The sequence below is a fragment of the Danio rerio genome, chromosome 6 (assembly GCF_049306965.1).
Source record: "Danio rerio strain Tuebingen ecotype United States chromosome 6, GRCz12tu, whole genome shotgun sequence".
NCBI lineage: Eukaryota > Metazoa > Chordata > Actinopteri > Cypriniformes > Danionidae > Danio > Danio rerio.
In genome coordinates, this window is record NC_133181.1 from 51,464,887 (window position 1) to 51,586,782 (window position 121,896).

Genomic DNA, 121,896 nt, shown 5'->3' on the forward strand with positions numbered 1-121,896 from the left:
ATGAACTCTTGTGCGATTTAACCAAACTAAAAAGGCAGGTGTGAAAGCACCCTATAATGCATAATAGGGGCTCTGTTGCATTACATGGCTTAAAAGTGGACAAAGCAAGGTGCTAAATAAAAATGAGAACATAATGTATAGCAGAAGTGGAGTGCAAAATAAAGAAATGACAATGCATGACAATGTTCTATAGTTAGTTGGACTTATTTCTATTACTACAGGTATCGGAGCTAATAAACTCAGCTTCTAACTCAGTCTTGAGACATTTCTTACTGTTTATAGCTACAAAAGAATATCATAAGATGGGATGAAAAAAAAAATCCAATTACAGTTACTGCATCAAAAACTGATTACTTGTCAGTGTAATTATGTTTTGTTTGCTATGCAAATCAGCTCCAAGTTGAGATCTTTGCATGAGGTCTTTAAGTCCAAGGACTGAACCCAAACATCTGGGACCAGGAGTCAATTAAGTCTAGGTTTGTAAATCAAAAAACGCTGCAGGATAATTAATCCATGTTATTAGCTGTAAAGCTAATCAGGCTGTTTTCATTCTCAAACATTTCCAAAGCGAAACAAAATGCTCTTACAAAACAACAAAGCTGCAAATCTTATTTACCAGAGCCTGTAATAGGGACTCAACGGTTCTGTCCGTGCACCACAGGACCTACAAATCATTTTAACCGCAACAAGGCACAGAGGAGAACAATCTATGTATGTGTGTGGTGCTGTATGTTGATATGTAGCAAGACTGCTTTGATCTACTGTGTGCTTGGCTGAACCCCAGGCCTACACAGGCCTCTAGGTGTTTCATGCACTGAAGCAGGACCACAGACTGAGTCTGGATGCACAGCCATGGCACCTTCACCTAACAGCATCTGCCAGCCCTTATGTGTTTATATTCCTGGGGCAAGCGTCGTGCCATTTCTGGTTTTATTTTCAGGTTGGTAAGGGGTTAAGCTTTGACTTGAAGATCTAGTTATTCATTCATTCATTTTCCTTCATCTTGGTCTCTATTTCAGAGGTCGCCACAGCACATTAGAATGAACCGCCAACTATGCCAGCATATGTTTTATGCAGCGGATGCCCTTCCAGCCACGTACCAAGTACTGCGAAACACCCAAACACACTCATTTACACACACACACACTCATACACTAAGGCCAATTTAGCTAATTTAGTTCACTTATGTCTTTAGACTGTGGGGGAAACCAGAGCGCTCAGAAAAAACCCACACCAACATGAAAAGAACATGCACATACCGAAATGCCAACTGGCCCAGCCAGGACTCAAAGTAGTGACCTTTTTGCTGTAAGTCGACAGCGCTACCCACTAAGCCACCATGCCCCCACTTAAAGTCTAATCAAAAATGATAACTACAGATAACTCTTAAAAACTAATGATAACTCTTCAAATAAATAGAAATGAATAAAGTCAGTTTATTGTCGTTTTCTTTAGAATATAACTGAGCCTTAAATTGTTATTTTTAAGGGATTTACAGTATAAAGTATAAATAGTCCTAGGTCACAAAACTGGATAAAGTTCAGTTAATAAAGCATTTATTAACATACAAATTAACTCTCTTAGTCAAGAATAGAGCATTTGTATCTGCAGTTAGAAACTGCTTATGTCTGTTAATGTAGAGTTAATGCTTTACAGATAATGAATTGAGTATTTGTTAATGCTTAATAAATGATTCGTACAACTTTATCAAATAAAATGAGTGTAGTTAACTCAAAATTTATTGAAAGTTAATTTTACTCATTTAAAAAAAAGTGTTGAAGTTAATGAGTTAAAGGGCACCTATGGTAAAAAAAAAAATCTACTTTTCAAGCTGTTTAGACAGACATGTGTGTACGTATAGTGTAAAGACTGTCATAATGGGGTGATATAAACATACACAATCCTTTTTTTTTCAATTTAACAACATAAAAACGGTGGACCAATTGGAGCGGTTTTCAGAGCGACCACAACTTGACGTAGAAGTGTGGTCCCCCTGCCCACCAATATTGAATGACAGGCGCGTCATCCTATCCTCAGTTTGTTAATTCATGTCCGCCATTTTCAGCGAGAGTCGAAGCAAAATCGATAAAGGAACACCCTTGCTCTATTTTTAGATGTAAGGCTTATTGGGCTCAACACAAGATCAATATACTCCTCATTATCGCTCTAATCTGAATTATTGTTTGTAACTTTAGGTGGGTTTGCAAACGTGTACTTCTCATTGTGTCTACCTTAAACTTCATCCATTTGCACTTCTCGAGGTCACAGAAGCTCCCTGTGGTCTTAACTAGGTGCAGCTGGAAAAGTGCGAGTGAGTTACTTCATGTGCGCATCTCTCCGTTGGAAATAATATAACGAACTTGCCTGCTGGTCGCACACCAGAAGCGCCGCTCTGCGTGGCGCGACGCTGACACAGCACCGTGCATTTTTGAGTTCTGGGCGTGGGTTTCTGTCAGGGTACACACAATGTCACTTCAAGCTGGCAGCTGGGCGCCGCGGACAGCCGCTGTTGTGTTTACCCTGATGGAGGCCTGTTTTTGGAGTTCTAGAATGCGTGGCGCCATGATTCGGGACACTTCATGTTTCTGCCGCGCCACAGAGAGTGTCTGGTGTGCCGTGTCGCGGCGCATCCGGTGCCTCAGTCAAAGTTAATTCAGTGTGCGTGGTTATTAGTCTCAGTGTACAAGATCGGCACTTTAAACTAGAACACAGTTGTCTGTAAAACTATAGAAAGACACAAATGATTTTGTACTCTCTGCTTGGTCTGTGTCCGAGTCGTACATGTACAGCTGAATACTAATCCTCTCACTCTTGCTCCTCCTCACAGTCTGCCTGTCTGTTGCAAACACAGAGCGAGTGAGCTCTTGGCTCCGCCCCTTGTTACATTGGGCGGGATGCCGAAACTAATTTTCATGTGAAGCAACACGTCCCAAAAAAAGCTAACTGTGTACAACCCCCAACATGACACTTTTTAACACATTATAATGAAAACATCTGAACTGTGTGTTGAACTGAAGCTAAACTGGCACACTCAGAAGAACCATAATACTAATATTAAATCATAAAAAGGGGTAAACTATGTGCCCTTTAAATAAATACCTTATTTCTTCAACTTAAATGGAGTAAGTTCACGGTACTCATATTGATTAGGTTTTTTTAACTCAAATGGTTTGCAGCAATCGGTTTCCTCAAACGGTTTGAGTTGCCTTGACTTGTTGTGTTTTACAGTACTCAGTTGGTTTGAGTTCTCTTCAATTATTAGGTTTTACTCTGCTCAAATTGCTTCATTTACTCAACTGGATTGAGTTCACAGTACTCATTAGAATTAGTTTTTGAACTTAAATGGTTTGTTGCAATCGGTTTCCTCAAATGGTTTGAGTTACTTTAACTTTTTGGGTTTTACAGTAGAGTGTTTAGTTATTATTAAGTGTTATGCACAAATCCTCTGGGAAAGTTTTTATTTATTTAAAAATACTGCACCAAAAAACATCACATACATTAAATTCCCTGCTAAATGTGCTTTTCTGCATTTGGACGGTAGAACTTATACAATGTTAAGGAGGCCGGAATAAAAATGTCCTAATTACTTTATATCTCATTTTATACTGAATAACTAATCATCTTAAATTAACATGTTCATTTTACTCTCTTATTCTTAATGCTCATTGGTTTCATTCAAATGAATAGAAATTAATAGTCGTTTATTGTCTTTTTTTCCTGTTAGTATATATCTGAGCACTAAATTGTCATTTATAAGGGATTTATAAAGCATGAATATTCCTCACTTTTGGTCACAAAACAAGATGAAGTTAAGTTATTAAAGCATTTATTGAGAATAGATCATTAGTATCTGCAGTTTTAAACTGCTTCTGTTAATGTAAAGTTAATGCTTAACAGATAATGAATTCAGTATTTGCTAATGCTTAATAAATGATTCATACACTGTAAAACCAAACAGTCAACTTTATCAAATAAAATGAGTGTAGTTAACTCAAAATTTACTGAAAGTTAATTTTACTCATGTAAAAAAAAGTGTTGAAGGTAATGAGTTAATTAAATACCTCATTACTTCCACTTAAATGGAGTAAGTTCACAGTACTCATATAGATTAGTTGTTTTTAACTCAAATGGTTTGTAGCAATCTGTTTCCTCAAACGGTTTGAGTTACCTTAACTTTTTGGGTTTTACAGTATAGTGTTTAGTTATTATCAAGTGTCACCCAAAAATCCTAGATTTAAGAATGTTTTTATTAACACAGTAAAAAAATCTGAATCTCGGGTGCATTCAAATAATTTTTTGTCAAAGCAAGATGGAGAATGTGCAATTCATCTTCTGCCACTCCCCACCACCCACCACCCACCCTTCTCTACCCTGTAAAACCCAAAAAGTTAGGGTAACTCAAACCATTTGAAAAAAACAAATTGCAACAAATAATTTAAGTTCAAAAACATAAAATAATGAGTAATGTGGACTTAATCCATCTATAAAACCCAATAAATGAAGATAACTTAAACCAACTGAGTTCTGTAAAACCCAATAAGTTAAGGCAATTCAAACCATTTGAGGAAACTGATTGCAACAAACCGTTTGAGTTAAAAAAAAAAAAAAACTAATCTGAGTTCAGTGAGCTTACTCTATTTAAGTTGAAGTAATGGGATATTTAATTAGGTAATTACCCTAAACACTCTTTTCAAATGAGTACATTTAACTTTCAGTAAATTTTGAGTTAACTACACTCATTTTATTTGATAAAGTTGACTGTTTAGTCTGTAAAAATACTGCACCAAAAACATCCCAGGCTCATTCTGAAAACGTAGTCCAACGGACGTTTCTGGAGACCGCGTAATACATCCCGGGAGGTACGTATTTGTGCAGTTTTGTTTTCGCGAATCCGCGAGAGGCTGCTGTGTGCACTTTTTCGTATCTCGAACGTCTCTCACAAGTGCTGTTTGTGCCCGCGTTGTTCTCGCGTCAACCCACCAGAGGCCGCTGTCTGACTGACCGAATGATTGACTGCGCGACCGGCTGACCCACCCTCCTCCTTCCCTGATCCCAACTAGTTTTACCGATTGACCCGCCCGCCCACTCACTTCCCTGAACCCGAGCAACAATTTAGAAAAGCTGTCTCTTCCCTGGACTCGAACCTGGACACCTTTGTCAACTCCTCCTCTCTGCATCTGAAGTCCGCCGACGCACACGATGAACTGACCGGACAAACTGACTGCAGTGGGAAAGCCCTCCACACGGATGTAAGCGGTCAGCCGGCAAGTGCGAAAGGGAACGTAGCGTTCGCTTTAAAATATGAAATGCAGACATACGTACCTCCCGGGACGTATTTCGCGGTCTCTAGAAACTTCCATGGGACTCCATTTTCAGGATGAGCTTGGGTTGAAAACATCATATACATTTAAGTTCCTGCTAAATGTGCTTTTCTGCATTTGGACGGTAGAACTTATACAATGTTTAGGAGGCAGGAATTAAAAATGTGTTAATTATTTTATATCTCATATTATTTTAAATAACTAATCATCTCAAATTAACATGTTCAATTGGCAGCCCTAATTCTTAACGCTCCTAGTTAGAGCTAATTTTCTAATTCCACTTCTCCGCTTGTGTGCTGCCTCTCAATCACCCGTCGTTTCGAGACTCTCATTCAACACTTCTCAATCACGCATGCATATTTCAGCACTTGAGTGCGCCTCTATCAGCGATTTTGCCCCGTGTCTTTGAATGCATTTCAACATCTAACATCTTCCCAGTGATTTTGATGTGTTCCACCAAAAGAGCAGTTTCGCTCAGTAATGGCGTGCAGTATTTTTAAACTCTGACACGAAACGAACACGAATTAAAGCACATTTAGAAAAGCAGAAAGTGCAAAATAATTCCCCTGATCTCCGAGCATCATCAGAGCTGTTCATTTGAATTCTACAACGGTACCTGCCTTGTACTTAACATGTCTCCAAGGTTAACATTTTTAATTCAAGACTGAGGGATTCCGCAGAGCTGCTCCTTTGAAGTTTCCTGTTTCTTGTGGCTGCAAGGCTGCCGAAAATCCCGTCTATGATATTGACATTAAAACTCAACACACAGAATGATGCCAATTGAAATTTCATATGCCTTCCTTTGGGAAAGAATATGAGCTGGCCAATCCAGTGTGAGATGAATAATGGAACTAACACTCCCTCACCATCTCGCTTTTCTCTTCTCTTCTCTACTCTTGCCCTTTATTCTACTCTTTTGCTGCTCCCCGGTGTGCCATGAGACTGAGGTGAGTGTATTAAAGATGGAAAGGCTAAGGGGAAACATATTTTTTGTGTGTAATGCAGGGACCTCCACATGATGGGTCAAAGTTTGCCAGTTAAATATAAGTCCCAATTCTTTCTATATTTGACATGATGTTGCTTTACTAGGGCAGTCAGTCTAGGGCCTCTATTTTAATGATCTAAGCACATAGTCTAAAGTGTTCCATACAGGTTAAAACATGTCCACTTTTGCTATTTTAAGGTCACCACCAAGATTATGGTGTAAAAGAGTTGTTCTTATTCTCTTAATGAGCTATGGATGTGTTTAAGGCATAACGTGCATTAAACTAATCAGAGTCTCATCTCCCATTCCCTTTATGAGTGAGTTGCAGTCAGGACAAGCGGATTCACTATTTCCATGTCAAACTTTGTAAGTGGAAAAACTGAACACTTCAAGAATACGGATCTGCTCGTTTGCAAAGTTAAAGCATACAGATTATCTACAGAATGAGTGAAGGCTCGTACACATCTGAACGCTTTTCGTTAGCATTTATCGTCAGCGTATTTCAAGACGTTTTTCCGGATTTAAACCCAAGCGGTTTTCACTGGCGTCGAGCAGATGAGTATGCAAAATCACTCCTTGACGTTAGATGGCGCTACACAACTTTAAGCTTCTGACACTCGCTTGTAACACAGAAAAAGAAGACAAAGTTGACAAGCTTGTTTTTATGGATGGTTCAAGTAGCAGCTTCAGCTCTAGTGATGAAGAAATGGTTATTGTTCACCAGAGCAATAAGCAGCTCCACTTTTATATCGCCTCTGGGCATCTTCTTCAATATGCGCTCGCATTGACAGTTTTGGACTTGAGCGCCTCTAAGTGCTGTTTACTGGAACTTCAGGAGCTCAGTGCATGTGAACAAAAGTGCCAACCTGATTGGTGGAGAAGGTTTTGACGCGGCACGTCAAAACATAAAACAAGCATGATTTTATTATTTTTTTTAAAACAATGATTTTACGCCTGCCGTTTTGTACATTGGTGTGCACGATCACGTTGACGTATTTTATTTAGTCACGAGGCTTTAAACGTTGACTGAAAACTTAAAATTCTTAAGTTGAAAAAAGTCGACTCTGATCGGAAAAAGCATGTTACGTCAGTTGCGTCTTTTTCATTCTCCAATTAAATGAAAGCAGAGGCGGGGTTTCCGTTAAGGTGACAGGTATATTATTAATATTATTAAATATTCAAATTATCCCAATATCAACAGCAACACTCGTGCACAATTCACAATGATTCAGTCATTGCCCAGCAACATAAAATGCACACAGCGCTTCTTTTTTTCTTGTCAACAAAAAGGCATTGAGGTGCGCCTCATGTTTTTTAAAACGAAAAAGCTTGTTTATTGTGATCGGTCTCTAACATACTCTTTAACCCTTTCACGCGTGAGTTTTTTATCCTCCAGCTGTGTTCTAAAGTTCCCATGGCATACCTGCCAACACTCCCATTTTTTCCCGGGAGTCTCCGGTATTTCAGACCAATCTCCCGCCCATCTCCTTTATTGTTCTATCTCCCGGAAAACTCCCGGAATTCCTGGAACATCCTTTTTGTTTAAAAATGTAATGCATACATATTCCCTACCCTTAAACCCAACCATAACTGTAAATTATTCCCAAAATGAAGGGGAATAGTAGTTAGATAACAATCACAAAGAAGTGCATAAACCTAACCGTACTTAATCTAATATAAACGGTAAATGCATGCCATAAGTCTGATTGGCTGATTGGAATGTTGTTCTAGGATCAACATAGACGTTTATTCAAGAATATGTCCTACTTGTTCAAATGGACACAAATGCATTTGCTATTTATACAGTGTGGCACAGAACTTGAAAATGATACCTGCCCCAGGTTGAAACTAGAAAAAATACTTGTGTCACAACAGGTGTATGATAGAGCCCATTCAATACAAAATTTGTTTTGTGCAAAATCCTTTAAATAAACATTATAAAACGTATTTAGAAAAGCCCAAATTTCACATGGATTCTCCAATGCTCCTTTGTTATTAACATCAGTCTCATTTCATTCATTGTTGTCATCGGTTGTACCTACAAAAACACACATCCTAGAACTGAATGATCTGTCAGTTCCACCGCATCACCTGTATCCTTTCTCTTTGTATCAGTGTCTCGTGTTCACATCCCAAAAGGTTAATAACCTGCCGAAATGTCAAGGGCATGTCCGGGAAGTGTCAGAGGGCCTGCGTGTTCGGGAAACCAATGCATGTGCCACACTGACAGGGAAGAGTATTGGGATTTGATTTAGATAAATGCAAGTGACCCAAGATGGCCACACTTCAAGGAAGGAGGTTTACTTAAGCTTCAAAAAGGTATACTTGAGGTTTTGATTCAGGTAGTTTACCGGATTTGTCAAGATAATGATTAAAAATCCATCAATTATTTTCGTTTTATTTATTATCTGCATCTAAACAATTTTTTTTATTTTGAAAGTCTTTTATTTTGAAAAATTACCATATTCTCTAGCTTACATCTCAGCCACTTGAGCGCCCAAATTTAACCCACAAGCAGCAAAATGAGTAAGAAATAAACGTCTTTGTAAAGTTACTTTGCTAGGGGGAAAAGGCCTATTGAAGGACCTGTGCACTGCCGAGGAATGGATTCGCAACACATTTGTCAACAAATCAGGTGAATTCACCATGGCAGTGCAAGAAGATCAACTGATAGAGACCCCAAATGATGTCGGCCTTTTAGAGGGTGTTCACATATGGCATCTTTTCTAGAGTTTGCAAAAGTTTGTTATTTCCAGTGAAGTTGCACGACTTGCGTCCAAAAGCGGCATGACGCGCTTACGCCTTCCAGACCAGATGCACCCAGCTAACTCAATTCTGCAAGGGCACCACGAGTCACGTGGAATCAGCTTCATACTTTGTATATGGAATATACACATTTCGGTTGACTAATTATTTCAGAAAAACACAGAACACCCAAACACTAATATGTTTTTCCGGGGCCAATGACAAAACTTTCACGGACGAAAGTGAAGAACGGGAGGGGCAGCGGACTATCTTGCGGACAGAAGTGAAGAGCCCGGGGGGTGAGGGTGGCTTGGTGTTAGTTGCAGATGAAAGTGAAGACCACGGGTGGGGGGTGGTCATTTGGGCCCCTAATAGTATCTCTGGGGGCCCCAAAATGGCATGAGCCCTTAGAATCATCCTAACTAAAAATCCAAATAAATAAGCAAATCATTCGGAGTGGTTTATTTATAAACTAATTTCAAGAGGATCATGTGCTTATGATCAACACGGCTGGCACCTCATTAGCTTGTAAGATGTCCTATTAGATGATTATGGAAGCATTATAAATAACCAGAGTTTTTCACTCCAGTTATCTTCGTCTTGAAGACCCCCCCACCCCCCTCCACCCCTACTTCCCATCCTTTTTTCCGATAGGGTGACAAGGTTGCCCAATAGCTAGCACTGTTGCCTCACAGCTAGAACACCACTGGTCCAGCCCCTATCGACCTGTTTGTGTTTCTGTGCTGAGTTTCCATGTTGTCCCAGTGTTTTTTTTCCAGGGTTCCCGAGAGCTGGTGGTGGATTTCAGGAGAGAGAAGAGAGAACCCACCCCCATCACCATCAATGGGACAATGCAAAGGCCCACATAGGATTGTATGAACTGCTGGATGTGTAATAGGAGGTGAGCTTCCACCCCTCCAAGACATCTACACCAGGAGGTGCATGAGGAAAGCCAAGAGAATTATCAGCGACTCCAACCACCCAAGCCATAGACTTTTCTCTCTGATACCCTCAGGCAGACGGTTCCGCAGCATCTGGTCAAGCACTGGTCGGCTGAAGAAAGTTTCTTCCATCAGACTATCAGACTGATGAACACTTAACTCACCCCACATAGACTCTTCCATACCCCTCACTGCACACCATCAATATGTAGCATGCACTGCACTTTAACCAATCCATACTTGAAACAATACTGCCTAAAACTATATGGACACCTATTCATTGTACATTTCACTGTCAATTTTACATCGTCCTGTATATGTATATATATATATATATATTTTTTTTTTTTTTAAAGTTGCATATTTTTAATATTGCAATACAGACAGTGCAGACCTGTATTTCACTATTTGAATTTTGTACTGTCTTGAGCCAGCACCTAAGCTTTTCACTCATCATAGAACACATGCTGATGATGTGACAATAAAAGTGATTTGATTTGATTTGATTTGGGTTCCCCGGTTTCCTCCCACCGTCCAAAAACATACACGATAGCCAATCGACTAAACCAAATTACCACTCGAGACAACCTTAGTTCACACTTCTCACACAGCGACAAGCAGGGGAGTTCTCGAGACCTACCTGAGCTCGAACTCCCCTCTTGCCCTTCTAATGGGAGGGAGCCCTGGGCTCGAGGATATTACGAGCTCAGGGCTCTCTCCCGGGAAAGCATGCCAATTACGCTTTATTGATTATCATATGTTTAAACTCTCGAATTGCTCTTTAATCAGAATGTGTAGATTTGATAGCTTAATTGTATTTCATTATAATAATTGTATTTCATTATAATAGAATTTTTTTCTTTTGTAAATAATAATAATAAAAACATATTACTGACCACTTAACAGTTTATTTACAATAAAACAGCTTTAATTGAACATATTTCGTAATTTGGGGATTTTTTTTTAAGGGGGTGGGGGGTCACTTATGGTGGGCTTATGCCTTATTTTCACATCCCAATGTTGACAGGTATGCACTTCCTCTAGTGGGAAAGTCTGGAAAGCACTAAGGTGTGTTCTCTCATTAATTTCTACAAAAGTTTTGGAAATTCTAAATGTAGGTTAAGTATGTCAACACTGTTCCTGTGATACTCCAGCGAATCTCTCATTTATTCTTTATAAACAATAATATGAGGAAAATGCATTCAAATTGAGTTTTTATACATGCCATGTGGTATCAGATTAGAATCTTGAGCTAAAGCACAACATGGTGGAAAATGTCAACTGTTATTGTCAATTCAGTTATGGTTTAACTAACAGTTAACAACATAATCTACTGTTCTCTATGTAAGCACTTTGCATTGTGTTAAATTATTAATGCATTCAGTTTATTGTAAATTTCACATTAGTTGTATATGATTTCAGTTTAAGGAAAAATCATTTAAAATGCATTACACGTATTCTCAATTCTAGAATGAGTCATATGTATTAATAATAAATGTGCATGTACTGTATGTGTGTGAATGTATATAATGTGTGTGTGTGAGTGTGTGTCTGTCATACTAATATCTTCTAAATGTAATATCTTCTTCACATGCATTATAGGTCTCTTTTTTTGGCGTGTCAGTTGGGTTGGAGTGTGCTTCACCTTCTCTCTCCCTCACTGGCTCATCAGCTTTTTCTGAGTGGGTTAATGATGTCATTCATCATTCACAGGTCTGCTCTGCTCAGGTACTTACTGGCATGAATTTAGGCTCCAGGCAGATTTTAACACTGAATTCTCCCTGTATTGTGCAGAACATATATATGAGTTTCTCTCCATATTGTGCAGAAAATGTTTGTGTATGTGTTACTGTATAAGAAGAACACAAAGAACAGAGAGACAGACAAACGGACAGATGGACGGATGGACTGATGGATGGATGGATACTATAGATAGATAGATAGATAGATAGATGGATGGATGGATGGATGGATGGATGGATGGATGGATGGATGGATGGATGGATGGATGGGTGGGTGGATGGATGGATGGATGGATGGAAGAATGGATGCTGTGGATGGATGGATACTATGGATGGATGAATGGATGGATACTGTAGATAGATAGATAGATAGATAGATAGATAGATAGATAGATAGATAGATAGATAGATAGATAGATAGATAGATAGATAGATAGATAGATAGATAGATAGATAGATAGATGGATGGATGGATGGATGGATGGATGGATGGATGGATATTATGGATGGGTGGATGGATGGATGGATGGATGGATGGAAGAATGGATGCTGTGAATGGATGGATACTGTGGATGGATGGATACTATGGATGGATGGATGGATGAATGGATGGATACTATAGATAGATAGATAGATAGATAGATAGATAGATAGATAGATAGATAGATAGATAGATAGATAGATAGATAGATAAGATGGATGAATAAATAAATATGATGGATGGATGTTAGCTAGCTTCTGTGGATGAATGGATGGATGGATGGATGGATGGATGGAGGGATGGATACTGTGAATGGATAGACAGACAGACAGATCTATCTATCTATCTATCTATCTATCTATCTATCTATCTATCTATCTATCTATCTATCTATCTATCTATCTATCTATCTATCTATCTACCTATCTATCTATCTATCTATCTATCTATCCATCCATCCATCCATCCATCCATTCATCTCATTCTTGTCATTATTCTTTTGTTCTGTTGGATCTACACTGGGTTCTGATTGTATCTCTCTGCACTGAAACACAAATGTTGTGCCTTTTCTGCATTTGGGGACTCAATTTGTCTGTGTGTGAGGGCACTCATTACAATGTGTGACTCACTTCACTGTTCCTGCTCTTAATTCCCAGCGGTTGTCCAGCTCAGAATTGTTCTCTCGCAACATGCGCAATCTCACAATTAACTGCCTAAAACCAAACAAAGCCTCTGAAGTGCAGAACGTGGGTCACACACACACACAGGCAAACACACACCCAGACCTGTAATATGTCTTCCACTGGCAATCCTTAATTACAAAGAGCAATTAAAAATACATTTCACGACTGGCAGACAGCACCTAATTCATCACTGGCATGAAATCCACTATCAGGAGATTTGTTGATTAGTTAGCCTGCCTTTTCCTCTTACCATGCTAATAAAGTACCGCGAACAGCTCACGTTCTGTCAGGAGAACCACAAGGAAAGAAATTGTGTTTGTACTTCATGCGAGACCTCACTCGGTCTCCTAAGAATCCATATCAGAAGTCAGACAGGAATAAACCTCTCCTCAGCATGAGTGTCGGGTATTAGATGATAAAATCGAAACATCCGCATGTTTATTAATGAATGTGAGCTAGTCCACCGGGTCACAGATATGATTTATGGGCTCTAATATTCACTAACAATGAAATTTGTAATATCAAATCTGATGCTGAAGCCAATGCAATCAGCCAACAACCCGGTCTAATATGAACAAACATGAAGCCTATCTCCAGTAAATTATTGCAGCGTAAATGTGCAGATTGAGCATATTTAAGCACAAAACCTCACTATTACCATAGGCGATTCAGTTTAATCTGTGTGATATAGCACTACGCTGTGTGTATTCAAATGAAGGCATTGTCATTCTTCACGTTTGTGCATACTTTTTGTGCAAATAAGTTTTATTAAAGATTACACCTTATGCATACACTCACAAGAGGTGTACCTGGGAACACTTTCTGCATTTTTAAGGGGGCATATTATGTCTATTGTCAAATTTCTTAAAATATAATAAATATGTGGTGTCTCCAAGAATATCTCTTTTCCAAACAAGGCTCATTATTGATAAGTACTCTTATATATATATTTCTGAAAAGCTTAAAATTCTTTTTTTTTTTTGCAGTTTTTCTTTTAGCTGTTCTTGCTTAAATCCACCAAAGACCACTGACTAACTGACTGACAGACTAACTGACTGACTGACCAACCAATCAACCTACCCACCTCCTTTCCTAAACCCAACGGAAAGTGTTTTCAAACACAGATTGACCTGCCCACCATTTTCCCTAAACCCAACTGACAGTGTTTTCAAGCACCGATTAACCTGCCCATCATCTTCTCTAAACCCTATTGACAGTGTTTTCAAAAGCACAAATTGACCCACCCAACATTTTCCCTAAACCCAACCGACAGTGTTTTCAAAAGCACTGACCAACCAGCCGACCATCTTCCCTAAACCCAACCGACAGTGTTTTCAAAAGCACTGACCAACCAGCCGACCATCTTCCCTAAACCCAATCGACTGTGTTTTCAAAAGCACCGATTGACCCACCCACCATTTTCCCTAAACCCAACTGACAGTGTTTTCAAAAGCACCAATTGACCCACCCACCATCTTACCTGAACCCAACCGACAGTGTTTTCAAAAGCACCGACTAACCAGCCCACCATCTTAACTAAACTCAATCGACAGGGTTTTCAAAAACACAAATTGACCAGCCCCCCATCTTACCTAAACCTAACCGACACTGATGGCCAAAAGTTACCATAGGACATTAATGCCGGTGTGTGTACCCTGATAGAAGCCTATGTTTAGAATTCTAAAATGAATGGTGCTGTGTGACGCATGGCTGAGCGGCATTTCTGGTGTGCGACCTGCTTGACAAAATTGTTGAATAGATTGTGTCTGAGATTGCATGTCTGAGACTGCCCTTTTCGCCACCTGATTTTTATCATATTTTCAGATCTTACCACATTTTCACCCTGTTATTTAATTGTTTATTTAATTTTTTACCTTTTTTATGTTTTACCTGCTTGCAGGAACTGTTCTTTACCATAATCAAACCCCGTCGTGATTTTCAACTCATCTCTCCATCTCAAGTCTGCCAACGTATGTGGCAAGCAACTGAGCAAACTGGTAACAGCAGAAATGCTGTCCACATGGAGGTAAGTGGTCAGACAGTAGCACGAAAAGAAAAAGTAACCTTCAGCAGCGTCATACTCCCCCGTAGTGTTCGCTTTAAAGATGAAATGCAGCCATATGTAACTCTGGCTACAGAAATCGCACTCTCCAGAAATGTATGCGGGGTACATTTTTACAATGAGCCTGTGTTTAAAAAAATACTGTAGTAATTCACAGTGCTGTAAATATGTTTTTGAACTATAATATATTAGTATTTTACCATATGTAGTAGTATTTTAAGTGTATTTTATTGTATATATTATAGTAGTTTCAACGTTGTTAATATACTACAGCATACTGTATAGCTATGATGAACTGGTCAACTTTAATAAATACAATGATTTTTACCACACTAAACTGTGGTGCATTGTACAAAAAAATACCCTGTTATTGAAAACTTAGTACAATATTAGCTAATTTGTTTATATTACTATTGTTGTTGGATTAGCAGGGTGTAAATTACAGGGGGTTTTGGGGGGATTGACCCTCTTAATTAAGGCTTAATCCCTCCTTAAGGACGTGAAAACAAGAAGTATGAGGGGGTCAGCCCTTTGAAACTGAGAAAAAAGTTATCTCTGATCAGTATTTTAAATAATAATGTTAATAATTAAAATAATAGACATCCATTTGACCACCCCTATAACGGTTCATACAACTGTGAATGCATAATAGCTTCAGTCAGTTTGAAACCAGCAGATTTAGAGCACTGATAGGCACCGTAAGAGTTCACAAGACGTGAAGAAAACCACATTTTCTCACAAAATTGGTGTTTGTTTCTACATATTGCCTAAAAGTAACGTCAAATTAAATGCATTGTTTTCAAAGTTTGTCCTAAAGTAAGCCGAAACTGCTAAACAGGTCAGAATACACTAAATAGTCTTTCCCACAAAACACTGAAAATTTAAATACGTTTATGAATAAATTAGATGTAATTTAAATAAACACATACATGTGATTCACTGAAGCATCTATTACACAAACTAACATTAACAAAAACGTTGACCTGCCCTGATAGTCAATGTACAGGGTGGGCCATTTATATGTATACACCTTAATAAAATGGGAATGGTTGGTGATATGAACGTCCTGTTTGTGGCACATTAGTATATGTGAGGGGGCAAACTTTTCAAGGTGGGTGGTGACCATAGTGGCCATTTTGAACTCGGCCATCTTGGATCCAACTTTTGTTTTTTCAATAGAAAGAGGGTCATTTGACACATCAAAATTATTAGGAATTCATCATTTATAATTTAGATACAAGATGTGCAGCACCTTTAACTACGGATAATGGAAGCCTGTGCTGGCATTTTTCCTGCGATGTTGCTATCAGTGTGTGAAGAGGGGGAGAAGAGGGTTAATAATAATAATAATTATAATTCCTTACATTTATATAGCGCTTATCTGGGCACTCAAAGCGCTTTACACAATGGGGGGGAATCTCCTCATCCACCACCAGTGTGCAGCATCCACCTGGATGACGCGACGGCAGCCATTTTGCGCCAGACCGCACACCACACACCAGCTGATTGGTGGAGAGGAGACAGAGATGAAGCTAATTGGAATATGGGGATGGTTAGTGGGCCATGATGGACAGAGGCCAGTGGGCAGATTTGGCCAGGATGCCGGGGTTAAACCCTTACTCTTTTTCGAAGGACATCCTGGGATGTTTAATGACCACAGAGAGTCGGGACCTCGGTTTAACTTCTCATCTGAAAGACGGCGCTCACTGAGCAGTACAGCGTCCCTGTCACTATACTGGGGCATTAGGACCCACACAGACAACAGCTTGGGCGCCCTCTGCTGGCTTCACTAACACCACTTCCGGCAGCAACCTAGCTTTCCCATGTGGTCTCCCATCCAGGTACTGACCGGGCGCAGCCCTGCTTAGCTTCAGTGGGCGACCATGTGAGAGTTGCAGAGAGCTAGCTGCCGGTCAACGTGTGTTGACATTCCAACACAATGGGCAGCACATTGAACACATTTTATAAGTGGTCAGAAACTTGTAAATAACTCATGAATGAATAAAGTTACGTTAAAATTAAGCACACCATTGTTTTTCTTGTGAAATTCTCAATAAGTTTGATGCGTCAAATGACCATCTTCCTACTGAAAAAAACTAAAGTTGGATCCAAGATTGGATCTAGTACTGCACTATAGTATAAGTCAAAAGTATTTATTATAAAATACAATTATTTTTTTTTCATTATAACACACGTAAAAAAATTGTTTGCCATTAAAAAAGTTGTTTTTAAATACCTTTTTCAGCATTACAATATTTAAACATTAATAAATCATTTTCAACTACAGCACATAATCAAGAAGCACAATGTATTTTAGTATATTCTCCTCCTAAAGATGTTCCTGTGTAAAATCCATATAACCTTCACATGAAGCATTGATTGACTGAACATTTGAGTCTATCAGAGTTAGTGGAATTGATGTCTTAACCAAGATAAACGCCGATGATAGCAGGTGATCAATAGTTTTTTCCACTCTCAATCCCAGTAGACTGAAGGACGAGAAATTAATCAGTGAGCCGATTACAGACGCTTCTCTTAACTATTACGCATTAATCATATTAATGTCAGAGTATTCTGAGACAAAGAAATAAAATCAATTGTGACAAATCAATGGACTGAATTAGAGTTCTGACCACTGGTCGAATTACTAGACTGCTTTACACCTCTATTAGGCCTGGGTTGATTGTTTGCTATTTTGACCTTTGATTAGCTTCAGTTCCTTTCATTTTCACGGACTGGTTTATGTATTGATCAGTTTATGGGTTTATTTTTTAGCATTGGAGCTTAACTATGGATGCTTCTGGCTCTTTTAGAAAGTAAAGCAGTTTTCACATTTTCACTTGTTTGTAAACTATGTTTACCAGTGGGCATTACATGCAGGAAATTTATAATATGATATAATATGATATAATATAATATAATATAATATAATATAATATAATATAATAGCCACAGTAATGATTGAATATCTGAAATTATTATTGAATAATAGAAATAAAAATTTAAACAAAATGAATAAAACTTCTTTTTTTATCAAAAGTAATACTGAAATGTTAGGTAAGGACTTTCCTTTCAAATCCAGGTTGGAGGAAAGTTCTTAGCCCAGGTGGAAGAGTTCAAGTATCTTGGAGTTTTGAAAACAAGTGAGGGAAGGATGGAACGTTAGATTGACAGGCGGAATGGTGCAGCAGCAGCAGTAATGCGGTTGATGTACCGGTCAGTTGTGGTAAGGAAGGAGCTGAGCTGAAAGGCTCTTGATTTACCGGTCAATCTACGTTCCTACTCTCACCTATGGTTATGAGCTTTGGATACAAGTGGCTGAAATGAGTTTCCTTCGCAGGCTGACAGGGCGCACCCTTATGCTGCGTTTACACCAAACACGGAAGAAGCATTAAGCGTGAGTGATTTACATGTTAAGTCAATGCAAAGACGTGAATAGACATCCTGCAGTGTGATATGCAGCGTGAATGATGCTATTTGTGCGAATGAAGCAGCGCGAGATAAGCATTTTAAACGATTGACACTTAACGTGCGTATCGCATGTTTCTTGCGAATCGCTCGAGTTCGAAAATATGAACTTTAGCAGACATTCACGCCGTGTTAACCAATCAGGAGCTTGCTCTTGTGGGAGTGTGATCATGATTTAGCGCCTGTTGTTGGTGTCCCGGGGGAAAATCCTCCTGCAGACACCAACAACAGTTCAAAAAACTGGACTCAGCTCAGTCAGAAGCACTGCTGAAAGCCTCCATCATCCAGGTTAAGTTTCGGAAGGAGTTCATGAACTCATAGAGCTGGTTGCACCTCTGAAAGCATCTATTGGACTCAGACCCGGCTCCAAACAAATCAACACTTTTTATCAGCCTTCTTAAAGCACATGAACACAGCTATTCTCTCAATAAAATCCATGTTAGCCATTTAGCAACAAAGCTAGATTCACCAGGCAAACAAAAGCCTTGCCCATCATGCAAATCGCATCTGTTGTGAAGTGAAGTTGATGTGTAATAAAGCGAGTTTACTCAAAATGTTTATGCATCTATTTACACTCGAATAGCGTGATTCATCCGCGCTTGCTGCATCTGGTGTAAACACAGCATTTTATATAGATAGATAGATAGATACATTTTATTACATATATTTTATATAGATAGAATGAGGAGCTCTGTCACTCGAGAGAGACTCGGAGTAGAGCCGCTTCTCCACATCGAGAGAAGTCAGCTGAGGTGGCTCGAGCATCTGTTTCGGATGCCTCCTGGATGCCAACTTAGGGAGGTGTTCTAGGCATATGTCCTACCAGAAGGAGGCCTCAAGGAAGTCCCAGGACACGCTGGAGGTACTATGTATCTCAGCTTGCCTGTGAATGCCTCTGGTTCCCCCGGAGGAACTGGAGGAAGTGTCTGGGGAGAGGGAAGTTTAAGGTTCTCTCCTGAGACTGCTGCTCCCACGACCTGACCCCGCAAAAGCAGATGAAAATAAATGAATGAATGAGTGAATTATTCTAAAATATTCACTAACCATAAACACACAATATAAATAAAATTAACAATATAAATAATATAAATATAAATAAAAAATAACAATATAAATAATACTTAAAATAGAAAAAAAAAACATTTCTTAAACTTTAATTACAATCAAAATGAAAACAAAACAAACAATTATTAAATAAAAAGTTACATACACTATCTGACAAAAGTATTGTCATTGATCAAAGTTGTAAGAGCAACAAATAATAACTTGACTTCTAGTTGATCATTTGGAAAAGTCTCAGAAGGTAAATTTCTCAGATGAATTATCTGTTGAACTGCTACTCAATCATCACAGATACTGCAGAAGACCTATTGGACTCACATGGATCCATGCTTCTCACAGAAATCAGTCAAGTTTGGTGAAGGAAAAATCAGGGATGGCAGATTGGATGGCAACATCAACAGCCTGAGCTATCAAGACATTTGTGCTGCCCATTACATTACAAACCAAAGGAGAGGGCGAATTCTTCAGCAGGATAGCGCTCCTGCTCATACTTCAGCCTCCACATCAAAGTTCCTGAAAGCAAAGAAGGTCAAGGTGTTCCAGTATTGGCCAGCCCAGTCACCAGACATGAACATTAACGAGTATGTCAGCGGTAAGATGAAGGAGGCATTAAAAATGAATCCAAAGAAATTTGATGAACTCTGGAAGTCCTGCAAGAATGCTTTCTTTGCCATTCAGGATGACATTATTATTAGGTTATTTGTCAAGTTGCTTTGGAGTGATATTTATTGTGAAAATCATTATACAAATAAATTTGAATTAAATTGAATTGAATTAAATAATGCAGCCAATTAAAAATGTACTTTCCATGTCACAAAAAAGAAATATGAACCCATTAAACAAAAAAAAATGCATGCATCTCGAAAGAACAGCCTCAGTATTCTAAATATAGTCTTGTTTGGACACACACACACAAAAGAAATGAAGCACCGCTCTTTCATTCAATTCCGACATCCAGGGTCACCAAGCGGAGCTCATGTACAGGCCCAGTCGTCTTCATTCATTACATGCTGCTCAATACACACGCCGATCAATAACCAATTCAACCCACATCGTCTCCTCCCGCTAACCAGCGACGACACACACATTCACTTACCCGAACGCGGTCACCCCTCGTGCGCATTTGTTCAGGGAGTTTCATCGCTGATCCTCTGAGCACCATGTGCACGTCTCATATTGCATTGGCGCTTGAATAATGAGCTTATCATTGCTTCCTCCAACGACTGTACATAATAATAGGATTACAGGTCATAAACGCTAGTAATTAAAGGAAAATCTCTCTCTCTCCTCCATTCTTTCAATCAGACTTCCCTCCCAAACTAATAAGAAAGACAATTATCAGCATCCTCTTTCTGTTCATTATTCTCCACACAATAAATAGTCAATAAACCATCAGGTGCAGGTAGCTAATTATTACAGCATGTTTAATAAGCTTTGGGGGATTTATTAATTGATGTATAATTACTTGTGAGTTATTGGTGTCTAGAAGCAGGCTCGCTTTAATTACGGCCAGATGGAGCTCGCGCGGTGTTGGATGTTCATGGAGGGAGACTCTCAGCCGAGGATTCGTGAGGAATGATCCTTCGCTGGGAAAACCAAATAGGAATTACTTAGCACGTCGGCTACTATGAAGGAGGCGAGGTAGGGTGATTACATATGGCAACTGTGAAGTCTGGTCAATGTGGGTGAGAATATGCATGAAATTACTCATCCGGCAAACTTTACAAATAGGACAGAGAGCAAGTCCAAACTGAAGATGGAGACTTTATTTGTATTTTAAAAGGAGTCCTATGGCATTTTGTACACTTTTTTTCCATACAGGTGGACATTAGTACCCTGAATGGTGTTTCTCAACCACGCTCCTGGAGAAGCACCAGCTCTGCACATTTCCCATGTCTCCTTAACCTGATTCAGATAATAAGCTCATTAGCAGAGACTGAAAGACTTAAAGTAAAGGTGTATTAGAGAAAGAGGACATCCAGAACATGCAGTGTCAGTAACCCTCCAAGAACGTGGTTGAGAAACACTGCTTTTTTTAGGGTTGTGCCTTTAAAGGTTAATTTTTATATCTTTAGAGTATTACGAGGTACACATTTAAGCTTTTTGGTCAGGTATGACCAAACTTTTTCTTATAAAGGGCCAAAAACCAAACTTGACTGAGGGTTGTGGGACAAAGCTAAATGGTCCAAACCGTATGACATTAAGTTTGTCATAGGTAATTTCCTCATTTATTTGCTAATATTTAAAAATAACTATAAAAGATTGTTTTAAAACATATTAATTAATGATGCATTATCATTTTTAGCATTTTATAATAAACAAATTACAGTAAAAACATAAACAATCCCATTTATAACACAATGGAGTTCAATGTTGATTACACTTGTTGAGCTGCTCCGGCCTTTGCTTTGCTTTGCTCGCTGATGTATTGTGCGTTGTCTTCTATCTGAAAATATTTACGTTATAAAAGTCTGATTTATTTACAACATTTAATTGAAACATTTGATTTTAGTTAGCTTTTTTGTAGCTCCCCAATAAAGCAAAGAAACTAAAGTTTAATTTAAATTCGAAATGATAATTTCTGTCAAAGGCATTTGCCCTGACCAACTCCCCATCCTTCTGCCTCTCTTTCCAGATGGGAAGGCGGTCCAAACCAAAGGTTACCATAGGCCAACTTTGGTCCATGGAAACTACTTTGGGCATCTTTATTTTAGGTATTAATGTTTACCTGTTAGGGACAAAAATCTACCTTTAGAAAAGGTACCGTTCTGCGTCGGCAGGTGTCTTTCTTTCTCGCTATCTCTCTCTACATCTGCAGGCCCCGCCCAATTTACACAGACGAAGTGACCCAGGGCATCCTTTTAAATGAGAAAACGGGCGTGGGGCGCGAGAGCGATTTTGTTTGGCGTATTGTTTTGAGTTTGGTGTGCTATAAAATTATTACTAAGTTGCTAAGTGTTATTTTTTTATTGTGTTTCCCATATTTTTGTGTAAATTTTGATTCTTTGTTGTATATCCATCCGTGTTTTCCCCCATCCTATTATTTTGTTTATGGTTTGTTTGTTTGTTTGTTTGTTGATTGTAAATATTGAATTCTGTTCACAGAAAGAGGCAGTTAGAGGTTGGACACCACACTTTTCTTTTCTGTAAATATTTTCTCCTGTTTTTATAACTAGCTAGAGAGGTAGGGGGTATGTTTTGTATTTTTTATTTCTTTTATTTTATTAGGTGTAGTTAGTTTCATTTGGGTGTTTAGTTAGAGTGTACTTTTTGTTTATTATTCTCTGTGGATCCTCTCCAAGTGTACAGTATAGTACAGTTCAATATGGGTCACCCTGATCAAGCATGCATTTTTACCGCCAACAGTACCCTTGAGGTCAATTTATACTGCTGCGTCAAGTGCATTTGGATGGTCCGACAAGATCTGTGAATGGGTAACTTGGAAACCGTTACATGGGTGGGTGTGTTTATCTTATGATTAAAGTTGTTGAATGTTTGCTGGTTCCTATCATGTTCTTCCTTGAATAAGTGTTTAAGCTAAAGTAATTTTACAAAAAGTAATTTTAAAGCTAACAGTAACTTTTCTGGCAAAAAAAAACTTGACGCTCTGTAGCAAGGAAGCCTCGCTGCATGATAGTGTTTCAAAAGTGAGATTGCCAGAGCCGCACAGACAGATTGCAGAAGTTGAAATACTCATAACGGCATTGGCAACGTACAGGGTATGCACTATGGTTTTAGCTGGACAGGCTGGGAGATGACCAGTTAAAACCAGCTTGACCAGCCTATCCAGACTGGGAGCCCAGCCAAAGCCAGCTATGTCCAGCTTAAACCAGGATGGTAAAGCTGGTTTTAGCTAGAAATGGCAGGAAACCAGGCTGGTCGACCAGCTAAAACCAACGCTAAAACCAGGCTGGTCGACCAGCTAAAACCAGCCAACCATCCTAGGCTGGTTTAAGCTGGATTTTTGTAGCAGGGAGGCTATTTGTGCATAAACATATCTAGTAATAACCAATGTTTGAAAACAATATTTTTGCTATCATTACTGCAAACTTTTATGAGCGATAATATCATTAAATGTGGAGGGGCGGCTAACAATAATTTCCCGGGGGAAAGGGGGTCTCAGGCAAAAAAAGGTTGGGAATTACTGCTGTAAAGTATCAAACTTAACCACTCAGTGGAAACAAAACTTGTTGGACTAAAGCAAAAACACTCTGTTTCCATATGTTGCTTTTAAACGCAAATAAACTGCTGCTCCCCGCCCTCTTTCTAGATTATGGCAGTGCCTTTACAGCTTTCATTCATTTACTTTCCGTCAGCTTAGTCCCTTATTTATCAGGTGTTTCCACAGCAGAATGAACCACCACCTTTACAGCTTGTTCTTTCTAAATTTCCTTCCAAATTGTAATTATTTGTTTTAGGATAATGTGATACATATGTACATTCCTGGATAACTCAGGACTAGACCTGGGTTGTTTTAATAAGTTTGGAGGCAATACTTTTGTTTTAAAAAACATAGTAGGACACCTTTAAATTGTGCTTGTATGCTGAAATAATGCTTAACTTACACTCTAATACATGCCAATGGCTGCTGGCCAGTAAGAACATTTATTGTAGATGTATAGCGAAATTTTTAAACCAATGACACTTCAGTGTAGGCAGAGTCCATGATGTGGCATGACTGAATGTTAGGCAAAAAGTATGATGTTCAGTTGGCCATGAAAAAGACCACTTGAGTTCTATTGTGTATATAATGCACACCCAGTGGACACTTTACTATCCCATAAGACCATGAGAAGAATTGTAAATGACAGAAAAGTGACAGAAATGGCACTTTAAATCACATGAAAGTGTCTCTATGGTGGTAGAGTGGTTGTATGTCCAGATTACATTAATTTAATATAGCGTTTCCCTTTAAAGTGTCAGGAAGTGTATGTTTGCTCTTTTCAAACGGCTATTTTTGCTGGGATCTTTAGTCAAGTCAAGTCATCTGTATTTCTACAGCACTATCACGATGGAGATTGTGTCAAAGCAGCTTAACACAGATGAAGAAAAGAGAATACAAAATCATGTTTTACACCGTGGAACATCCCAGTTAGTTGTGGTAGAATGCTGCTAGTTCTAGTTAAATCCACACAAATCAATGAAAGAGTATTTTCCCAACTAAGCTTTCAGTTAACTGTTCTTTAAAGAACATTGTGAATAATCTTTTGCATAATGAAAATATTCAGTAACACTTTAGTATAATGATCCATTAATGTATTTACTAGCATAAACTAAATATGAATAATCTTGTAAAGCAGTGGATCTCAAACTTTTTTCACCAAGTACCACCTAACAAAAAAATTGTCTCACCAAGTACCACCTCAGAAAAAAATTGTCTCACCAAGTACCACCTTAAGGACCGGCATTGAAAAACAGTAGCGTAGTAGGCCTAATTAAGCAGCTACAGCTCTGCACAAATCAAAAAAGAGGCAGATTAATTCCTTTTTTTAAGTATATTTATTATTGTCAGTCACTTTAAACATTATAAATAGTTTAAACATTAACACTGCACTGTGCTTACAAGTCAAAAAATAAAGAAAACGTCAACGTTTAAAATAAAATGTGCCTTTAAAAGATAATAAAAATGACACTGTTCTTAAAAAGTAAAAACAAAACTGCTGGACTTAAATGTAAAGCATTAACATGTAGTAGTAGCTCTATTCATCAAAATCTGGAAATGTTCCTTGGACCTCATTAATATAGGCTATAAGTCATCATATTCACATAAACTCGTTTTGATACGTTTTAAAATATATGTGGCATGTAGCTATGACTTATTTGTATATCTTTGAAATAAACATTAACTTGTATTATATATTATATAAACTATACCTGTCAAGATTAGGATATGAAAATACGGGATACATCCCCAACAACCGTTACAAATATGGGGAGGATATTAGCTTCAAATGATAGAATACATAACAAACATTAGAAAATTGAAAATAAAATAAAAGGTTAAGCCTACTTAAATTAATTTACTGATTACATTGGTGTTATCGTACGCACCATAGAGTTAAAAGCGTGTTCATTTTTTCAACCCGGGCTCATTGTGGAAACGTAGTCCTGCGGACGTTTCTGGAGACCGCAGAATACGTCCCGGCGGGTACCTACGGCTGCAGTTTTTGTTTTTGCGAATCCGCGAGAGGCCGCTGTTGTGCGCTTTTTCGTGTCTCAGACGCCTCTCGCAAGTGCGGTTCGCGCCCGCGCTGTTCTCCCGTGAACCCACCAGAGGCCGCTGTCCGACTGACCGGATGATTGACTGCGCAACCGGCCAATCGGCCGACCCGCCCTCCTCCTTCCCTGAACCCAACCAATCTTACTGATCGACCCGCCCGCCCGCTCGCTTCCCTAAACCCAAGCAACAGTTTACAAAAGCCGTCCAAAAAAATAAAAGCCCTGATTTTTTTTTTCTACTGCGTTTTGGGATTTCACCACGTTTGGGATTCTGTTTTTGTCTTACCTGATTGCTGGAACCGATCTTCCCCGGACTCGAAACTGGTCGCCGTGGTCAACTCCTCTCTGCATCTCGAGCCTGCCGACGTACACGATGAGCTGAGTGAACAAACGGGTTGCAGCGGGAAAGCCCTCCACAAGGAGGTAAGCGGTCAGCCGGCAAGCGCGAAAGGGAACAGCGTCACACCGCCCCGCAGCGTTCGCTTGAAAAAAATAAACGCGGCCGTACGTACCTCCCGGGACGTATTCCGCTGTCTCCAGAAATATCCTCGGTACTACGTTTTCAGAATGAGCTTGGGTTGTATTTTTTACTTATTACTTTTTACTAATTATTCAGCGAATTCTCCACGTACCACTGGAAGGAAGCCTGCCCAACACTAGTGGTACACGTATCACAGTTTGAGAACCACTGTTGTAAAGCATTTATTAGTGCACGAGCTCTACACTTTCAGAAATAAAGGTATGCGGGATGTCAGTGGGGTGGCACCTTTTCAAAAGGTACAAACTTGTACCTAAAGCTCCATATTAATACCTCAAGGGTACATATTAGTACCTAAAAAGTACAAAAGTGTTTCTCTTAAATTTTTATGTACTAATATATACTTTTTAGTTACCAAAATAGACCCTTCAAGTAAAAACATGTACTTTTTAATTATGTACCACCCCAATGACAACTCTCGAACCTTTATTTCTGACTGTGTTGAGCTCGTTTTAAAGACGAAATGCAGCTATACGTACTTCTGGCTACATAACTCGCGATCTCCAGAAATGTACATAGGGCTACCTTTTAAGAATGAATCTATGTTGGCATTTAACCTTGTCTATTTGTGATTTACAAAAAAAATCTTGATTCCAGGTGTAAATAAGACCATGACCAGGTATGACCAGGGGCGGACTGGCCAAAGGTGGGACATTTCCCAGTGGCCTGACGGTCAATCTGGCGGCCAAATCTTTTTCCTGTGTAGAGACAAAGTGGCAGAATTGAGTGGTAGAAAGTAGTTGACCACGATGACGGAGTTCGAGTCTGATGAAGAATGCTTCCAGAAATCAGGTTAGATAAAAACAAAAGCCAAAAAATGAAACAAACAGATAAATAACAGGGTGAGAATGTGGCAAAACCAGAAAACGTGGTAAAAAAAACAGGGGGCTTTTCCTTTTCTGTATTTCTTTTGAAAACACTTTCGGTTGTGTTTAATGAAGGAAGAGGGTGGGTCAGTTGACAGCGGCCTCTGGTGGATTTACGCAAGAACAGCAGTCAGGAATGGCACTCGCGAGAGACATTTGAGATCTTAAAATGCAGACACAGCAGCCTCTGGTGGATTCATGAAAACAAAAACTGCAAAAGATGGACCTCCTGGCATGTACTTGGTGCTCTCCATAAACGTATATAGGGGTACGTTTTCAGAATGAGCGAGTTGCTAAATGTAGATGTAAAATGTCCACTTTTAACCACTTCCAGTTGTATCTGAAAGCGCATTCAGTCAGATTGCTGTTGTTGTGTAACCCTCAGGCTACGTTCTTGTTCAATGCACTGCTCCTGCATGTTGTAAATCTTGACAAAACAGGAAGGGTCTTAATAAAATCTGGACACAAGTGATCCCGAGAGAGACATATTTGAGTGCATGTTAACACCAGGTGAAAATGTTAATAGGTCTCTGTTGACCACTTGTGAGTGGATCACACAAAACACATGCTAATACTTGATAGAAACAAGCCTAAATGACACACATACAACCATTTGTTTTGACAAAATATCACACATTCAGCCGTTACTGACACTAACAATCTTGTCCTACAAACCAGCCATTAAGTGCATCCCAATCCACTGCGAGACGATGTCATCAGTTTCCTCTTTATCGACGTGCGCTTTTAAACAGTAATTCAAAACATGATTGGTCGAGCTATCTGGAAGCCCTCTCCGATCGTTCCCCATAGTTCATGTTCTGTCAGACCCAACAGTGTAACGAATTGTGAAGGCCTGCATGTTTGTATTGTTTAATTGCCCCAGCTGATACTTGTCTCGAAGACGAACAGTCAGCCATCCATTTCTCCTCAAAACGTCTGGAGTGAAGCTCAGCCACGGGGCAGTTATTACACAAGCTCAGGGAGGAGGGCCTGAAGACGAGCTAAGGCTATTAATCAAAGGCCTGAGAGACCCGCTAACCCGCTGCTTCACACGTCTTGCTTTCTAAAGCAGATAAACCTGCGCTTCCCCGAGCTGCACACATTCATCTTCATCCAAGCATTTCTGTTATGAGCATATTAAAGGCTTCATTGTCCTGAAATTAATTTCGATACAAAGGCTCGCTCCAGCAAGGAAAGGATTGTTTAGCGGCAACATAACGGAGCAGAGACACCCAGGGATTACGCTATCTTAATGGATCTGCTGTGTGCTGCACAAATTCATATTAAGATTATTCTTTTAGTGTGTGACTTCAAAGAGCTATTGCTTTGTAATGTGTTCAACTGAAATGCATTTGAAGCGTGTTTTGCAGAGCGTAGACTTTGAAGTTGTTGTGGGTTTTTTTAACCAAAAACGAAAACCAAGTTTTGTATGTTTTTTAAACTATTTTCTTCCTTCTCTGATTCTTTAAAAATTAAACAGGCTTACAGTATGTGTGTGCATATATAAACACTTTTTTTTCATCCAAAACAAGATTTCGTGAAGGCAGGGGTGCCCAAACTCGGTCCTGGAGGGCCGGTGTCCTGCATAGTTTAGCTCCAACTTCCTTTAGCACACGAGCCTGAAAGTTTCTAATTTAACTAAAAAAAAAACTTAATTAGCTGGCTCAGGTATATTTGATTTGGGTTGGAACAAACATATGCAGGACACTAGGGTTGGGCCTATAGACGATGAAAATGAATGAATGAATGAATGAATGTTTTATTAGAAATCATAGACACCAATAAGTTGTTTTGTGGTATTTATTTGTTGTTGTGCAAAGAACTGTATGAAAATAATCCTTTATTCTTCAATAAAACATCCCTGTAAATATCATTTGTGTGAAAAGAAATAAAAGTTGTTGCAGTCATACTCCCCTATAGCGTTCATTTTACCAAGAACCTGCAGTCAAATGTATAGACCTTTTTCTTGGAACGCAAAATTACCCATTATGCTTTGCGTGTATGCGCAATGCGAAGAACTTCTGGTCGGCAGCTGATGTGTGTAAACAGTCACATTTGGACAGCTTTGAAATGATAGTTTTAATATATTTTACCTGCTTTTATCCTCTTTGAACTAATACTGTTGTCCATCAGCACCATCTCCTGGACTGATCATTTAAAGAAATGCGATCTAATAGGATGGAAAACAGCTGCTGTGAGGCATTTTCCCCTCGTTGTCAGACGGCATCTTCTGCAGTTTAAATGAAGCCTTGTCATCGCTAAAGTCAACATTTTTCTCTTTATTTTAAATATATAACCAGCCCAAACACATGTAGTTCACCAAAATGTTTGACACACACATGTAGCCTGTACTGTGCCACTGACACACTGATCTAATAACTGTGACAAAGTGAAAATATAGGTTAGTGTCATTTCGAAATGACCGAAAAATACTGTACAAACCGTGGTGAAAACAACACACAAAATAAAACACAAACGGCTCGCGATTAAAATGAACAGCAAATCAGCCAGCAGAGTATCAATAACAGACTTTTATTGGTCATTTTGTAAATTGCACGACTTTCATACCTGTTAAGTTTCATGCCAGTACTCTGGTTTGCTCTCTCTCTCTCTCTCTCTCTGTGTGTGTGTGTGTGTCTGTGTGTGTGTGTGTGTTAAAGAGCCGCTGAGCTAACAGCTGACAGGCCGGGAACGCAAAAAGACACTGTATTTCTAACGGCAGACACGTGAACTAGGGGACGTTTTTTCCGTATTTCTGACGCGGTTGAACCACATGTGACAGATTATAACGGCTTTAACAGACACATTTCTAAGTGGTGTGTCACAAAAACACTCTGTTATCCATTAAAAACGTTATTGAAAACCATTTTCGGAGCGCAAATTACCAGTTGGACACGCTGTAAACGGAAGTTTTTAGCATTCTACCGGAAGACGCTGGTCGCTATGGCGCCCTCCATGCAGCAGCCATGAAAAAGGTCTATAATTAAGTGCGTTTTGCAGTTTCATGTGTAGACTGCAGCATACAGTACAGCATATCTCCAATGAGCCTGTGTTGAAGAAGGTACAGCATTTGTATAACGGTACAATGAAGTCTTAATCTGAAAAATCCTGAAAAAAATTGTGTTCCACATTCTATGACGGCTTAATAGAAATCTTTACTCTTTTTAATAGCTCAAGGACAAATTTAATATCACCTTAAATGTAAGATTGCGCGTGGGATTTTTGGTGCATTACATGTATGCCTTTTGTGTCACTGATGCTAATGCGATGCGTTCACAATCACATCGTTTAACAAGACATTTTTCATTACAGCACCTGCTTAACAACTTCCACATAATTACATAGCTGCTGGGATCTGTAGGGGGCATAATCAATTTAATTAGTCATAAATGAAAACCTTAATTAAACTACAGAATAAGATGGCACATCAGTAACTGTTCAATTTAAAAGAAGGACTGACATGTGCTTGCAGAAAAAGTGCACAAATTTATTTCAGTGACCCAAGACCTAAACTCCTAACTCAAATCCTAAAGAGACACAAACATGCATGTTTACATTAGCCACAGTCCCGTTGCACTTAACGTGTATTTGTGACAGTTACAATCAAGTACTCAAAGAGGAAATAAAGTTGCCTCTCATTAAAGTACAGTAGATGTACAGTACAGTAGAAACTTTTGCTTCATGCATGATGAGAGAAGTTCACCTGAAATAACTTTTTTCAGTTGCATAAAAGCTTTTCTCTCTCTCTCTCTCTCTCTCTCTCTCTCTCTCTCTCTCTCTCTTTACTTTAGAACTTGCCAGTGAAAAACTGCTTTTTCAGTGTGCAGGAATGTACCATTACAGAACTGTTCTAAATTACTAAATTAAATTAAAATCAAACATTTTCTGTACATAAAAATAAAACTATAAATGCAAGTTTCTCTTTTAGTTGATATAATAATTAAGTAAAATTGTAAATATACACACAGTTGAAGTCTTTTGAAGAAACTACTATCTTAATTTATTTCAAGATACTAGTATTCAGTGTATTTAAGTGTAATTTAAAGGTTTATTAAGTTACCTAGGCAAGTTAGGGTAATTATATGGAGTCAATCTAGGGGCATATACAGTTGAATTCAGAATTATTAGCCCCCCTGTTTATTTTTTTCCCCAATTTCTGTTTAATAGAGAGAAGATTTTTTTAACACATTTTTCAACACTAAAGCTGCTTTTTAGGCTAAATAAAACAAATAAGACTTTCTCCAGAAGACTGAATATTATCGGATGTACTGTGAAAATTTCCTTTCTCTGTTAAACATAACTTGGGAAATATAAAAAAAATAAATAATCAAAAGAGGGGCTAATAATTCTGACTTTAATGTTATATACTGGACAATTTGCCCTGCAGTTGTTAACATGTTTTTAATGTGGTGTGCATTTTTACACTCAAAGTGTAAAATAGTGAGGTGTATATATTCAACACTTCAAGTGTAACCTGGGCACTTGGCTGGTGGGACTCATTTATACACCACAAATGTGTTAAATTCAAAACGTAGTGTAAAATGTACACTGGCTAATTTGCTGTGCAGGAGAGCTAATCATTTTAGCCTATGTAACAATGTAAGAATTTACTTTTTTGTTTGTTTGAAGCTGAAGTCAGTTGAAGTCAGAATTTTTAGCCCCCCTTTAATTTAATAAAAGAATAAAAGAAGTTTAAATTTTTTTATAAACCAATTTAAAGTCAAAATTATTAGCCCCTTTAAGCTAATTTTTTTCCCGACTGTCTTTAGAACAAACCATCGTTATACAATAACTTGCCTAACTACACTAACCTGCCTAGTTAACCTAATTAACCTAGTTAAGCCTTTAAATGTCACTTTAAGCTGTATAGAATTGTGTTAAAATATCCAGTAAAATATGATGTACTGTTATCATGGCAAAGATAAAATAAATCAGTTTTAGAAATTAGTCATTAAAACTATTATATTTACAAATTTGTTGAAAAAAATCTTCACTTCGTTAAACATAAATTGGGGGGAAAAATAAACATTGGGGCTGATAATTCAGGGGGGGCTGATAATTCTGACTTCAGCTGTAACAAAAATACTTTTGAGCATAATGGTTCAACGAGTCCCGTGTTTCAGCCACAGCTCTGACAGGCCAAATCTGAAAATATGTTGGACTTTCTTTGACATGTTTCTGATTGACAGGATTTAGAAGCAGTTAATAAAGTGTTAATTTGAATGACAGGTCTCTGGTTTTGACTGACTGGCTTCAGAATCATTGATTTAAATACAGAAGGGCCTCTGGTAAACCCTCCTCCTCCTCTGTGTTACTATCTAATTAGGCAAGTCTGTGGGAGAGAGCAGGGGAAATGCGATATCTCCTGCTTTGTACCTGTGGTATAATTAAGGATCACGCTGGCAGCAGGAGCGCTGTCTTGAGAGAGATAGCCTTTCTACGTTTCTCTCTCTCGGTTTATCTTTTGGTCTGTCTCTCAGGGGCGCTGGTGCAAGTAATGCTACCCCTCTTTCGCTCTCTGGTAATGTAAAACCATCGAGGGTGAGAGGTCAGCTCTTTTCATTAGCGCAGGGAGGAAATGTTGGTGCAGCTCGATCGTCCTGTAGGAAAATTCGGTCATGCTTCGCCTCTTCTCATTCTGAAGTCCAGTCCGCTGTGGTTAAAAACTCACTGCTCGGCAGAGACAAGCTAATTGATAGTTAATGAAACTCATGTAAAGCCAGCGTCTGAATTGACTCGTGAAATGAATTGATGAACAGCATTGTGTCATATTATGGGGATTCTCTTTGTGTCTTCATCTTTATTATGAGAATGCGATAATAACAGTAATGTGTATATCTGTGGCAATTACTATCCAAGTACTCAAGGGGGCGATAGAGTTGTCTCTCATTAAAGTAGACGATATTCAAGAAACCAGCTTTTCCAATTTTGAAATTCAGCAAAGTTCATATTAAAATTCATAATAAACTTATCTTTTGCTCAGCCATGACAGATTTTGACTAGAAAGGGGGAAAAAATCATAAGTATAACAGAAGCTCAACTTTGTTTCTCTTTTTTTTTCTTTTTTTTTTTTACTTTAGGAACACTTTAAAAAAAATAGGCTTATTTTTTTGACTCCCTTAATGTAAAAAAGTTTTTTCAGTTATTAGAGGGCCATGAAACCCCCCTGTTTCAGCAGGGTTTTTTCACATCTCTACTTTGGAAAAAGTCAGGAAAGAGGGCGTGTCCAGCTCCATTTAGGGGGGAGTGTCGGAGGAGGGAAAGAGGGAAGGTCCGTAAATATTTGCATAAAAATGGGAGTGTCTGTTTGGGCACGCGCTGATTTTCACAAAGGCAAAACAAACACACAGACGCAGGGGAGAAAGACAGTGACTGTGTTTACATGGACATCAGTAATCAAATTATTAGAAAAAAATATTAAATGGTGGACTTTAACTGCTTGGCTCTTTCATTCAGGAATTTCATTCATGCCCCTCATGACAAACGAGATATTTGATTCGAGGAATAGCTGTAAGCGTGTAATTTTAATGCAATGTTTGATACCGCACAGCGAATGAGAGAAAAAAAACCTCCCCATTTCTCTGTAACTTGAATGCACTTGGAAGGTAGCATCAGAAAGCCGTGTGTGTTATTTCTGTCACAAAATGGGGCAAAAATCCTACACGATGGTCAGTTTTTTTTGTAGTGCTTACATGTTTATACTCGGAGAGCAGCATTTACAGCAGATATTTCAGTCCATTATATTGTAGTGATATTAATGTACTGTAAACATTAATAACTCATTGAATTCATTGAACTAAGGTCCATCTTTAAACACTAAAAGAGTACTGCTGACGATACTAACTAACTTTGCCTCTGAATAAACAAAGACCACTAGTCTTTAATCAACACCAACTGGTCATGCGTCTTTATTAAAAGGAGACAAGCAGAAATACGGATTTCACCATTTCCAGATGAAAAAAGCTCTCGGGTAAACACGTGTTCTTTAGACAGGTATTTCTGCCGTCGTGTGCACTGTAATCCACACGTGAGTCCAGCTGCGCTCTCATAGAGGGAAGATGAAAACAAAACCTTCACTGCAGCAAATTATAAAGGCAACACTGACGACCCGCATCTCCAAACAATTCTTGTTCTCCTGCTTGTTTTGGCAATAAAACTTGGCGTCTCTCTGCAGTCTGAACACTATAACAGGTAAAAACAGTCTTCGAAGCTATCATGCATATTAATGAAGTTGCACCGCATACACAATAGAGCGTGCTGATTCCAGATTCCAGAGACTGATCCATCCATAGAGTTTGTAATATAGTCAAATGTTTACAAATACAAGCCCAGCCGTTTAGAGGTCATTTCTGGTTAATGATGTCAGAATTTACCAGTATTTTGTAATGGATGTGTAAACGGTCTTTTCCGGAATAATTCCGTAACGTCCTCGCCTGTGTGAACAGCGATTTATTTATTTTTTATTTTTTTTTACCGGTAAAGTCTTTCTGGAAATTTTCCAGATATTTACCGGTATTACTGTGTGAAACGGGCTATTCACGTGAATCACGTCATTCGTGCCGTCTTATTTGTTCAAATACCGCCGCAAGATGTTTATTCGGGTCTTTGCATTGACTTAACATAAATCAGTCACGCTTGACGCTTCATCCCTGTCTAATCTGGACACACCAATACTGTGCATTCACACCAAAGGCGTTGCGAGCGTCAGAGTTTGCTCTGGCTGCCCTGGCAACAGCATTATCTGCCCTTAGCTCCAGCAGCGAGGGCGTCAAAATTCGCAACATTGATTTCATATTTAAAGGGGCCGTGGCAGCATATCATATCAGTTATACATTCCCATATAAATAATGCTTTCTAGCGTGAAAATGTTGCACACTTTTTATTAAATTCATCTAACAATGGAAGATCAAGTTGCATGTGCTGTGGCTTTGCTCCACTTAATTATCCAATATGTTTCCATATGTCTGAAATAATCTGAAGCAGCAATACTGTTTTGTATTGTTGCATGAGATTCCCGCTTTTTTAAAGAAAAAAAATATATATATAACATTAATGCACATCAGTAACTCGCCAGTAACTTTTTAAATGTATCTTCCTGTAAGAAAACATTACAAATAAAAGGAAATCCAGCGACCGCAATAATCAAGCCCTTGAGAACAACTGTGGTTGGAACCAAAGTTCACAGGGCTTTGTTCTCTGGACTCCTCTTAAGCGGTGGACTTCTGCTTTCCGATTGCTTGCTGCCGAACCGCCGCATAGCTCATTATCATAAATTTAACTTGATTTCAACTCTCCTCAGCGCCCACACTGGCGAAGACACGCTGCGCTGCTTCTCACCGCTTATCGCCACCAGCTCCTATTGAAAATGAATGTCATCCGGCTACTTTGAAGCTCTCTCCGCTTTCTGAGTGAACGTACTGTTATAATGCAAATGTTGGTTCAGCTCGATGTAAAATTTCGGCTTGTGTAAAAAAAGAATTTGGAAAATTTGGTAATTCTTCAGCTATTCTTTTTCTGAATCCAGTTCACTGTGGTTGAAAACTCTCCCTACTGCAAACAACTGCTAATATAATTAATGAAATCAACTGGCTTGTGAGTCTCATGATTTACTGAGGAACAGAATGACATGATATTATGAGGACGCTGTTTGTGTCTTCATCTTTATAATGGGATGGCGAGTATTATAAAGGCCTTCCAGCGTGACAAATCACAAGCTCTGCTAATAAGTTGGAACAACATGTCCTTTATCTCTAAATAATTATGGGCTGGAGTTAAATATGTAAACATGAATCACTTAAAGCATTACTGTGTCATTAACGCTTAAAGGAGACATTAAACACTAAAGACTGAATTGTTTTATTTGTGAATTAAATGTATGATGCATGGATGAATGGCGAATTGCTTGGAAACATTTGGAAAAAATAATAATGAAATATATTTTGGTTTTAAAAACAAGGCGCATTTTGTGACCATTAAGATATTTTGCATTCTGACATCATTATTAAGATGATGAAGCATATGCTTGCCCATGATGCTGTCATTACCATAATTACTTTTCCATGTTTTCTTAGTCTTTAATTAATTCTTTCCTCAATTGGTATTACTAAACAGCAGTTTTGCATGTTTTCAGTTAAAAAGAGATTTATTAAATTGTATTATTCATACAAACTTCAGTATTTATGTATGTTATTGTTATGATTAATAAATGTTATAAATTGTATGTTATTACACGCTAGATATTATTTTATTAACATTATATATTATGTAATATATGTCGTGTTTATTAAATTCCTGTTTAGACGTTAATTAATTAAAAGTTTTAGAATTTAAACTATTATTATTATTATTATTATTATTATTGTTATTATTACTATTATTATCATCAGCCTCATCAGCATCATCATCATCATCATTATTATTATTATTAAAGTTGTTCTTCCTTTTTCAGATATTTGTGTATTTTATTATTATTATTATTATTATTATTATTATTATTATTATCATTATCATCATCATCATCATCATCATTATTATTATTATTATTATTATTATTATTAAAGTTGTACTTCCTTTTTCAGATATTTGTGTATTTTATTTATTATTATTATTATTAAAGTTGTTTAAAGTTTTTTTAAGTTAAAATTTAAAAATAATTTATTTATTATTATTATCATTATCATCATCATCATCATTATTATTATTATTGTTGTTATTATTTTTATTAAAGTTATTCTTCCTTTTTCAGATATTTGTGTAATTTATTTATTATTATTATCATCATCATCATCATCATTATTATTATTATTATTATTTAATGATAAAATAGTGTGTATTATTACCGTTGCAAATTCCTTCAATGTTTTATTATTATTATTATTGTTATTATTATTATTATTATTATTATTGGTTTTATTGTTGTTGTTGTTGTTGTTGTTGTTGTCAAATTCCTTTTTCCAGACATTGAGATATTTGTTAATATGTATTTTTTTTAAGAAAATAGTGTATATTATTAGTGTTACATGAGCAAATGTCTTTCAAAGTGTATAACTTATTATTATTATTTAATGATAAAATAGTGTGTATTAATAACGTTGCAAATTCCTTCAATGTTTTATTATTATTATTATTATTACTATTATTATTATTATTATTATTGGTTTTGTTGTTGTTGTTGTTGTTGTTGTTGTTGTCAAATTCCTTTTTCCAGACATGGAGATATTTGTTAATATGTATTTAATCCCTTTTTTTTTTAAGAAAATAGAGTATATTATTAGTGTTACATGAGCAAATGTCTTTCAAAGTGTATAACTTATTATTATTATTATTATTATTGATTAATTTATTATTATTAATAACAATATTATTATTATTATTATTATTGTGTTATTATTATTATTATTATTATTATTATTATTGTGTTATTATTATTATTATTATTATAGTGTATGCATAATTATTTATAATTATTATTGTTTTTGTTGTTGTTGTTGTTGTAAAATGCAATTCACTTTAACAGACATGCAAGCCTTTATGACGCTCAGCATGTTAACACATGCTCTTTAGATCATTAGACAGACTACATATTACATTACCATCCAATTTACATCCAAACGCAGAAAGATAATGTTAGTCAATATGTAAATCAGGATCCTGATTCACACTGACACATTTTAGACTATGAGTGTTAATGTCATTTAAAGATCAATAATTGCTAAATTACCGAACAAATTAGCATATGCTGCCTGCCAAAACTGTTCGTTTTATGGCACTTGTGACAATTAATACCTGAACTGCTCAATAAACTCGTTTGGCTTCTGTAGCTAAAATTGTGCACTTAGAGTTGATTTTTTTTTCAGTTCCACCTTCTACTTCTTCGGCCACTTTCTCCTTTCTTCCCGAGTGTTAATTGGCCAGAGGAGTGTGACAGTGATAGATTTTTGCTAGTGCAATTACTCAGACAAATTGCCCTTTAGAGAAGATGTAGATCGGCGAACACTCGCACACTCACACGGCTTCTTAGGTTGGAGCTCCAACACCCCGGTCATTAGTAAAAGAGATGGTGGAGGCAATTTCATGTGCCATTTAGACCTGCTATGATTAGAGCATGACGGGAGAGAGAGCGTGAGGCGAGCAGCATTGACACACACTCATCCTTTATGTTTAGAGCACCTGCTGGAGAAAACATGGCCAGATTTTATGTCCCTTATAACTTATAGTTTATGTCCACGTATACAGCTGATGTCAGAATTATTAGCCTACGTATATTTTTTCCCAATTTCTGTTTAAAGGAAAGATAGAGAGATTCTAATAACTGATTTCTTTTATCTTTTGTCATGACAGAACTTAATATTTACTAGATATTTTTCAAGATACTATTATTCGGCTTAAAGTGCAATTAAAAGGGTTAACTAAGTTTGGGTAATTAGGCAAATCAATGATGGATTGTACTGTAGACAATCAAGCAAAATATTGCTTATGAGGGATAATAATATTGACCTTAAAATGCATTTTAATAAAATAAAAACTTCTTTTATTCTAGCCGAAATAAATCAATTAAGACTTTCTCCAGAAGAAAAAAAGTATATTATAGGAAATACTGTGAAAATGTCCTTGCTCTGTTAAATATCAGAAGTAAAATCACAGAAGACCTATTATGCTACCTTGAAGTAAAACAAATAAGCCTATTTTTGGAACATTAGGATATGACTTTATATTTGTTATAATAATTAATTTAAAACAAAACCTCAAAAAATATTAATTACCCCAATTGATTTTGATTAATTCAATGCGTCCACTTTTGGGATTTTTATATTTATCTTTGCTCATTATATTTTCATTAGTGTTATACAGTTTCATAAGTGCAATATGTATATAAGCGGAGAGAGAGAAATATGGACAAGCTCAACCCTAATGCTAAATGTTTATACAAATTTAGCTTGAAATGTATATTAGTTACAGTTGAAGTCAGAATTATTAGCCCCGTTTATTTTTTTCTCCAACTTCTATTTAACGAAGAGAAGATTTTTTTAAACACATTTCTAAGCATAATAGTTTAATAACTCATTAACTGATTTATTTTATCTTTGTCATGATGGCAGAAAATCATATTTTACTAGATATTTTCTATACAGCTGAACGTGACACTTAAAGGCCTAACTACATTAAATAGGTTAATTAATCAGGTTAATGTAATTAGGCAAGTTATTGTATAACGATGGTTTGTTCTGTAGACTATTGGAAAAAAATTAGCTCAAATGGGCTTATAATTTTGACTCTAAAATGTTTTTTTGAAAATTAAAAACGGCTTTTTATTCTAGCCAAAATAAAACAAATAAGACTTTCTCTAGAAGAAAAAATATTTTCAGACATACTGTGAAAATTTCCTTGCTCTGTTGAACATGATTTGGGAAATATTTAAAAAAGAAAAAAAACAAATGGGGGCTAATAATTCTGACTTCAACTGTATATGCTGATCAGAGAAAATCTATATGCTCAAAAACTCCTTTTACTGCTGTAAATTATACTGTTAACATCAAGTTAAATTAAGCAGTGACCTCAAAATTTGGGATGTTGTTGGTTGATCTCTAATTTTGACCTCCTCTGTACTATATATAGCCTTAATCAACTAATAGGCTTCCCAATCCCAATAATACCCTTTAGCCCTACCCCTCGTTTTTCCCGTTCCCAAGAAGGGTGTCCCAATTCTCTTTAGCTTGAAGGCATAGGGCTAAGGGGAAGGGGTAGATAACCCTTCGAGTTTTTTAGGACCACACTCGAAACCAAGGAGTAAGAAAATTTCCCAGAATACTCAAGCCACAATGGCAGGATGGAAGTCAGGAGATCCTCAAATGAGTATGCTTTGTTATTACGAATTTTAAAACAAAAAGGCATGTTTTAATATATTCATAACCGTGTTCATGTTTTACCATCATGCTTTAAAAAAAAAGCTATGGCCACGGTGTTAAATGCACAGTACAGTTATGATTTGCTATGATAACATGATATACGACTTCAGTGATTTCCTTAAGATCAATAGCAAAAAGTAACACAGCTGGAATAACTACAGCAGTCACCATCGTTGATCTCATATGAAGCAAGAGCTCGCGATGACATAGGATGATGTGTGCAGGTGTTGTAGTCTCATTTCTTAGAGGGAAATTTTGAAGCCCTTCCCCTTCACACTCAGTTTTAAGGGCCATGGGGAAGGAGTAAGGGTACAAGAATAGAATAAGGATTGGACATTAATCCCAGCATAACAGTGATACGCTAAATAGTGGTGCAGCATTCGAAGCAAGCTGTAAAGTAAAATTGTGAAGAATAAAAAGCAGTCACTGCATACCCACTAAAACACTCAAGGGATGCTTTCCCATACGCTGTCAGAGCCTTGAAAGGAGGCTTTTCTAAATGAGACTGTGCACCTCTCAGCATTACACACACCTCTGGTCTCCAGCAATGCTTCTCAGTCCATTGCTCAATTGCCCTTGGCTCGCTGCGCCACTGGAAGCTGTTCAATGTAAAAATGGCCAGAGCTGGAGAGACAGTAGAGAAGTGCGTCAAGAGTGACAAGGAGCAAATATCTCCTTGAATATGTCCTCGTCGCGCAAAAGAGGATGAAAAGGCCTGTTTTTTTATTGTGTCCGTTAATCCCCTCTCCTAAATGTATTATCTCCAGGATTGAATGCACTGATGACTTATTGACTCTTTTTGGCATCCTAAAAGCACCAGGCCCCATCTGCCAAGACTGTTTGGCATGGAATCAGCCTTAATCCCCTTTCGCTTGCAGAAATCTTAAACCCCTCCTCCTCCATGCCTTTCTTTCAATCTATCAGTTTGTTTTTTTTCTTCTGAAAGCTTTTTTTGTATATCACTAAACCAAAGCACAAATAATAACTTTGAGAAAAGGACTGTTAATATTCTTGGAAGTTTTTAAAACGGATTTAGAGAGATGATAAAACTCTCCCTCCCACAAAACAACCTTTCTATCTCATATGCAAAAACAGTCAAGGCTGCTTCTATAACAATCACAAGGTATAATCCGTCTGTTGTCGTCCTCTCCCCGGCTCCCCATGCGATCATCTCAGCTTGAGTTTTTTTTTTCTCTTTGCTTTTCTTTTTAAAGCCTCGACAAAGTAAGGAACAACCCCGAATTATCCCTCGTAGCACATCACATCTGCAGATTAGTAACCACACACTCAGCAATCAGCCGCATGCTGTGTTTACCCACAGCTCTGTGCAGACGCCAAGCAAAGAGGCAAAGCTGTCATTACCGAGAAAAAAAAAGAGAAAAGAGAAAGTATAGCAGCGCACACAGGTGTCACTGACCTCTTGTGCTGAGGATCGAAGACCTGTCATACATCTAAGTGATAAGGATCAAACCTCCTACAAATCCTCCACTTCTTAGATGCCTTCTGAGACCGTTTCTATCAAAGATCACACGGCATTTAATATTTTTTTTTTCTTGGGTGTTATAGACACTGGATAGAGAATTACTGACTACTCCAACTCCAATATCTGTCAAATAGTATTTCATAGTTGTACTTTTGCTAAAACTACCATTACTGTCTACTTCTTTTCTTTCTAGAGTTATAAGACGTGCATAGTTATTTTCTCCCGCCTTTGTAAATTAAGGGAGCTAATTTGACTCAATGCTGAAGTATATATTATATTATATTATATTATATTATATTATATTATATTATATTATATTATATTATATTATATTATATTATATTATATTATATTAACAAAGGAAAGTACTCAGTGCTCTAAAATGGTTTATATTTGTGATTTTTTTTAGAAACTCTGTTCACAATTGAGGGAAGGATGGAACGTGAGATTGACAGGCTGGTGCAGCGGCAGCAGTAATGCGGTCGATGTACCGGTCCGTTGTGGTGAAGAAAGAGCTGAGCCGAAAGGCAAAGCTCTTGATTTACCGGTCAATCTACGTTCCTACTCTCACCTATGGTCATGAGCTTTGGGTCATGACTGAAAAGACAAGATCTCAGATACAAGCGGCCAAAATGAGTTTCCTTCAAAGGGTGTCAGGGTGCACTCTTATGGATAGGGTGAGGAGCTCTGACACCCGGGAGGAGCTCGGAGTAGAGCCGCTGCTCCTCCACATCAAGAGAAGTCAGCTGAGGTGGCTTGGGCATCTGTTTCGGATGCCTCCTGGACTCCTAGGTGTTCTAGGCATGTTCCACCGGGAGGAGGCCTCGCGGGAAGACCCATGACAATCTAATTTATTAATAAAATGTATACATTTTTAGTGTTTTGAGGGATATTTAGTGACTATTTTAGAGGGGGGAGGGGGGAGTTCAAATGTATATTTATATTACACATTTTTAATATTTAAGATATACATCAGAGATCAGAGAAAGCGATTTCTTACTATTAAAGGGCTGACTCCCATGCATCTTGTTTTGATGTCCTTCAAGGGGATCAAGCGTTAATAAGGGGGGTCAATCTCCCCCAAACCCCCTTTAATTAGCACCCTGGATGTACTGAAAATGACACCAAAATTGCATTTTTGGTGTCATTTTCAGTCTGTCTGATCTAATTTTCAACTTAAATTTTTCTTTATCTCAAGTATTATTTATTCACCCTCACGTTGCTTAAATCTCCAGAGACCCAGAAAAATACAAAAAAAAAATCTTAAAACAGACCTAGAAAACTAAACTAATATCTCAACTTTATTCAACTTTTTTCTTCTTCTCAGTGTCAGTATATGGCACACATATAAAAGAAAGTGCTATATTATAGAAAATGTATTAACCGCTAAATTGCTTTTCATATCAAAAAATTATTTCATATGGTAAATAAGCCTAGATGCATTCATTTGTTTAGTTGCCTAATTCTTAGTCTTTGGAATCAATTGCATAAACCGCTTACTAGTATTACTAGTCATCTCATTGACCATTTGTCTGACAAATTCGTTTTTAAATAGCAATAAAAACATGAAATATTTCTGTGAATCTATACTTAAACTGCTATGAAATGACAATGCTGTATCACAGCATGCAATTCATAACTTTTTGATTTGTTGGCTAATTCATATGATCTCAACTGTACAATTTAGTACGATTTGCTTATCCCCAATGAGTGTTGGGTTTAGGGATGGGGTTTGGTGCCTTGCCTCCTTTTTAAAATCGTACATTTTTGTTTGACTGAACTCGCTGAATTAGCCACAAAACTGAAAAAACGTAAAATACTAACTTTCCACATGAGATCAGGCTGGAAATTAAGGTATTTGTGTATTTATTTATTTACTTATTCATTCATTCCTTTTTAACTCAAAGTTTCAATCGTTGTTGACTATTGTGAATTTTACGAATGATTAAGCATCACAGTTTTAGTTCAAAACCTTTTTCATTGAAGAAAAATGTTGACCACCTAAATTAACAGCAAAATGTCATTGCGTGTAAAATACTGTCATTGTGTGATAGTTTTGTGTTGACTTTCCCTTTAAAAATAATTTTATAGACGATATTCATAAAAATCCAATACATAATAACTGCATTTTAAAGTTTAAAGTTAGACTCAACATCTTCTCATACCAGGAATTAGACATATACTCTTGACCAGAAGTTTCTAGACAAGCGCCATAAACCACCACATTTACCACCACCAAAATGGATACTCATGCTTCACTTTAACTGCGCCCTATTACTGGAAAAGATTACATAATTGTAGCATGGCGTATAGTTGAGGCGATCAATTGTTTTTCGAAAAAAGGTCTTTCAGCTCTTACATTAGATGAAATAGTCCTCTTTCAAAACCACTCACTGTGGATGTAATTCAGTAATAGGTCTGCAGTTATTGTTCTTACTTTGCTGCAGTTTGGCTGTTATCTCTTGTGGCTCACACACACAATAACCCGGCTATTGTCTGTAATTCTTGAGTCAAAAACATGCTGTCTGGAAAATTGTACAGATGATCCCTTACCAGGTTTTTTTCCTCAGCAAATCCTTTGATAATTCTGACCGAAGCTGCCCGAAAATAATGATGCAGGCTTTATATTCACAAAACAATTTGGCCTTTGAATCGGAAAACGTATAATTTATCTATCACCCCAATTTAAGAGGAGAACAGAGCGTCCTGTCGTGTCTAAAACGTTCGTATCTGTCTAAACTTCTTTGTCATTGAATATTTTTTTGGCCCGCAACGCAGTCTATCACACCGCAATCAGTCTCCATGTAACTCGACCTTGCTTGTACTTTATCTACATTATGCCGGTAGCAGACAGAGGCTTTCTCTTGGTTCTCTTGGTGTGACAGGCGCAATATCCACTGCAGTAAAACCCTATTTTCCCAGCTTTATTCTCAAATGCATAGGAATGGGTTAGCCGGGCCCTGGAGGCAAACTGAAGTGCTCTGATTGCGATCTAATGAAGCCATCAATTAATGTGACAAAGTTTCTGGACACCCTTCACCCAAAGGCAAGAGCAAGCCTTTATTCCACCTTTGCTTGAGTTACGCCCAAATCACAGGAAGGAATTACAGCAGTGATAACCGTATAGCGACTCAGGTGTCTAGTGGCTTATTGCTGACTCCAATGAGTAAATCAGTGTTCTCTGAGGACCGATCAGAAGCTGTGTTTATTATTAGTATAGGTGCTTAGAAAGTGCTTGAAGTGTAAGCACGGTACTGTCATTTGTTTTTTGAATTAAGTGATTTTCAAGGGGTTGATCAACCAGAAATTAAAACTTACTATTTATTTACTTACCCTCAGGCTGTTTCTTTCTTTAGTAGAACATTAAAGGTCCCGTGAAACGCTTTGAAATATGCATTTTTCTTCGATGTTTGGCGAATAATCTCTACCGAAACATGAAAAAAGGGTGGGACATAGTGTAGCTCCTCCCCCTTTTTAAAAGCTGATTTGTTTTATCACCACTCTGCCAGTGTAACAGGTGTTATATTGTAAGTGACCACTAAAGCACTATATCCCTTTAAATAATTTTAGAGCATCAGAGCATGTCACGTGTTTCGGTAGCCTAGGTGACTAATAGGTTAATCAGGCTAGCAGGAGCGAAGAGAACACACGTTGCTGTGCGATTTACGGAAAAAGGAGGCTTAATCCTGCACAATTTATTTAATAGAACCCTTTGGGAAAGCGGAGCGAGGTATGTGAAGTTAATATTTAAGCCACATGAGTTCATTTGTATGTATATGTTAATCGTGAGCTCTGCCTTCTTATTAGTTGTTTCAAACTGTCGTTATATACTTCATTGTTTCACTTTCATATGTCGCTCTGTACATTATATCTTTATTTGTCATATTATTCTGTATACAAGTTGTTTTTATTGATTTTTGTTGTTTCTTTGTGTAGTTTCACGGTGCTACGCAACGAAAGTTTAATGGCTCTCGTCTTGAGCATAATAAAGAATCAAGCACCCGTCAGAAACTCTCTGTCTCGTTCATGGAAACCAAAGGGCATCTACATATATTATATATATATTAAATTCACTCAAAAATTTTCTTCTTGTAATCATCAAATAATTTTATTTAATTTTATATTTTTAAAGTTGTTTTCTTTAAATATCTTATATTTCAGAGTTAATGATTTCATAGTGTTTGTTTTCAATCATAGGTATTTACATTAGATGTCACCTACCCTGTTGTCTATTTGAAGGATTGCTTCAATAGAGCCGCCATTTTAGAACAGGGAAGCGCTCCTTTGAAAAGAATGCGAGTCCAAGGTGCAGTGGAGGACTGTGGCCATCCACAGCCATAGATATATACACATTTACATACAGGGGGGGTTTAGGATTTTCAATAAATCGTCATCTTAGAAGGTTCTATCTGACATTTTTGTCAAAATTGGGTTATTGACATATTCTTATTAAATGACAACTTATTTACATTATGTGATGAGTTTTTATAAGTTGTTTACATTTTAAGACTTTTTACTTAAAAAAAAAAAAAAGAACAAATGTTACACACATAGCCTATTGTTTGTTATGGAATGCAAAAACCTTGAAGCTCAATATCTAAAAATCATTCAGAACGCAGATAGAACCATAATTCCAAGGTGCTGATATATATATATATATATATATATATATATATATATATATATATATATATATATATACAAGGGCGTAGGTTTGCACCTGACATTGGTGGGGACTGGGGACGAGTCACCCCCGCCAAGAATGAATATTGTTTATATATATATATATATATATATATATATATATATATATATATATATATATATATATATATATATATATATATATATTGGTATTTATTATTTAACTGCTAATAAAATGTATCATTGAGTAATCCTCTCTTCTTACAATTTATAAAGTTAAATTAAATAGTCATGCGTGTAGCCAAGGGGGGTCAGGTGGTTTGAAAGACCAACAGTTGGATTATTATTATTATGTTTGAATTTATCTTATTATTCAAATGGATAAATTTTCACTGAAGTAGGTTGAATGCGCCGGCCAGTTTGTTATGTGCCTAGGCTTCAGTTTTTAATTTAAATCAAGTTTTAACAGATTTCCCAAAAAAAATTATGATAAAAAATTGTATTTTAAAAATAAGTATATTTACATATTTGAAGAGTTTAGATGCAAAAACCTCTAAATGCCATTTAATATTTTCTTCTAAAATTAGCATTTTTCTCCAACTACTGTGTGTGGACTCAGTGATTTACCTTTTATTGTGACAAATATGTTATTTTCATTGCCTTTAAAGTAAAATAACTGAACATAAATATACAAGGCTGAGAAAAATGCTCATTTTACATGGCATTTAGAGGTTTAGGCATCTGTACTTCATTTCTTTATTCTAAGAATTTAAAGTCTTAATTTCTAGTTCAAAGTATTTTATTATTTATAAAACTGTAATAAAATTTACAGTTTAAATGTGTAAATAAAGCAATTTGACAAAATGGTATGAAATAGTTTTGGTACATCAAAAAGTGTAGTTATAATAACTATCCAACAAGATTATCCAGCAAAAATTAGTTCTTAATATGTCACTAAAATGTATTATTTATACCTCAAATAAACAGAAAATCAGGTGAATAACTGCAAAAAGGTTCAGTTTTTCAGAAAACAAATAACCCCTTTCAATAAGCTGGCTACAGGCCTGAAAGTGTTATGTTAAAATAATGTTTATTAACTGATAAAGAGAGGGTTTAATAAAGACTTTTGACCTAGTTTTCATACGTTTACATGTAGGTGTTTATTCTGCAGTTAGTTTTCAGGGAATATTGTTTACAGACTATATCAGTCTGCTTTAACGTTAGACTGAACGTAAAAGCGGTGAAAACACAAGCATAACGGCATTATCGTGATGGACTCATTCAGCAGCGAACTTGAGTTTATGTGACTCACACTTTTCGTTGGAAAAAGCTCTTTATGTCCACCTCTTCTTGCTACCTCCATCCTAACTTGTGCGTGTCTGTCATACACCTCACGCATCGAGAAGGGTATTCCTGCTGCACACATCGGGAAATTCCCGCTGTTTGTATCTGAAACTATGATCTGAAAGCAGCCACTCACATGACACCAGGGAAAGGCACAGCCAATCACAATGTTCACATGTGTTTGGGGGCGGTGCGACCGGAGGAGAGAACGTGATTTAACCCTTTCGGCATGTCTAGGTGGTAGTTTGTGGATATTGGTGGGGACATGTCCACCCTAAATCTACGCCCCTGTATATATATATATATATATATATATATATATATATATATAGCCTAATGTTACATATATACATATATATAGCCTACATATATATAGCCTAATGTTACGTGTTTGTTGTTAAATTATTGGTGGGGACATTTTGGTAGTTTGTGGATATTGGTGGGGACATGTCCACCCTAAATCTACGCCCCTGTATATATATATATATATATATATATATATATATATATATATATATAGCCTAATGTTACATTTAAAAGTAATAATTTAATAGTAATACACTTAAAAGTGTTTGTTTAATATGGGTTGTATACTAGTATATTCCACTGTATTACATAGACAGGCACAGCCATATTTAAATTTACAGGCTATTCACATATTTCACGATCTGAATGATCATAAATAAGAATTATTATTTAATACTAGACAACACTTGATGTTTCTATCTTTGTCAGTGAATTAGTGGTAGTTAAAACGAATCCATCGTCTAAGTGGTTGACACCCGTACATAGCGTTAAAGTCTAGCACTTTTACATTGTCTTGATTAGTGCGGTTAAATGACATTTGTCCTGGGAGCACTGTACAAATGTGGCGGCGCTATTGACGCATACTCAGAGCTGACTCAGAGTCCTAATGTGATATCTAGTGTATATATCTATGGTTTTCAATGTGGTGTGTTGCGGAAAAATGGTACGTGGTCCCTTTAAGTCTCTTTCCGGTTCCACCTGCTCAAGCTCAGTTCGCGGCAAATCGATTGAGGAGAGGTGAGTTGTACTGAAGCTCCGATTAAAAAGTATAATATGTGTTTGTTATCACAATAATACAGATGTAATTTCGTTCTAAAGATTTTCACTGAGAGCCCAATGTATCCTTGTTTTAGCACATCTTATACATCTACTATTGTCTACCCAGCAAGCGCTTTTTGTGTCTAAATTTAATGGATGTCTAGTAGACGTCTAAACATAGACAGCTCGGTTAAAACAAGGCTAAATTTGAGGTATCAGTTAAAATCAAATAAATGTCTGAAATAGCCCAAGACTGGTCATCAAATCAACAGAAATAGTAACCCATGTGAAGTCTGTTTAATCTGTGTATTTGGTGACTAGTCTAGGTTTAGAATATTCCTAGACTTTATTCCTGGACACGTGTTAAGATATTATTAAATGCCTATTAGACACATTATTGCTTTGTGGGATATTGAACACCTAAAACACATAGAAATGGGTTAACATCACATGACAAAACTTTAGACAAACCTCTAACTTTAAAATAAGACAAAAATATATTTTTAAAGCACTAAGTCATATAAGGCAGTGTTTCTTAACCACCTTCCTGGTGGACCACCAGGCCCTACATGTTTTGGATGTCTCCTTTATCTGTTACCCCCATTACAGGTCTTTTAGTCTTTGCTGATGATCTGAATCTGGTGTGTTTGGTTGAGGAGACATGGAAAATGTGCAGAGCTGGTGGTCCTCCACAAACATGATTAAGAAACACTGCACTATTTTGTTTACTTTACCCCATCACAATAGTGATTTTACAGTCACTAATATCATAACAGTAATCTTATTTGTTGGTTTAACTTTCTACATACTGTATGGTGCATTTATTGTCTAACAAAAAATGTTTTAGTTAAAACGATGGCCTGTTTGATGCTCAATTAATGAAGTGTATCAGAAACTTGCATGCAGACGGCTTGTGCACCTGGGAATATGCATGGAAATATTTATACTTTTACAGATGGAGAGCTATAAAATGTAAGTTATGCACCCAGGAAAACACTACATCTCAAACACACTGCACAGTGCAAGAAACCTGTCTGTCAGCAGCACATGTGTCAGTCAGAGCATCTGGCAGGGCAGACCGCTTCAAACTATATGTGTTAACTAAATCTTACAAGTTATTTTAAAGCCCTTAATATAAGGCATGACTCATGCTTACGAGTTCAAGTTGGATTTTACACTTTCCCTGAAGCACTTCACTCCTTCGCTATTTTTTATATGCGCTATAGTAACAGACTAGTTTATTCTTATATGGTATTTCCTCATACCATATTGTTTATAACAAAATATACTGATATTGATCAAACTTGAAAAACAGCACAGCCCTACTTTTAAGTATCTACATTAAGCTGTGCAAATACTGTGGTATAAGCATGGTAATAATTCAATACCACAGTACATCATTGTAGTTACACTACATTTTTGTCAGTTTAATACACCAATGTTTTGTCACAGTTTCAGTGTTCTGTTTTAAAATGTTTATTATTTACAGCAAAGACTATAGAACACACGAGACATGTCACTTATGTTTTTTTGAATGAGGAAAAGTATAACAGTCACTGTGGCGAATAAAGTCTGCCTTCTAGTACAGGATTCGCTATAGATGTTTTTCTCCCAGTTCATGTGTCTGCCGTCAGAAATACAGTGCGTGCGTCCGTGCCCGTGTATGTGTGTGTGTGTGTGTGTGTGTGTGTGTGTGTGTTCCAGACCTGTCAGCTCAGCGGCTCTTCAATGCGTACACACACACACACACACACAATACGTTGCATTAAGCACACCAGGAGCCTCATGTATCAACGCTGGGTATGCACAAAAACTTTTCATACACTAGGTTTCACGCTCACATTTGGATTTACGAATAATGAAGTCACTTTAAGACAATTCATTTCACTCTGCAGCCATCTTTGAAACGCTTTTCAGGCAGTATGCTCAGTTATTCTGTTCGAATAGGGAAACAACAAATTCTCCAAAATTGCTTGCCAAGCTCACCATTAAATTTCATATTAGGAATCACAAATAAACTTAAAAAACAACTGTCCCTTTAGTTTAATTTCTAAATGTCTAAATCATACAAAACTTGCAGAAACTTACGTCTTGTCTAAAGCAGGTTGCACACCAGAAGCGCCGCTCAGCGTCGCAACACGGCGCACACATAACAGTTTAAACTATCACACACCAGACGCGCACATTTGCATGATATTTAACATGAAACTAATCAGATGGCGCTCTGTGGCGCGGCTGAAAAATGAACTGCTTCCTAAGTCCTGGCTGGGTGCCGCCGACTTGCGGCGCCGGTGTGTGTACCCTGATAGAAACCTATGAATTTTAAAATGTGTGGCGCTGCGCGAAGCGTCGCCGAGCGGCCCTTCTGGTGTGCGACCTGCTTAAGCCTCTTCCCCAGAGTTTCCTCTGTCTATAGCGATCAATGATTGGCTCTTGTACTAGAAGGCGGGCTTTTTTTTACCAATTAGCGATCGATGATTGGCTCCTGTACTAGTAGGCGGGTCTTCATTCATCATATCAAAGAGCATAGAATCACCAAGAGGCAACACATTTTGGAATGAAATTTCCAATAGAACAGCAGCATATTTTAAGTCTGTAAAATAAACTATTAAAAGTGCTGATGATTGTGATAGTAAGTGTTGTATTATCATCTTTCAGGTTGTATCTCAGCTTTAATGCATTTTTAAAATAAATAAATAAAAAAACAAAGCAGCTGCTTTCCATCGCGACAGCAGTAAGATTCAATAAACAGCGGATCGCTTTCACTCCGAAATGGTGGAACCTGGGGCTTTTGCTTGGCGCTGCTGTTGCAATAGAACGTTCTATATTGAGTGTCGCCTCTTGGTGATTCTAAGCTCTTTGATAGAACGTTCCATTGCAACAGCAGGGCCCAGCCACAGCCCTGGATTTGAACGTGTATCTTTCAGCATGCTAACGTTTATGAAAGAGTTATGATGAAATGTGTTTTATAAAATGAGTTATGAACCCTTTTTACCAGTTTTGATGCGTGTAATGGTTGTCAGCATCTTATATCCTTGAAAGTTATTAATATTTACATTTTTAATAAACATATCTACATTTATTTGTGTTTACATATGTATTATATTATTTATTAGCATCAAATTACAAGAAATGAATTATCATTCATGTGAGGCATTTCTAATGCAGCATCTATGGGCGGGACAGTATGTTTGATGTTCTTCTCTTTCGCTATCAGTCTAACAATTTTTATTTTTTTTTTTATTTCTTGATAGCACTTTTTCATTTATTATTTTAGCAAATAGGAATGTAAAAAACAAAAACAAATGTGTTGTACTCTCCCATTCACTGTGCTCTAAAGCCCCAGTCAAATCGCATGATTTTTATTGTCGGTTACGAAAGTCACTATGTCAGATTATGTGATTTTGTCTCTGTAAAATCTTGACAAATGTGTCAGACTGCACGTTCCTTCATAATCAGTCATCCCGTGATATCTATGATAAGCATTACATCCCAAAGCAGTCAAAAGTGTTGCTGTAACAATAGCAAATGAAAGCACATCAGCAGCTGTGAAGCAGTGAAGCATTAATTAAATCCTTATTTTTTACAGAGTAAAACAAATCATCACCACACAGTTGAGTAGAGGATGAGCACAAACTAAAATATAAATCGTTTATTTTCTTGGAAAAAATATAATTTTGAAACAAATTTTGTTTACTATAAATTTGTATCTTAATTTTAATATATATTTGTTGGTCAGTAAACTACTAGATTAAAAAAATTACTAATAACCCTTGAGGTGAAGTGCTTCAAAAAGTCCGCTATATGCTTAAATTTGAATAAGCTTTTGCAATGTATTCGCAGCAGATCTATCCCAGATTACCTCAGAAGTACAAACTCTGTTGGATGAGAGAACTCAGTAACTCGTTGTGAGAATGGAGATGCTGCACATTTATGCCAGCCTGTCAAATAAAAAAGCTTAAAGGGCACCTATGGTGAAAAATCTACTTTTCAAGCTGTTTGAACAGAAATATGTGTAGGGATAGTGTATAGGCAGTCATATTAGGGTGATATAAACACACCCAGTCTTTTTTTTTTCAATTTAACAACATAAAACGATGGACCAATTGGAGCGGTTTTCAAACCGACTGCAACTTGACGTAGCATTTGCACGTTTGCGTGCAAAAAGAGTGCAAAGCTAAACGCGCCGTCTGTATGTATGTATGTGCGTATCGTGTCCGTGCTGGGTATGTATATGTACATTAGTAAATTGAGGTCATACTGTTAAAATATAAACACCAATGAGCTGAGACTGAAAAAACCCACTAAAATTGCTTGCCATATTTCTTCTGATAACTCTGGTTCCTATAAAACATTCAGCAATCTGTCTACGCTTTCCGCACAGGACGCGTCACATCAGGCTTACATGTGTGTGGTTGTATTAAAGACTGGTTTTCCAATGAGTTTCCTCCTGTGACCTTTCTAGCTGCAGGTACAGATTGAGTCTCAGCCTCTTGTATCCCCCGCACATAAAGTACTGACCTCAGAACAGCTTTGAACATCTGTGGTCGACCGTACTCCGCCGGAGAGCCTCGGAGGACCCTGACATTTAAATAAAAGATGCTGTAATCTGGGAGAAATGTCGTGCCTTACACGGGTGGCCAAAATCTGATAACATGGAATAGCTTTTAAAGCAGAATGAGGAAAAGGTGGATCCACTTAAAGACTAACCTCTCTCTTTCTGTTTCAGGCTGCAAGCAGGCTCTGCCCTAATCAAAGATGGATGTGTTGCCATGCTCTGCGATTTGCATTTTGTTTACCAGGTAAGCTTTCTTCCCCAATCTTCTGAATGCATTGGTTCATAGTATGCAGGCCTATAAGAGCGGGTTCTGCTTTTAATTGTGAAATGAAAGATTATGTTGCCACAGCATAGATGTGTTGAACAGAACAAGCAAAGTTTGTCAAATTAATCTCTCTATTGGCTCGGAGCACTTTAACCAGTTTGAAATAGAGGCCATTGTTGTGTTGCCTGATTGTTAGAATGGAGTATTTTATGAATAATTCCTTCCTCTTGCTTCTTTGGCCAATTTCAGCATTATTCTGCCTGCATACAGATTTTGATCTTCTGAAGGGATTTGTTGTTGAGTTAAGTTGAGCTACTGGAATATGTTTCGATTGTGGTACTTGTTTTGACATTAAGGTATACTGCATGTGATCTGAAGGTTGGCAAAACATTTTCAGTCAGTGAAAATACATTTTGACAAATTATGAACATGTGTGGAATCCTTCCCTAGAAAATTTTATTTGGTTATTCACAAATACTTTATTGTTTATTATAATTCTTTTTTTATGTTAGATACTATGAGATATAGAACAGAACTATGAATCTTTAAAAGGTCAAACCATGATGGGAAGAGATATTGATGTGTATTATATTATAAAGCACCAGTCAAAAGTTTGGGGTCAGTTTTTTTTTTTGTTTATTAATTTTATATAATAATTTAAATAAAATTATTTTGTTCATCAAGGTGGCATTATTAAATGTAAAAGAGTTAAATTGTTAAATAGTTATTAATTAAATATTTATTTATTTATTTGTTTGTTAAAAGGTATTATTACTCCAGTCATTATTTCTTTTATTACTATTACCATTAATAATAATAATAAAAATAATAGTAAAAAAATAATTAATATTGGAGTGATTTCTGAAGGATCATGTGACTCTAAAGACTGGAGTAGCTGAAAATCATAATTAAAATCACTGGAATAAATTAATAAATTAAATTATAAAACATTTTTGAACAGTTATTTTATAGGGCAATAACATTTTACAATTTTACAGTTTTTACAGTATTTTTGATTAAATAAATGCAGCTTTGGTGAGCAGGAGAAGCTTATTTTAAAACATTTAAAAATCCTACTCACCCCAAACCTTTGACCGGTAGTGTATCTATGCAACAGTTAGTTGAACTTCAACAATAAAAAAGATATATAAACATTGATTTCAATAGTTTATTAATCATTTACTTACTCTTTCTGAATGATCTTAAAAACCACCAACTCTTAAATACAAATGGTTTGTAAATAATGCAATACTTCATTTAGTAATGAAAAATAAATAAAGTATGAAAAAACAATCATTAAGCACATCATAAATGTGCTTATAAGTCAAGAATATAACCTGCTTACTAACGTTTATTAATGTATAACTAACGCTTATCAAAGATAAATTTAATTTTGAGCTCTGAAAAGTCATATGAAATAAAAACTAATTGCAATGCTACACAACTCATTTAATTATGCACATTAAGCAAGCTCATACACACAACACACACAAGAAGTGTAATGAATGAGGAAACGACACAAAATCTAAATCAATTAATTTTAATGTGTCAAAGTCAAATTTATGCATATAAAATATATTTTCCTATGGCTAGTAATGTTGGAAATCTACTAGCCATGGTGGCTGTTGATCAAAAAAGTTAATTGTCAAGCGCTGTTTATAACACAGTGGAGTTCAATGCTGAATACACCAGTCAAGCAGAACCTGCCTTTGCCCTCAATTGTCCTCTATCCATCAGGTGACAGTATGTGCATTTAAACTAAATCTGATTATTTACACAGTTTAATTGAAGCATTTGATTTTAGTTAGATTTACAAACAAACAAATAAAAGTTTACATTTGCTTACAAATGACAATATCTAAATTATCTACTTATTCACGGGTCCTAAATTGGGCATCTCTGCTATAGATGGAGAAAAAAATCCAGCAATATTCATTTTCTTGTCGGCTTAGTCCCTTTATTAATCTTTGGTCGCCACAGCGGAATGAACCGCCAACTTATCAAGCACATTTTTACGCAGCGGATGCCCTTCCAGCCGCAACCCATCTCTGGGAAACATCCACACACAAATTCACACACACACACACTCATACACTATGGACAATTTAGCTCACTCAATTCACCTGTACCGCATGTCTTTGGACTGTGGGGGAAACCAGAGCACCCGGAGGAAACCCACGCGAACGCAGGGAGAACATGCAAACTCCTCACAGAAATGCCAACTGAGCAGAGGATCGAACAAGCGACCCAGCGACCTTCTTGCTGTGAGGCGACAGCACTACCTACTGCGCCACTGCGTCGCCAAATTCAGCAATATAAACTATATAATAAATAAAGCCAATAACGTGAACATTGATGGTAAAAATTGAATGAAAATAACATTTGTACTCATTCTATGCATTATATTGATTCTTTTATTCATAATTAGAATACATTTTCACTGCTATGATCAGAAAAGAGCTCAAATCCATTTCTGGGCCACAACCCAACAGGTTTGATCCAGTTCTCTAAAATAACATCTCTTTTCCCTAAAAAAGGCACAGTATATTAGATCGCTGCTTTCTTCCCAGGGGTTTAAACCACCTCCCTCCCTACGGGGAGATATATGGCAGCATTAGCAAAATGGAAAATGAAGCGAAGGAGCATGAAAGTGAAAACTTGCTCACTCTTCCATCCACCAGTCTTCAGTAGACTTCTGCCCCGGCGACCCCGCTCAAAGCGGCATTACTATTAGAGCTCTCGGGGCATTTGACCTTCCCGGAAAAAAACCCTGTCACAAATCCGCCCCAGGGACTTAGTCCTGATGGCTCTTTACAACTAGCAAGGATCTGTTGTTATTGTTGCTGCAGCCAGAGCCTTTTTTGTACCTTACAAATCCTGAGGCTAGAAAATCGGCCCATGTATCACGCGTATTGAATTTTACATGGCTTTCAGTTTGACCGGCCAGCCAGAGCAGTGTCTAATATAATCTGCAACATGTAGGGCAAATTACCCACCCAGCCCCTAACTACTAATAAAATAAATAATGAATTATATAAACGCATAAATAGCGAAAGGAGATTCAATAATTCACCCAACAGGAGTTTTCCGGTGTCATAAAAATGCACTCTTGTGACAAAACACCTCAATAGGGGACCTGCATATGAAGACGGGCCTCCAGGCAGCAAAATAACAAATTATTGGTCTCCGTCAAGAAAGCAGATGTTGGAAATGCAAATGATTATTGCTGTGTGCTCTTCATTTTGGCTGGTTGCGAGTGCATCCTTTTGTCCCCAGGGTGAATATGTTTTACTCTTTTATGTGAAGGTGAGAAGAGACACAGGTAAAGCGGGAGATTAGATGAATTAATTTTTTTAGACATTACCTATTCAAGTATTGTCTAAAGTATTACCTAAATGTAATACTTTTTGGACAGTTTATACTGTCAGAAAATGCAAAAATGCAAATAAAACATCTGTGGTTTTGAAATAAGCAAAATAACCACACTTAAAAATGTATTAATTCATTTTCCTTCTGCTTAGTCTTTTTATTCATCTGGGGTCACCACAGTGGAATGAACCGCCAACTTCATTTATTCATTCATTCATTTTCTTTTCGGCTTAGTCCCTTTTTTAATCCGTGGTCGCAACAGCGGAATGAACCGCTGAACCGTCAACTTATCCAGCATATGTTTTACACAGCGGATGCCTTTCCAGCTGCAACCCAGTACTAGGAAACATCCATACACGCTCATTCGCACACTCATACATTATGGCCAATTCAGTTTGCTCCAGTGCTTTTAAACCATGTTTCTGGAGGACCACCAGCTTTGCACATTTTTTAGGTCTCTTTAACCAAACACACCAGATTCAGATCATCAGCTCATTGCCAGAGACTAAAAGACCTGTAATGGGTGTGACAGACAAAGGAGACATACAAAACATGCAGTGTTGGTGGTCCTCCAGGAACATGGTTGAGAAACACTAGTTTATTCAATTTACCTATACCACATCTTTGGCTGTGGAGAAACCCACGCCAACACAGGGAGAACATGCAAACTCCACACAGAAAAGCCAACTGGCCCCGCTGGGACTCGAACCAGCGACCTTCTTGCTGTGAGGCAACAGTGCTAACCACTGAGCCACCATGTCGCCACACTTAATAATATGATCGTAAATCCAAAAGGAAAATACATAGAAGTATTTATCAGTGTTTGATTAATTTAACCCTCTGATTAATTATTATTCTGTGTATACATTGTATATTTCTGATAAAAGGGGCGTCGCTAGACCCTTAAAGTTGCTAGTGCCCCAGTTAATGCTTTGAGTTACACTTACGTATAAAGTAAACTGTATTAATTTAAAGTGGTAATCCCAGAATAAAGACATTATTCTCTATATACAACCTAATTAGCACTTGCAAAAGCAATGTAGTTTAATTGAAAACAAACTGAGGCATACACGCAGAAAACACACCCGCGCACGGGGTTGCATTTGAGGGAGACCCGTGCCCCAGTAGAGGTTTATGTCTAGCAACACCCCTGATTTATACACTGTAAAAAATGCAGGGTTTCAAACAATTAAATCATATTGTTCCAACTCAAATCAGTTAAGTTAACTTTACAGATTGAACAAATTTAAGTGTATTGAACATAAAAAAAATTAGTTTTCCCAGCAAAATCTCAATAATTGTGTTGTTTCAGCTCATTTTATTTTTTTAAACTGTTTTTTTTTAAGTTTTTAAAAACATAGTATACAAAAACATTTACTTCCATTTACATTACATTTTTACAATCACAAAAGAAACCAATTAATAGAAAATAATTATTGATAAAAATTATAATAATAGATAAATAATCGTGACAGCTTAAAAAAAAAGTAGATAAATAAATAAATAAATAAATAAACTCCAATATAAAGGCAATAACTACGACAAATACAAAACCCCTGACAGCCTTTCAAAGATCAAGTATGTTTCAATTAATGCCCAGGTCGGTTGGAAAAGGTCTAATTTTAACTGCAAATCTGCAGTCATTTATATATAAATATATGTGCATTTATATATAAATATTTATATATATATACTGTAATATATCAGCCTCTGTGTCCATTCTGTCAAAGTAGGTCGGCAGGTCTTCATCCAGTTCACTGTAATTATCTTCTTAGCAGTTAATAATAGTATATGTAGTGCAAATAGGTGAGACTTACTGAATTGATCATGCGGGAAACAATATAAAAAAAATACTGGGTGTATTAATATGTCGTATCCTAAAACTTTACTAATCTCCCTTTTAACCTCCTTCCAATACACTTGTATTTTGGGGACATCAACAAAATATGTGAACATAGTCCCCCACTTCTCCGCAATCTCTCCAGCATTGTGATAATTGTATAGAACTATCGAATTTGGCGACCACTAATGGAACTCTGAAAAACCTCATCTTCATCTTCCAGTCGAAGTCCTTCATATTTGACTGCTTTCACCCTGATGACAATTTGTGCATATTTATTCCCACATTACATCCTTTATTATAGTGTTTAACTCTAACTCCCAATTTATTTTGATATAAGAGTCATCAGATTTATCCTGCATTAATGTTCTGTATAAATGGGCTACTAGATTTTTAGGCAGACCATGTTCAATAATCAATAAAATAATCTATAAAATGTTTTTCTATGTTTGTTGGAGATCTTTTAATTAGATCCCATTGTTTATAATTTGTGAAATAATGTCGCAGTTGTAAATATCTAAAGAAATCATTAGATTTTAGTGTAAATCTGTTAGATAATTGAGAAAAGGATAATAAAGTCACCCTTATCGTTTCAGCTCATTTTAAAGTAGTAATAATAATAATAATTCCTTACATTTATAAAGCGCTTTACATATTTTATAAATATCTGATAAATCTGCAAATAGTTTGTCTTTAAGCATATTAAAAACAAGAAACAACTGTTAACAATGTTAATTCACCATATGGGGTATTTAAAGTGATAGTTCACCCAAAAAAGAAAATTCACTGACCATTTACTCAACCTCAAGTGGTTTCAAAACTTTCATTTTCATTCCTCTGCTAAACACATTTTAAAGAAATGCATTTTAAAGAAAGCTGAAAACCCATTACCATTGACTTACATAGTAGGAAAAACAAGTGGAGGTCAATGGGTACAGGTTTCCAACATTCTTTAAAATATCTTCTTTCGTGATCAACATGAAGCAGAAAAAAACTTAAACTAGTTTGGATCAAGTAAACAGTGAATAAATGATGACAGATTTTTAATTTTTTGGGTGAAATTTCCCTTTAAGCTAAAAAAAAATCTGCAATATAATAAATTTTCAGTATTATAAAGAAATAAAATAGTGATTTAACCAGTTAGAATAAAATCTGAGAGAAATTACAGAATTTTTATTATTTTTTTGAACAAGTTAGTGCCTCAGGGTCACATTACTTGTTTTGACATTGCTGGCTAACAGTTTTGACACCAGATTCATCACATACTCAACAAACGCAGGCCGACTGCTGCACAATAAGCTCATATTAGCATAAACGTCGCGCCATATCACACGGTGTGTTTGCAAGTGTGTGACAGAGAGGAGCAAACGGTGAGGCGAATGGCAGCGTGCCGTTCATTTGCATCAGAGATACTTCTGTGTCTTTGCCGAGGGTTGACAATCGCTGCAATGTTAACACTGAGGCTACACCTGCGTCCCGCTTTGATGACCCGAGACATTCCTATTTATGTTAATGTAAAAGTAAACCCACTTTGCATGGAAACATCACTGAGTCAATTTTCCAGGCCTCGCCATGCGGAAAATAGAAGGAATACAAAATATGAGACCTCACGTGCTCAGATATTGCTTGGTGCACATATTGTGAGATAATGTAATGTGTGTAGGATGTGATTTAAGGGTTTTAGCTGGAAATCAAATCATATAACATTTGCCTCCGTACTAGTCATTTATATCAGCTCTAAATGGATGGAATCCGTTAATTTAATCCTCTGATGCATGAATTATTCAATTACAAATGGGGAAAAGGATTTTTCTTTCGAATCAAGAATGTAATATTGTCCTACATGTAAAGGAATACAGATCTTTTGGCCAGTTTAATAGGTACACCGTTCAGCTGCTAGATATTGCAAATATCTAATCAGTAATGCGTAAGAATGTAATATTGTTCAACATGTAGAGGAATATACATTTTTATTAGGCCACTTTATTAGGTACACCCATTAATCCTGCCATATTGCCTGTTACAAAAGACTATAGAATACACAAGACATGTCACTTGTAGACTTTTGAATGGGGAAAAGTGTAACTGTCAATATGGAGAATAAAGCCCGCCTTCTAGTACTGGAGCCAATCAGTGATCGATATAGAATGACAATTCTCCGGGAAAGAACCTCGGACCAGACGTGAGTTTCTGCAGATTTTGTGTGGTACGAACATTTAGAAGTGAAACTAAAGAGACAGTTGTTGTTTAATTCTATTGGTTATTTGTAATACGAAATTTAATCGTGAGCTTGGCAAGTATTTTTGGAGAATTTGATGTTTCCTCATTTAAACAGGGTGCCTAAGAATATTGCTAGAGAGGCATTTCATAGATGGCCACTGAGTGCATTGACTTGCCTTAAAGGGACTATATAGGAATATTAATATAAGGGAATATATAGTTTTTTGGCTTTATTAGGTACATTTTTTCAGCTGCTTGTTATTGCAAATATCTAATCAGTAATAGGTGTGAGAGTAAATAGAGTGTAAAATTTCCTTACATGTAAAGGAATATACAGCTTTTGGCCACTTTATTAGGTGTTTTATATATATATATATATATATATATATATATATATATATATATATATATATATATATATATATATATATATATATATATATATAATCAGCCAATCACATGACAGATGATCTGCTGAACCAAGCATCAGAATTGAAAAGAAAAGTAATTTTAATGACTTTGAATGTGGCATGGTTGCTAGTTCCAGATGTGCTGGGATTTACATGCACAACCATCTTTAGGGTTTACAGAGAACAGTCTAAAAAAGTGAAAATATCCATTAAATGGCAATTCTATGGGCAAAAATGCATCGTTGATGCCAAAAGAGACTTGGCAGACTGGTTTAAGCTGATAGAAAGACAACAGTTACTCAGCTGAGCCTTTGTTAGATCATCTATAAACACAGAACTCATCCAGCCTTGAAGCAGATGAGCTACAGCAGCAGAAGAAGTGCACACCACCAACACTAAGAATAGAAAGATTTGGCTGAAATGGACACAAAGGCATCGTTTTTGGACAGGGGAGGATTTAAAAGTGGTTACCTGGACTAACATTCAAATAATAGGGTTTGATTTTAGCATATGCTTTGCTTAGGCTGATGATAGTGTTATGGTGTGGGGGTGATTTTGCCCCATTGAAAGTCTTTTATTTCAGTGTGTTAACATACTTCTTGGGCATTAAGGTGGCACAGTGGGTTGTGATCGCCTCACAGCAAGAAGGTTGCTGTGGGTCAGTTGGCATTTTTGTGAGTTTGCAAGTTCTCCCCGTGTTCACGTGGGTTTTTCTCTTGGTGCTCCAGTTTTCCTGACAGTCCAATGACATGCGGTACAGGTGAATTGGGTAAGCTAAGCTAAATTGTCCGTAGTGTATGTGTGTGAATGAGAGTGTATGGGTTTCCCAAAGATGGGTTATGACTGGGCATCTGCTGCGTAAAACATAAGCTGAATAAGTTGCCGGTTCATTCCGCTGTAGCGAACCCCAGATTAATAAAGGGACTAAGCTGAAAAGAAAATGAATGAATGAATGTACTTCTTACTGAAACATAATTTTGAATAGTGGCATGGCCTGTAATTTTTGCATATCATTTCCTCATTGCAAACTAATGGTAAGAGGGGCGTGGTTACAAATATTGTGACGTCAATCATTAAAATAACTTCAACAAAGAAGGACCAAACACTGAAGCAATTAGTCAGACTTTGACTGAAGATTACCAAAACAAACTTTTTTTTTGTGGATAAACTTGCATAGTTTAACTGTTCACCTAAAAAATAACAATGTGTGCTAGAAAAATAAAACTACATTTTGATTTCACACAAACTTCAATGCTGTCCTGTCAATACAGACCAAAATCTCTAAAGAAGTTTTCCAGTACAATTTTAAAGTATGACACAAATATTTGGCAGTTCTGAAGGCAAAAGAGAGTCTAACGCAGTGCTATAAAGGTATACCTAATAAAGTGGCCAGTGAATGTATTAGGTAGTTTCTTAGCCTTAAAGTCAGTGAAATAAATTTGCCTTTTCAGGATTCATGAGACTCCTAATGTTAAAAGCCTTAGCAGGGACACTTGAGACAGACATGGCAATCAATCAGCAATCATATGGGAGGCATTTGATTTAAGTACCTGCAAAAACCTGCACTTGTGTGGTGCTTTAAAAAAAAAATCCAAAGATGCATCCATTTTCTTTTTCACTGCGAAACCTACAGATCACTTGCTCACCTTAAAAGACCTGCATGACTCAAATGCCAGGGCAGTCTCTTAAGGGAAACATTGCTGTAGAAACCTTTATACTGTATTATACGGTACTCCCTAAGCATCACTTTTTTGACATTCTCACACCAGTTTGGAAGATTCTGTCAGAGACTCTGCAAAGTAAACTATACATTCAAAAGTTTGGGATGAATACAAAAAAATCTACTTCAACTGTTCCTGTTTAAAAATGTTATGTACTTCTAAAATGGCAAAGCTGAATTTTCAGCATCAATACTCCAGTCTTGATCCATTAAAAATCATTATTATTCACTGATTCACTGTTCACAAAATATTTGTGTGTAATTATTATTATTGTGTTTAAAATAACTTGAAATCTGCGTGAAATAGAAGTTGAAGTAGATATTTTTTCAAGTAGCATTTCCAATTGTAAGGAAATGTTATAGTGCCTGCTATTCTCGCGTAAATCCACCAGAGGTTGCTGTCGACTGACTGACTGACCGACCGATCAACCGATCCCCCCACTTTCTTCCTTCCCTAAACCGAACCGATTGTTTTTTTTTTTAAAGCACGAACTGACTAGTGCCCACCCACTTCCCTAATCCAAACTGAGAGTGTTTTGAAAAGCAATCCAGAAAAAGATAAGTCCTTGTCTGATTTTTACATTTTCACCCTGTTATTTACTTGTTTATTTTATTTTTTGGCTTCTGTTTTTGTCTTACCTGCTTTCTGGAACCCCTCTTTGCCAGACTCTAACCCCATCGTCAAAGTCAAATCCTCTCTGCGTCGCAAGTCCGCCCATGTACACTGCGAGCCACTGGCAAACTGGTAAAGGCGGGAAAGCCGTCCATACAGAGGTAAGCAATCAGCTGCTTGCGCGAAAAGAAACAGAGTCATATCGCCCCATAGTGCTCATTTTAAAGACGATATGCAGCCATACGTTAAGTTTAGGATCAATTAAAAAATATCTACTATAACAGATCTCATTTAAAAAATGTTATGTACTTCTGAAATGGCAAAGCTGAATTTTCAGCATCAATACTCCAGTCTTATCATCCTTCAAAAATTATTATTATTTACAGATTTTTTTCAAATATGATGATGCATTTTTAGTTGTTAGGGAATATTGGGTGGGTTTTATTTATTTTTGGCTTTTTCTTTATTAATAATAATAATAATTCCTTACATTTATATAGCGCACATTTTTGGCGAGAATTTTCTCATTTACCACCAGTGTGCAGCATTCACCTGGATGAATCGACAGCAGCCATATTGTGCCAGACCACACACCACACACCAGCTGATTGGTGGAGATGAGACAGTGATGAAGCCAATTATGATATGGGGATGGTAAGGAGGTCATGATGGACAGAGGCCAGATGGCACATTTTTTTCGAAGGACATCCTGGGATTTTTAATGACCACAGAGTCAGGACCTCGGTTTAACGTCTTATGCAAATGACGGCGCTTATTGAGTATAGAGTTCTCATCAATATACTGGGGCGTTAAGACCCTCACAGGCTGCAGATTAAGCGCCCCCTGCTGATCTCACTAACACGAAACCCTAGCAGCAACCTAGTTTTCCCAAGTGGTCTCCCATTCAGGCACTGATTAGCTTCAGTGTGCGATCATGTGAGAGTTGCAGAGAGCTAGCTGCCGGCCTTTCTTTCACCCTTCACTCACAGCAAACTAATGGTTGAAGGAGTGTGGCTAAGCAAATTTCACTCAAGTGGTCAATCATCTGTAAAGGACTACCATTCCATAGCAAAAACAAATGGTTAAACATTGAAAGATTACCCAAACAAATAGTTGTTTTTAGAGTTGATTCACTTGCACAGATTGTTTACCTTAAAGGGAACCTATTATGCAAAAATCATTTGTATAAGGGGTTTAGACGACGTTCTGTGGTAACATTATGTGAATATAACCAGCTTCTAATGGTAAAAATCTATTAATTATATCATATTTTAATCACACGTCTTAAAACACATTGATTAACATTCTCCCTTTATTCACCTTATTCAAGCGGGCGCAGCCATTTGAATCTTCTTGGCTCGAGACTTCCAGTCTCATTCACTTCCATTCATTTTTAGACATTAAAAACTGCTCGTTTTGCTGTTTGATGTTGCAAACTGATATTTTCTTATTATATTATTGTACTTGGTCTATATAGTCATGCAAACATTTGTTTGTAGAGCAAGTAGTTTGACCGTTTTCTGCCGTTTATTATTCTTAGTCATTTCTTCCAATTCAGTCGCCTATGGGAGTTCTAAAACAATTGCAAAAACAGGCGCACCTCCGCATTTTACAATCAGGTCTATACGTGTCATCAGAGGGGGAAAGCCCCGCCCATAAGTAGCAATCTCTCACTCATTAGCAAATGACATTAGTCTTGTTTTTGAATCTGCCACTATACTGACACATAGGCATTTATAGCGCCGCCCTCTTATGAAAAGAGCACAATCTCATTTGAGTTTAAAGCGACAGTCATCAAAATAGCACAGTTAGGATCAAAGATTAAAAGAGGCAGATTCAGTTATAACACATTATTTGTGGGGTATTTTGAGCTAAAAATTCACATACATATTCTAAATACATCAAAGACCTATTTTATACATTGTAAAAAGGGGCATAATAGGCCCCCTTTAAGGCTAACAATGTGCTCTAGCAAAATAAACAGTACATTTTAATTTCATGCGACTTTAATATTCCTGTTAAGACTGATTATGTTATTTTTCATAATAATTTGATGATTAGAATATTTAAAGATTTTGCTTGAAATACAGTGGGACAGTGGCACTGTCGCCTCACAGCAAGAAAGCCGCTGGGTGCTCCGGTTTCCTCCACAGTCCAAAGACATGTGGTATAGGTGAATTAAATAAGCTAAATTGGCCTTAGTGTATAAATGTAAATGCATGAGTGTATGGGTGTTTCCCAGTACTGGGTTGCAGCTGGAAGGACATCCACTGCATAAAACAAATGCTGCATAAGTTGGTGGTTCATTCCGCTGTGGCGACCTCTGATTAATAAAAAGACTAAGCCGAAGGAAAAGGAATGAATGTATGCATACAGTATATCCATCATTGATTTATGCATGTCAAGCAACTTTATAGTTGATTGTTACCCTTGTTTGGTCATAACACGCACACCATAAAATACCTGGTTATTAAATAATTTTTAACTTTATAATTTATTTTAAATTAACAGAACAGTTTCTGTTATGTAATCTAAACAGGTAATTGTTATAATGGTGGCAAATTGGATGTCAAGGCATTCTGACATTTCAACATCACTAAAGACATTTACTTTAATTAATCCAGCTATTAAAAGCCATGCAAATTATTTTACAATGTGATGTTTTGTTTAAAAGCTACTTGCTAGAAGTCGCCTAATGAGAGTGTGTTGCAAATGCTCTTTCCTTGTGATTAATGTCAATACACTGCTAAATATCACGCAATAGATTTTGTACTTTATGCTTGTCCAGAGTCACAGCGGCTCAGTCGTATCAAAACTATGTGAGTCACCCTATTTAAACCTGATCCTTCAGACCTTTGCCTAAACATAAATGCCAGTCATGCAAAAAAATGTCATTCAGGAATTACAAATTTCCAATATTTAGGAATTAGTCAGGGTTTTTGGCCACGATACAGAGAGAGGAGCAGTACAGTGGTTAAATGAGTTCTCCAGAGTATTTCTTTAATGTCCTGACCCTGGGGTGAGTGCTTATCCCCTAACAGAGGGACGATTTGAAGCTGGCAGTGGAAAGCAGGGTGGGAAAGATGGACTGGTAATTGCTGTGCCAAGGCAGGGTGTATTAGAATGCCTGAATACATGAATAAGTATGTTGCAGATGCTGGGGAAACTCGAGGTTAGGAATGGAGTTGAGGGGCTGAATAGCATCTTTCCTCAACTTCAGCATTTATTAACTAATTTGTTTACTTTTTATGTGACCGGCGCTTAGTGGTGCAAAATTTTCTGCCACAATAGAGGGTTGCTAGGGCACTGATAAGTGGTTGCTAAGTTGTTTTAAATGGTTTTTAGCTATTTGCTATTTTCTTGCTTGGTTTGTGCTATGAAAGACAGTGTATCCATGATATATTTATGTAACTGTAAAAAAATGGCAAATGGTCAATAAATAAACCATTTAAGATTTCTAGACCTTAAATATTGGAGGAAATGGGTTAGATTAGAATATTATTTGATTTTTTTTTCTGTAAATGTCTTATTTGCAATACGTTTCAATTTCAAATTCATTGGTTGGATGGATGGATATGTGGATGGATAGATGGATGAATGGTTGGTTGGTTGGATGGTTGCATGGATGGATGGATGGATGGATGGATGGGTGGGTGGGTGGGTGGATGGATGGTTGCATGGATGGATGGATGAATGGATGGGTGGATGGATGGATGGTTGGTTTGCTGGTTGGTTGGTTAGATGGTTGCATGGATGGATGGATGGATGGTTGGTTGGTTGGTTGGTTGGATGGATGAATGGTTGCATGGATGGATGGATGGATGGATGTTTGCATGGATGGATGGATGGATGGTTAGTTTGTTGGTTGGTTGTTTGTTTGGTTGCATGGATGGATGGTTGTATGGATGGATGGTTGGTTGGTTGATTGCATGGATGAATGGTTGCTTGGATGGATGGTTGGTTGGTTGGTCGGTTGTGTGTTTGGTTGGTTGGTTGGTTGGTTGTGTGTTTGGTTGTGTGTTTGGTTGGTTGGTTGGTTGGTTGGTTGGTTGGTTGGTTGTGTGTTTGGTTGTGTGTTTGGTTGGTTGTGTGTTTGGTTGGTTGGTTTTAGGCGGGCTGTTTTGTTTTGCTTTTTAAGTTTGGAAAAAACGAACTGAACTTTCAATTGCTATTTAACTCTATTTTATATTTATAGTGTTTATTTTGAATTTGCTGAATTTTGTCACTTTTTTAAGGCCCTAAAACAATATATTTAGAATCATTTTAGAACTTTTATGATGTATCTAATGAACGATAAAGACTTCCAATCAGACTCCATCCTGCTTAAAAAAATAAAAACATTTAAATCAGCAGATGACAGAACTGTGCCAAGTGCTTAAAATAAGCACATGGTTATTGTTCACTGACGTGTATAGTTATCAGTTATCGTGTAATATAGTAACAGTATAATATATACTGTTCCACCATTAGTTTGCCTTGGTATGAATAGGCCTTTGTATTGTAAAATCTTTTTCTTTTCTTTTTTGTTATTTACAGGCATGGATGGCTATATTGAGAGCCTGTTGTGCTTGCCGTTACACAAAAGCATATTTAAATTAATAAAATACCAAAAAAATATATTTTTTCAAGAATTCTTCACTTTTCTTGGCTTTTGATTGAAACAAAAAATCCCATTGCAAAATGCCAAAACCCATACTGGAATATTTATGCTGTAAGCCTTTATAAACATTTTAAGAGTGCAGCATATTATGTTTTAAATTCAAGAAAATAAAAAGTCCTTCCATGGCACTGCAGCCATATGGGCTATTGTTTATTGTAGGAAGGCTTATGGTTAAACAGTTTTCTCTACACACATTGGCTTTGTTAAAAATTAATGTTGTCTGCTTGTTTACACCATTTTTGATGTCTATGTGGAAATACATCAGTTAAATAGTGGTACTATGCATTAATCTTTAAATATGACCTGCAAGGTTTGTAATTGAGTCCTGCTCAAGCAGACCCACAGGGTGTGATACAAAGTTTCATGCCGTTTAATAGACAAACAAACATTCTGCAATAATGAGTTTTAATCCACAGTCTCTAAACATAATTCATTGAGTCCCAGCAGTGAGATCAGTTGTCATGTGTTGATGTTTGTGGAAGTGATTATATTAGGCAAATGTAAAGGCTATTTGTTAAAAACATCATCAGACAGTCAGGTAAATTAACTATATAAAAGTACATTAAAACATGCTCAACAGTTTCCACCAGGTGGCGCTGTAATGTCAAACTAATGAAAAACTAGAAAAAACTTAAATCACATACTTCAATATTGATCAATAGATGAAAAACAGTATGTGACTGAACTCAGAAAATGTAGAGTGACAACATGGCAATGTCTACATTACATTGATGTGTACAATGTGTTTTGTTCATTATAGCAAATAAATTCTTTTTGGCAAAACCCAAGGGAGTATGTAATTTTAGGGCTAGCCTGTGATGGTGCAAAGTAGGATGTGTTTCTAGATCAACATGTTTTGTTCTCAGAACAACATTCCTGTTAAAACAATGTTGTGCTGTTCAGGTTCTGACCTCAGTTCTACATTTTGACCTTAATCTGACTTGCACAACTAATTGGTGGGTAGGAACATGCTCTGATGTGTGAACTTTGATGGCATATATACTAATTTGAAATTCATTCTATTTCTGTTAAGTGGCTTAAATTTACCAAACATCACAGTTAAACATTTATGAAGTTTTACTGTTTTAAATAAATGCTGCTCTTAAGCATCTGCCCATCAAATAATCCAGAAAAAAAATGAAAATAGTGTTGAGAAAAAGAGTACTAATTTTTAACTGTTGATTGTAAAAATGCAAAAATAATAATTTGCTAGAAACATCAGTAGTATTTTTACAAAATAAATTATTTTATTAAACTATTTTTTAACTAATTTTTTTATTTAAAGCAGTTTGCATCTTTAAAAATGCCTATGCCAGGGGTTCTGGACACTCTCGCGGGGGACCGTGAGGCTCCAGGATGGGAGGAAAAAAAATGAAAAAAATAAATGTGCAAATTTGTGGTCTTTGATTCATCGGATCAATTTTCGCTGCTAAAATAGACCAAAACAGTCATTATTTCATCAAAAATATATGATGTGTTTTAATTTATTAACAAATTACAGGATTGCGAAGCGGTGTTTTGACTGACATGTAAAGTGACCAATCGCAGTCAACCTTGTCAAGTTTTGCATGAAACATAGGGGCGGGACAAAGGCCTTTCTGTGTTACAGTGGCAGAAAATAACAACTTAAAAACAAATGTTTTATTGAAATAAAGCTTTTCGGATGTTTTCACTATTGAGATGTCTGTTATTTGCAAGAGAAATTAAACCGCGGACATTCTTCCAGCCATTTCTACGATCTGCACACAAGTTTCGCTCTCTTCTCTCAGACGGCGAGTTTACTCGCCTCTGACCTGTCACTTTTCTGAAGCCTGGTTTACTACAGTCTGAATGTCGGTGCAGGAATGCAGGTATTGCGTAATTATTCATTTCTGCAAATGTCACGAGTGAATAGGCTTTTTCAGTCCTCTCATCATCGCTTGTGTGCTCAGATTATATACAATGGCAATCTCTTAGAAGTAGATATTATTTATTTTTGCTCCTTGACTAAACTTAGCCAAAAACTATTAAGTATTTAGGCTGTAATTACTTCTGTATGTGTGTGTGTGTGTGTGTGTGTGTGTGTGTGTGTGTGTGTGGTGCATGACTGGATCTGTAGTCCATGTAACATTGGATTTGTAGTTCTTAGGCAATCTGTGATTTTACCTGCGCCCTGTAAGGATTAGATTGCTGGTGATTGTGACAAGTAGCATCCTGGTAGTAAACAAATACTATGGAAGGCAATGTTTACAGATTTTCAACATTTTTAAAAATATCTTCTTTTTTTGATCAATAGAAGAAAAAAGGACTCAACAGGTTTGGAACAAGTGTAGTGTGAGGAAACTGTGACAGAATATTCAGTTTTGGGTGAACTGTCCCTTTAAGAGGAATCTCTATTTCAGATAGATGTCAGCCAAGTGGCGACAAAGCTGGATTATAAAAATTCAAAGTTGGTCTACACGGCCAGCACCAGAGGCCTGCCGGTGGAAATGCATCAGTCGTCTCACAGATTGTACCCGCTCAGCAGGCCGGCCATCTGGCTTGTCTTTACAGCAAGGACAGAAATACAAATCATACCTAGCCACAGATATTGCAGAGGTTACACATTACCAAAAAGAAAAAAGCACACAGTTCTGACGTAAACTCACTAGAGCGCTGCAGCTCTCAGCCATATGGGGTCTTCTGTGTATCCTCAAATTGTTGGTTCTGTATGTGCTGAGCGCAGGATTTACAGCTACACAGAGACAGGCCTCATCCAACATAACGCAGGGGAATGAACTCGCTGCCATGCTGACACAATGAGGACACTATATGGAGGTTTAAGAGCATCCATTTCCGCGTCTGTTTGAGGAGCTGTGGGTCTTCGTGTGCTAAAGAATATTTAACATCGGACGATGCTGCTGTCAGCAACTGTGCTTTGTCAATATGAGTTAGACGTGCTGTCCTTGGTGTATTCATGCATTATCTACACTGTAAAAGTATCTGTAAATGAGCAGTTTTCCAATATTTTGTGATGTATGTTTTTTTATTTATGTTTTTGAATTGCATTATGGGATCTTGATCTTTCTTCCATTAACTTTTAACCTTGAAAAGATTTAGTAAGTAAGAAGTCAGAAGTAAGTTTTATTATTATTTTTATTAGTTTAACCCCCAGGGGTCGAAGACCACGTTTACACGTTTTGAGGCATCTTCTCCTTATTAAGCTGAAACGAACTTAAAATACACTTTCAGTTTTGGTCGTACAGATAAGAGCTATACATCAATCGAATCTGTTAGGTGTGTACTTTTTTGTATACACCCACAATAACAACAAAAGTGTGGGCACCCCTGCTTTAAAGTGATATTTTGTCTGGGTTGCTGTTGTATATTACAGTACAAAAGTCTTGTAATAAACTGTCAGAACATTTACTGTCATTTCACAGACTAATTTCTCGTTATTTAAACGTTATTTCTTATACAATATATTATTTCAAACTACTAAAATGTCAATAAAATTTACTTTGTTAAACTGTAGAGTTGAATTGTTAACATCAAAAGTCAACAGAGCAGAGATCAACATCTTCTAATGCAATTCCCAATCATAAATAAACAAAAAGCTCAAAATACAGAATACGATTTATTACGGTTATTTAATACAAAATACAGATATTTTTCACATTGTAGCATTGCATAAGACGCCGGCATAATCAGTTTAAATTTGTTAATGCTGTTTCCCAGCAATAAGAGTTGAACTCTAAGCACACAAAAAAAAAAAAAAACTAAAATTTAAAGTGAAAAAAAAATGGCAGTTGTGGATGCCAGAACTTCACGGTTAAAATTACAGTAGAAACCATGAGAATCAAATACGGTCAGCTACTGTTTTTTTTTTTTTTTTATTATTTATAGTATTGGTAGTATTGGTAGTATTCATCAGTGTTTTAAAGTACGAGTATCTACAGATCATAACTTTGTTACAAAAACAACCATAATCAGCGTCATCTACTCAACTTAACACTATTATGGTCACACTGTTAATGCTATAAACATAATTTAATAACAATAATAACATAATATTAATAAAATTATATATAATGTATAAAAGATGAGGAAAAAAACTAAAAGAACCATAGTAATGTCAACAAAATGTCACCAGGAATGTATTCTTTATGTAACCCTTATTTCTTGCTGTTTACACACCAATCTCTTCAACGTGCGTATCATAAATAAACATAGGTTTCCAGGGTGACAATTCGTTTCCAAAGGCCAAAATAAATAAAAATGATAAATAATAAGTAAATAGAAAGCATTTCTAAGTAGATTTAAAAACATTTATCATTTAAATATTAATTAACAACTTCTAAAACTTAAACTTAAATTAAAACTAGAAAAGGAAAAATTTGTAGACGAACTTTAAAAGCCTAGTCTGAAAGCTTGAAATTGTTACCTTTAAAATAACCTTGTTTAAACAGTGGCAGGTGATGTGGACCCCTTGTACATTCTTGTTTTACTACTGTGATTTATTAAAGATGCTTATTGAAATCTAGTGATAAAAACATGGATTTTCTTATACTGAAAACATTATTACATATGAACCACATACACCTGTTATAATTGGCTTCACTTGTTTGTGACCTAATTCGCACTGCATTACATTGTTTATTATAAAAATATTTAGTAGAATCACCTACAGAACTCCCATCTGCATTTTTATGGATTTTGCTATTGCCCTGTTTAGTAAAATCAGCCCATGAATGAAGCATTAATGCAGACTTTTGCCTAAAGTTAACATGAAACTGCACTCACAGCACATTTCGCTTCTGTAATATGATGGATTTTTCAGCTGAAGCATATATTCAGCTAAGTAATATCTTTATAAATTATACTTTTTTCCCCATCAGGATTTTATGGGATTTTAGAAAGTGTCCTTTTCATACCAGAATGGAGTTGAATGTGAGTTTTCAGTGGATTGTTGAGGACTTTGAAGAGGCTTTTTAACCGGTGCGTGGAGGTAAAGTTCACCCTTGAGAAAATCTTGATGTATTCCAATGCGTGCACTCACTTTTCAAACTCAAATATTATGGCTGTTTTTGCCATCGTATTTTTTTACATTAAAGTCAGCTGCCATGAAATTGCTGCGTCAACTGCTGGCAAGATTTTAGAAAAGCTGCATGACTTAAATGCCTAAATCACCTGTATGGCCTAGGATATATGTGAGCCAAATGGAAAGCTGTTCCAGAGGCAGAACAGATTTTTGCATGAAATATTACAGAGATTTTTTAACATGCATGTACTAGGTCATATCATGCACAAAAGCACATACACAATAGCATGCATATATAATAGGCTATATTATGCACAATAAGACCATCAATGTGTTTTGAACGGGACCTATTATGCATACATCACTTTTATTAGGGGTTTAAACACAGTTGTGTGGTAACAGTCTGTGAATATAACCAGATTCAAATGGTAAACATTTATTTATTTCATTTTTTTATAATCACACTTAATAAAAACAGCCTGCAGAAACACTTTGATTGACATTCTCCCTTTGTACGTGTCATAAGAGGGGGAAAGCACCGCCCATTAGTGACGAACTCTCCCTCATTTGCATAGGACGTGAGTCTTGTGCTTAAATCAGCCACTATAGACTGATTTCACACAGATGCCATTTAAAAAGAGAAATAGAGGCTGCGGTAGGAAGAAACCCGGAAGTATCACCGGAGTCACACAAGAATGTTGTGTACCCTGCTGTATATCTTATCAGCGAAAAGAAAGTGACACAAAAAATAATTTTGCCGTCTCTTGGTTAGGAATAGAGCAATATGCTGGTGTTTAACTGCACTGCTTTAATGCACTCCTACATTGGGCTCACACACCTACCTGCACATACAGTCCCCTAAAAATTCGAGAGACCGGGGGTTGGGTTCAGGGGTGAGGTGTCTGAATTACAGTGTGAAAAACTGGGTACTGTGTACTGTGGTGTTAGTAAGTAAACTTCTATGAAGTGTGTTTTGGGCTGCTGCTACGATCGGATCCTATAACAATGTTGGCGACCTGGGGATTTCACAGACCGTGCCTCTGAAGTACGGGAGACTCCTAAGAAAAACAGGAGTGTTGGCAGGTATGCTCATGCATACACTATGCATCCTGACTGTTTCAATACTGTTTTTATGCCGCAGTGGCCATTTCACTCAGTCTCGTGCTGAACACTGAGGAGGAGTTTGGCAACAAATGAATCGCTGAATGAATCATATGGGAGTTGCTGGGAAAATTTGGTAAAAATAAATAAATATTATAAAACCATGAAAGTGATTTTTGACCTTGCATGCAAATCAGCCTGTTATTGGAGACTCTCAAAACCAATCAAATGCATCATGGGAGACTGTCTTTGCCTCGGAAAGTCGACTTCTCTTGACCAAAGACTGGATTTACTAGCGCCACTTCAGCCAGCGTTCTGTAGTCAGGAAACATTTTTCCTAAGGCTGTGATCAGAAAATTTGCTGGATTCTCTGAATGTGGGATTTCCCGATCCTGCAAGCACTCGTTTCACCGGGAAAAAATACTACAGCACGCGCTTCTTATGCACCAGGGGCGCTGCTGCACCCCTCTGAGTCCGGTAGTGCTCACAACGCACTCCAACGCACCCCAGATAGCAAAATACACTCGGGCCAGTTCCGTCTAGATTCTCGCCTGCCGGAGACTCCGGCTGCCGTACTCGGGCCGCCTGCGTCTGAGCCAGAATCGGCCCGCGAGTAATGTGTGCTGCGGCCTGGAGCTGGCGCAACTCAGTCTTCATATACCTTCATATAAAACCTTTTGGTATTACATTGATACATGGTATTACAACCATTTGAATTTATATAACAGCAAACACAGGCTCTAATGTAAACACATAGTGTAAGCACTGCGTTTAACCTTTGAAAAAAATGCAAACAGCATATCCCATAACAAAAAAATCAAAGGATAAAATCCGTAATAATAAACGTATAGTAAAACAAATAATAATAAAAATGACTAAATTATTTTGTAGTGCACAAGAACATCAATATAAAAACAATAAACCTGACCTCCTTGCTAGCTGCCGCTTGGTTGGATCGTATTTTTGTCTGTTTGTTCTTCATCATCCACTGCATCACTTCCTCTTTTTTTCACCTTTATTAATAATATCACAACTATTTGGCCGTTTAAAGAAACTTCTCACACTCAGCTGCTGTGAGATTTTTGCAACTGTACGCAGCGGTGACAAAGAGGAGACAAAACAAGGGCAAGCGCCATCAGCTGGACAGGAGTGGGAATTACAGTTATCTACAACTTACAATAGATCACCCACAGCATAATCCGTTAAAATGACGGACCACCTTCAGATTTTTCCATCACTGCTAAAAAAAATCCATCAATGACGGAAAATATCCGGTTAACGCGACCTCTCTCTGGAATAGTTGGCAAATCATTCCGCTGTGGTGACCCCTGATAAATAAAGGACTAAGCTGAAGGAAAATGAATGTAATTTATATGTGTTTGTATTTATGCATACATAAATATACGCAGTAAATATGTATATATTATCTAAATACAATTTTGAATTCGATTAATCATTTGACCAAACTAAAAAACAACTTTTTAAACATCTAGAAAGTTCAACTTTCTTCTAGGTTTACATGATCTTACAGTCTATTGTGGTTGGACATTTCTATGAGAGCACATGTGCGCTTTCTACAGCATATAAATGAGTAAATAGAGCTAATGCCACAACTCCACTGTGAGAGCCATTAGCAGTGACATTACTGCCCACTAGAGCGAAGCACAGGACGGGTAAGCAGATCCAGACAACTGCTGCAATTTAAGACTTGCAAAAATACATTTCCGAAAATCTGACCATTCATCGATGCAACTGCTCTCCTCCAAATAATAACACGCAAGCCAAACGTTCCCAACAGTTAAATCCATCTGAAATGCATAAGCGGTTTCAACATGCATTAGAGGCTGCTAATGGAACATCTATTTTCTCAGCTCGTTGGTGTTTAATTATCGCATATGTAGCTCATGTATGAATATAAAGATCGCATCATCATGTATGCAATCTGTTTGCGGATGAATGTGCAATTATCCCAATGCATTGCATTCAGTTGTACAATAAGCAATCTTGGCTCTGTAATCAAACATTTATGTTTATGCTTCAGTTTAATATGCAGCTCATTTCCTTCTGCCTTAATTTTGTTTTTATTCTTTGCAAAAACCAAGCTGGGCTAGATGGAGACTTGAGCAGGCAGACGCTATTCATGTGGCATATGTCCTGAACCGCTGTGATCTATGTCCATGTGGCCAGAACTGACCCCCAGTGGATTAACAGATCCAAATTGGCTGTTTGATATATAGCCAGTCCTTGTTAACAGTGTTCCCTCCTGTCAATTCTCTCCATTGCTTTCAAGGTCAGCCATCCTCTTCTGCTGAAGGAATGAGAGAGGTTACTATAATCAGTTATGCTCGCACATACATGCACTTTCAGACTCAGGGAGTGTGAGGGTCAGGGTTTAAAAATGTGTCGCTGAATTTTATTCTTTCCTGTCCTAATGATGGCTAGTAGTGGACATGAATTTGTCATTGAGTATGTTTACATGGACACCAATAATCTGATTTTAATGTGATTAAGTCATAAATCATTAACTCTGATTAAGAGCAGTGGCGTAGCGCAAAATGCGGAGGCTCCCCTGCAGGGATCACCGACGGGGCCCCCAGTTGAAGGGGGGGGGGGGGGGGGGGGGGTGGAGCCAGGGATATACACATATACACATATATCCATGATCGGGAGTTTTCCTGGATGTTAGTATGTAATTTTTTTTAATCATGAAAATTATAATTTTACTTCTTTTCTACATGGATGGATCACTGATCGCACGGGCATTCCTGACAAAAAGCTTGTGTTTGTGTGTATAGAAATGTACTATTCACCCTCCCTGTTAAATTTGATCTAATCCGTGTACTGAAACACACCTCCTCTACTGCTTTCACTGCTCATACTGACGGAGGGAGCGATTTGTTTGTGAATGAATCTCCGTTATGAACAACTCTTTCACTAGCCGACAATAATACAAGTTTCTGGCACCGCAGCATCTCGTTGTCATATTTCTTTTGCATTGTTTGCTGATTTTATTCAACAAAACTAGCATAAGCCGAGTATTTAGTGCGAATTGGAGCTACTTTGCCTTATGAATGCAGTAAGTGACTGTATTAAGCCTGATTTATACTTCTGCGTCAAGTGACCGGCGTAACCCACGGCGCAGGCAACGCACGTGGCTGTGCATTTATACTTCTGCGCGCTGTCTCTGTCGGTCTGCATTAACACTTCCGAAAAGCTAGTTGGCAGTGAGGTGTAAATGTTCCTCTGTGTCGAGTTTCTTCTCTGCCTTTTTGCTTTTCCTGTACACTTCCGGGATGTACAAGTGGCTCAAACTCGCTCATTTTGAGGCAGGAACCGGCGGATGTGCAACAACTTTAACTATGAGGTAAACACAAAACAAAACTTTCCATCCGGAGCTCCTTCACGGGACTCCACACTTGTAAACAATCGCTCGCGCCATTCGCGCGGCTCTCGGTCCCGCCCAGACTCGTCAGCGCTACCAAGCCGACCAATCACAGAGCTTACACTACGCGTTGTTGCAACGTGTAGTTACATTTTTTGGGAGGTGCACGTCAGTGACGGCGATGGCCACGGCGAAGGGCTATGCGTCAGCGCCATAGCATACGCCGGCGTTTGACGCAGAAGTATAAATCAGCCTTTATCATCAATAACGCTACCTGTTTAGCACAAATTTCAGAACATACAAAAACGTAAAAAACTTAATCTTACCTTTGAAATGTTCTGGCTTTGTGCTTTGTTTTCTTTGTTTGCTCGTTACTACACTCGTAGACAGCCCTAAAGTCCCACATCTTCACATAATAACACTGTCTTGTCTAGTGCTGTTGAATGACATTTGTCCTGGGAGCACTGTACCAATGTGGCGGCACTATACACGCATGCTCAGGGTCCCTATGCGATATCTAGTGTATATATCTATGTCACAAATTGAGGAGCGGGGAAAGGAGGCGAGGTGGAGCGACAACGCGGGGAATCCTTCACAAACTGAGGAGCGATCACAAACCGAAAGCGGCGAGAGCGTCAACGTAGCCAGAAGTCATTCATTTTTTGGCGAGAAACAGCGGCGCGTCTTCATTGGCTATGACACGGTTCGGCGGCAAGCAATCAGAATGAAGTAGTCCATCGCTTGAGAGGAGTTCAGAGAACACAGACCTGTGAACTTTGGTTCCGACCACAGTTGTTCCCAAGGGTTTGATAAATGCGGTTCCTGGACTTTCAATTATTGAAAATCGCGACGACATGGGGCCCCCTAATCACGCGGGGCCCCCCCGCGGTGTGTGCCCTGCGGACCCGTCCGTTATGCCACTGATAAAGAGTCGACCATGTGAACTGCGATTTTTAGATTAATTTAATCAGATTAGGTCATAAACTAAAGTGAAAGCAAATTAAGATATGTGGAGTATGCTTATTTCAGTGGCTCTAACGAAGTGCAGTACAGACATTAAATACTGTAATTAAACTAATTCCATTTTGCAGGATATTTACACATTTTACGACAGGACATTCTGTACACACACAGCTGTTTGACACTATTCCCTGCACCTACCGAGTCAGTGAAGCCGCCTTTCCACTGCACACGACATTTGGACAGGATTGTCGGAATACACCCTCTTGTGGCAGTCGCACAGAATTTTCAGTATTGTCGTGCACCATGGGAGAGAAGCAGTTCTCGCAGTGGCCAAAACAATGGAGAGCAAAAGCAAGAGCGTTTATTCGCCGTGCATTCACCATGGTTGAAAGAATGAATACTAGAGACTCATAGATCGCTAAATATATTGGAGGGAATGTGGAGACAACATTAAAAAAATTATAATTTTAATACTCATTTATGATTAGAAATGCTTTTTCTGATATAAACAATAACCAATAAAACTACTATTTCTCATCTCGAGTGCACGGACCTGCTTGCACAACACTGAAATACATCACATCCAGTCGGCCGATCACATACAGTCTAGTCTCAGGAGTTACAATATTTAAACGTATCCGCAGCTCAATTCGGATGCGAATTTTCCGCATACGGAGATGTTCAGAACTCCATGCAGCTCCCAGACTACTCTCCATTGGAAATGATGGACTTCCGGTCTGTGGCTTGTCGTGTAGGGAAGGAGGCTTGAAGGACCACAGACACCTGCATTGCCAAATGCAGAGGTCCCCCCCATATATGGCATGTAATATCAAATTCCATTAAAACAACATTCTTCCAGCAGTTCATACTTTTATCCAATATCTCATTTGTCATGGTGGGCATGCATGAAATGTTCCTGAATGAAAGTGAAATTGCCAAACACAGTTAAAGTCAATAAATTAAAAATGAAACACTCGATATTACACGTAACTCCAGAGAAAATGTGGATATCGTGGTGAAGCAATGACGTTAATAGAATTATGTGCCATAACATGTAAAACTGGATCATGAAAGGAACATTCAAAAAGCAACTCATGTAAACACCTTAATCATATTATTATCTTATTCACATTAAGGCAAATATTTTGATTACTGATGTCCATGTAAACATAGTCAATCTCTATGAGCATTGATTTGTGGATAAACTAATTCTTTTAAGTGAACCTGTTAAATATGTTTGCAAGTCACTCATAACAGTTCGTTTCTTTGGTGCGCTAAAAAAAAGGGGGTTGTAAACAATTTGTGTAGGCAAAACAAAGTAAGTTGAACATTACTAAAATTAATTTGTTTGTTCAAGACATATCAACTTTTTGCAGACGCTTAAAAGAAATTAGTAAATCCAAATCGGAAAAGTCGACTAATTTACAGACAAAATAACACTCAAATGTAACTTCAAGATGCCATAAGAAATGGAACAGATTTGATTTGTGGGATATATCAAAGGATATCTATGCTGCCTTCAAAATCTTGTCAGAAGTAAGACTTCTAGATACAGGAAGTAAAGCAGTATTTGAGCCTGGTTTCTCTCAAGGTTTTTTATCCTTCACTTTCCCCAATTGGTGAAGAATTAGCATGTTGCTAGTATGTTTGTTAGTATGTTTCTAGTTTGGATTGGTGTATTGCTGAAATAATTTGTTGTTATGTCCAATGTAAAGTCAATGGCAGTTTTTTACAATGAAAGGCTATGGAACAGTTGCTAGGATGCTGTAAGTGGTTGCTAGGGTGTGGCTAGAAAGTTGAAAGGTCATCAGTGATTGGCAGATTGGTAGTCTGAGTTAAATGAGCACAACCTTAAGTCTGTATGACAGTCTGGTGCAAAGTTATGAGGTCATAAAGTTTGGTCCAATGTTAAGTCAGTGGGACTTTTCCGAATTTTCCAGGTTAGTTTTGGGAAAACCATTAGTCGGATCAGTTGGAAAAGATATAGCAACTTAATTCAGTACAGTTTAGAGGTTTGGAGTAAGTTTGGTAGTTGTATGAACAGTCTAGGAGGAGATGGATTCCTAGGAGTCTCAGGAAGAAGAGGAAGTTTATGACAGTATGTTGGCTTTCTCAAGCCACCATATTGATTCAAATGTAAATGTATTTTCCATTGGACTCAATGAAGTCTAGTTCTGCATTCAAGATCCACTCCAGTTCTGAGACATCACAGCAAAGAGTTGATCTCATTGGACCCACAATCTAAGTTACACATTACTCCAAGAATTATAAGTTGTGAGTAAAGTTAAGTTGAAGAATCTAAATGATTTATGTTTATCCAAGAGTTTCTATGCAGAATGCTATATTTTGACTTATTATTACTATTAGGCTGTGGTTGTCATGCTGTTTGCTGTTTCAAGAAAAAAGAGAGGAGCTGCTGTACCACCTGTCTTTCTCTTTCAGCTCTGTTTATATCAGCACATTATGTAATGTTTTTGTTGTTGATGATGTTGTTTCAAGGAACTTCAGGGGACCTTTAAAGTCTGTGTGAACCGGATGTTCCTGCTGACTTTACTCCAGTTTTGTGACGTATTTCCAGCTAAAACATAATAGTCAATAGTGGGCTGTGGTGTTATTTTAGCACTCCTCTTTATCATCTCTCACTCACAATAAACTTGGAATGGATTGGTTAATAGGATATTTCAGGCAAATAGTCAAATCTTTTGTTCATCCTCCACTTATTTCAAACCTGTCTACTCTTGAAGTTACTTTAAAGATTTTTAAAAATAAGTAGCCATTGACTTGTTTTTTTCATTGTTTGTTTGAGTTAAATTGAGCCAAAGGTTCCATGAAGTGCTTTAAAATGTGCATTTTTATTCGATGTTTGACCTAATCCAAACCGAGAACAATAGCAGAGTGTGACATAGTGTAGCTCCTCCCCTTTAAAAAAAACTGCCAATAGCATTTTGTTTTATCACTGCTCTTCCAGTGAGAGTGGTTGAGCTTAAGTGCATCAAATAAAAAGCAAACGAGAAGCGTCGCAAAAGGGGGTGGGGGGTGTCAAATACTAGAGAGCATTTGATTGGTCAAGATTTGATGAGAAACTGAAGTATGACATGACGTGAATAAAACAGTTGATCCATTTAGACGGAAGTGACAAACTACAAGCTTTACATGTTTATTCATTTGTTCATTTTCTTTTCGGCTTAGTCCCTTTATTAATCTGGGGTCGCCACAGCGGAATGAACCCCCAACTTATCCAGCACATGTTTTACGCAACAAATGCCCTTCCCGCTGCAACCCATCTCTGGGAAACATCCATACACACTTATTCACACTCATACACTACCGACAATTTAGCCTACCCAGTTCACCTGTACCGCATGTCTTTGGACCAGAGCACTCGGAGAAAACCCACACAAATGTAGGGAGAACATGCAAACTCCACACAGAAACGCCAGCTGTGCCGAGGCTCGAACCAGCTATCCCAGCGACCTTCTTGCTGTGAGGCGACAGCACTACCTACTGCACCACTGCTTCGCCCGAGTGTATATATGTGGTTCTATTTTCTAATTTTCTTTAGAGCCTTCAATAAAAGACAAGAAAAAGACAAGCATTGCAATGCAATTACTGATGCGTGTCTGATTGTTGCACATTTGACTGCAAGACCCTGAAACAGATCAATACCAGACTTCAAATCCCAGGGCAGGACTTGATGAGTTATGAAGTGAAATAAGTATAATTATTGTGCCCTTCATTACAAACATCCTCAGTTTGGAAGTCAGAAATGTATGCTGTCATATTGCATTAGTAGAGTAAACACTAATTTGTCTTGATGCCTCTTGGACAGAAGGGCCACCTACTCACCTGTCAGTCAGCATTTGGACTGAAAACAACTACAGAAAAGAGTTTCTTGGGATTAAATATTATTTACTGATTTAAAGTAAACTGTTAATATAAAGTTCAGATCTTTTTTTTCCAGATTCCAATTTGTTGTGATTGAAAATAAGGGGTATTTTATCAAATATTTATTAAATTGTATAAAACATTAAAAAAAAAACTTTGGTATTGTTTCATCTAAACTGTTCAGTTTAAACATGTCTGTTTTTTTTTTATTTTCACCAAATGGTTAATTTTACGGCCTAAATGTGATCGGTAACTATATGTAGAACTTTATACAACAGCTCTGTCTGGTTCTCGAATCTGATTGGCTAATAGCCATGCGGTATTCTGCAATAACAGCACTTCTAAGACTGATTTATACTTTCGCTTGGCTCCGCATCGCAGACCTCCGTTAACTGCATGCGCACCTCACCAAATAGATGAGGCTTTATGCTTGAGGCGTTCGCTGTTGTGATATTCTTTAAAGTCAAAAGAAACTGACCGTAAAATCAGACTGATAAACAGAAGTAAAAAGTTTCCAAAACTACGTCATATCATTTATATCATTCAATATTTTAAAACTAATTATTTTTATTATTTTTAATAATTATTTTAATGATTAAAAAAATATTTTTATAACCATTCAAGATTTTTTTAAATCAAACTTTGATGCATCGCTGACATTTGTTTATATCTCCCTATTAAAGCTTATTAAAATATGAATGAAATATGAGAACATGGGTTGCTCTACATATATATATATATATATATATATATATATATATATATATATATATATATATATATATATATATATATATATATATATATATATATATTATTATTGTTATTGTTATTATTATTATGGCAAAATTAAAAGCAAAAAGTGCACTTACTAAAAAAATACAGATTTTTATTTATTTACCTATTTTTTTTAGACTTTTATTTTGACAATTGACACATTACTGTCTGGCTAGTTTCTTTCCTATACTTGTCTACTTGCTTAAAAGGCAAAATGTATAAATATTCCTTTCCATCAAAGAAATTATTTGTTCCTTAATTATAGTTTTGAAACTATTAAATTGTTTTAAATTCAAAATTGTAATCTATACAGTACATCAGTGTAAAGCAGTGTAAAACTTTTTTATGGCTTATTTTGGCTTTACAACCTTATCCCTTGGGCTTTTCCAATTTTTTTACAAAAACTTTTCTCCAGCTATGCAGTTTATTTATAGGGATAGTGCCTGTTCTAAATATTTAGAATTTCGGAGATCGGCGGTCATCAGGCTGTTTTACTGAGCAGAGCAAAGACGATTGCGCACACAGAAAGCACATAATAATCCTTTAGAGGAGAAAAACTCATCACTCAACATTTTGTTTTCTTATTTCAAACTACAGCTGATCAAATCATTTTAAAACGGGTATCGTCACTGGTGGGACACTGAGGCACTCCCACCCGCACTGATATACAGCCATATTGCACTGCTACGAGTGTGAAATTGCTCATATAAACATAGGCATGTATGTTAAAATGTCACACTCATTCAAAGTTTAATACCATGACACACTAAAATAATTTTGTTCAGCTAAAAGTTTCAATTCTTAAAGTTCCAATCAGTTCTGATTCTGATAACGTCTTATAAAACCTTTTATAAAAATAAATGTCATAAGATCCACAGTAATAGTAATACAGTTGAAACCAGAAGTTTACATACACATTTTTTTTAAATGTCTGATTGTAATTCATACTAAACGTTTACTATTTTAGGTTCGTTAGGATTACCTAAATGATTTACATTTGCTAAATGCCAAAATTATGAGAAATATTTTGAGAATTTTTATTAATTTGTAGACAGTCAGAAATTTACAACATTTTATTGGAATTTTTTAGCTTTGCTTTTAAACTGTATAACTTTGGTCAAATGTTTTGGGTATCCTTCTACAAGCTTCTCACAATAGTTTAAAGGAATTTTGGCCCATTCCTCCAGACAGAATTGGTGTAACCGAGTCAGATTTGTTGGCTGTCTTGCTCCCACAAGCTTTTTCAACTCTGCCCACAAATTTTCTCTAGGATTGAGATCAGGGCTTTGTGATGGCCACTCCAAAACATTCACTCTGTTGTCATTAAAGCACATTTTAACTAATTTGGCAGTATGCTTAGGGTCATGGTCTTTTAGGAAGACCCATTTGTGCCCAAGTTTTAATTTCCTGGCTGATGTCTTGAGATGTTGCTTCAGTATTTCTACATAATGTTCTTTCTTCATGATGCCATCTATGCTGTAAAGTGGACCAGTCCCTCCTGCAGCAAAACAGCCTCACAACATGATGCTGCCGCCCATATACTTCACAGTTGGGATGGTGTTCCTAGGCTTGTAAGCTTCCCCTTTGTCTTCCAGATGTAACACTGTTCTCTATAGCCAAACAGTTCAATCCTAGTTCCATCAGACCACAGGACATGTCTCCAAAATCATTCTTTTTCCCAGTGTAATTTAGCAATTTGTAATCTGGCTTTTTTGTTGATTCTGTCTGGTTGATTTCTCCATGTTGTCACAAAAGGAAGCCGTGTGTTTGAGGTTTTCCCTAAACACTTTTCTACAGTTGTGCCTCCAATTAACTAAAATGTTGTCAATTAGCCAATCAGAAACTTCCAAAACCTTGACACCATCGTCTTAGCTTTTTCAGGGGCAAAGTAATCTTATTGGATGTAAACTTGACTTTCAAGAAAAGTTATAACAATTTCTCAAAAAATCTCTCTCTAAATATTCTGTTATTAAGCATAACAGAAACAAATTTGATAATCCTAACTTACATAAAAGAGAAAAAGTTTAGTCACATTAACATCTGACTTTTTTTAATGGTTATGTGCCTTTTTATACAGTGTATGTAAACTTCTGGTTTCAACTGTATGTATTAAATGTTAAGTAAAATGTGGATAAACAACACTGTTAATGATTCCGCCACAACAGTTCGCCAGAAACTTTCTGTAAATTAATTACAGCAAAAATACTGTATTTACATTTAACGCACCATTTATCTTGATGTGTGCTATTTATTTACAGTATTGTACATTTTTACTGAAAAATAAGCAGTTATTTTCACAATGCAACCTTACAATGCAGTAACTTACTGCATAACTGTCAGTGAAATATAGTTCATTATATAGTTAAATACTGTGTTATTTACAAAAATGATTAACAGTGAACATAAAATGATTTTTATACGTATTCTCTAAATGTTCTCTGAAGTTATTAATAAGAATATACAAGCATAATGAATACAAGCATAATGAACCCAGGTGTAAATGCAGCTCTGTCTCTGACAACTTTTGATTGGTTGTCTGCACGTACAGTAAGTGTTTATGACAGATGTCGAGGTGTAAATGGGGTGAAAGATCTGCGTTGGAGTTGAGAAAACTGTATGAGCCGAGAAGTCAAAACCACAAGATCAGAGATGCCACTGATTTAGGTCAATAGAATAAAATACCTACTCCTTCTTAACAAATTTTTTCAAAATTTCAGGCTAACATCTTTTAGAAGAGCGATGACAAATTAACCTTAGTGTGCACCAAAGCGAATTAGAAGCTGCGAAGGTCAAAGTCTCCCCTACTCCCCTACTACGTCACAGCAGCAGAAATCTATAACAATCTAAAAAAAAAAAAATAGATTGAATGAAACAACCAGACTAGCGGTTTTTTGAACCTCTTTTCTATATAAACTCCATATATGACCCCATCAGGAGAGTCACACGACACTTCCTTTCCTTTCACGTTAAACCTTGATGTGTTGAACAATAGAGACCTCACCGGGAGAGCGCTGCCTTTTCTATTCTTTTCTGCCTTTTTCATGACATGTTGTTTTTCTTTACGCGCTTGCATGTCCCGTCGGTCATCAGATCTTAACACTATTTTGGCGTAGGGCCACACACATGACACAAAAAAGCCACAGTTGCTCCTTAGTTGTGGTTAACCTGAGCGCAAGGTTTCATGAGATAAAGTAGAAACCTATTGATGTCAGCTTTGTTGAGGTTTTACTACAGAGAGCGGAGAAAGTAAATAATTTGGCTTGGTGTCACGTAAGGACATCACCTCTAAAATGAAAGAGTGACTGGGCCTTTGAAATCCTCAGAAAGGAATGGGGAAAATGTTTTTTATAGTTTGACCCTGCTGATGTTTTCATTTTATGGTTTGAGTCTTCTCACAGAGCTGGAGGCACTGGTTAGTTTAGGAGTGAAAAAAATTGTGTAAGTAGTGCATTCACACTGAAAACTCCAAAAATAATAAGTGTACTAAACTCCGCGGGTCCGTGATGTCATCGACTTTCGCTTTAACATTTAAAGGGCTAGCATTGCACCAAACCCTCTTAAGTGGTTTCGTTTGAAAGAGTAGAATCTATATTTTATGCACATATGCATCACTTTGGTTTTTATTGTATCGTACAAAAGTTATTTACACTTAAATACACTGTATTTTGGACACCCGAGCTGGGTATTTTACATTGGTTCATTTTCATATTTTTCATATGACACATGTACAAGTTATGGCTCAAATGAAAGCTCTTGCTGGTGCTCATACGGTTCTAGCATTCTTTTTACTGAATTATATTCACATATCAAACAGTTGCCGAATGAATCACGGTGTTTTCATGCCGCAGAACTGAAAACAATACATTTATGATCAATAAGCAGCCTCAGATAGCACAGACAGCTGTCATCACTTACCTTAAGCTGTGCGCTTCAGGGCCATTTCTCCTCTGTTTTTGAGGTGATGTGCATAAGCAATCCTTTTATAAGTCTGATGTGGTACAAACACAGTGAATTATGTTTGATCAAACAAAAGAATAGTGAAATGTGAAAACAATGATTGATTCCTGTGGCTTGTACAGCACCTCTTATCAGTTGGAGTACAATAACTTTTGTATAGATTATGGTAGAGACATTTTTTTTCCTATGATTACAGACATGTGCAGGAACCACCAAAATTATGTACAGCAAGCTAGACCACACAGAAGCTAAAAGGTACACTTTCAAATTTGAGCTTATAAAAAAAATACAAAAAGCGCCTCTTTTTTAGGTGTTTATTATAACACAGACAGCATATACAGATATTTTAAACACTTTAAATAGTGTTTTATGAAAATTCAAAGGGGTTTTCTTTTAAAATGACACCAAATTTTTGCATTTACACCTCTGTATGTGGATTTTGGAAGCTTTCAAATTTGGGTAGGCAAAATCCAGGCGGAAATCCCAAAATAACAGCAGAGTTTAACTGGTTAATTACCAGTTAATTACCAAAAAATAAGTGTGGATGATGGACACGCACTTGTCGGTCGCTGCTTTGCTCATGTTGCGGAAGGTTGTGGAGCTTTTGGACACTGATGTTGGATTACATTATTTATTTTGTATTGTGAAAGCAAAATTCTCCTACGAGAGTTATTGTACCACCTCCCGATGGTGAATGCAGTTATACTCATGGCAGGTATTATCTGGTAGTTTAGTCATTTATTTCACTAATTTGGCAAAGGTCAAACGTCATCAGGCAATCGGTTTGAATTGCCACTTAGTAAAAAAACAATTAGTTTTCAGTTTGGGATGACACTACATACAAAGCAAGAATCTTATTCATGTTTCTTTGCACGTAAACACACGTCGAGGACAACAGGAAATAAAAAAACCTGCAACTCGTTAATTGCGTAAATTTTTTTTAACGCATTCATTATTTCAAATTAATCGCATGCGTTAACGCATTAATTTTGACAGCACTAAATTTGTAAAATAATAATTTGATTAAGAAAATATATGTAAAGTAGGTTAAATTCAGTTATTTTGCAACGTACAGAAAACATTAGATTAATAATGCTTGATTGTTTCCTGGATTCAAATTAAGGCTTTAGATGTAAACAGGAAGATGGAAATGACAAAATATTTCTTTACTCAAAAAATAATTGAAATGTTTTTAAAATGTGGGTCAAGATAGGCCAAACATACGTGGCCCACATATTAATTTTTAACATCTGGACCAAATACTACATTTGACATCTGGCCTATGTCTTGCATGCCGCCTTAGAGATGATTCCACCTCTATCAAACCTGGGCCATGTTTGGCCTATATGCTGTATGCCAGAACCGGGCGAATGCCTGCTGTGTCAGCTTTATGCCAAATCTTTGCTACCTGGGCAGTAACTGTAAGGAAGTGATGACAATGTGCTGTTGGTATTTCGGCACTGTTGTGTACGTAGAATTTGTTGTGTGTTTATGAAGTCCCCGCTCTTGGTTGTAGTGTGAAGTAGAGCTGCACAATTAATCGCAAAAAAGATTGCGATCTATGCACTACTACTCTCATAGTAATGACTGAATTTACTCTGTTGTTAATTCAAGATATTGTGTTGACTATGTTAAATGTCCCTCACTTATTCATTTATTTATTTATGTAATTTTTTTATTATATTTTTAAGGGGGGGGGGGGTCAATTTATTCTATTATTTATTATTTTTTATTTTATTTTTTTATTCTTTGTGTGTTGTCTTGTTGATTCATTATGTAAAACCGTTTAAAATAAAATACAATTTTTTTTTTTAAAGATCGCGATCTCGATTAAACAATTCTGCCAATCATATTTTCAAGTTCAGGAGAGAAGCAAAGGCGGCGGCATGAGTCTTTTCATTGTTTCACATACATTGCTCAGCGACATGGACACCTCCAAATGATGTTGAAAGAGTCACATACTGTATTTATAAGGTATAGTTCACCTAAAAATGTTAATTTTTTCTTAATGTAATTGCGCTGTATTCTCGGCCGGGAAACCACACATGACGTGAGCTGCTGACCGTGAGCTGTTAACACAGAGAGGCCGGGCGCGTGCTCTACTTAATGATAGACATGCGGGCGTCTACTTTAGTGAACAGAACCTGCATATGCTGTGAGTGATAGGTAATAAAGTTGTTAATAATATTCGGTTTGTGGCACAGAGTGATCGTTTGAAAGCCGCGCACAAAGTATGAACAGCACACGGCAGTGAAAATGAAACCGAAAGCGTGCACGACATTTAAATAATCATATCGCATTTTAGAGTTATCATTGCGACAAGCATTTGATGTTTTTTCTTTCGTAGCGAACATAGTTGTGCATGAAAATAAACGTTGACAGTGTCAGTATACCTACTCTCGCCTATGTAATGTTGATTTTACCAGTGAATTAAATGGTCTTATAATGTTGTCAATGACAGATTGCAAGCATAAGCCTTTATCTCAAACATAATTCAACATCAGAATTATTATTAGTAGAATAAAATTATTTCTAGAAACCAGTAGACCTACACATAGTATTGTTGTTTTACCATGTTTGAGAAAAAAACAACAATAATAATTGCCGACTCATATTAACCTTTATCTTACATCTACAGAATCGTGAGAAAATCGTGATCTTTATTTTAAGCAAAAAAAATTCTAATTTTAGCCAGAATCGTGCAGCTCTAATGTGAAGTAAATTTCAGTAAGCTAAAATGACATAAAGCGGTTGTCAGAGTAATTGGCGGTTCATTCTGCTGTGGCGACCCCTGTTTAAAATAAGAGGGAAAGTAAGTGAGTTTGTAGTATAGTAAGTAGTTCTAAAAAGCTCCATCTTATTCTGACATTAGCCTTTGAACAGCAGTGATTTACCTTGAACCACATGGCCAAATGAGAAAAAGCTCTTTCTGAGCATTTATGTAATCTTTCTCACAGATGTCAAAGAGATTAACAACTGTAAACAATTGTTGCGCTCAGGGGAAAGGATTTGACCCTTAGGAAACTCTGTGCGCGTGTGTGCGTGCGTGCGTGTGCGTGTATGTGTGTGTGTACGCTTGTATTTGGGGAACAAATGTCCCCACAAATGCTCCGGTTTCCCCCACAGTCCAAAGACATGTGGTACAGGTGAATTGGGTAGGCTAAATTGTCCGTAGTGTATGAGTGTGTGTTTGAATGTGTGTGTGGATGTTTCCCAGAGATGGGTTGTGGCTGTAAGGCATCTGCTGCGTAAAAACTTGCTGGATAAGTTGGCGGTTCATTCAGCCTGCAACCCCCAAAATAACAGTGCTTGTGACTCACGACCCACACATTCCTCAGAGGTGGTCATAAAAATACAAAACATTTTATGTTGCTGTTTTTTTGAATAACTTTGTACTACTATTTTAGACTTATGGGGGTTATAAATAGAATATGGCAATTCTAATAGTTTAATGAGGCCCTGTTTACACTAATACTTTTTAGTTTTAAAGAACATAACTTTTGCTACGGTTTCACCTTCCATCCAAACATGTCAGAGTGTGTGTGGTCATGTGATGTGCGTTTTCAGCTGTGTAGTGTAGATCTGTTCAGAAATGTTAGCTGGAACGGCAGTGTGGACGTCGATCGTTTTCGCTCTAAAATGCTGTTTTAAAATGAAAATGTATTAGTGTAAATGGGGCTTAAAATGTATTTAACTTTTGGAAATCATCACGCGACCCCCGGTCATTAGCCCCTTTCACACAGTGCTACCGGCAAATATCCGGAAAATTTCCGGAAGACTTCACTAGTAGTTTCATAATTTATACAGAATAAACTATTCAAACATCCATTCCAAAATACCGGTATATTCTGACATCATTAACCAGAAATGACCTCTAAACGGCTGCGCTTGTATTTCTAAACATAGAAGGGGTCGGCCTTTTCCTAATGGTTTCACTTTTATTTAAAGTCTTAACATTCATGCAGCTGCTTTGTCCCAGAGACAAATTCAATGTGACATTACAAATTCTGTGGATGGATAATATATACATATGCAATGAATGTAAGCCTGCTAACTGTGCGTGGTTCAAAAGATCGAATATGTAAACTTTGTATATATAATTAAATAATAATAATTAAAAGCCTGCGTGCAGGGCATTTATTTTGAGGGCGAGGAAAATGGGCATTTCAGAACCTCCTACATGTGTATAATGATTTTAAGTCATTTATCCATTGTTGTGCCCTAAATTTAAAAAAAAAGAAAATCGAGCCCAAAATCTTGTTTTGTTTAGTTTTGAAGAAACGCAAAAATGGCTGTTTTCTTCATTTATTCCATTTAAAACTGGTAAAAAATTTTACAAAACACACATGGACCGAACACTTTCAGCTGTCGAGATGTTCATAATGTGTGTGTGTTGACGCTCACCGGCTCCTTCACATGCACACGTGTCAAGCAGAGCTTGAAGGTAAACAAGCAGCAGTTTATCATAAGCATTTTATCGATTTTTTTTACACAGTTGGCATTAAGAAAGAAATTAGAAACGTTATCTGACTAACATCTAGCAGCTAAATGTTTCTGGAAAAATAATTAAGGGCTTTTATTTTCATGAACCGGACGGATATAGATGCATCTGAGTGCTCTGATTGGCTGGAGTAGACATCTTATGTTACGCATTCTAGAAGTCTTTCCGGCAATTTTTCTTCTGCGTTTACGCAGGGCAGCATTTTGGGAAATTACCAGTAATGTTACAACTTCTCTTTCAGGGAAATTCCCAGAATGAATTTATCGGTATTTTCAAAAAAGGGTCTGTTCACACATACTTTGGTAACCACTGGTGTAGGGGTAGGGTTGGGATATATGTACTGTTGTGCAAAATCAAAATTATTAGTCCTCCTGTGAATTTTTTTTTTTTTTTTTTTTTTTTTCAAATATTTGCCAGAGAGCAAGGAATTTTGACATTATTTCCTATATTTTTTTCTTCTGGAGAAAGTCTGACTTGTTTTTAATTTTTTTTAAACATTTAAAGCTCAATACAATTCACCCTCGTAAGCAATATTTCTTTTTTCTGAATATCTACAGAACAAACTATTATGTTTATAAATGCGTTGAAAAAATCTTTCTGTTAAACAGATAACAAAATATAGAGGGGGCTAATAATTCAGGAGGGCTAATAACTCTGACTTCCACTGTATATGAAACAGTCTGTACAGGATAAAAACCATTACGTCTGTGGGAAATCCTCATAAAGATGGCTGTAGTGTGTGTGTGTGTGTGTGATTGTTTGTCTACGTGTCTTGTCTCATGCACAGTTGCAAACGTTTATCCTAATTGTCAGTTATTATTTTTCCTTTTTTTTTCTCCCTAACCTTATTGAAGTATGTGTAGCATCAATCAGACCTAATTATAAATGAGAAGTATAGCACGTGCCGCAGGAAGTATATCAGCGCCAATGGCTATTGCTATATAATGGCTGTTTGTTGACATTGGACACATTGACACAATCCCCACGCTATATATGCTATCTCAAGAACCCCACATTGTAACCTGTATCCTCTAAAGGAGACCCCATCTGAGTCCTGAATGGGTGGATAAACAATGAACAAAGAGGAGGAGAGCAGGGACACAAGTGGGCATGGTGGCAGACACGAAGGAGCCAATGAAAATCTTTCTAGAATTCTCTATGGACTTTGGGAGCCAATAAGAGCTGGCTTGAACACAGTTGAACACACTTTGACTAGACTGACCATATCACAGGCCTTTATAGAAGTTTCAGCTGTTCATTTTGTTCACTCTCTGTTTTTCATTATAGGATTATTCACATAACTAGAAACTTGCTTTGACCCAGACTGGTCTCTTAAAATGCAGCTCGCCGCCACTCTGGAATAGAAGAGTACTTTGGACTGTTTTATGCAGAGAATTTATAGACTGTACCAGAAAGGTAGGAGCGCTTTCTGTGTGGAATGTGTGACTCTAAGCTTGAATGCGCTAAAACGTCTAGTCTGATGGCGTGTCAAGGACCCGTTTTACCTGTAAAGTGATTCATTTCATTCTCACTTCTTTTTAAAACATACAGCACTTCAGTTGAAAAGAAGGAAATGCTCTGCAAACATAATCAAACTGTCAGATTCAAAGTGAACAGTGCGGTGATGGAATAATGGCCGAATCAAAATACTGTCAGTTTGGTGTGGTATGCTGAAAGATCTGATATGAATTCGGTTAATTGTGCAACATTTACAGTAGTCTGGCAATGCCGTGTGATGATCACGAATACTCCTGTCTGATTGGTCTGTTATTCTGCATTTTGATATTTTTGTTATAGATAATGGGTTTGGAAAGAAATTTATGTTAAATTTGTGTTTAATGTTTATTTTGTGTAATGTTAATTTTGTTTAATTTTAATGTTCATTTTTATTACCTTCAAAAATAATGTTTTATTAATCAGGTTGGCATTAAATCACAGTTTATATTACATTTTTCACTGTTATGTTGCATAACTGATTGATAATAATATGACAAAAATGCTTTTGAGCAGCATATCAGCATATTAAAATACATTTTTAGAAGTTTCAGATGAAATTCAGCTTTGTAATCATATAAATAAACTTAAACCAATGTTTGTATTATTTTTATATTGTAAATGTAGTATAAATTGTTCGTATGTCACAATTTTAATATTTCATAAAATAAATACAGACTTGTTAAGCATAAGTCTTCTTTCAAAAACATTGCAAAAACACAAACAATCACAAACTATTTCTCATATTTTCTCAAATTTCTCTCAATTTTTTAATCACATAAATAAACATAAAATGTTTGTATTATTATTATTTTGTTAACAGTATAAATTGTGTTTGTATGTCATGATTTTAATATTTAAAAGAAATTATTTTGATATTTCACTGTATTTTTTATAAAAATTAAATGCTTGTTTAGTGCAAGTCAAAAAAAATACAAAAATATAACCAATCACAAGCTATTTCTTCCTCAATTTTTTAATGGTTGTTTTTTTTATATAAGAAGCCTTGCATATAATCAAAAAATGACATATTGTTCAATTCGTTCAAACTACTTATTTAAAATGAACTCAGCTCAATCTTGAAGGATTTTTGGGACAACTTAATTGTTTTATGTTCAATCCACTTAAATTTGTAAAAACTAATAACTTAATTCCTTTAAATTGCCCAAACACAAATCAATTGTGTAGAGCTCAGCATTTTTTACAGTTTATTTATTTATTTATTTATTTATTTGGTTGTTTGTTTGTTTGTTTAATTACTTTTTACTTAGTTTGTTTATTTATTTAGCAAAAATCTATGCTTTTTGACACATTTTTAATCAATATTTATTGGAATAAATGTTTAACCAATTAAAATTATTTAAAACAGCTTGCTGCTAAACCTTAAATGCATCGAATTTATTGTGTGGGCAATAAATAATGCACTACAGAATGTTATGTTTACACCACAAACTACAAGTAATTGCAACAGCTTTTTACAGCGTAATACTCACTACTCTTGAGTGCTTTTAAAGTCTACTTTTTACTCATACTTTGAGTAATATTTACAACTCTACTTGCACTACATTTTTAGGCAAGTAATGATACTTTTCCTTGAGTATGATCTTTTTCGTACTCTTTCCGCCACTGGTAAATACAATACATTCAGTTAAATAGACATTCACTTCGTTTTTTAAGTGTAAAACGAGATGAACGACTGTGTAACCACTGGCCACCTGCTGAACCATCAGGACTCAAAAACTCCATTGAAAATACATGAAAATAGTAGGGGGAAATGTAATTTAAAGCAGTGCCTTTAATCTGATCTGAGACCCTCTTTATATTGTATATCTATCAGGCAGTGAAGATCACTGATTTTTAAAGAAATCAGATCTTAAACGTGGCAGTTTTGTAATGGAAAGAGTTCACCGGAAGTGCTGAAGCTGGCTGGCTGAAAATTAAAAGTCTATGTGCATATAACCCATTGTTTTTGTTCAATCTACTTCAGTTGTGTTAATTTAACAGATTTGTGCTGGGATGAGTGAATTGTGTAGAACCTTGCATTTTTTACAGTGAAATGCATTCAAAATACATATCTTGAACATATGCAGGCAAAAAAAAAACTCTAACTAGGCTTGGTTTTGGTAAAATGTTAATAATAGGCAAGGCAAGGCAAGGCAAGTTTATTTATATAGCACATTTCATACACAGTGGCAATTCAAAGTGCTTTACATAAACAGGAATAAAAAAGACAAGTTTAGGAACATAAAATGCAGACAATAAAAGTTATTAAAAACAGATAAAAACAAATTAAAATGAGTTAAAATAGGTTATAAAAGAATGAAAAAGAAAACGAAAAACATAAGTGCGATCTGTCGGACGCAGCACAGTGCTCATTCAGTAAAGGCACAGCTAAACAGATGTGTTTTCAGTCTTGATTTGAATGTGCCTAATGTTGGAGCACATCTGATCATTTCTGGAAGCTGATTCCAGCAGTGAGGAGCATAGTGGCTGAAGGCAGATTCACCCTGCTTTGACTGAACTCTTGGAACTTCTAGTTTATATGATCCTAAAGATCTGAGTGATCTGTTAGGTTTGTATTCAGTCAGCATATCTGTAATGTATTGAGGTCCTTGGCCATTTAGTGATTTTAGACCAGTATTAAAACTTTAAAATCTATTCTGAATGTACATTGACATATACAAGTCTGTGATCATATATGTGCATTGTGTGTATTTATTATTAATAAATGTTCTTTTAATTTTCTTAATTTCCTGAAAAGGAGTGGGTGTGGACATGAAAGGTTTCCATCAGACACATATGGAAGACAATATGCAGTCATTATCACAAAATGAACCTCTTTAGGATGATGGAAGAACCTCCTTGCTTAGGGGTCCTGATCGGCTTGTCTGGGTTCGTTTTGTGATAATGACTGCACATTGTTGTTTTAATGAGAAAGTTTCTCCTAAAAAATGATCCAGCGGCTAGTAAGAAGGCATCCTGATGTCTCATGCAGTCTGGGCTGGCAAAACAAATCTAAGAGCTCATGAAGAGAGGCTTAAATGCCAACGGAGGGAATAACCTGATATTGGTATAAGGTGCTTCCCTCCAACATAAACCTCTGATCCTCCTGAAATAATGTAAGTCACATTTCCATTTTGGAGGGCATGTTCGCTTTAAAAGCCTCCTGCTGTGGCTTTGCAAATGTTCAATGCATTCAGGTCAGCTGTCAGCCTTTAATATGTAGAGGCTTTCACAAGTCTTTATGTTCCATCTACATCTACAAACGGTTTTTGTACTACATATATGCATAAAGATTTCTTAAAGCTGTTAGTTGATATGCATGTTTATTGGGATGCTTTGAAGTTTTAGGTTTAGCTTTAGAGTGCAGAAAGTCTTGTATTTCCTGCCTGTGAATCGAGGTTTTAGAGTTGCTGTACTGTAGCATGCTATTGCTCAAAGTTAGTGTTATGGATTCGAACAAACCTCCAACCCTTGTAAACCTCAGTGCACACGCTGCTTTGGACATGAATTATACCTCAAATGATGCTGTTGAGGCGCTTTAATATTTCTCACCCGCTGGATAAAGAATACCATAAGAATTGCGCTGGATGAGTGACCTGTGTATCTGGAGGCCAGAATATTGTAAAGGCTTGGCAAACATAAAGCAAACTCACAACACAAGTCAGAACACCTTAGCAACAGCAACTCCTGGCAACCATTCACAATGCCTGAGCATGGTAGCTTTGAGCCTGCACCTGCAAACATTATTAATATCTAAAAAATGGATGTGTTCGCTAGGCTTGTAAAGAATTTTGGAAGCTGTAAACTCTCAATGTGAATTAACAGTAATATATAGGGAATTATTAGGTAATGTAGTACAAATGAAATCAAAACTAACTATATGATTTTGTTAGCTCACATTGCTAGTTGCCATTTGCAACAATTCATCTGTCCATGTCATTAAGAAATGTTTGCCCTTGTAATCTAAAATTGAATCCTGTAAAGGCACTTCCTGTTTGTTTTCAAAGAAATTGTCAGATTAAGCATGTCTGAGGTATTGGGGGTGGCTAGCATACACTGACCGGCCACTTTATTAGGTACACCTTACTAAAAACAGGTTGGACCCCCTTTTGCCTTCAGAACCCCTCGTGGCATACATTCAACAAGGTACTGGAAGTATTTCTCAGAGATTTTGGTTCATATTGACATGATAGCATCACGCTGTTGACATGGCGTGTTATCCTGCTGGAAGTAGCCATCAGAAGTTGGTTATACTTTAGTCATATAAGGATGGACATGGTCAGCAACAATAGTCAGGTAGGCTGTGGCGTTGACACAATACTTGATTGGTACTAAAGGGCCCAAAGTGTGCCAAGAAAGTATCATCCACACTATTACACCACTACCATCAGCCTGAACTGTTGATGATACAATGCAGGATGGATCCATGTTTTAGGTTGACACCAAATTCTGACCCTACCATCTAAATGTTGCAGCAGAAATCAAGACTCATCAGACCTGGGGCCTCATGTATCAACGCTGCGTACGCACAAAAACTTTGCGTACGCCAGATTTCACGCTCAGAATCGCTCACGTTTGGATTTACTAACAATGAACTGAACGTGGGAATGTGCGCAGGTTCACGGCAGGTTTCTGGCAGGCGTACGCACATTTTTTGTGCGTGTCTGTTTTATTTCCATTGGCGACTCCTAGAGGCAGTTGTGTTAAATTCCTCTCTACAAAGTGTCTGATCCTTGCAATGGCAGCTGTATGAGACGGGTTCATATAGTAGGTATGTAAGATTTCCATACCATACAGTTGACCAGCTAAACATTAAAGCACAATTTGCAGCGGTCGCCTGTTTTCCCAATGTAATCTGAGCAATCTACCGCACACACATTGCTATAAAGACACTATCTGAAGATGAATTTGCATGCGTGAATCAGAAACATTTCCATTCAATAAATGTGCAAATAAAATATGATGCACAAACTTATTGATGATTCCTACTTGTCTTTCTCGTGATAAATAGTGGGCAAAATCTGATATGTAGCGGGGAAAAAAAGAAGAAAGAGTTTATCAGACGCTGGATTCGAGCCGAGTTTATGCTCGAGCGTGTCAGTACAAGATCACATGCTTCTTATGAGGTGCGCCACTGAGACTGCTAAGGGTACTGCAACATTTTTCAGTTATAAACCACACTATTTCTGTTTTAAATGCACTCAGTGCGTTGTTCAGACCCAACTGTGTTAACCGTATCAGCTAAACTCTCCCACTCTATTTTTTTCTTTTGTTGTTAATTCCGGAGAACAAACTTGCAAATAACACCGCTTTTCTCCGGTCTACCTCCGAAAGCAGCACCTCCAATTCACATTCTGTTCAAAGTTTCTCTTTTTGCTTGATTTTGCCGTTGCTTTTTCGTTGGGTTTTGCCATTAGCATAGTCATTAGCATATTCATACGGGGGAGGAGGCAGGGAGGGGTTTTGTGCTCGTGCATGTTGCGCTCAGTTTCACGTTCATTCAGATGTACAAAAGAATATGCGTGAGATTCAGCGTACGCAGTGTTTCATACATCTGAATTTTTTTCTGCGTACGCACATTTACAGCTTTGTGCGTACGCAATGTTTTAGTAAGATTTCCACGCAAGTCTTCGTACATGAGGCCCCTGGTCTTCTGCTGCTGTAGCCCATCCGCCTCAAGGTTAGACGTGTGTTTCAATCAGCTCAATCCAGTCTGGCCATTCTCCTCTGACCTCTGGCATCAACAAGACATTTGCACCCACAGAAATTCTGGTCACTGGATATTTTCTATTTTTTTGGACCATTCTCTGTAAACCCTAGAGATGGCTGTGTGTGAAAATCGTGATAGTTCAGTAGTTTCTGAAATACTTAGACCAGCCTGTCTGGCACCAACAACCACGCCATGTTCAAAGTCACTTAAATCACCTTTCTTCCCCATGATTGGCTGATTAGAAATTTGTGTTAATGAGCAGTTGGACAGGTGTACCTAATAAAGTGGCAGGTGAGTGTACTCAGCCACGCCCCTCCAACTGTCAGTTTTGACAACAAACAGAAATGGTGTAGAGGAGGCGTCTGTTAGGTTGTAATAACTCTTTTGAGACCCTTTTCCCCATCTTTATAAATTAAATGCCTACTTTACTGCATTCAATCAGCTCGCAGTAGAAAAAACAAGCCACGCCCACTGTTGTCTCATTTAATATTCAGTTTCTCAAGAAAATGCATCACAATTTTGAAAAAAACTTCCAGTTCTTGCGGACTTTAAAGGGAATAAACTGGAAATTTACAAAAATGCAGATTAGCCAATAACAGAATAAAGTTATATATATTAATTAAATAAATCTAGCAAGATAATCTTTGTTAAAGCAACCACATTTAATCCAATTTCAGTTAAATTTCTACCCTGCTCATTTATCAATTACATGCACTCATGCAGGGGGAGGTGGGATTCTCAATCCATATACATAGCCTTATATTGTAGCCAGCCAGCCAGTAAATCAGAAATGCCAACTGTAAGAAAGCACTATTTCATTGACAGTTTATGAGCTCAAGCTGTGCTCTTCTATTTTCTGCTAGCCAGTTCTTATAGAGAAGGCTGGAGTGATGATGCTGAAAATTTAGTTTTGAATTACAGCAATAAATTAGTTTTTCAAACATATATTTAAATAGAAAAAAGTTATTTTAATTTGTGATAATATATCACAATGTTACAGTTTTACTGTATTTATAATCAAATAAATGCACCCTTATAATACTAAGTATTTTTAAAAGAAATCTTACTGCCACCAAATATGGCAGTGTACTGTATGTTCTCTTGTTTGACATTATTCAAATATGCAAGTAATCATTTTTCCCCCTATTTCTTCACAGAGAGTGTGGTTTGTAAACACCTGGAGCCATGGCACCTGCTGTTGGAGGTCCTGTTGGCTACACTCCTCCTGAGGGGGGCTGGGGCTGGGCTGTAGTGCTTGGTGCCTTCATATCTATCGGTTTCTCCTACGCCTTCCCAAAGTCCATTACTGTGTTTTTCAAGGAAATTGAAGTGATCTTCAATGCCACCAGCAGTCAAGTGTCCTGGATCTCTTCTATCATGCTCGCTGTCATGTATGGAGGAGGTAAGAAGTGTCTTACTGCCTTTTCCCCTTAAAAGGACTACATTTAGATTTCAGAAACCTTTTTTTTTTGTGACCATTAAGTGAACTGCAGGGAGCGTCTTATTTCTTGTGCTCGGCCTATAATGTGCTAGAGGCTAAGGCCCATAGCCTGCTATGAGGTCACAGGTATTTTTCTATACTCAAAGCAAAATGTGAAGTTCTATGAATGAAAAACCCTGTTGCTCACATCAACTGTTTAGTGATGTTTAATGATTATACTTACAGCTTTAGTAAAATAATTTGGGCATTAATAAAGTGGAAAGTAGAAATTTGGGGTTAGCAATTTTGTGTGTACTTGTTTTGTACATTTTGGGATTGCTTTTGTATGTTTTTCGTAGCAAAATCTGGCTACACTATATCAACAGGACTTAAACTGACAGGCTGTGAAAAGAACCACTGATAGTTTAATTTAGAGCAGACCACATTTAGTATGAAAAACGCATGGATCATCATGGATTTTTGATCATCATGAATTTTAGCATCACTTCTACTGTAAATGGTAGCATGTAACATGGGGCTTAGCAGGCTGGCCAGTTAAGTTTTTGGCTGCGTCAGAAACCGCCTACTACTCAGTAGGTTCTATATTTGAATTTAAACGTACTACTCAGCCGTTAGAAAAATATGTTCTATACAGTATGAATGTGAGCAGTATGAATGGAATTCGGATGTACTACATCCACCATTTTGTCATAGTCATGTGACCTACCTGCGTCAGTTGCGTCCCTTCACTTCCATTCATGAATTCTTCATTCATGCGGCGCATCATGGGATAGTGCAGCGTGCATAGGATGCACACTCCAGAATCTCGCCGGAAGTGTTAAGTCATCCGGGTACTTCTCGCATACTGATTTTTGAATTCTATGAATTTGTACATTTTACTCGGCTCGCATACTGATTTTAGCATACTATATAGCATGGAAGTATGCGATTTTAGATGCAGCGCCAGTTTAGTTTGCACCAATCTTGGGTTTTAGGTACCATGAAGGCAGCTTAACTTTAATCACTTGTTGTTGTCATGATTTTATAGAGATACTGACATGAGCTCCCTTTATAGTACCTAAAACCCAGAACTGGTGCAAACTAAACTGAAACATAACTGGTTAGCCAGCTAATCCCAGTAGCAAAGGTTATCAAAACAGTAGCATAATACCTCTTACACAACAAATTAATAGAACATTATTTGATACTGTTATTAATGATAAAGTTTAGTAGCTAGCTAATCATTTATAGTAGAAGAGATGCTAAAATTCATAAGTATTGATATAAATAATCTAGAGCAAGCTGTCATTCATCATACACCAAATCATATTAATCAAAATTATTAAAGCAAAACCTATTAACGTACTGCTGCATGAAACAAACTATACATGGTATGTAGCGTTATTATAATGGTCACTAACTTTCAAACACTGGCTACTGCTATGAAGCATTATTTAATGCTCTAAACGATACTGGAATTTGATACCAATCTGTACTGAAATTTTAAAAACGTCCATTTCCCGCAAACATTTGAGTGCGTACTTAAACAGCGATGACTGGCCATTGTGTTCACATGCTCAATGGCTGTGATTGGCTGTGAAGGTCATCAGTTCACCAAACTCACTGCTGTTTACTGAATTTAACCACAGATACAGGGACACTTGAGCATTTTACAGCCATGAAGATCAGTCGGTTTATCAGCAGATTGATCGTATGTCGGCTTATAAACAGACCAGCTGCTTCACGGCTTTGAAACGCTCCAGTGTCCCTGTATCTGTGCTTAACAGTGCTCAAATGTTAGTAGGAAATGGACATTTAAAAATTTCAGCACTGATTGTTATCAAATTCCAGTATCGTGACAACACTAGCTTCAATATACTCACAGTGAAGTATTTTTTTTCTTTGATTAAAGATAAAATATATTGAAAATACCTGAATATGAAAATATGTGCAGTGCTTACAACTCTGTAGCACAATAAAACATACTAAAACTGAAAGCAATGAAGAAAACAGGAGTTAAGAAAGCATCTGATCTCAGCAATGTAAATATGTTTGCCCAAACTGCTAGACTACTCTACCTTACAAAAGTCTTGTCATCGATCGCAGTTGTAAGAGCAACTAATTTGACTTCTAGTTGATCTTTTGGAAAAGTGGCAGAAGGTCGATTTTTCTGATGAATCATCTGTTGACCTGCATCCCATTCATCACAAATACTGCAGAAGACCTACTGGAACCCGCATGAACCCAAAATTCCCCAAGTAATCAGACAAGTTTGGTAAAGGAACAATCATGGTTTGGGGTTACATTCAGTATGGAGGAGTAGAGTAGAGTAGATCAACATCATCAGCCTGAGGTATCAAGACATTTGTGCTGCCCAATACATCACAATCCACAGGAGAGGGCAAATTCTTCAGCAGGATAGCGCTCCTCATTCTTCAGCCTCCACATCAAAGTTCCTGAAAGCAAAGAAGGTCAAGGACTCCAGTATTGGCCAGCCCAGGCACCAGACATAAACATTATTGAGCAAGTCTGGGGAAAGATGAAGAAGGAGGCATTAAAGTTGAATCCAAAGTATCTTGATGAACTCTAGGAGTCCTGCAAGAACACTTTCTTTGCCATTCCAGATGACTTTATTAATAAGTTATTTGACTTACGGTCCTAATTAAATAATTAAAAATCAAGGCATGATCATATTTTATTTTGGTAAAATAAGCGTAATCTAGAGGCCTTTGCCTTTCATATAATCCTCTTCTGATACCAAGTGATAACTAGAAGTCAAGTTATTATTTATTGTTCATAGAACTTGGTTAGTCGACAAGACTTTTGTCAGGTAGTGATTATTGGCTATGTAAAACTAACCCTTTTCTTTGCACAACACGTCGATGTTACAGTATAAAATAAAAATAAAAAAAGCATTCATTTAGTGTCACAGTACAGAAGAGAAACTGTAAAGAAAATCTAAATGTCTTTTTTATTGTCGCAACAAAAAAAAAGTCCTTCACATAAAAAAGTCTGCAGACTTTCATAAATGACAATGGAAGTTTTATTTTCATTAAAACCTATTCACACGCATAAAAACATGATTAATGCATGAAAATGATGTCAAATAGCCCACTTAAATCACTCCCTATATCATAAAAACCAATGATTTTGAATTAATAATGGTTTCCCATACTTAATGTTTGCATTGATTTAAAACTCGAGTTGCTTAAATAATACATTACATAAATTTTGTCCTTGAGTCACTTCTAAATCAAGCCATTTTGTCATCTGTTCAAGCCAGTGGTGAAATCATGGCTCAGATAATGAAGATCCCAACGCATTTTGTCAATGAATATGGAATGAGTGAAAGACCCTTATTCATTTAAATGTAGAAGCCAGATTCATGCTAGACAAGGTTTAGACATCAACCACCGGCTGCTTCGCTGAGAGATTGAGCTCTGAATGGGCAACTCGATCTCCCTCTGGAGTCTTTCTTCTCAGTCAGCTCTTTATTCTGCAAGTGTCAGATGTTTTCCTTGGAGAGAGATGAGGAGATGAGACGCCTAACTCAGGAGTCACACAGACTTGTGATGACTATAGCGTCAATAGCAAACTTGTCTCAGGAAGTGGAGCAGCAGCAAATGATGTCAACACACTCACGTAGGCAGACTAAATTGCACGCTTTCCTTCTCACGATACTGAGCAACAAATATAAAAAAGAAACTGCAGATATATGAAATGCGGGTATGAGTTGCTGATGATATTGTGCTTATTTTTGGTTATACTCAAGGTATAAATACTAAAGCCAATTAGTGCACTATTGTGTCAGTGTGGTTTGCTTATGCTTAACCTTTAGAAAAGGCACCAGGGAATTGAGTTGCACAAAAATAAAAGCTTTTTGATCTTTTTTGAACTTATCCTCATGTTGTTCCAAACCTGTGACTTTCTTTCGGGAACACATGGAATGTTTAAGGGTTAGTTCACCCATAATTGAATATTTAGGCCGTACTTACACTAGGTACAATTGCCTCGAACCGGGCCAAAGCACGCTTGTCCCCCTCCTGTTTCCCCCGACGGCCCGCACTCACACCACAATCGGGCCAAGGCACGCTTGCGTCTCTGCTGCTGTGCTGTTCAGTGTAAAGCGCTCTCACTCAGCAGCGCAGTAGGGATTTCTCTAGTTATATCGTTTCAGTCGTTTGATATGCAGTGACATGCAGTAAAATATTTCGCCAAACAGTCCTTAGGGATGCAGTGACACGCAGTCAGGTATTTTGCTGAACAGATCCGCCACTTTTGACGCTCATAAAAATCATAAAGCCCTCGTGCTGCAGGAATGAGAAGGTTTGCTGAAGGTGCGCAGCTGTGGTGCAGTGAGGGGTTTGTGTCTTTAATAAACTACGGCATTTTGCGTTCATTGAATAGTAAGAATGATTAAATCCATATGAAACAGTCCCTTAAAGTCACATCTTGCTTTCAGTTTCGGGCTTTGGCGCGTTAAGCACTAACACCACAAACGTACTGCGCTCAGGCCCACCTCTTCCAACCGGGCCAGGGCCGGCCAAGTGAACCGTGCCTGAGCCCGATTCAGCGCACTCACACTTCTCAAACGATCCGGGAAACGGGCCTGGCCACGGTTCGGATAGCATAGTGTGAGTAGGCCCTTAGTCCCAAATTTATTCAGTCTGGTATAAGTTTCTTTTTTCTGTTGAACACAAAAGGAGATATTTTGAAGAATGTTAGGGAAACCTGTAAACATTCGCAACAAGAAAAGGAGGGGGGTGAATGATTACAGAATTTTGAATTTTAGGTGAATACCCCTTTACACCATGTACTAACTACATGCAACACAAGCAATTTGAAGAAGCGATTAGTTAACTTTGCTTTTTTTAAAAAGTGTGTTAAAATGTAAAATTAAGCAAAGTATGTGCAGAATTGGCGACACGGTGGCTCAGTGGTTAGCACTATCGCTGGGTCAGTTGGCATCTCTGTGTGGAGTTGGCATGTTCTCCCTGTGTTTTCAAGTTTAATAGTTTCTGATTTGTTAAATGGTTTACAACAATTCATTTAACTTTAACTGATGCATTGTGTTCTTAAACAGTTCTTAACTATTTTAATCCCTATAGGTGCAGTAGGTGATTTTCTTTAGAAACATTTGTTGTTGTGCTGGTTGAAAGTCTCTTCACAATCAAATAGTAATGATTAAAGTAAATTATCAAAATGTATTTATATGTATTTATATATTCTGGGTAAGGCACAAGACAAAAAAAATGTTCATCCAATTAAAAATTATCAGGCCGACAATTTCCATGATTCTGACAAGTAGCCCAAACTGTCTGTCAACAAATGCAGATTTGCATCTGTTCACACAGATCTACCATTTGCACCTTCACATGCGCGTGTTCACCTGTACACATAACAAATGCTGAATCAAAACTTTTAAAATTCCTGAATCAATATTGGAATTACTATTGCACGCTGGAGGAAGGACGACACCATGACTGAAGTATTTCTTTTAGACAGATGATGTTCTGTTTTAAAACTATTTTAGTCATGCAAAGCTGATGTAGATTGTATTGTTTTATGAATGAGTTACATGCACAGAAGTGTTCAGCTACTGAAATCTGCTGGTGTAAGATTGATGTGACTATACTCGATTTCAAAAGGTTCATTTTTCAGAATCGATAATAATTTTTATTTAGTTTAATAATAAAACATCAGTATATAACACTATTTCACCTAGTCTGCTTTACTGAGCTGAAGTTGGTTTTATATTCACATTGGTTCATTTTTGAACAATGACAGCCTGTGACGCGCTGCCTAAATTGTTTACCATGCTACTCTGAATATTCGGTCTGAAATAGCGTGTAAGTATATGGCTTAGTAATAAGTGTAATTCCTGCACGCTGCCAGCCAACCATTAAGCATACAGAGGTTGCTTCAGGACAACACATGAGAATGTGAGACCAGCTCTCCTTGCATGCATAAAATATTGCACATTATGACAAGTTTTGTTTGCTACACAACTGAAAAAGTGCTAGATATAATGCAGTTTTTTTTTGGGAATTGTAGTATTATAAAGTACTATAAAGTTTACTAACTGGCGAATGACATGATGTAGTGGATTGTCTGCGGTCATTTTTACGGTCCACATTCGTGATTTCAGGAGGCGTGGCTTTAAACGGAAGGAAAGGGACAGTGTTTTGCGTGGTTTAATATTACACTATTTGTTAGCATTTGGCAGATCACAATGCTATAAACTACTGGTTAATTACCTTTTTTTCACCCTTTACGTGTTTTAAACTTTTATGAGTTTCTTTCTTCTGTAAGATGTTTTGAAAAATGTTGGAAACATTACCATTGACATTGTATTTGTTTTTTCCTTTTATAAAAGTAAATGGTTACAGGTTTCCAACATTCTTCAAAATACTATTTTTTTGTGTTTAACAGACTTAAGAAAGTGGGTAATCCTTTATTTTGATGGTCCATTTGAGTATTAGTAGACTGTCTGCTTAATATCTGCTCCGTCAACAGACATTTAACTGACTATAAGAAACTTTGCAAGTACATGTCAACTTACACTAACCCCAACCTAACAGTCTACTTATAATCTAATGAGAATTAGTTGGCATGTAGATGCAATGTAACAAACGGACCATCAAAATAAAGTGTGATCAGAAACTCATGAAGGTTTAGAACCACTTCAGTGTGAGTAAATTGAGTAAATTTTCATTTCGCAGTGGTCTGTTTCTTTAAATGGAAACGTCAGCTCTTCTTTTTCAATTGGTTAGGTAGTGTTTATTTTAGTGTTTTATTTTAAGTTTGAGTAGTACTGTGCATTTTTTTAAAAAAATTTACATTTATTTTCCTCTTTGAGCCCACTTTTGCTGTATATCTTACTTAACAATATACCTGTTCTTTTGCCCTCATTTGTCAGTTGTGTGCAAGGTAGTCAGTGGGGATGTTTTTGGAAGACAGAGTCTTGAGTTTGTGCTGGTGGGCTGATATTATGGCCATGAGAACTTGTGAGTGGCACATGACTTTACATTTGACCTCGTCCTCCTACACTGCCCCTTCTGGCCCAGCAGAGCTAATTCCCCACTGTAATGCAGAAACACACAGCACATGACCCAGATGATCACACAGCTAACCACGCATGCAAGATTTCTTCTCAAAACAATGATGTACAGAATCACATTATACAGCGCTACTGGTACTAAATGAATATACCTCTGGAGAATCAAATAAAGAGACCAATATTCTTTGAGTAAATGATAATGATTATGCTATAAATTGAAAATAAATTATTCTTGATATATTATTAATAGTTCTTGTTTTTTTTTTTTTTTTTAGAAATAATTTTTATTTTAATATATTTCAAATGTTTTCATTTGCTGTGGTGGAAAATCATATATAATATAAAAATATATAGAATAATTTATATTTTTTATTGATTTTATTTATAATATTTAAATGTATTAATTTTTATTATTATTTTATTAAATGATTCATTTAATTAATATTTTTATTATATATAATTCTTTATATTTCATAAACAAATAAAATATATAAATTTTTTATGTAATTTTTTTATATATGAATTTTAAATTTTTGCATTTTTTTATATATTTTAATAAATAATGTATTTTAATTGATTTATTTAATGTTTACTTATTTGATATACTTATATAAATATTTTTTATAGATAAATAAAAATAAAAAAACTATATTTTTATTTACTTATTTTGTGTATTAATTAATTAATGTTATTTATTGATTTAATCTAATTTAATTAATTTATATTATTGTGTGTGTGTGTGTGTGTGTGTGTGTGTGTGTGTGTGTGTGTGTGTGTGTGTGTGTGTGTGTGTGTGTGTGTGTGTCAAAAATCACAACAAAAGCAACAACACAATAACAATATTTTAACCAATGTTCATATATACAGTTGAAGTCAGAATTATTAGCCCCCATTAGATTTTTATTTTTCCCCTTTTTTAAATATTTTCCAAATGATGTTCAACAGAGCAAGGACATTTTCACAGTATGTCTGATAATATGTTTTATTCTGGAGAAAGTCTTATCTGTTTTATTTCGGCTACAATAAAAGCAGTTTTTAATTTTTTAAAAACGATTTTAAGGTCAAAATTATTAGCCTCTTTAGGCTACAGAACAAAGCAACATTATACAATAACTTGACTAATTACCCTAACCTGCCTAGTTAACCTAGCTAACTTAGTTAAGCCTTTAAATGTCACTTTAAGCTTTATAGAATTGTGTTAAAAAATATCTAGTCAAATGTTATTTACTGTCATCATGGCGCTAATAATTCAGATTTTTCAACTATAACAGATGGAAACTCTGTTATTTTGATAAAAATAAATTTTTTTAAATAACATTTAGAAGAGATGTTATTACATCTTTATAGAATAAAACTAATAAAATACTCCATCCAATATCTAAATAATACAAATCAAACTGAAAGTGCTCAAGTGACAATTTGTTCTCATAGATGTATGTATAGGCAATACAAAATTCTAAGAATATTTGATTCTGCACATCCAAATTAGCAATATTTTACATATTCAACATTATGCATGCCATTAAATTCCAGACTCCAGGTTGATGCTGTTCATGACTGACATGTGTCGTGTTCCCTCTTTTGCACTCATTTCTCTTTCTAACTGTTATTTGATGCCCTTTCTCCTTGTTCACATAAACAGCCGCTGTCTCAGCCACCGTTTGTGAGGAGGTCTGAACGCCCTCTAAGCTAAATACTGTCAGAAGGTGTTCATATCTTTACCAGCGATGTGTTGTTTTGGCATTCGAGGCCAAGACATCTTCCTGCATAGACCTCTAGTGCAGTAAAGCTTGTTGTCGGTGACCCGGGCAGCCCAGAGGAGGTTTGCCTTGAGCGAGAGAAGTCCAGATATGAGGGTATTTACATGAACGCGGACTGATCTGCTCTGTCAGGAGAGAGGTTTTGTTTAATGCCACCCCAGGGCTTCGTTTAGTAAATATTCAAATGGGAAATCAGGAGGCCTGTGGTGCATTTGCAGTCAAATTAATTTTGTTGACTTTGTTTTTAAACTGTACTAAAGTAAGTGCAAAAAAACTGCAAACTGCTCTGGAAGTTGAATAGTTAAAGGTAATTTAGTCATTTTTGCATCTATAATGATTGTTCTCATACAGGTTTCCTATATACTAAAGTGTTGGTGGATTGAGCTGTTTTTTGCTTGTGCAGATGGGTGTATATATACTGTAGGGCTGCAAAATCAGGGGTAGACTTGGGTGATTTGGGGGCCCTAAGCAATTTTACGTTTGGGACCCTTGCATTGAAACTCAAAACACTCTCTTTCTCTAGAGATATTGTATTTCTGTAGATTCGTTTTTTGTTTGGTTTTGTACATAACCTGCAAATGGAACTTTTATCTTCTTAATGTAAAATTAAATAAGACTTGAAAATTGAAATTCATGGACAAACTTTATGGTGGCTTGACAAAGCCTCGTCTGAAAGTTTGAAGTAGTTTCAAAGTTTAAATTAAAGCTGCAAGCAGAGATGAAAGAGACCACGCACCCGTGCTTACCGCCGCCTGGTGGCCTCAGGATGACAGAGCCTTCAGGAGAGGAATCCCATCAAACCTGTGAATTTTCAGGCAGATCAGACATTGTTTGACTGAGTTATAGGTGCTTCCTCCTCCATGGCGAAGCACTAAATTTTGTCATTTCGCAACAGACAGTACGCACTTCGGCGAAAACTCTAGATCTTCACAAATAGCATCACAAAGGCATTTGTACTGAACTAATGGAACATGGATTCAAGGTGGTAAAATTTGTAGGAGAAGTTTGTTACACTGTAAAACATGTCATTTCCTGTTGTCAGCAGGTGGCACTATAACTGTAACTGGATATTGGCATGTATTCATGCTCAGGTCAGGACTGTTATCAAACGTGTGAATTTTGAGGCGGATCGGACAATGCATGCCTGAGTTATAACAACTTCCTGTTCCGTGGCGAAAAGTTTGCAAGGCTGCCACGGACACGGCCTTCAACAAAAACTCTAGATGTTCGCAATTTAACATGACCAAGGCCTTTAGATGACAAAAACAATTTTGGTGTTGATCCGATTAAATCCCTAGGAAGAGTTTGTTAAAATGCCTGGAAATGGCAAAAACTGCACTTTTTTGGTGGAGGAAGTTAAAAATACCTTACTTGCTGTTAGGATTTTGCGCCAAGAGACTTTTTGTAGGGTTTGGCATGTTAGATGTGAATGCCAATTTTCGTGCATGTGCGTGGAACATAGCTCGGGGGCCAGTCTATCTAATGTGCATAGGTGGCGCTGTCGAGTCATTTTGCCACACCCACTTCCAAAGAAGAAGTATATGTAGTATAACCAGGGCTTAATTTTAACTCAAGATCCGGCACCTCATTTTACAGATCCCCCCCCCCTTCCCTAAATCAACCCCGTCCACTTTCTTCGCGACTCCCCAACCCTCTTCACGTACGTCTGCGACACCCCTATCCCACTCACTTTTGTCCACGACACCCCTACGCCATCCATCCCACCAATTTTAATTTAATTGTATTTTAAATAATTTATTATTAATAATAATAAATATTATATTATTTAAGTGATTATTAATTATTACAAAGGAATTTTAATATATTTATTTAACATGATATGATTTAATAAATTCATTCATTCAAATCAATTCATATGTAAAAGTATGCAAATAAATAGCAAAAGTAATGAAACAATTATATAAATGAGTATGAAAAAGTGAAATAAGTAAATAAGGATTATTAGTAATAGTAGTAATATGAAAAAAAATTAATTGTACAAACATTGATATTAAATATCTATTAAAAAATTCAAATAATAATAATTATTATTGTAGGCAGAACAGCAAAAAGGTTGCCGGTTCGAGTCCCTGGTTTCTGTGTGGAGTTTGCATGCTCTCCTTGTGTTGGCGTGGGTTTGCTCTGGGTGCTCCGGTTTCCCCCACAAGTCCAAAGACATGCGATACTGGTGAATTGGGTAAAACAAAATTGCCCTCAGTGTATGAGTGTGTGTGTGTGTGTGTAAATGTGTGAGTGTATGGGTGTTTCCCAGTACTGGGTTGCGGCTGTAAGGGCATCCGCTGTTTAAAACAAATGCTGAATAAGTTGGCGGTTCATTCCGCTGTGGCAACTCCTGAAAAATAATGGACTAAGCCTGAAGGGAAATGAATGAATAAATAAATGATTATTATTGTTATTATTGTTCAATTTCTTAGATATACTGATCAACAAATTCACAACAAGCACACACGATCAGAAAAGTGTTCATTCCCCCCACCCCAATCCAACAGTACAGTCTGAGCATGATTGCCTAAATCTGGTTAAAGTACTGTAGTAAAGTACTGTTATAAGTAGTCATTGTGGGGTAAACTATAAGGCTGTGTATGTGCCTCTAATGAACTTGCGCATGAATAAATGTGTTAATGTGTTCTTTGCTACATGTTCGCAGTGACTCTCGCCCCCGCTGTATGAGGTGGATTAGAGAGGCAAACAAGGCAGTCTATTGTACTGGAAGCTGAAGACGTGCATCACTCCCCGCTTTATACATGATTAGCAGGCTTCCTTCCTACATTCATGATAGGATTTGGACTCAGTACATGAAGTCTTAAAACAAGCACGTAACTGGAAATACCTCTGGGATTGCTGCGGAATGGAGTATCACAACATATCAGTTTGTTTTGTTGAGGCTGAAGTTTGCGATGGGGTGAAACAGATCTGGAATATTAACCTAAAGATCGGTCTTTCAGCCTCTGCATTTCACATGTAACATCTTCTGCTCGGTTGATGGTTGGAAACAGCAAAATCTGCAGTTTGATGATTACTGCAGTAATATGCAATGTCAAACTCTATTGTTCATCTCTGCAGATCTGCAATGCCCTCTGGTGGCCTGAACACAGACTGTTTTGTTTTATCATTACACATTTCTGGTGATTTATGAATAAGTCACTAAGATAAAATTGCCTACTGTCGATATTGATCCTGTATGGTAAATATGAGAGAGAAAGGCCATAAAAAAAAGAGTGTTTATTGTTTAAACCCATGGATCTTTTGCTCAAAGTTTGTGGTCTCCTGTTATTATGGAGAATAAACATTTGCAAAAATATCACCATTTTATTAAAAAAATATATAAAACTTCCGTTAATGTGCAAACAATGAATTCACTGTTTACTATTTTTGCAAATTACACACTATTTAGCTGTAAAATAAGCTGTGTTTTACTGTAAGACAGGTATGCAATGTTACTGTATTTTAAAGTTGCATTGTAAAAATTACTGTATATTTTGCCATATATATATACAATACTGTAAATACATAAAGCATGATAAATGGTGCTGTAAACGTAAATACAGTAATTTTGGTGTTATTTATTTACGGTAAGTTACAGAGGAAAGGTTGCACAACAACTACAGTTAACAATTTTTGTAATTACACAGTATTTAGGTGTATTATGAACTGAATTTTACTGTAGGACAGTTATGCAGTATGTTACTGCATTTTTAAGTTGCATTGTGAAAATTACTGTATATTTTTTCAGCAAAGATGTACAGTACTGTAAATACATACAGCAAGATGAATGGTGCTGTAAATGTAAATACAGTATTTTCGCTGTGATTGATTTACAGTAAGTTACTGGTAACGTCTGCCAGTAAGTTACTGTATATTCTACAGAAAATTCTTAACAATGTATATTTCTGTTTGATTTTACATGTGTTTAGTACACCAGGGAACAGGTAAAAGTGCCATTTTGATTTTGAATTTTATACACACAAACTAAACTCATTTAGACTGCATCTGAAATCACACCCGTATGCCCTTATTCCCTATTCCCTACATTAGTCCTCTAATATAATCCACTTGAAAGAGTGAATTTAAATGAGTGAATTGGAGCACCAGAAAGGATGCCATTTTGTTTGATGGCTGTTAAATCCCTGAGATGGATTAGATTTTCAACTCTTTTGTCAATTTTGGCTATTCTCTAGCAGTTTGAGTAGAGAGTATAGAGTAGCTCCTTTCCTTTTTTGGTTGAGTTCATATTGTAGCAATAGTGTCTTGAAGAGGGCGGGGCAAGTCAGATACTAGAAATCATTTGATTGGTCAGAATATTTGATGAGATTCTGAGGTATATGAGGTGATGACCAAACTTCGCTTTTAGATATCCTTAAGTCTAACATACTGATACTAACATCTAAAAAAAAACACTCTATTCTATGAAGACTTTAAAGGGATAGGGGTCATTTTGCACACAGCCTCAGTCATTCATCACAATGGGCAAGAATAAAGACACTGCTGTGATTTGTGGCAAAAGGTTGTTGAGTTTCCAAAAATAGGATGTGTAATTACGAAAATAGCACTGAATATCCATTAGGGAAATAATAAGGAATCTCCTGGTCAAACTGGGAGTGTAGTGAATCAGCCTGGAAATGGACATTTGTCTATCGTATCTTAACACACTGTTAAGGAGGATTTGAGTGGCCAAAAATAAATCCAAAGAATCACATCTGGAGAACTGAAGTAGTTAGTTGGGCCAACCCCATCAATTCCCAATGGATAAAATCAAGTCCAGAGTTACGTTTTGTTCTCTTTCCCATTGAATGTCTTGATAAGTTGGAATTGGGTGTTTCTCGAACCATTGTTCTTTTTTTGTACCTTGATTTGTCTTCACACACCACATATTTTGTTACCTAATCTCAAGCATGCTATTCAACAACAATGTAATCTTCAAGCACACTAACTTTATAAATCAATGGGTGCATCTCAATCAGCTCCTTTGTTCACTAGTCAAGGCGTGGGTCGACGAGTCACCATTTTAAATAATGTAGGAATGCACAATATATCTGCAGCTATGTTGATATTGGCTGATAAATGCCATTGTTATTGGGCCGATAACAAAATTCTGATATGTTTAATCCTTAATTTTATTTATATAAAGGAAAGTATTGAAAGGATCAGTTTATTAATGAAGTCCAGAGATCAGTTGAAACTTGAAGATTTTTTGAAATTATGCAAAATCCAAATCCCGCCCATTGACTTGTGTTCTCTGTAGTGGAAATTGCGTTTTCATGAATTTTCTTTACATTTTTTTAGCTACTCTGTCAAGTCCTGTTGTACTGTTATAAGGACATTCTGGGCTTTCTAGTGATATGTCATTTGATTGGCTGGCATGCTAGGAACCACTTTTTACACTGCATTCAAAATGGCCGACATACAAAAATTCACATTTTATGGGAAGGAGAGAGGCATGTAAAATTTTGCTTTATAAATGTTATTTTACTATTATTATTACATATTTGTTTGTTTATTAAAGTGTCAGGAACTATACATTAAGCTTTCAACTTGTTTGTGTTTATAATCCTTTTTTAAATGTCCACTATAGTGGACACCAGGACCATCTTAATGTAATTAATGACTGCATGTTGTAGGGGGCAGAACTGAAGCAGAGAGGATGCTTTATAAGATAGACAAGGGAGACTCTGATTTAGAGTCTGACAATCAGCCAATTAGAGAAATAGAGACAGAGAATGACAATCAGTTTTAAATTGCTTTTATGTTAAATTTGTTTTGGATTAACATCACTTCTGTTTTTTTTTTTTTTTGAGTTTGGCTCTCTTTTAGACTAAACTGTTTCAGGAATTTCAATATAAAAGGGAAAAAAAATTTTTGTTACATCAGTATTGGATTAATATCCCGTTACAGCCATATTCTGCACAGTTTGTTGTCTGAGTGGCGGTCGTTTCAAACTAAAATGGTCCTGTGGTCCACTGTAGTGGACATGCTGTAAAATTAAAAAAAAAACAAAGTGTAAAAACCCTTTTTTTTAACCCAAAGGATGTAGGATATCACAGAAAAAAAATTCTTTGGGTCTCAGGAGGATAAGGTACAACTTTTACAAAGGTACAAAACTGTTCCTTAAGGAACATTATTTGTACCACCATTTACTAGGGTTGCACGGTTTACCAATGCTATGGTAGTATCGCATACTATGGCTCCAAAATACTGGCGGTGCCACTGTAGTTTGTTAACAGTAGTATCGTCATTTATGGTTTATCTTCAATATATAATGTTACCTGTGGAAAAGTCACTAAAATGCTCACACATTTGTGCAACAATAGAACATTTTATTTGAATAGTCTGTGGAGCTCTTTAAGGTTGCAAAACTGTGTAGAGCCTATTGCACGTTTTCTAATGCTTTATTTCAAACGCATATCTAAATCAGTTCATTTCTGTTCCTGTTGATATGATTTATTAGCGACCACAACAGTCTCTTTCAACATACAACTAACAAACAGAAATTTTGAATTACTTTGGATTGTTACCTGAGAAAACTGAAAAAAAAAATAGTTGGAAAACCCAAAATAGCAGCCGGAAACATTGAAACAATTTTTGACCACTTCATGTAGCCTAATTATGTTGGAGTTTCTTTTGTGACAGATTTTATTTTGTATAATCTGTATTTTTATTTTAATGTATTTTTGTTTGTGTTTATCTACAAAATAAACCCAAAAATTAATACATTTTAGGTAAAGTGGGGTGCAAATAATACTTTTCGGCCTTAAGGAAATTATGAATTACATTAAAGTAAGCCTATTATAACGTAAAATATAGTATGTCTGACAATTTTCTTTAAAATTTTAGTTATGAATAACATTATCGCAATACTACTTGGTATCGTGACACTTCAGCTGTTATAGTATTGTAATATTAATTAACGGTATCGCAACAACCCTACATGTACCTTTTAGTCTGAGAGTGTAGACAACTGAGAAGGGGCCTCTTCATATATTTTTTCATAGCTGTTTATTATTGTATATTGTTTTTGTGTAAATCCTCTCCTCTTCAGGTCCTGTCAGCAGTATCCTGGTCAACAAATATGGAAGTCGTCCTATCATGATTTTAGGAGGCTGTCTGTCAGGAGCAGGGCTCATCGCTGCCTCATTTTGCAATACCGTTGAGGGCTTATACTTCTGTGTTGGTGTTGTGGGAGGTATAATTAAAACAAAATGCTATTTCTTTAAAAAAAAAAAAAATCTACTCTCTCATCCGTTGCAATTTTGCAGTAATAGCGCTCCTGCTGATGTTACACAATCATGACATTTTAATATCACCCCGTGGACCTGATTTCATTTTTTCACAACCATTTGTTTTGATGTTTTCCAGGTCTGGGACTCGCATTTAATCTCAACCCAGCTCTCACAATGATCGGCAAATATTTCTACAAAAAGCGTCCAATTGCTAATGGCATCGCTATGGCAGGAAGCCCGGTCTTCCTGTCAACTCTAGCTCCTCTAAACACATGGTTCTTCGATCAGTTTGGCTGGAGAGGGAGTTTCTTGATCCTGGGTGGACTTTTGCTCAATTGTTGTGTCGCAGGATCACTCATGAGACCTATTGGGCCAAAACCCCAACCTGCTGTTAAGGCCGACAACAGTAACAGCCGAGCCAAAGAGCGAAAGACGGTGGTCGAGGTCATCAATGGTTTTATCGATCTGACACTCTTCAAGCACCGTGGCTTTTTGCTTTACCTTTTGGGGAATGTGGTCATGTTCTTCGGCCTCTTCTCTCCTCTTGTCTTCCTCAGTAATTACGCTAAGAGCAAGCAAATTCCCAGGGAGAAGGCGGCTTTTCTGCTCTCTATTCTGGCATTTGTTGATATGGTCGCACGGCCGTCAATGGGAATAGTCGCCAACACAAAATGGGTGAGACCGAGGGTGCAGCACTTCTTCGCTGCTTCTATTCTCCTCAATGGTGTGTGCCACTTGCTTGCGCCTCTGTCCACAGACTACACCGGCTTTGTGATTTATGCCATTTTCTTTGGGTTTGCTTTTGGATGGTTGAGCTCGGTGCTGTTCGAGACCCTCATGGATCTCGTTGGGGCTCAGCGGTTCTCCAGTGCTGTCGGACTGGTGACGATTGTGGAATGCGGGCCGGTGTTACTGGGGCCTCCTTTACTAGGTAAGCATGGTGTGGGTATACATCTTATAGATTTGATGGCAACATGAAATCAGAATTAAAATTGCAGTTGTAATATTTATGGAGTGATAATGTCTTCCCCTCCACCTTCATCTCCAACCAAATAACATGTTTACTGGTGTGAGGACATGACAAGCTGTCAATCCCCGGAGATCCACCATTAGAAAACCAAAACCCTCTTGAAAAAGACAAAATTACACAAATTACAAAGAGTAAATCAGGTTTGTAAATACTTGTTCAGGAAATTGATTCACTGATATATAGTTAAAGTCAGAAATATTCGCCCCTCTTTGATTTATTTTTGTTTAGATATTTCCCAAATGATTTTTAACAGAGCAAGGTCATTTTCACAGTATGTCTGATAATATATATTTTTTTCTAGAGAAAGTCTTATTTGTTTTATTTCTGCTAGAATAAAAGCAGTTTTTAATTTTTATGAACCATTTTAAGGTTAATATTATTAGCCCCTGTAAGCTGTATATTTTTTCGATAGTCTACAGTTTTTTACAGTTTTAGTTTTTTAAAAAATAAATAAATAAATAAATAGTAACTTAAAATTACAAAAGTCCACAGAAACATCTGTTTACAACTAAAATTTAACCTAAAATCAATTTCAAAACAAAGCATATATATATATATATATATATATATATATATATATATATATATATATATATATTTTTTTTTTTTTTTTTTTTTTTTTTTTTACTATAACTTTTTAAAGTAAATTTATGAATTAATATTTAAACCTTTTATGAGTCACATAACCTAAAAAATTATTAAACATTCTGATTAGTTTTTCCCCTAAAATCATGATTTTTATTGAAAAAGTTTTGAAGCATCTGCATCAACTGCTTTTTTTCCAAGAAGAAATTTTGAACTAAAATCCTAATGTTCATTACTAAAGTCTACAGAAGCGCCTGCGTCAACTACTTTGACCTTAGACACTGATTTTCCTTTTTGCATTCTAATTCATTTGAACTTAAAATTTTGATGTTCCCAAAAACAGAGAAATCTCTGCATCTATTAATTTTTAAACTAAGAAATTACATTTACCCCAGAAATACATTTTCGGATAGGTTTTTACCTAAAAGTGTTGATGTGTATAAAAAGAGCCCAGAATCACCTTAATCAATAGTTTTTAATAAGAAATTCAGGATAGATTTTAACTCAACCCAAAGAAACTGTCAACTAAATGTATTTGACCTAAATGAATTTTTCCTTTTTCCATTAAGGTTGTTTTTACGTAAAATATTTATTTACATATTTAATTCATATTTATTTACAAGTTAGCACTGGCAGCTAGCTCTCTGCAACTCTCACATGGTCGCATACTTAAGCTAGGCAGGGCTGTGTCTGGATGGGAAACCATATAAGAATGCTAGGTTGCTGCTGGAAGTTGTGTAGTGAAACCAGCAGGGGGCGCTCAGGGCCTGTGTTGGTTCTAACAGCCCAGTATATTGATGAGGACTATAGTGCTCAGTGAGCAAAAAAAAAAAGAGTAGGGGTTTAGCCCTGGCATACTGGCAAAATTTGCCCACTGGCCTCTGGCCATCATGGCCTCATAACCACAATCATAAACACTCATCTCATAATGTCTCCTCTCCACCAATCAGCTAATGTGTGAGCTGGTGCAATATGGCTGCTGTCGTGTCATCTAGGTGGATGCTGCACACTGGTGGATGAGGAGTAAAGTGCTTTGAGTGTCTAGAAAACCCCAAAATATATTTAATTAGAAACAAATAAGACATGATTTATTATCAGCCTTTTTAAAATAACTTTTATTTAATTTCATTAAAACTAATCATGTATAATGGATTTTTTTTACATTTTTTCACATTGTCTGCCCTTACAGGGAAGTTCAATGACATCTACCATGACTACAAGTACACTTACATGGGCTGTGGGATTGTCCTGCTGATCGGCAGCTTGTTTTTGTTTGTCGGAATGGGCATCAATTACAAACTACTGGAAAGAGAAGCAAAAGAGGAGTCCAAGAAAGCCAATCAGCAGGATGACCCTGGAAAAGAGGTTGTAGAGGCATTGAAAGCAGCTGAAGACAATGCTGCAGAGGAGGCTGTGTGACACTGCTCGTTATTCTTGATCATCCTTACATTTCTGTACAGTCTATGGATTCGATTACAGCCAGGTCTCCATCTTGGACTATACAGGTTACAGAGACAGTGATGCAAACATTTCAGTGCCTTGCGTAAGCACATGGCCATGCACTTGATTTATTTTTCATTTTATTTTTAGAACTTTTCTTTAGTTCACAACATACTGTATGCCAATACTGTAGGAAATGAACTGTGGTATGTCTATTTTGAGGCATTTAGTGTACACTGAGAGAGATTGAATCATATCATATAAGGAATTTATCTATCTTTTTTTGGATTTCTGACAAATAAGGCACTTGAGAAGTTAGAAAGTGGTAGATATGCACATTGTTTCCGTCTGTTAGTTAAACATATAACTTAACAAATGCACTACCAGGCTCAAAAAAGACACAGTTATGTTGATTAGATTTTTATTGCATTAATTAAAATGTTTCTGATTTGTTAAATGTTTGGCAGCAGTTATTTTAACCCCAACTGATGCAGTATAGCTTTTTTCTTCTTTTAAACAACTATATCTGTAGATGTTATATGTTCCAGGATGTTAATGCCAATATTTATCTGGCTAATATTCTAGAATAACTGTTTATTTTAACACAGGAATGAACCACCAGTAACCTGAACCCCACTGAATATCTATTAGATGTTTTAAGTAAAATGTGAAAGACTTTGTGTGTGTGTGTGTGTGTGTGTGTGTGTGTGTGTGTGTGTGTGTGTGTGTGTGTGTGTGTGTGTGTGTGTGTGTGTGTGTGTGTGACACTAAATATGGGTTTTCTAAACAATAACATAATAAATGCACAACAAACTAATATGTCTGATAGTCTAATTCAATATTAGTGTGCAATGTTTTTTTTTTTGATCAATGACAGCTATTTTGTTTATTCTTGTCCTTGAGCAAGTCTAGAAATCCAATGATGAAAGACTGTTCTTGTTTAAAACACTGTAAATGCAGTATTTGTTTATAGTCTTATAGTAAATTGCTTTTGAAATGGCAAATAATTATCTGTCAGAGCCAGATTAAATTAATATTGTTTGATTGTTGATTAATAATGGCTAAAACATATCTCATTCTATAAAGAATTGCTTCATCTCCTTTAAGCCTATAGTGTCCTGTTGAGTCTTCGGTAAGGTAAGTGCATTTTAATTCTTTGGTAAAGTTCTATAATCAAAATGCAAAGTTAATATTGAGGCTGTAACAAGTTAAGTTAGCTTTGGGAATTATTTGGATTTTAAAATCCAATAAAAATAGAAATAAACTATTAACAGCCATGTAGGCTATCTATACCACTACACTTTCAGAAATAAAGGTACAGGAGCTGTCACTAGGGCAGTACCTTTTCAAAAGATACGTACTTGTACCTGAAGGATCCATGTTGTTACCTCAAAGGTACTTTTTAGGTACATTTGGGCACTAAAATGCATGATAGCATCACACAGTTGCTGCAGATTTGTCGGCTGCACATCCATGATGCAAATCTCCAATTACACAGCATCTCAATTGCTCTATTGGATTGAGATCTGGTGACTGTGGAGGCCATTTAAGTACAGTGAACTCATTGTCATGCTCAAGAAACCAGTCTGAGATGATTCACGCCTTATGACATGACGCATTATCCTGCTGGAAGTAGCCATCAGAAGATGGGTACACTGTGGTCATAAAGGCATGTACATGGTCAGCAACAATACTCAGGTAGGCTGTGACGTTGACACGATGCTCAATTGGTACTAATGGGCCCAAAGTGTGCCAAGAAAATATCCCCCGCACCATTACACCACCACCACCAGCCTGAACCGTTGATACAAGGCAATATGGATCCATGCTTTCATGTTGTTGTTGTTGACTGATTTTACAATCCGAATTTCTCAGCAGATATCGAGACTCGTCAAACCAGGCAACATTTTTCCAATGTTCTATTGTTGAATTTTGGTGAGCCTGTGCGAAGTGTAGCCAACAGGAGTGGCAATCCGGTGTGGTCCTCTGCTGCTGTAGCCCATCTGCCTTAAGGTTGGACATGAGACATGTTCAGAGATGCTCTTCTGCATACCTCGGTTGTAACGAGTGGTTATTTGAGTCAATGTTGTCTTTTTATCAGCTTGAACCAGTCTGGCCATTCTCCTCCGACCTCTGGCATCAACAAGGCATTTGCGCCCACAGAATTGCTGTTCACCGTACATTTTCACATTTTTGGACCATTCTCTGTAAACCCTAGAGATGGCTGTGTGTGAAAATCCCAATATTCAGATAGATACAGTAAATTTTCAGCAGATTCTGAAATACTCACACCAGCCCATCTGGCACAAACAACCATGCAACGTTCAAAGTCACTTAAATCATCTTTCTTCTCCATTCAGATGCTTGGCATGAACTGCAGAA

The 121,896-nt window shown here is 36.8% G+C and overlaps 1 protein-coding gene and 1 long non-coding RNA gene across 12 annotated transcripts; both read left to right on the top strand.

Annotated features, from left to right (window-relative positions):
* The first annotated feature begins 45,038 nt into the window (after window positions 1-45,038).
* On the top strand, window positions 45,039-45,512 carry LOC108190503 (uncharacterized). The gene is made up of 2 exons (XR_002459015.3): window positions 45,039-45,231; window positions 45,438-45,512. It is a non-coding gene; the product is annotated as an uncharacterized lncRNA (long non-coding RNA).
* Window positions 45,513-48,500: 2,988 nt separating this feature from the next.
* On the top strand, window positions 48,501-120,331 carry slc16a1a (solute carrier family 16 member 1a). Of its 11 annotated transcripts, none has more exons than XM_073952462.1 (8): window positions 48,501-48,533; window positions 49,402-49,526; window positions 53,284-53,356; window positions 63,423-63,710; window positions 100,139-100,383; window positions 116,279-116,422; window positions 116,596-117,390; window positions 119,264-120,331. In XM_073952462.1, exons 5-8 carry the CDS (start codon window positions 100,167-100,169, stop codon window positions 119,491-119,493), a joined length of 1,386 nt encoding a protein of 461 aa, XP_073808563.1. In that variant the 5' UTR covers window positions 48,501-48,533; window positions 49,402-49,526; window positions 53,284-53,356; window positions 63,423-63,710; window positions 100,139-100,166; the 3' UTR covers window positions 119,494-120,331.
* The last annotated feature ends 1,565 nt before the right edge of the window (window positions 120,332-121,896 follow it).

Bases quoted from the DNA above. Each gene is read 5' to 3' on its own strand.
- slc16a1a (XM_073952462.1), top strand. From the start codon at position 100,167: ATGGCACCTGCTGTTGGAGGTCCTGTTGGCTACACTCCTCCTGAGGGG. The intron at 100,384-116,278 runs GTAAGAAGTGTC...TCTCCTCTTCAG, and splicing joins CGCTGTCATGTATGGAGGAG to GTCCTGTCAGCAGTATCCTG. The intron at 116,423-116,595 runs GTATAATTAAAA...GATGTTTTCCAG, and splicing joins CTGTGTTGGTGTTGTGGGAG to GTCTGGGACTCGCATTTAAT.